This window comes from Homalodisca vitripennis, chromosome 5 (assembly GCF_021130785.1).
Source record: "Homalodisca vitripennis isolate AUS2020 chromosome 5, UT_GWSS_2.1, whole genome shotgun sequence".
In the NCBI taxonomy this organism is placed as follows: Eukaryota; Metazoa; Arthropoda; class Insecta; order Hemiptera; family Cicadellidae; genus Homalodisca; species Homalodisca vitripennis.
In genome coordinates this window covers 144,727,970-144,868,394 of record NC_060211.1, presented here as the reverse complement: position 1 = coordinate 144,868,394, position 140,425 = coordinate 144,727,970, and the positions used below count along the sequence as shown (strand labels likewise).

The following is a 140,425-nucleotide window of genomic DNA, read 5'->3' as shown; positions in this document are numbered from 1 at the left end:
AGAAAATTTGTGGTTACTAGAGTTGCTGTGAGAGTTTAATTTGCCTATTACATCTTTCCACTTTCTATAAGGTGGGGGGGGGGGGGGGTGGGGGGGGGGGGGGGTGGGGGGGGGGGGGGGTGGGGGGGGGGGGGGGTGGGGGGGGGGGGGGGTGGGGGGGGGGGGGGGTGGGAACCTTTTAACCAATTTGCCACTTTAGGGCTATAATAACAGCAAATCTCAGACGTCTCAAACATCATGAGGTGGAAAAACCTACTGGTGGAGGAAACCGCACAAAGTTTTTTCCATGAATAGGATTCATCATTGATCTGCTTGCAGAAACAAGTCTGGAAGACCCCTCTATTTCTAGGAGATATTTCACATCCTCCAACCCCGAAGGATTGATTTGGACCAAGAGATATCTACCTGGAAACTATATTGTTAAAGGTTATCACAATGAACATTGTAAGCAAGAATCTTTGTTGAGACTGGTTAGTTTGTTAAGGTGGATCTAAAACATCAGCATTCATATATATTTAAAATAATATATACTTTTCTTTAAATACCTCATTTTTAGCTCATTAAACACTTGTTCTGGTTTTAGAAAGCTGTTTGTCTATACATAAAGAATTCATTTTCTACATAAATAGCTGGGGATTGATGGAATAACTATCTCTAACTATCTTTACAAATTTTAAGAATAAATGGTTATAGTTATGGAGTATTATTTCGTGTACTCATATTTTACAAAAAACAGGGGGGACTTATAATTTAATGGAAGTTGTCACAAACTTCTTTAAAATAATATTACCTTAACCAATACCAATTTATTTTTATTAAATAATTTTCCTAATAAATGAATTAAGTATGTTTGTTGCCTTTTAACAACTTAAAACACTTTTCAAGAATTGGAAACTTTAGATGAATAAATGAATAATAAATATCTGATACAAGTAAAGAAATTATTGGTAGCAAATCTCAGACGTCTCACACATCATAAGGTAAATCCTTCTGGTGGAAACCGCAACCAAAAGTTTTTATAGAATAATGTTCATCATGGATTTGCTCGTCAAACAAAGAAGCTGATACTAGTATAAACTTTCTTATCTTTCTTTATCAAAAAATAGTTGCTTCTGTTGAAGAAAACCTGCATTTGATATTTAAAACCATAGCACAAAATGCTGTAATTGTGAGAGAATTTAAAGCGGAGTCAACATTAATTTTACCTTCCATTTTATTTTGGATCTGTCCATTTTAAAATTTCAATCGAAAATATTATTGGTCATTAGATACCAAGATGTTCACTGATATTATAAACTTTAAACCTTACAATTCTGTGGTACTGAAGGGTGTTGTAATGTTGATGAAAATGCAAAAGGACGGATGAGTTTAAGAATTTGTTTAAATTCTCAAAATATTTGGTAAAGAAAAATTGTCATCATATATTTATTATAGACTGATATTGATGTGGGAGTACAATAACAGTTATTATAAAATTTATTGATGAATATGATAAATCGTTATTAATTCTACGATTTTTAATTGATCAAAAGTCAGTTATTCATAGTACATTTTAATCATATACAGTTTAATTTTATGGAAAGACTGTTAACCCTTTGGTCAGTTACGGACAATCAACCAGAATTTCTGGATTTTTAAATACTTCTTGTACACATATAAACAAGATAGTTTTGTTATATTCTTTAAAAGAAATGTTGGCAACAAATCTCAGGACGGTCTCACACATTCATAGGGTGAACCTTCTGGTGGAAAAAACCGCAAAAGTTTTATAAGAATAGGGGGGGAAAAATTCTTCATTGATCTGATTGCCCAACTTCAAGATTACATTTTTATTACAAACCCTTAATTGTGATTGATTCACAAAAATTAAGCTAAGGTAAAAACAATAAACTTGATTGACCTTTATCTAACTATGAAGAACAGTTTTACTAAACTGATCAGCTAATTTATGAGATACAATACTCATAAACTTAAAGAAATCTATTCCCAACTATATGGATTATGTAGTTTCAATACCGCAAGTGTTCAATTTAAAGTAAAAGAAATTTTTTAAAAAAATGCTACTATATTGGATTATAAAACCAATCCGTTATACGACAACTTGAGTAACATTTTTGTTTTTGTTTGACACAAATGAATACAAAAGACACAGGTAGTTGGCCAATATACAGTTGTATCTTCTTCCTGTTACTATTGTATTGTACCGGCGTACACAGTGCATTGTTTTTAGCTGCACAAGATTCACTTCACTTCAAGCTTCCATCCATAAATTAAACCAGTTACCATTTAAAAAATTATAATTCAACTTTTAGAGAAAAATGTTGGTAGCAAATCTCAGACATCTCACACATCATAAGATAAATCTTCTGGTGGAAACCGCAAAAGTTTTATAAGAATAAAATTCATCATTGATCTGCTTGCCCAACTTCAGGATTACGTTTGTGTTACAGTTTGAAGAGGCATGAATTCTCACATACTTTGCAGTTTAGAGACAAATAAACAAATCTATGAACCCTTAGTAGCCTGTAATTGTAGATAATAAATTATTTGTGGTTATTATTTGTATATTTCTAAAATTAAAGTTACTGAAGGCTTGAAACCCCCCAGGTTCTAAAATAAAAACACACTAAAAAAATTGGTGTACAGAGACTAAATACACAATTCAATTTATATGGAGTATACTGACATAACTTTGAATACATACTAAGAAAAATACAGTTGACTGCCTAAAGACTAAATGCTCTCTATATTTCCTTATGAGTACAGTACAACCTTGTTTATCTGGACCGATTTTACAGTCCCTTTGGAGAGGATCTGAGTGGGAGTCTCTTTTTAAAAATAAACCATTAAAAAAAAATTCAATATGGTTTATTTGTCAACATATGTTTGGTGTTCAGGACCTTTCGTCATCAATGGAAATCATTTGAAATGCCTGCATGAATGCACTTTCTAAAGACAGTGTACCAAAAATAAATAAATACGCTATTGACAGAATTTCTGACCAAATAATTTTTTTTTTTATTTATTTGTTATTTAACCCTGGAAATGGCCATCATATTTTCCCAAAATGGCAGGCACTTTTTTGGTGATTTTGTAAGGGTTTTTTGTATTTTAATCACTGCTCATCACTTTTTTAAGATAAAAAAAATTTAAAAACATCAATGTCTAGCAATAAATGCAGTTTCCCGAAAAAATATTAAAGGTTGAATCATTAATGTATTTTTATTTTTTTACAGATTAACGTAAAAATATTAGTAAAGAATAAATTTTTCTCAAAGTGTATAGCACCCTCTCAGGAATATGAAAGTTTTTAGAATAATTCTAAAATATACAAAAGTTTGCTTATATACCTTAATTACAAATTACAAAAAAATATTTAGGTAAAAGAAGTTTATTGGTTCTTTTGAACAATATATCTATAAAAACTACAAAATCTGAAAAAAGTTTGTATAGCACTATTATGTATACCATTTTGACATTTTGGAATCTTATGGGAGAGAACAAATATTTTTTTCTACGAGATAATTATATTTAGAAATGAAAAATATGACCTTAAGACTAGTTTACAATTGTATAAGATATTTTTAACTATGGCAACACAACTTTTTTTTAAATTTTTACAAAAAGAAAAATTGTGGAATAAATGCTTGACTTTGTTCGCTCACAATTTTCTTTTCATCCAAATATTATTAATAAAGATAGTTACGTTTATGCAAGATTACAAAAAATGTATAACAAATCGTATTTTTATAACATATAATCTTTAATTTTGTCCAAAAAAATAACACGCTAATACCTTCAGAAAAAGTAAAAAAAAACTTTTTACTTTTATAATAAATACCTTTGTAACAAAAAAAAAAAATTTAAATCAAAATTTAATTTTAAAACCCTTTGCACGCCAAGTAATAACGTATATCTTTAAAGCCCATAGCCACCACAATTAAGGAATATTTAATTTTTTGAAAACTACTACATCAGCCTCTCTATCTATTATAAAAGTAATTTGAATTAATGATATATTAAATCCATTTAAATGTTTTATGGGCAATTTTTAAAAGCTAAATCTCTATATTTTTCTATTTTAATGATAGTAGGTATGAAATGAACAAAACAAGTTATTAGATTAAACTGTGATATGTGTTTAATAAAAGTATACGGTTACATGAAGTAGATCGATGTGGAGGGGGATTGTTTTAATTAAGTAAAAAAATAAACCTCTCTCCGGCATAAACTGTTTTCTGTAAAATAAAATCGAATAAATCTTCCAAAGTATCAAACCCCAAGAACGAAATCGTCAAAGTTCGTATCGTCAGCTTTATCCATAATTATTTCAACTCACACTTTACGCCAAAATAATAAATAATAGTTGTTACTATAGAAATATTTTTAAAAGTTCACTCACATAAACGTAATATACACAAAAAAATCAGTAAAAACATAAACTGTCAGTGAGCATTAAAACTACACCGAACGATCCACGAAATGGCGTCGAGTATAGATTGGGCGGGGGGTTTTTTTTTTTTTTCTTTGAGAAGTACACCCCCAGACATAAAAACAAAGGGAAGTAAACGATAGAAGTAAGAGAAGCAAACAGATGAAGAGAGAGACAAAAGCTGAAAAAACCGAATCGATAATCCTCAAACGTTCACGTGGGCCATGTTGACTAATGCACTAGGCAGCAAAAGTGAGTTTCTCTGCCATATTTTTTTTCCCCCCACACACCACATTGGGTGTGGGTTTTTTTTTATTCTTATATTTTGTTGAGGCAAATTAGACAACTATTAAACTATACTAATGATGTAAAATGTTGAATGAGATATAAGATGAATATAAACTCGCTATAGGCGCTGGTACGGACTTTTATGCCCCCATGCGAACACACATCACGACCCCCCCCCCCCCCAATGGCGTGCGAAGGGTAACTTAAAATTAAATTGTCTACAAAAATTATAAAACACTGAACCAATGCTGAACACACGCTCGCGGCAAGAGATCTTTCAGTTTCACAACAATCCAAAAACACTCCCCCACCTCTTCTCTAAAACTTAACCAAACCTATACATATTTCACTTCACTAATACAAAAAAACAACACCACAAATCAAATCAAAACTTTGTATACACACTAAATAAATAGAGAAAAGGAATAAGGTCTATTTTCCTAATTAATAGCATATGAATTCAATAATAAAGGGCAAGGGCCGAATAACAACAAAGAAAATCAAAACATGGAAACAATGTGATGCGTGGTTCTTCTATAATGGCATGAGTCAGCGCGCCGCTCCTTGCGATACAGAACAAAAATAAAATACTAGTTCATAGTATGCGTTGTCTATGCGCACACGGTTGTCCGGGGGATTTGAGAAATTCTTCCTTTATGGGTTTTTGATATGATTTTAAATATATATAAAGAAAACGGATAAAGTAACAAAAAATAACAAAAATTAATGAAGCTATGTTTTTAGACGCATTAGACAAATTGGAGCTCGCGCGCTCACAAAACACGAGCTTTTCAAACGGATTTTAAATAAAAATTAATTTTCCTACTGGCTATTGAAAAGAATGTTTATGAAACGCCAAGAATACACTTGCGTATCAATGCCTAACCTCTTTCGATCGTGGAGATAGATAAACATCTAGCGCTCGCGGAATTTTTACAATTAACATAGTTAATTGATAATTTTAGCGTGTTTTTTTTTTTTTTTATTTGTGATTTTGGAAATTACGCCAGCACCAAAAAAAAAAAAAAACAAAAAAAAACAAAAAAATGGCAATCGGAAATGTGAACATCCAAGTTGTTAGAATTTTATAAAGAAAGATTTCACTAAACTATAAAGCGTTTTATGGTATAATATGAACAAGCACCTTGAATCTTTATCTTTTGATTTACGTATGTTTTACTTCAAAAATAGCGCAAGTAAAATTAGACTTGATTTGAGTGGTGAAGATCATATTACGACATAGTTAATGCGTTGGAAATGAAGCTTAGTGACATTTTGAAAACTGTACGTTTTAACGCACCAGTCGATAATCGCCTTATAGCCAGTTGCAGGGGTTAAACGGTCATTTCAAACGCACACAACATGGAGTAAAATAATGAAATGGAAGCCCAATAATTGATTACAAAAACAAAAAATTGACACTTACTTTGGTTAACTATGAAAATATTTAAAAGGTAAAATAGCCAAAAAAAGAAATATAGTCTCAGCTCTACGTAAGAAGATTCAAATACCTTTCCATCATTTTATTAAGAATCAAGTATTACATACAGGGCCATTTATACTGACTACTCAAATCCAAGCATAGGCTAAATCCCTGATATGAGTAGTCACTCTGTCAATATGTTCCTATCCCTAATCTCAAATGTGAGGTGCAATATCTTTTTACCTTGTCAAGGGGACAAATAGACATACTAAAAAAAAAAAAACAACGCCTGAGGGATTGAAGATTCTCTGTTTGCCCATGTAGCTCGCTCGATTGTACATGGCACCAACGACAGGATTGGCTAAGATGATGGTTCCCCGAAAAAAATAGCTGTGGACACTTCGTTGGAGCATTTCACTCCCAGGCCGATGTGCTACTTTTGAGTCTCCAATAGCATCAATAGTAGGAAGGCCCCTTATTGAATTTGTACCATACATTTTCACTCTTTCTCCTAGCCTTTTCTACATTCTCCATCTCCCTCAGCAAAGATTAAGCCATTTAACCAACCTTTTTAAGGTCCTTTGTTATCTTTCACATCATGGGTAGATAGATCCTATAGAAGTTGAGCAAACTGCAAAAATATGCAAAGGAATATTTTTCAAAGGACCAGCAGTCAGATCGTGGAATAACCCAGATATTGGCTAGCCTATTTTTTGCCTACTTTTTAAAAAGAGTCTATGGAAATTTGTAAGATGTGCTATACAAAATAGCATTTCACTCCCAGGCCGATGTGGCCATTTGAGTCTCCAATAGCTGCAATAGACGGAAGATATTGAATGTACCATACATTTACTCTTTCTCCTAGCCTTTTCTACTCCCATCTGGGGGGGGGTGGGGGGGGGGGGGGGTGGGGGGGGGGGGGGGTGGGGGGGGGGGGGGGTGGGGGGGGGGGGGGGTGGGGGGGGGGGGGGGTGGGGGGGGGGAAGAATGGTTGAATACAATGGTTTTATAATTCAATTTGGGTGCCCGCGATAAATTTATGGATTTTTAAATTAATTTGCATGACTGTGCTTGTACGTCCTGGCTGCCCACAGATTGTGTAGCTATAATGTTTTTATTCCTTTATATTGAATTCAAAACCCTAACTTTAGTAATAAATAGCTTTATTAAATAAACCGTAAATGAGCTTAGATTGTTAATTGAGCATTTTTTCATATTTCATATTCATATTATTCTTGAACGAGATACTTAATAAATACAGGTTATTTTGCAGAACAACTTAGTAAGCAGCACTATTTTGTGGCCAGGGCTTCCTACTGTTATCTTGGCCAGAATTTAAGTGTCAACACAAAATATCAAACCTTAGAATTCATCTGCAACAAATTTTAGAAATGTGGGATTGTGTATCAGTCACAAAATTGAACAACTTGACGTTGGCCTGACGTCCTGGTTTCCACACAACGGTAACTAAAAAAAAAAATTATTACAGAAAAAAAAAAACAAATACATCACAGTAGTCTCCTTTATAGCCGAGAACAACCATAATGGTTTGTAAGGAGTATCGCCTAAATTATACCACTATTTTAAATAGTAATCTAAAAAATAAGACAAATACACAATTTTTGAACAAATTAAAATATTAAATACGACAGCATGTACCTAATAAGAAAATTACAAACTGTATGTCATTTAAATTTATAACCATATGTTTAAAAGGGTCCCACATGTGTTAGTGGGAGACCGGGGCAGAAGTTAGACGACCGGGGCAAAGAACGACAGAATGGTTAACGAGTTTCGTCGGAAATTTAGTTGCATAGGTAGTGAGCACCCACGCACTGGTCGGAATGTCAGTAGCGCTTTTCCACAAGCGGATGTGGCCTCTTGAAAATAACTGGCAGTGAAGGACAAGTTCGCCAAATTTTTGATTTTTATTTTGTGTGTGTTGGTTTACAGTCGGTTCTTGCTTGTTGTTTTTGGAGTGGCGTTTTTGTAAACTTTTTCGGCCCTTGCATTCCGTAAGGTTTATATATGAATACGCATGGTAAGATATGTTTAATTTTCCAATATTACCGTATATTTACCTTATGTAATTGAGGCATATACTCATAAATTACCATGTTTGTGTTATATATTATTCTTTAAACTTAAAATGCCAGATAAAAATTACCTACTTCTTGATTACGGCCGCTACGGGGGCAAAGGATGACTGTGGGGCAAGAAAAATGGCGTGAGTTATCGTCAGTCTTTGCCCCGGTTAAGGATTTTACTGTGGTGGGGTCAGAAGCTGAAACTTCATTAAGAAAGTATGGTTTATGTGCATGAACAGATTTTCGAATTTAAGTAAAACTAAATAAACTTGACGACACTGTGGTAGACTTAACCCACTTATTTATTAAAAAAAATTTAATCTACACTTTTTTGTTATAACAATGTTTTTAACTTTAGAATTGAATTTTTATCATAATTTAATATGCGGGGGTAACAGATTTTTAGTTTTAACTTTGGTTAGCCAAGAGATGGTGTAGAAAACTACAAAAAGGACTTTCCTTCTAGAGGAGAGTGGAGAAAAAAACCAACATGGATACTGTCTTTCATCACAGAGGTTCAAGGAGGGAAGAATGACTTGCTATGGGGAGCGAGCGGAGAACTTACAATGTGTTGCCAGAGGACAACACATCGACGCCGGACCTGGTAAAAAAGAACGTTTCGGTAACTATTATTTCTCACTACACCTTGCACCACTGTTTATATTTACAACTTGTTTTAAGTTAAATTTATTTACCCCAAACCTTGTTTTTTGATTAGTTTAAAACAAAAATTTGACTTTAGGTAGATAAGGACAACTATCCTCTGACTGATTACAAAGACAAGGGACTAGTAATCCGTACCCCAGCTTTTTTACAACGGTCAAATACAGCATAACCATTTTCATTTTACTATCATCACAAACATTTCTAAGCAACCTTACAACTGATTATTATTTACATTTTTCCAAACCGTTAAAAAGTAGCCAAACTTTAGCAGGGAAATAATGAGTAGGAGGGATAGAATTAAAATAAATATAAATTTTTTACGCTTTCCTGCCTCCCCTTAAACACAGATTTTTTTTTTAGGATATGCCTGTTCCGATGAGGAAGATTATAGAGAAGTATTCAATGAAGAGCAGCTCCAAGGAATTTATCGACAACTATGTTGACGGTTAATGGAACCAAATGTTTTTTGGGAGATGAACCAAGTTTGTCGAGTGCAGAAAAACATCGTTTTTGGAATACGCAGAAACACTTTAGGGATTTTCTCATTCCGTTTTAATAAAGAAAAACTAAAATGGCTGGTGAGGATTTGGCTGGCTACCTTTTATGAAAAAAAAACACAACTTAAGTATGCGTTAAGCCAGAAGCAACATCTGTTTGTCAAGAGCAATGGGTTTCAACAAAACCTAGTGTTGATAAATTTTTCTCCATTTTGAAGGAAGTGCGAGAAAAACACAATTTTCCCGCTGCTAATATCTACAATGCAGATGAATCAGGACTATCTACTGTGCCCAATAAATTACCTAAGGTAATTTCACCAAAAGGAAGTAGAAGAGTTTCTAAAGTTGTGTCTGGGGAGAGAGGCAGGAACGTCACTATTATTTGTTGCATCAATGCTACGGGAACTTACCTACCCCTTTTTTGGTATTTAGCCAGAAAGCGAATGCGACCTGAACTCATGGAAAGAGCTCCACCAGGTAGTGTGGGCCACTGCAGCGATAATGGCTGGAGCAACGGAGAGTTGTTCGTAAAGTTTTTGAACCACTTTATCCTCAATGCAAAACCCACAGTTGATTCTCCTATCCTGCTACTTGTCGATAATCACAGAACCCACATAACCCTAGAGGCAATCAACTTATGCAGAGATAACCATATTGTTATGGTTGGATTTCCTCCTCATACAACACACCGTCTTCAGCCCTTGGACGTTTCATTCTTTGGTTCGCTGAAAACCTTTTACAGTCAAGCTTGTGACAACTTCATGGTCAATAATCCAGGACAGACCATCAGTGACTTTAAAATTGGTGAGCTTTTGACCATTGCTTATTTCAAGGCTGCAACTGTTGGCAATGCCGTTAGTGGGTTCAGGTCCACAGGAATAGAACCTTATAATCCACTTGTATTCGACGAACATGACTTTGCTGCATCACAAACAACTGATCAGAACCTGGATGTAGGCCTAGACCCTAGCTATAATGAAGATGAAAATCCTACTATCCAATCAACAACATCAAATACAACAGAAACTCCAGGTGAACCTGAAGAAGAAACCATTGAGCTGAGTGAACGCCAAGAAACAGTAGGCCTAGTAGACTGTGCCCCAATCCCGGTAAAAGAAGAATACAAGTGTCTTCGACTTTAAGCCTTTACCTAAAGGTAAACCAAAGGATAAGAAAAGAAAATGTTCAGAAGTTAAGTTCTAGTATTATAACAAGCACGCCAGTAAAAATGTGTTTGGAAGTAAAGCAAGAAATGAAGGATGAAAAAGAGCGCTTAAAAAAGAAAAGAGAAGAGCTTCGAGCTTCAAAGGTTTCAAAGAAACTCAAGTTTGGACCCTACAAAAAACGTCCTAGGTGTATGAACACAGCTTCTACTTCAAAAAGGCAGTGAAGTTAGATGTCCTGGGTGTGAAGAAAAATACTCCGATCCTCCAGTTGAAGAGTGGATCCAGTGTTCCAAGTGCCAGTGAATGGTGGCACGAGAATTGTACAAGCTAACGAAGGTGGGGAATTTGTTTGTGACTACTGCTAGTTTGTCAGTTTTTGTACATAAATAAAAATGACTAGCAGCCTTTTCTTTTACAAAGTAGCGTGTTTATTTAAAACCTCCATAACATTACGTCCATCTTGCCCCTATGCAAAAGTCATCTTGCCCCGGGGGTGGGGCAAGATGACATTTTTGCATTGTTTCATAAGAACTAAAATTTACAAACAAAAAATTGATATTATGAATAATTAAAAAAAAATTAAATGTAGGTAAAGACTTATACTTAACTCTTATGTATCGTAAGACTTTTATTTTTATCACAAATATTTTATTAAAAATATTTATTCCTTAACGTCGTCAACTTGCCCCGGTCTCCCCTATATCTAATTTGTTTATTATTTTATTTATTTAAAGGTTAATGTACACTGATGGATGATTAAAAACCGAAACACATGTAATATGTCAATAAAAAGATTTTTAAAAAGGTTTTAGTTACTTTCATTACATTAATATATATTAGATAACCCTATAAGTGGAGTTTAATAAACATTATATATATATATATATAATATAAACCTTTTAAAAAGGTTTTAGTTACTTTCATTACATTAATATATATATATAAGATAACCCTATAAGTGGAGTTAATAACATTATATATATATATTATATATATATATATATATATATATATTTAAGAAAGATCATATATTACATTAAGTAGAAATAGAATTACATAATACAATATAATAAATTATTTGAACAATGCTACGCACTGCTCAAATAAAATATTACGTGGAATTTTAAATTTTATTGACTTATAAAAGCAAACAAATTGTCAATTTTCATAATATAGATAAATATTTATAATATTAGTTGACTTTTTATAAGAACAAAGAATTAAACAAAACGATTCAATAACAATAATTATATGCTTGTGGGGGGATTAGTAAATGGTTAAAAAAAACATTATTTTGAACAGTGGTTTAAACAAAATACATACTCTCTGGTTCCTTATAGACAACTGATTTATTGCAAATTTTTAATGTTACACTGAAACATTTTATTCTATTTTTTTTCATTTTTCACAAATCTTTGTAATTCTTTTACAAATTAAAATTTTAGATTATTGTTAGTTTCTGTTATATTTACTAAGCTTGGCCGTGCACAATTTTTACAGCTAAAGTTTGTATGTACAATAGGAGATACGGTAAGTCGGGCTCCCAAGAATGATGGCCGAAATGCAAATAAATTAAATAGGTAAGTAATAGCATGCTAACTCAAACAAAGCTACAAATATCCTTGTCATATACCCACGCATAGGATAAGCTCTACAGCCATTCTAAAATTATGGTTCAGAAGCATTTATACCAAAATAATTTTTAAATTTATAAAAGTAATGTATTTAGTACATCCATAGACAAGCTACCATTACGGTTTGAAAGTAGGTTGATGTATTAAAATGCATAGTGTAATTAACGATGGTGAAATATTTCAAGATAAACATTTGGAACAGTGCTGTACTTATGTTAGCTGAGAAAGCCAGATTAGAGGTTTGCAATGAAGCTGCACTAAATTATACCTTCACTAAACAAAATTTAACATCTTCAATATTAATTGCTTACAGTATTACACTAGTTCTAGTATATGTGAATCCGAAATGTTCTTACAAAATTCACTGTATTATTCCTTATATAAAAAAAAAACAAAACCAATACAGGCGTGATCTATTTCATTGCATTATTTGTCTGGCTGTATATATATATATCTTATTTTTACTTAAAAACTCAGCTCATAAACTTTGTCATTGAAATTTCGTATGATTATTTTGAAGAATATCAAACAGTACGCCACCAGGAAAACCTAATCACTTTTAACACTGTCTGGGATTTGTTGGGTAAGCTTGATTAAAAATTAAAATGACTGTTATTAGATAATTGATAACTATTAATTGTTTACCTTAATGTATACTATGGAAACCACATTACAAAAAAAATTTTATTGTAATAAAATATTGAATAATAATACATTTAAATTGTGAAAATAATTTGTTCTTATTATGTTTTCTTGGTTAAATGTATTTTTATGGCCAAACAAAGAACAGGCACCAAGCATTTTACAGAAATAACATGTGCTATTAAATTCCATAACTGGTTTACAACAAAAGCTCAATTAAGGATTCTAAATGTATGACTGTTTCATAACCTAAGTTCCACGATGGCAATCTGTTGTCACTACATACGAGGGTCGTCCACAAAGTAACCTCCGTTTTGAAATAAAAAAATAAACCAGTTGAGATACAAAAAGTTTATTATATAAATGTTAAAACTACAGCTTTTCTCTCTCTACTTTTCTACATATTTAACCATACAAATTCAAGCACTTATCATATCTTTTAACAGTGTTTGAAATGCTTTGTCTTTAAAAAAAATCTGCCGCCTGAGAACGTAGCCAACCTGTCACAGCGTTTTAAAGCTTTTTCATCACTCGCAAACCCCTCTGAGATGCAAGCCACTCGCTTCATGTTAACGGGAAAAGATAGAAATACTGGGAGCCAGGTCCGGGCTGTAGGGGGGGTGGGTCAAAAACTTCCCATTTGAACTTTTCCAAAAGTTCTGTTGTTCTTTGAGCTGTATGAAGGCGGGCATTGTCATGGACAAACACAACACCAGATGTCAGAAGACCATGACGCTTGTTTTTAATCGCTCGTCGTAGCCATTTTAAGGTTTCACAGTAAAAGGTTTCAGGAAAATGATCCGAAAGTTCCGAGATTGTGAAGCGACGGTTTCTTGCGAATTTTATCATCCACTTTGTTTCACCAAGTCATTCACTGACGAGAGATGGCCTACCACTCCGGTCTTCATCGTGGAACGTTCGTTCTTCTATGCGGTTACTTCGACCCTCGTATTTCCAGGGCTATAAACGATCAGGTACTATTCCTTTTCTATGTTTTATGCTGTCAACTGTTTGTTCAACATTGTCTGATATTAATTTGATATTCTATAACTGTTGGAATCACCTTCAGTTGTGAAAATAAACACTAATTAGTTTTGGCTTCATAGTCTTCTTTATATTACGCAGTGCTGGTGGAAACTTTTCCATGTCAAGTGTATTTACTTTTTAGGTAGATTTTGTATAAAATATCAGCCTATTCCAATTGTCCTCATGCAAAGCACTTACCAAAAATGTCTACATAACTTTCACTAAACATAACTCCCGGAGCCCAAAAACGAGTCCTGTTCAACATTTTGTATATACCAGTGTTCAGAAAAGAATGTCAAAAAACTTCTGTTGCTGATAGTACTTATGATTCAAAAACAAAAAAGGTAATACAAACATTGGTTGAGAAATGTGTTGTTTAACCGCTAGTTGTGACTTCCCTGATATTTGAAGTGAAAAGAATTTTTGTGACACAAAATATTTTTTCATGGCATTGAAAAGGAAACGTAGAATAAATGGTCTCTTCAAATAGATGTGTGGCAGGGTCCAGCCCAGACCCCAATAAAATTGCCTCAAAAAACCAGTCTGAGTACAGGCTTGCTAATAGTTATGACAATGAAATTATTCAGTGCACTCAGTGTGTCAGATTCTAGAATCTAGACCACCTGAGTTGTGCAGAAGTCGGGCTTTGTTGATTGAGGACAGGTGTATTAACTCCAAGCAAAGGGTATATCTATTGTCTCAATTCCTAAATATTAAGCCGTCGTTATTTCCATTAACATGCCTAATTAAATTATTTAGAAACTCATTCAAGTTTTTAAGTAAAAAAAGTAAACTTGAAACAAAAGCTGGGGAATGAAACAACCAGGTAAAATTATTCAACAGGGTGAAGAACTTTAGTATCATGTTTAGTACAAGAGGGGTGAAGGAGCAAACGTTTTTAAATGATTACGTGAATGAAGAAACTTCAATATTTACAAGAACAGTCATTACCAAGGAAGAAGACAAGCTATCTTAGAACATGTTGCAAACAAAAAATATGGTAACTCAGGAACAAAAAGATCTACCTACTTTTTGGGAGTCGCAATACTACTCAGTCCGACAGTTGTGAGTCCGACATTGGACCGGAACAGCCAAGTTAGCGATGTCAGACTGAGTTCGCCTATGGATCCCAAAGGTCAACAATAGTCAATTAGACTGAGCAATAGGCTCAGTGTTTTAATTGTGAAACTACAAGAATCAAAGTTCACTTAACTCCTACTATCAATTACATATAGAGTTAAAATTAAATAAATACCTACCTATAACACTAAAAGTATTTTTTAAATTTAAATCACCAGTTAATAAATTAAAGATTAGTTTACCTAACTTGTTACTTCCAAGTTTGACAATGATACAGATAAATAATGGTTTGTACAAAAATGATCATCATGATTTAATAACCGCCAGCAAAATGTACCCATCAAACCCCAAGCATGTTACAGAACTATCCCAGCAAGATGCAAATGATTTGTAACAACAATTATTTCCCCACAAACAAAATCACTACTGCCATGTCACCAACAGGACTCAACACCTCCTCCATTTAAATTGGCTCAAGTACGTTAATACGAATCTGACGAAAAACTCCAGCAGCAAACTGAAGTAAAGTTTGTTGGTTTACTGCATTGTTAGTACTATACATTTACACACCCTAGATGTATATGTAATAAAATACTCAGAGCAAGAATATTTCAATTTTACTTTGAACTATCTTTTTGTATTTTGCTTCTTGTGGTCGTTTGTGTTTGTTTAACCCTCTAACTGGCCATGCAGTAGCTTCTATTACTGGCAAGTCCATTTTGGCCAAATTTGCAAGGGTTTTAATAAACTGTTATAAAATGTACAAAACTTTATGCAAAGGTCCACTTATTATATATGTATGTAAAATTGTTTACCACAGGATAAAAAATATTAGTATTTAAATATTAAGTTCCCTGGCCTTGTACAAAAAATCACAGAATTTACCATCCAATAACGAAATATGAAATTTGTACATATAGTACCAACATATATAGAAAGGTAGCAAATTGACCAAAAATATAATGGATTTTTTATAAATAGAACTGTATAAAATATTACAGTACTTTACAAACAAACATAACAAATTCTATATCATATTAATTCAAAATTTATGTTACAGTAGGTAATTAAAAATTATTTTTAAATCATAGCAAAAAATTTTGATTTTGAAAAAAGTTGGTATTGTTTTTTTAAAATTAATTTTTGCAAATTCTATAATTTTTTCAAACAGTGTAGAATATAAGCATTTTTAGATATATATAATACAAAATGGAACATTTCCTTCGGTATGATACGTGGAAATATAGGTAATATGGGTACCCTTCTCATAACTTTGCGTCTATCACTACCTATACTTTGAACGCTGCTAAAATCAAGTGATGTTTATCGGATATTTCAATACCTATTTGGGATAGTTTAGTTCACTGGGATAAAGCAGAGATCATATTTATTGGGGTTAAAGTGTCGTTTGATGACACAACAGCCCAAAAATGAGTTGCTGGCCATTACAGAGTGAACCTAAAAAACATCAAAACGAGTTGCTTGCCAGTAGGAGGGTTAATTGTTGTACTTGTGTTTTATTTTAACTTTTTCTAGAACAGACCCACTACAAAAACATAAATTGAAGATCAATATTTAAATCATTAAAGAAATCAAAAGCATCCAATTTATGCCAAAATTAATAAGTTAATAGTCTCCCAAGAACAAAGGTTGTCTGCGGTGTGAGTGTGAGCGAAGTAAGCTACAGACAAGCGAGCTGAGCCCGAGACAGCAGGAGAGGACTTACCACTGAGACTCACATGAGCAAGTCGTGAGAGCGAGCTGTCAGCAGTCTGGGCAGCCCGGCTCTGTCCATCTTCCCATTTAACCTTCATAACAGTAACAACTAAGCGACAGCACAAGCAATGAGTGCCGACTCATCAAGGTAAGATAATGTCATTTGTTGCCAACTTTTCACAGCTGTTTTTAATGACAAACATTTTACGTTTGTATGACAAGCCAATCGTTAATAAGTTGCATGTTAGCTTTTGTCCTTATCTGTAGGACATGCATATTGTAATAGACCCTTGTATTAGTCAATCAAGTGAGGGAGTTTTTTTATTGAAATGTTCTCTGCCTAAATCAACTGACAAAAATCCCTGTTCAATCATTTATTTTTATATTCACAGCAGATGAATGTTGAATATAAATACTCTAAAACAATCTATTTTTAAACTTGGGGGGGGGGTGGGGGGGGGGGGGGGTGGGGGGGGGGGGGGGTGGGGGGGGGGGGGGGTGGGGGGGGGGGGGGGTGGGGGGGGGGGGGGGTGGGGGGGGGTTAAAAAAAGACATCCGAGAAGTATTATTTCAGATAAAATTAATGTTTTTTACTTATTCACAAACATTAATTTCATGGACCATCAGCTGTTGATCTATTAAATTTATATATAATGTTTGTTTTTTCTTGTTTGAATCCTCACTTTCTTTTTCTTTCATATTTTTTGTAAATATTTATACAGTTTATATTTATCTGAAGAAGTGTACAAGATACACGAAAGTTTATAAATGTTTTAAACCATTATACAATGGCTTTCTTACTGATTTCTTGAAGGGAATAAGCTGTGAATGTATTTATATTTTTATATTTGACCATCATTTATAATAATCATTTTGACCTTTTAGTCAATTCTATCACAAAAAACATTTTTTATTAACTTCAGTTCATTGTTTATTAGTGAAAGAGTCTAACCCACCTCATTAATGATGGGTAAGATAAAAGAATGATTGCTCAGAATGATGGCTGCGGGAAATGTTCAAAGTTTACAGATAAAACGATTTCCGCAAGGTTGTTTGTAACGTGATGCCGTGCGAATAACGGTAGCGCCGGTAACCGACACAGTGGCAAGCACTGAATCAATATCCAGTGCCAGGCTTCCCTTGAGCCCTACACCCTATCTGGACTATAAACTTCTGTAACTTTAATGATGGTCATTTTAAGTTTCAGACATGAAAAACACAGCATTCAATTTAACTAAACATGCATTGATTAAAGATTTTTTTACTTTACAGAAATGTGATATAATTTTTTTTTTTTTTTTTTACAGTTAACTATTCTTAAGCCTTGATTCAAGAGTTATAAAGAAGTGAAAATCATGTTTTAACCCTTCATTCTATATGAACAGTGAGTACTGTGTATAATTATAATTCAATAACTACCCAAAAACTGATATATGGAATTAATTTTTATGTAAATACTGAATTAATATTAATTTGTAATTCTATAATGTTCTCATTATGTATATATTTCATATCTATAACCAGTAACAAATATCATAACAAATATTTAATAAAATTAAATTAGTTAACATTAATCTACTATTTTATACGTTATACGAGAAAAAAAAGTCCCGGAACGGTTTAATATATTTTTTACCAATATAGATAAAGTAATGAGACTTGGTATATCAATAATAGCCATAAATGTCTAGTTTTTTTAAGGTATTAAAACTTTTTTATCCCTTATGGGGGACGGCCCACGAGGAGTCAGACAAAATTCTTAAATAGCAGCATAGGTCGAGTTTTATATCAAATTAAAGGTCTTAGTTAGTAGAACACATTGCCGCAAACCGGACCTCAAAAGGTTCACTCTAACTGAAATGGCGGCGTTTTAAAGTTATTCGTCATTTATCCAAATAAGTCATTCTCTTACATTAAGATAACATTAATTTAATAATTAGAATTGAAAATTTAGTACTTACAGTTATAGAAAGTGTTCAAAATGTTGTCCAAGTTTCTCTTGGCAATAGCCCAATCTGTGGTAGAAGCCTTCAATAACTTTTTGAATCATCTCAGGAGGTATTTGATGAGTTTCCTCTGTTATGCGGTGAATTAGTTCTTCTGTGTTGACAGGCTTAGTTAAAAAAAACCCTTTGTTTTAAATAACCCCATAAAAAGAAATCAAGAGGATTTAGATCAGGTGATCTAGGTGGCCACTGTATTGCTCCCCTACGTCCTATCCAACGATTGCGAAAACTCTCTGTCAAGCAGCACTCGTACTTGTAAAGCATAATGAGGTGGTGAACCATCCTGTTGAAACCATACTGTGTTATAACTTCGACCCAACACAGCACGTAAAGCCGGTATAATGGTTTCTCTCAACATCAATTCATATGTCACCCCATTCAAATTTCCATTGATTACGAAAGGTCCAACAATATGATTGCCAACAATCCCAGCCCACACGTTAACTTTTTCAGGTTTCTGGGTATGGCTTTCCCTCATCCAGTGAGGATTGTCGTCGCTCCAATAACGACAGTTATGCCTACTTACATCGCCATGAAGTGTAAAGGTAGCTTCGTCTGAAAATACAACTTTTGCTAAGAAATTTCGATCTTGTACATATCTATTCATCATTGTCTCACAAAATTCCACTCTTCTGTCAAAATCGTCTTCCGTAAGCTCCTGGACCAATCTGACCTTATACGGATAATAGAGGTTTTTGTTTTTAAAACGTTTAACACTGAAACATGGCTTATTCCGTGATTAGTTGCTGCAGTTCTTGTTGATGTGTGTGGCTCTTCGATGAAACTTTGTAATACTTCTATGGATGTATTTTCGTCAGTAGCAGATAAAGGTCTACCACTTCTTGGACGGTCTTTAACATTGCCGGTATCTAGAAATCGTTGGACTGTTCTACAGACGGTAGACTTTGATATTGGTGGCCGGTCCGGAAATGTGTCATTAAATAAATGCACAACTTCGTCATATGATCGTACACGGTCACCATACCCCCCTCATCATAAGCAGGTTTATTCTCTCAGTCTCAGTCAGAGACATCCCTATCACAAGATTCACAACTAGTCACTGTTAACAATTAAATTAAACCCAATATACACTTTACAAATCTTAACTTAAGATCGACTTTGTAACAGCTCATGAGGAAAATTAAGTTTCCTGTCTAAACGCATTCTACCCTCAGAATGATAAGATACACAGTTAATGACCCTGCAGTTGGACTTTCAACAGGAATGTCAAAAACAACTTTCACTGAATAGAAAGGATGTAAACACTAATGAGTTTTCAAGACCAATACACTATCCCGGAAATCCCATTGTTGCAATGAATGTTGCCAACACAGAAGAACTAATTCATCGCATCACAGATATATGACGAATAGCTTTAAAACGCCGCCATTTCAGTTAGAGTGAACCTTTTGAGGTCCGGTTTGCGGCAATGTGTTCTACTAACTAAGACCTTTAATTTGATATAAAACTCGACCTATGCTGCTATTTAAGAATTTTGTCTCTGACTCTCCTCGTGGGCCGTCCCCCATAAGGGATAAAAAAGTTTTAATACCTTAAAAACTAGACATTTATGGCTATTATTGATATACCAAGTCTCATTACTTTATCTATATTGGTAAAAAATATATTAAACCAGGACTTTTTTACCATACTGTATAATCAATAGCTTGAAGATATTTTGAGTGAATAATTTTATATTTCAGCATGAATGCAGAATCAAATATAAGCTACAAACATACTAATTTACTTAGTTTTTCTAATTTTAAGCCGAAATGCAGCACAACACAATCAAAATTTACTGCTCCTGTAATTTATGGGATGAACTTTGAAATGTGCATTGTATGGTTGGACATACAGGAAATGGAACAGGACAGACTTGTCAGTCTATTACACCAACAAGTTAAGCAACAGATTAAGCATAAAACTAACTAGAGTGGAATATATGTGTTCATAAAGGGTGCACATGAATTAAGATTTGAATTTATAAAAAACAAAACTCAGCATTAAAAATAAAAAATGTAAACAAGTTTTCAAGCATCAATAAGAACTAAGAGTAACCACCAACCATGTTATAAAAATAGTAAACAATTAATTATATTAAGTCAAATTCCAGTTAATTCCGATCTAGATTTGAACAGTTCACAATTTATATAAAGCCTAATACTGAAAGGACACCTATTTGCTTGTGCATTGTCACATAGCATTCCGTCTGCTTTAATTTGTGCTTAGTTCTAAGTGATAATACTTATAAAAAGGTTATGGCAGAGTTCAGTTTATACAGTTTATTTATAAATATTGGGTTTTTTAATAGTACAACGTTATACATAAATAAGGTTAAAATTTAAAAACAATTTGAGAATTTTCTTTAGAATGTATATTTTTCTTCAGGAGTTTCACAAGACAATAGAAAATACAATAATTCTGAACCCATACTAACAGATAAAATAATAAAGATTATATGTAGTTTACTGTGACCAAATTTATAAATATGAATTAAAAACTGCAAAATTATCACAATAAACTATCTTAAAATATTTTAGTACTTTGACAAATAAATTGCAAGCAAAACTTGCAAAGTTTTAAAAATCATATATTAATTTAAAACCTTAATTTTTTTTAAGATAACATTTTATAAAAATGAGCAAACATATTTTTAAAAGAAACTTTTCCAACAACATGCTTTTAACTAGTCGTATTGTCTGCAAAGTAATTTGACAGAAGGATCATGGAGTTTATCAATGAAAGGAGGTAAACCCAAATTATCATTATGTTTAGAAACCAATATTTCATAAAATTAAATTTTTTATAATAAATAGCTGTTATTATATATTATATAATTAATAGCTTGCAGATATTTTGAATAAATAATTTGAAAATTAAATTAATTGTTTTAATAAAACACAATGGAACCAAAAACTAGTCTGTTTATACCAATACTTTACTAAAATTCAAATTTAAAAGAAAACAAAATGACAGTATTTGAAGAATACAAAGAAAAATTCTATATTTTTGCTGTTTATGTTCAATGTGAACATTAGATTAACATGTTAGCTAAAGCTGAAGCATAATAACAAGTTGTACCTTATGGTGGAGGTCGGCAATATCAGAGAACGAGGTTATGTAGGCGTGGGCGTGTGTGCCCTTCACAGGGATGTTGTACATCTTGCCAGCCAGCACGTTGCTGGTGCCATCAAAACCTCCTGTTAAAACACATCACCATCAACATTAGAAATGTAGCCCCAAAAAGTGTTTGATATAAGTAAACAATAGTAAACCTTTCAACACTTTTATAGATTTTATTAGTACAATGTACATTTTGGATTCGAAGAATCCGACAAGAAGATCTTATCACCATCAACATCAGTCAAAGGTTTTAATATATGTAGTGCAACTGTTTTTATTAAATGAGTGGGAATTCCATCCCAACCAGCTGAGTGGGCATTTTTCAATTTATGTAGGATACTATGGATTTTAGTAATTTGTTCATTTTTTAATTAATTTCTCTAAATTAACATCCTTATTTTTTTGTCATACCAAAATAAAAATTATTAAACTTCGATGTCATAGGAATTAATTACAATTAACTACAGTTCACAAAATATTTTTGAGACCAGGGGTTTACACCCCTGTATTAGGCTGGGCAATGTTAATATATCCCTCCCCCCACCTAAAAAAACTCTAAAAATACTTACATTATAAATGTTTTTATTTATGTATTTTTATTTAACAATTATAGTTTTATATTACAACTTTTTTCATGGGTTAATTTACTTCTAAAAAAGTTATGGTAAAAAAAGTTTAGTGCACTGAAATATTGAGAGATAATAATGAAAAAATAACCAAACAACTTGGATCAAAGATTGTCTTTTAAAGGTCAGTGATAAGGAACTATTTTAATTAAGCATTTCAACTGATACTGTAAATTGGGTCATTTTGGATTGATACATTTTATAATGAGTCAGTTTTTGTTTTTGACTATATTTAAACAAATTATCTGATTAAATCTAAATAAACAAGTATAACAATAAATTTTGCTTTGTAAATTAAAATTCAATTAAAAACTATTGTGACAAAACAGTTCAGCTAAATGTTTAATGCTACAGAATAGCCCTGGAAATATTAAATGTAGCAATACATTAGCAATAAGAAATGTAGCCCTATACATGTTTAGAGAATACCTGTTGATAAACACAAGGACACACACACACACACACACACACACACACACACACACATATATATATATTTTGTTTTGTTTAAAAAGTAAACCTAAATTTATATAAACCTAATAAATGAAAAATTAATTCTTAGTTATTGTTAACAATTTCAACCTAAACAAGCTTAAGCCTAATACTTAAAAATGCATCATAAATGTTATGAAAAAAAACAACAGATCATTGCAATATTCCTTTATTCGTTTAGTACACAATGTATACATAAATATTAGGTAATTGTCATAATATTAGCCTAAATTAAAATATTAAATAAATCTAATATGTAATTAAAATATAAAACTGACTATTGCATTCAATAACACATTAACCATATAAAAAAAATAAAGTTGATAGTAATAAAAACTATCAAAATCCAAATTTCCTAAATGTTAAACACAAAATTCATGAACACACCACTCGTAATCGAAAAAATGCTGAAATTGGACTCTTTTGTTTAAGCAAACCCCTAACAAGTCATATTGTAGTGTTGTTTTTTTTAAATAAAAAACGATTTACCTTTAATATTAAAAAATGTTCTATTCCTGATTATTAGAGACTTCATTTTACAATTTTAATGAATTCTTTAACTCCAAAAATATGGATTTTTAATCATTAACGATTTGTTGATGAGATTAACTTTTGTATCTACTTTCATTTTTGTACTTTTTTTGTACTTAATGACTTGGCTGTATCAATAAGCTGTATACCATGACTTTCAATAATGTCATACGTTTTTATGGCAAGTAACGAATATTATTATATTATAAGTAATGAATAGAAATAAGAAATCATAATACAACATTACTTGTAGAACAAAAATTTCATACTTCAAGTTAGTAGAAATGATGTTTCTAAAATCATGTTTACCTCCTATTCTAAAAGTATGAGCTCTGAAAAAAATCTGACATGATAGAATCTTAGAATCTATCATGATAGAACTACATTAGAAATCTGATTTCTAATGTAGTTTCTGTCAATATAAATCTCTAAAATTTAAAAATGCTATACAGTTTTTGTCATACGTCTGAGGTAAATGGTACCCTAGAAAGCCATCTGGAATTTTTATGTACTAAATAAAATTCATGTCACAAGTTTCATTATTTTTATTTTACATATTTTATAAAATTTTCCACTGGTTCAAATATTACTGAATCTTAGATTTACAGCAAAGAATATATATATTTTTTAAGGATGGATCGAAGACAAACACAATTTGTAATAAAATAATAATTTCATATTAGTTAGGTAATATTACAAGAATATTAATCTGAAAAGAGTTCATGAGATTTGTCAATAAAGAAAATGTGACATGGACTCATAGTAGAGTGTCACAGCAACAGTTGGGTTTCATTTAATCACAAGAAGCAGTTAACAATACAAAACGGACAGAAACGGTAAGTTTCTGGAGACAGTTCACTCTGGACACCTGGAGTGTCGGTACCAGACACCAATGAGATTGGATAACAGTCGAGCCGCCTCGAGCATTAAGTCATGCGATGTCGATAGTCTGACAAATGCTTCTAGGTTGTCAATATCAGGTGCTTGAGAACCTTCACTAGATCCCCATTATCTGAGGCTCAACCTTGTCTGGCCTATTATCTTTCCATATTGTTAACATCTCTGTTTTTAAACAAACATTTCATTACTAGCAATGTACTAGACTGTCACCAATTAGTTGTTTTCGCCTCTTCAAGATAATAACAGTTGAACTATTTTTAACTGCAACCCACATGTAACTGCTTACAATAAGCAGATTGGTGTGTGTGTGTGTGTGTACCATTTACTATTTAATAATATTATTATTAAAGTTTATTTATAGGCAATTAACATTTAGCATTTCATCAAATATCGGTTTTTTTTATTCAAAGTGTTTATATAAATTAAAACTAGTATTTATTAACTAACTCCTATGTATAACTTATTTATTGGCTATTAACACTGATCATGTCATACAGTACTAAAGTTTTAGTTTGTTCCAAGTTTTATAGAAATTAAATTGTAGATTAAATACTATTACAATTTATGTAATGTAGATGAACACTTAGCATGTCATCTAATGCTAGCTTTTTTTAGTTTGTTCCAAGTTTTATAGAAATTAAATTGTAGATTAAATACTATTACAATTTATGTAATGTAGATGAACACTTAGCATGTCATCTAATGCTAGCTTTTTTTAGTTTGTTCCAAATGTTTATAAACTCTAATGAGTAGTTTAAATAAATATTATTATTTAATTATTGGTAACTAACATTTAGCATTTCATATAATTATGAGTTTTTAGTTTCGTCCAAGAATTTATATAAATTAACTCTAGTAGTTACATAAAGACTATATCTCAAATCTCAATCAATGTGCAATAGATCTTGTTGAGTTAAGCTCCAGTTCACAACTTAGTGCAGCGTCTGAAATCTGACATGTCACAGATTAAACTCCTAGATTCGTCAGCAACAAAGAAGCTCAAAACGAACTCTTTCCTTTATTTTGACATCAGAGACACCTATACTACAAAATATAGTGTAATCTAGGTGAAGAGGTATTCTCATTCTCATCAGGTGCACAATTGAGTACATTACAATGTTTTAGACACAATCCCAAAGCACGGTGGAGCAACCGAGTTTTCTACACGTAACGTAGATATTGTGGGAATTGTTGATTTTAGTTCCAGTTCACCTTCCTCTTAGATCTTATTGGTATTTAAATTCTATATAAGCTATGCCATATTAATATAATCAACAAATACAAAATAAAATCCATAAAATGTAACAATATGGAAAGAGCATTGTGAATACAAGAGATCTGTTGCTAATATAAATAATAACATATACAAGTTACTACAAGAAAATAAAATCACAACAGCCAGTCTAGTGAGTAAAAAACAAACTACTTGTGTGATGAAATTTTCAGAAACAGCCACAGACAAAAGGATACCAAAGTGTTTGGTTAAAAACTAATATTCTGCAAGAAAACAAAACCTCCAATTATATAAAAAATATTATTTACTACTCATAACATGTATTAAGAATTATTTCAATGTTGACCCAAGAGTATTCACCTCTGTCTAGTTTGCAGTTGTACACTGGGTAGAGTGAAAACCTATGTGACACTTGGTGGCATCTTGGCTAACACATGGATGTTGTGTAGTACACATCACTACTGCATATTTCAAGATATTGGGGTAAAAGGATTGATGTATAGGTCTAGTTTACTGTGGAGGATGATATACTGTTGGAGTGGATAGAGGGAGCTCTCTTAGTGTTATAACATGTTTGATTAAACTAAAGAGGGGGGTATAAAAGGCTTTTATTTCCATACATGTCAATCTAAGCTTATAGTGCAGCCCAAGTTCTGCTAGTAGGGCCTGCCTACCCCTATACCTTCAACAAGATCCAAGAGCTTCTACCCATTGGTGATGTTGAATTCATCATCTGGTTGTGAGATTCCAAATAGGGTTCTTCTCCTAACCTGAAGCCTCTCACAATCCAAAAGAATGTGTTTAGCAGTTTCCTCCGGCTCATTACCTAGGGAACCAATGCTACTATATGCCAGACAGGGTGCGTCACTGCCTACCCCAACCCATTGTTCCTTCGTTATAGGCTGTTGTTTTAAACATTAGGGAGTGCTATCTTCTGCTTGCTTTGAATGGAGAGGCTGGACAGAGCTAACCTTTCCTTCTTCCATGGTGATATGACTGACATAAAGCCCACTATCCCTCCTCGTAGTGATTTCCATGTAACATGGGATCTCGACATGTGGCGTCACCTATCCCCAAACTTACTGATCCTGTCAGTCCCGAAGCAAGGCAAAGAGTCTTTTGTCTGTATTAAATGAGAGCTTTCATAAGCTTTTTGCCCTAACTGAACAACAAGAAAAATAATACACAAGTACAATTTTGAAATTGAAGGAATGAAATGAAAAATGCCTTTATTTATAGAGGCGAAGTTAGGACTAAAAAGTCTTCTCTTCCACTTAACCTCTAAACACAAATAAAGAAAATAAAATAAAAACATTCCTATTACAATATCGTAACTGGAATGTAAAACTAAAGTATGTTTAATAGTTAGTTAAGACACAACATAAAATTTTACATTAAAAAATTAAAACTTGAGTATATTGATTGAACTATAATAAAAATATCTTTAATACAATAATCAACTAAAAGAATTATGACATCCTTATCAGCTTTCATCATCCATTCACTCAGCTTACACGCAGTTACCCCAAGTGCAACCACAGAACCACCAACCGTCACTCCCGCCGAATCCGTAGTAGAAAGGCCCTAACCTCAGCCCTAAAGCGATGGCACTTGTCAATAATTCCAATAATATCTGGAAGAGTGTTCCGCAATCAACATGTGGAAATAGTGAAAGATTTATTTTGCTTACATAATAAATAAAAAAATCCTTACACATAATTATATCCTGTGAAATGTCTTCAAGGAATATTCCAGGTAATTTGAAATAATTTTAAGAATACTTGGTCAACAGATAATATACTGCAATCTTTGATAACAAGACAATTATTATTATTATTATATTTTAATACTAAAGTTAAGTACTGATAATGATTATTTCTATTCATGAATTGCTAATTCTAAATATTTATAATTTTATAATGTGAAATTGTCATGTTCTTGGTTTAAATTAGTTTTATATATTCCATGTTTTGGTTTATACAATAGCATTTTCAAGTTTATGTAGAGCGAAGTAGTTGCAAGTGGCAGGAGCCATGTGTTCCAGTGTGACGAGAAGGTGGTGAGGGGGTGAGGGTCGGCAGAGTCCATCAATGTAGGCAGTAACTCTACAACTGTCAATATCAGGAGAACTGACTCTGTGAACGCAAGCCAACATTTCATCGACGCTGACTCACGGCCCCAATCTTATTAAAGTTGTTTCTGACACTGATGGGAACTCGAGGTGGAATCCCTGAGTAAGATTAATTATATTGGGGTAGCATGGCTGGGGTGGCAGTACCAGCCACCTGGCAATCAATAGATGCATTAGTCTGCACCAAACGTGGTACCAGTCACATCGTTAACTTGCTCCCCTCCGTGCCACCACTGCCGACACGGACAATAAAAATATCCCTTGACCTCAGCATGAAACCTGATTCATGGTGGAGCCATCTCTCTTCGTGCGAGAACTGCAGTTTGTGAGTCTTCACCGACTTGCATAAACTTTGTACGATAACAATGTAAAGGCAAAATTTCTCACTCTAAACACAAATCATACATACTTTTAAAACTATTTAAAGTTTCATTTGCTACAGTTTTAATTATATAAAGTAAAATAATTAATATGGTAGAAAAGCATATTCTGTTTAACTGTTACTATACAAAATTGTTATAACTTGAAAAAAACTCAAAATGATTGTCACCATTAAAATTGCAACAAAATAATACTTGACAAAACAAACAGTTCAAATACTAAAAGTAAAAAACAGAGTAAAATGATCTAGCTACAAGAAAAAATATAAACTGAAAGAGTATGAAGAGAAATGCTCAGTCTGAGCATTGAATAAAAAATGGTACAAAACTTTGGGGCAAACTTTTCCTCTATGTACTAAACAGAATATTTCACCACTTTCACACCACCAAAGATGGATTGGGAAATCGCTTGGGTCCCCATCGTTTCAATTCCAATATAATACAAAATCAAAATCAAATTATTCTTAAAAATAACTTTCGAGTATATGTGATGGGTTATGCTATATTTAACCATTTGATTGCCTATAACAGACGAAAATTGAATGAAACTTTCTACATTATAAAAAAAACTGTTGTTAATAAAAAAATAAAATACACTATTTAATTATAGTATTATTATTTATTATTTTTCCTATAAGAACAGTGCTTAACCTCTCATGCTCTTTCACAAGCTTATTTTTTATTGAGTGTTATGGAAGATATATAATTTTAAAGTTATAATTAATACACATATAAACACTATTTAGTTTTTTTATAAACCATATACTTTTTTAATGTTTAAACAATGAAATACAAAAAGTTTGGCGTCTTTTCTAAATAACCTTTAAAAATAATTTTTATTTATTTATTATATTATTAAGATTTTTATTAATTATATCTTCAACATGAGACATTTTCCATAATTCTATTACTAAAAATAAGGTCGTAAAAAAGCATAAGGTTTAATATTGTTCTATTGGTGCCACTAGTACAGCTGGCAAAGCGTTAAAGGCTAAATTTTCTAAGAAATTACGAACTTCATAAGGAATCTATCATGGTTTTAATCACATTGGCCAAAATTTAACTCAAATGTTTTATAACATTTAGTTAACAGTTTTAACAGACATATGTCTTCTACCATTTTGTTCAAGATCTAATAGATTATTTTACATTGTGTAACTATTAAAATCACTTACATAAATTGTGTTTTTTAATTAAAAACTTTAATTTTTAGAAATTCTTTAAAATTTAACCAACAAATGTAAATATTTATTCTAAAATTCCTTAACAATCTACACGACAGATGAGGTATTTATCTATTTAGTCATGGCTTATGCCTACATACACAACAAAACTAGGGCAGACACTTTTAGAATTTTTTTTAAGGTGATACCAAATAGATATTTTATTATTCGAATTAAATTTTTTTGATTCCCACATGTTTCTTTTGGACTACATACCAAAAGGGAGAAAATATAAAAAGAGTACTACCAAGAGAATGGAAAAATGCCCATATTATGGAGGTGAAGATAGGACTTACAGTGCTCTCTGCCACTTAACCTTTAAAAATAAAGCTAAGCTCTTAAGCACACTTCACCTGTAATAGTAAAGGAAACAACAGTAAGTTTTATGCAAATACGGACAAAATAGAAAGATCATAAGAAAATAAAAAAAGAATTGGGTAAAATATAAATGAACCAAACCGTATAAAATAACCAATGTCTGGTAATGATGATGAACTTAATTTGCCATAACTAATCAATTTTTCACACTTTATGGCTCTACTGTTCTTGATGAACATTTAAATTAATGTTGGTTATTGTCTTAATGTCATTCCATCGATGAAATAACAGGCCATTCTAAAAACCATTCAATTAATTCCACTCTTATAATGACTGTAATATCTATCAACAAACACATTTGTTAAATTTGCATTATCGAGAAGTCTTTGGTCATTAAGATGGACATACCACTTCAACTTCTATTGCTTTTAGCTACTGAATCAGACTTATAATTTTTTCTTTCAATTAAAACCATTACATAAACTTTATTCAGATCCTTGAACACTAACAGTTGTAGTTTTCAACTCCTTTTGACACTTTATTCAACTCTTTCATGGTAAAAATTCAACAACTACTCACAGTTTTGGTTGTTAGATCTGTTTCCAGAATATAGATACAGTTGCTTCATTGCAACAAGAAACAACTAAAGAATTACAAACAAACAACAGATATAAAACCCTAAGAACTACCAGTAATTCAAACATACAACTTATAATCCAGATGTTTTAAATCTTTCTTCAGTCATACCAAAACAAGTCAAAAAGAAAGTCTATAGTATAATTCTTATTATTTTTTTGAGGTTATCAGTAAGAAGTTTTGGAACCCTGTGAGCATACAAAACTTATGGTAACCTAGTTTTTCTGTCACTGTCTCTTGTGTAAAAGACAGAAATTTCAGGAAAATGACCAGGAAGTTCCAAAATTGTGAACAGTACCTCTCATTATATGGAATATATTTTAAAACAAGTAGTAAACACTTTTGAATATCCTAAGGCAAAGGTAGGAGAACACAATGGCATACTAAATTTTGGACATGAACATGAAAGATGTAAATGAATTACTGGAACAACAACTACAACATTCTGACCTCCTTATTAAATCTCTACACGAAGACCTCATTAAAGCCCAAGAATAAATACAGAAATACAAAGATGAAAAAGTTCAGTTGGAACATCTCTTGTTGCTGAAAGTAGAGGAAATAGTTAAACTTGAAAATAAAATTGTGGAATTTGAGAAAAAAATCTGAGGAAACATATGCTACAGTTGTAAAAAAGAAACTTTCGTCAAATAGACTTAGCCTTCCATCAAACCACATTCTTTCTGCCAGACTAAGTAATTCCCATGAGAAAACTTCAACTAAGACCCTGAGTGAACAGGCATTTTCTAAATGTGTAAGAAAACAAACCCCCAGAAAAATATAAGAAAAAAACAAAGGTCGAAATTACAGAAAAAAATATTTTCTCAAATAATATTTATGATGTTTTACGTCAAGACAATGATGATAATGATGAAGTGGGCTATGTAGAAGACCTAGAACCAAAAGGGAAAATATTAATTTGTTCTGATAGCCATGGTAAGGATCTTGCATGGCACTTAAATAACAAACACTCTCTAAATTCTGTTGGCTTTGTAAGACCAGGTGGCCGAGCTGAACAAATTTTAAACATGGACAATATCAATGGTGTGAAGTGGTTTCCAAAGAAGATTTTCTAGTTATTATGTGTGGAACAAATTGATGTGGCACGGAACGAAGCGGAGGTTTTAATTAACAACATAACAAATACATTAGAAAGTGTGAAAGAAAAAAAGGTAATTCTCGTTGATCTACCAAATAGGTACGATCTCGCTGAGTGGTCTTGTGGAATAAGGAAACAAGAAAAACCAATTTAGTGCTAAAAGAACTGAGCAATGGTTTTGGCAATGTGTCTTTGGTGGAAGCAAGTGTTGCTACAAAGGACATGCACACGAAGCACGGTATGCATTTCAATGCCAAAGGTAAGGACTGGCTGGCTGGTAAAAATTGATGAGGCCGTGAAAAGTTACAGCACTCGACCTCCTTCGGCCCATGGACCCGAGCAGCGCAGGAGAACCCAGTACGGAAGACATGTTACAACCTACTGTCGAAACCTTGACGGGAAATGTGCAGCCTCCTCTTCACGGTCATCGAATAGAAGAACAAACAGACAGCACTCATCCAAACCCCTAACTCTTTTTCATCTTAACATTCAATCTATAAAAAATAAGGTAGATGTTTTAGACTTATTTTTAGATAGCTTTGACTGTGATATCTTAACTCTTAATGAACACTGGTTATTTTATGAAGAATCTGATTTGTATATACCAAATGGTTATCAATTAGCAAGTATTTTACTGTAGAGAGAGAAACCACTCTGTAGGGGTGGCAGCTCAATCTTTGTAAAGTCCAAAATCCAATATAAAACTGTAGATATTAGTAATTTTTGTGTTGTCTTTGTTTTGGAAGCAACAGCTATATATTTAAAGGAGATTGATGTTGTTATAGTTACCATCTACCGTACTCCAAAGAGTAATATTTTTTAGTTTCTTCGGACTATTTGGAGTCTTTAATGATATTTTTAAATGAAAAATTTTTGCAACTGTGATACTAAACAGGTGATTTTTAATGTAGATGTAAGAAAAGATTCTTCTGAAAAATTTACTTTTTTGAATTTATTAAGATCATTTAATATGTATTGTACATAATTTTTATACAACTAGAGAAGATGCTTGTCTTGACAATGTTGTTAGTTAATTTAAGCAAAAACAAAGTAAAATGTCAAGTTATCGAACCAAATGTATCTGATCATGCTGGTATATACACAGAGTTTTATGAGTTGCATTTTTCAAATACAGTACCAGACAAAAAATATTCTTAAAAAGAAAAGTGAGAGATCTGTCTTTTGGGTGCCATTGAAGGTTTGAAACATAGACTGAATCAGACTGACTGGTGGCAGCTTACTTTTTTTTCAAACTGTTGACGATGCTTTTGATTTTTTTATACAAATATTAACAAGTTCACTTAAAGAATGCTGTCCTGTTAAAGATGTCAAAATCAAAAGTAGAAATAGACCAAAGGTTGACTGGTTTACACCTGAACTATATAAACTTAGAAATATAGTAAACAGTGTTTTATGATAGATTCAAGATAAGTAAGGGCACAGAAAATGAAGCTGAACACAAAAAAAGGTATATAGAAATAAAAAAGATGTATAAAAATAGAATTAAGGAAGAAAAACGATTAGCCACTGACAGATATATTATGAGAGCTCCAAATAAATGTAAAGCTGCTTGGAGTATAATAAAAAAGGAAATTCATTGTAAGAAAGAAAGCGTTGAAGAATTAATAAAGCCTGATGACTTTAATGATTATTTTTATAAAATATATGTTAGTACTACACATTTGAAGCAAAATAATTTTGACACTGCTATTGAGCTTTTGAGTAATTATTTATCTAGATTTAATAATGCTAGTAAAACATTCCAATTAAATGTAAATAACTGAATTTGAAATTATAAAATATGTATCTAAGTTGAGTGGATCAAAAAGCGAAGATTATTTTGGGTTTTCTAATAAAATCATCAAGGATATTATACCCTACATAGTAAAACCATTGACATTTCTATTCAACTGGATGTTATCTGAGGGGATTTTTCCTAAAGCAACTGAAATGTTCCAAAGTAGTACCAGTATATAAGAAGGGCAGCAAGGCAGATTCTGCTAGTTACCGTCCCATTTCTTTGGTTCCCATACTGAGTAAGATTTTTGAGTGTTGTTTAAAAGACCAATTGTATGATTTCTTTTCTCAAAACAATTTTGCTCTGTAAAGAACAATATGGATTTATAAAAAAATCAAAAACTGTGAAAGCAATAGGAAAAAATTGTGGAAAACATTTTAAATAATTTTGAGAAAAAAGATTATATCATCTGCAACATTGATAGATTTAAGTAAAGCGTTTGACTGTATTAATCATGAGTTGTTGTTAAAAAAGTTGTTTAGTTATGGCATAAAACATAAAGCATTACAATAATTATTGTCATCTTATTTATCTGACAGGAAACAGATGGTTGTCCAAGGGGAGAACAAGTCCAATTTCAGAACAGTGAAATTGGGAGTTCCGCAAGGCTCTGTTTTGGGGACCTTTTTCTGTTTATTGTTGCAATCAATGATTTTTCATCTAGCCTACCTTGTAATTCTGTTTTGTACGCGGATAATACTACTCTTTTAAACTGTAATAAAGACTCACAAACCTTAAAATCTGATCAAGAACGTTCATTTAAATTAGCTCTAGAATGGTTTAAAGCAAATGGGTTTGGCAGTGAATCATAATAAAACTGAATATTTAACATTATACTCTACACAATAATACTAAATACAGTTAATGATTCTGTTAAGTTATTGGGTGTTATCCTAGATAGTAAATTAAGCTGGCAACATCATGTTAATTATTTATGTACTAAACCTATCTAGAGTTATATATACCTATTATGTAAACTAAGGAATATGTTACTCAGGAGATGTTGATAACTGCTTATTATGCATTTTTTCCACTCACACTTGAGGTATGGTGGTGACTCTTTGGGGAAACAGTTCCAGTGCCAAAAAAAATATTTTTATGGCAAAAAAAAGCTATTAGGATTTTAAAAAATGTTTTCTAAACAAGAATCTTGTTCACCTTTTTTCAAAGAACTTCAAATTATGACCTTGCCAAGTTTATACATCTACTGCTCATTACTTGATGTAAAAGAAAATTTGAATAGTTTCAATAAATAGACAAGATGTTCATACACACTGCACAAGAAAAAAAGTATTTACTCGATCTACCCCCAGTCAGACTCGAAAAAGACCCAAAAACAGCCAGATATTTTTCAGTATAAAATTATTTAATAAATTACCAGAGAAAGCATGGAATATTACACGTAATAATTTTAAAGTTACCATTGCAAAGTGGCTGAAAAATAAAGCTTTTTACACTGTTGAAGATTACCTAGCCTGTGATATTAGCTCATTAAGTTTTTAATCCATTGTTAATTTAAGATTAGGATTGTTAGCACATGTTGTATATAGATTTTTAAATTATTTAATTGTAATTTTATTGTTTTTATTCACATTTATATTATTGTTATTTAGTTCTAGCTGGCAATACTGTATTTTGTCCTATAACTGTGCCTAGATTAAAGATTTAGATTAAAGTAGGCTATATAATATGTTGACTTTGTCTATTGCATAATATGTATTGTGCTTAATGACAATAAAATATCTTGAATCTTGAATCTTGAATCTTAAATGCAACAAAACACCATAAAAATTATTATTTTTGTCACCACTTCAACCATCTAAGATAAAGCCAAACTTTAAAATACCAAAAATATTAGTTTTTAATAGAGTTATAGGTATGTGTAATGAAAGTCATGCTATTTGGATTTTTCAGGTTTTACAAGTTTCAAATATCCTAAATTTTAACTATTTGAAAAGATTGGAAATGTGCTGAAAAGTGACAACTTTAACATATTTTTAGAAAGAGTAATTCTTTGGTAACCTTGGATAAAAATTTGGATTTACTAAAGTTTTTAACGAGGTACAGTAAAAAAAAAAAAAAACTGCAACAATTCGACAATATGGACCACCCTGTACACAAGAAGTGAAATAAATTAAAACTTATTTTTAAAATGATGAGTGAATAGACCTCCTTTAACCCTAGAACTGGCGGTGTCAGCTCCTGTACTGACACGCTGTTTTCAGCTGTTTGTAAGCTTTTCATCAAACTGTTATATACCTCTAAAGATTCAACAAATATACATTTTATAATATATAATTGTTTTCTGAATACTTAACCCTATAAGTGGCGGTCATTTGTGGTCTCAGTGGCTGGCCGTTTTTGGGCAAATTGCCGTGATCGTTAAACTTATTTTTAGAAAATATTATCTAAGTGATAACCTAGCAACATTATATATTTTTGTTTTCCTTATGAACTATAGAATAAGAATAAATATAATATTTGGTGTCTTACCATTATTTTCAGATTAATATCATTGTAGATGTGTAAAAAAATTTTTTAGAAAAAATAATTTTTAAGTTCTACTGTCCGTCACTTTGAAACTACTGGAGCTACAAAATAATGTCAAATTAACAGAATATACACAATTTTATTCTAAACAAATTACTTCTTATACATTTTTTTCTATTTACAAGAACAAAAAAGTTAGATCTAAATCTATGAATAAACTGTTTTTTTTACTCCCGAATCACTAGAAGGGGCTTGTCTTTTCCTCCCAGTAGTGTAGGGCCTATTATAATAGTATAATAGTGACTTAGTTTGTCATAGCACAGTATATTTCGTAAATATAAAACAGGAATTGTCTTATCGCAAACCCCTCCCCATCCTCAGACAGAGGTCAAAGTCGAGCGATCTAGTAGATAACATGACTACAGATTCTCGCCGCCCGTTCAGCTGGTGCGCCGCATTCTTGTACTTTTCGTGCCCAAGTGTCTGTCGAGTGCGTCGCTTTGTTGTACTTCCGTGTTTTACTGTGTGTGTAATAGATTAGTGATGGGTGACACAATGAGAATTTGGGATTTACCCAGGAGCGAAGAGGGGGCCATTCATTTTTTACAAGATCATGACTAGTTGCCTACATCTAAAATATGCGTTGCAGTCGGCAGTTGCTGCTGAAGGCGGAAATCCACTACTCATTCATCCTTGATATTGCTGCTTTCTGGGAGTCACAGGAAACCCATTAACAATTAATAATCATTGTAAGTTTGTAATTAAAGAGTTGCTTTTTTGTTCTATAATGTTTTTTTTTCTATAAATTTATTTGTTTGTGTTCCTCATACTGGTGTAGTCGGTATAATCCCAAACTACCCCAACATTTTCCATGACAAAGGAATAACCTAAACATTTACCAGTAATACAAATGCGATAAACAATAATATACTGAGAATAACAGTACGCAAAGTCGCCAAACAAAACAGTGACGAGACGAGTAGACAGCTCTGTTCTCTCGTCTGCCGCCAGGTCAAACGAAAACCGTCGGAATCATTTAAGCCAGCAAACATTAGTAACATGAATACACACTATACTATATGATATGTATAGGAAATTTCATGGAGAATACGATAGTTCAAACTAGGCCTAAAAAGAATGGACGGTTGCGGAGCAACGGCCTTAAATGTAAAGCGATGGCTGTGATGGCGCTTGCCACTTCGCGGCGGCGTGAATCATACGTCTCAGACGGCACTTGCCACTTAGAGGGTTTAAGGAATGACAATAAATTATTTCTATTGTTTTATTATTATTTTCAAAGGTAATTAATTTCTTTGTTTGAAAGTGCTTGATCAAAACTTTTTTGAAATTTGTATAATTTTGCAGTACCTTATAATATATATTTGAATGCTTTATATGAATTCCAGAATACAAAAAGAAGCACAATTTTATACATACCAAAAATATATATAGCTCTAGTGCTTTTATTTAAATGTCTAAATTTTTCATCAATTTTTTAATTTTTGTGCATAATCCACTAACATTGTATTTTTAGCCTTTTTGTATATGACTTATACAGGGTGTAAAAAAAAGGTTGGGGTTGCTATATACACAACATAAACAAAATGTTGTCTGATGAAAATTTTTAAAGTCAAATAAAAAACCAACATAGTTCTAAAGAATTTACTAGACACCAACTATTAGGTGAATTTTATTGCAATTCTAACGGTACTAGTTTTAACGAAATCCCTCAAGGTATAAGCGAGCACAGCCACTTTAAAGATACGCTTGCACAAGCTGTGATCAGCAAACATTTTGTCTTTTGATAGGTACCAGCCATATTACTAATAAATAATACAAAACATGGGCTAAAAGTAAATCAACTATGCAAACATCAAAACATGACAGCAGACTTAACTAATAAACGTAAGCTGGTCACAGTTGCAACAGTTGTTCGCCCAAGATGTTCTTTGTAACTATACAAAGAGGAATAAAGTTTGATTTATTGAGTAATAATATACTTCAACCAGTAGTTTGATTGTTCTACTATCTATTGATACTTGGTTTTGGACCAAAAAATAGAAAATACACAAAAAATAATCGATTTCCGAATCTTCAGCTTACTGCAGTCGGCAGTGCCGGTACGGGCACGGCCAAACTACAGCAGTTGCCAGTTATGTGGTTAAAATGAAGTAAGGTTCAGCCTACCTCTACATTTCAAAATCTTTCAAAAATTACTTTACCCCAACCCCCAACAAAGTGCCATTTTAGGGCATTTTTGTAAAAATGATTTTCCTGATTTCTTTGGGGTCGAAATATTGGGATTTTTGTTAAAACAAAGAAAGTAGGTTTCTTTATCCAGCCACTACACATTGCTGATGGGTGGTATTTCTCAATCTATATTTTAAATGTTTTTTTCTTTCATTTTAAGCATGTTACAAGTTACAAATTATACTTTATATAATTTTTTTCCAAAAACTGCAACAATATTTCTAGATAAAGTCAAGAATGAAGCCCAATCATTTCAAACTTCAATGACCCATTTTCAATTCGAAGAAAATTGGAAGTATCATTTGGTAGATGGAAGGAGAGTTTCCACATAGAAGAGTTCCGATTATATCTGGGTCCTTAATTTTGTTGCCAGACTCTTACAACATAATTGTTGCAAATATATTTTTATTATATTTAAGTATGTAACTTACCAACATAAGAGTACTTAGAGGCTGAGAGGCCACCGTCTGGTCCCTGGGCTCTCCTCAGTCCAAACTCCAGGAGAGAGACATTCTTGCCAGCCACCATCCGGTAACGGGCAGCATTCGTGGCCATCAAGCTGCAACACGTCACACATCTCTATAAATAAATCTTTCACCTATATTGAGGTATGTTTCCTGCAATCCCAAACACATGACAACTGCCATGAATTTATGGAAACAAAAATAATTCTATCAATTATTTATGACAGTATGGACAAAAAAATATGTAACATTCCCTTTCATTATATTTTTTATTAAACATGTCTGAACCCAGTTTGTACTAAACTTATCTTACAGAAATAAGGAACTGTACTGTATTTACAGTATTACAGTCAGTATAGGTGATTTATGAAATTTTGGATTGTGTGAAAAAGGGAGGGAACTGCGTAACTAAACATTTTCAAACGTAACACATAGTTATTGGGTATTTAATTTTTTAAATGTTGATAGAGCATGAAAATTATTCAAAAAGTTGTTTGATGACACAGAAAAAGCAATTTAATTTCTTTAACGTCAATTGTGAAATGAGTTATAGTGTTCTGAACAAAGTGAATGTAAGAGTAGATACCTTCAACTGAATTGAGAGTGTAAGAGTTACAGTAAAACATAACATATCATAAGCAGACTATCCTCAAATAAAAATGCTAATACACCTATTTAAGTCTTATTATCTCAATTACATTTTTTTGAGTCTACTCTTTGACACACTCTTTTAGAAATTGGTATAACCATTCTATCTCCAATGCTGCCATTCTGTTACAAGGTTGTTTAAAATTCACCTTTCTTATTATACTGTTAGTCTCATTTCGTCATGAGCTTTAAAATTAGATACCATTGGAGAAATTTTGAAATATTTCTCTTCTCTCTCATTTACTTGTAAGGTTACAATTACACATACAGCTACATGACACGATGCTATGCAATGCGAACCGACACAAAACTATCAAATAGATGTTAACATAAATGGAATAAAGTACACAGAGTTTGATACGATTTGTGTTTTTTATTACATATGAGCTGTATTTGATAGTATCACATCACATCGTGTCATGTTGCTGTCTGTGTATTCGCACCCTAGTCAAAAAATGTTTAAAGTAATGTTAATCTCAGTATTTATCCATTACAAATCTTTCATAAACAACTCATTTCTTCTTTTTTTTTATTTTATACATTATAGTGTTTATATCCATTTCATCTCTTGCTAAATATTGAAACAAGAGATGTAGACGATCATATACTATAATTTTAAATAATTTCATACATCATTTTAGAGTTTTAAAGTTAAAAAGAAACTACAATACTTCTCTGCCCAAAAAAGGGTGAACATTTTGAGAGAACATTAGGGGAAAAAGTAATAAGTAACTCTAATACAGCTGGTTGCAATTACTACTACAGAAAATATAACGGAGGTACCTGGCGTAGTTAACCAGCGTGAGCAGCGTAGTTTCCAGCAGCTGTACGATGATCAGAGGGCCTTCTACCCTCATCAGAGGCACTCTGTAACCAAACCAGACCAGTCATGAACTAGAACACATAAACTAAAATCAAGTTCTTGGTTGATCATGCTGGTATAGTCTTTGGAGGAACCAAAGATTAAAAATTATGGTATACAAATCATTTAAAATTCAGTTCCCAAAGGGAATAATATGAGGTTATAAATAATTTAGTGTCACAAACACAATCTCAAGGTATTGAGGAATAATGTTGCTTGTAGTTTAGATGAATAACTTATGTATGTTCTAGAATCAATTATAATATTTTCTTGAATTTAATAATTTATAAAGAATTGATATCATATCTAAATAACATTTGACATTTCAAATCATAAAGTCCAAATTAAGGTCTCTGAGATTCCAATACTTTAAATAGAAATAAATTTTATTTGTATTCTTAATAGGATTATGTGTGGATCTCACTAAATTATAAATTTCTTAGTGGTTTCTATTATACTCAGTTAAAAAGGGGACAATAGCTGTATTTAATGGCAATTGAAGAAGATGAACCTTTCGCAAATCAACTCCAAGCAGTTCTGGAAACTTCCAGATCATCCTGAATAGGTTTCCTCTACAGGAATAATATACACAATCAGAAACAACTATATAAATAATTCCTAAACACATTGGAAACATAATATTATTGTTAAATCAATTGAAAATACATTTATTTCCGCAAACTGATAAGGTACAATCTTATACCTTGTGTATAACATTCATTATATCTATTATGATAAATAAACCCAGCCCCTTCGTAATATATCAACCAAATTAATAATATCTAAGGGTTATTTAAAAAAGAAATTAGCTCTGACCTCATGAATTTTCTGTCCTTATTTTACAAATTACGTTCTCAAAGCTATTATCACAATGCTCATATCCACAATAGATTAAATTATATTGGTAGACATTTTTTCATCTTTTTATCTGGTTTATTATTCAGTGATATCATATCACGAATATTTGTCTTAACTTTAAATAACACAATAAGAAATTACTTGTTTCAAGAAAATAAAGTAATTTAAGGTTTTGTATGGATTTAAAGAAAATATCACTGAACTGACAGACAATGTCATAATATAAACTACAACAATAATTTTTTTTATTTAAATATTTAGGGGTCCCAAAAAAGATTACCTACAACCAAGATTATAAATATTTCTACTTAAAAATTAAATTATATGTAAAATGTATATTTTCTTTGTATGGAATATGATTTGTGTATTTAAAACAATTAAAATTATCAGTACAACTACCATGAAGTTTAAAATGTATCATAACAACATTTAAAGATTGAAAAAAGTTTATATTCTAAATATTTTATATTAATTTAGTACCATTTTTATATTTTCTGCTTTAATTTTAAAATGTTATTGACAAAAGTATTGTTTTTTATTTCTATAAGTAGTAAACTTAAAAAATGAAAAATTTAAATAAAATTTAATGAAGCACTTTTATCTAAGTCTAGATAACATGAATAGTACAATTGGTGATTAAGATAAAAAACACATGACGGCTACAGATTTACTTAACTTTTACAGAAACATGAAACTCTATTATTTTACATACTAATTTTCAATAGCTTTAATGATGAAGCTGTTCGAACAATGTTAATGTCTATGGCAATTAATTAATGAAGTCAGATTTGTGTTTTTTTCTTAATTTTATAATTTACAATTTCATAAAATACAGCTAAAAAAAAGCAGTCAGTGTAAATTATTATGACAATTAAATAAGTAGTAAAACTAAAAAAAAAATGCTGAAAATTTAGTTATTCACCAAAGGTAAATTTAGGCTGTCATTATATAGTACACATAAGAGTTTGCTAAGAAAAGTAAATAATTGAACGCACACCTAGAATGGAATCTCTTACGTCTTTTAACGGTGTTTAGAAGAAAATCGACATCTTACAAATTACATTCTTTCTTATTGGAAATTATATATATTAATTTAAAACAAACTCTCCAATAATATAAGTTTTTTTATTTTTGTGAGACCTTTCGTACTCAATGAGAACATCTTCGGACATATAAGATACTGTGTTGTCATAGAATATTATCTCTTTGTATTTTTAATGAAATATGTTTTTATTTAGTACAAAACTTGTTTATGTTATTATTGTTATTATTACTTTTATCCAGTTATGTGGGTAAATTATTGGAGAGTTTGTTTTAAATTAATAAATTATAGATTGTGTATCCAATCTTCCTTACAGTTTACATATCCAATCTACACTATAAGTATTATTGCAGCAAAATACATCAATTCTTTACTTCCTCCCTCTTCCATAGACACAATAAAGTATAGTTACGGTAAAAAAAGCAAATTTGGGCTTTAATTGTAATACATGTCTCAAAATCAAAATTGTGGTTGCTTGAATTCAATAATAAGGTCTATAGTGTAAACAGCTCTAAACTAAATTTATTAAATTTAACAGCTATATTTTTAAATTTTGTAATATTTTTTTTATTTTAAGATTTTTAAACCCAAATTAACTTTTTCTAACAATTGTGTTTGTGATTCAAATATGGATTTTAATTAAAGGCCTTAACAATTTTGATTAAATCTTCATAATTTATAATGTTATCATATTATTCAAAATGGCATGCAATATGTCTGTAAAGCAATGTACCTGCGGAAAAGTTATTGTTTTTAGGTAAACTGAGAACACATAACTCTGTAGCACAGTTAACAACAGTGTTGAAAAAGCAATATAAATATGCAATTAATGAAGCCAAGCTTAAGTACAATGCAAATACAATTGAAAAAAGTAATAATAAATGCAAGGCCACATGGAAAATAATAAATAATAATAGTAATAGCCCCAGACATCACAAGTTTAAATAACCACCAGATACTTTTAATGATTATTTTATCAATTGTGTTAAGGAAGTTAAACAAAGCATAAGTAAACCAAGTATAAGTGTTAATGAATTAGTAAATAAGGTTAATATTGATCGTAGACATTTTGAATGGAAATTAATTTCAGCGGATGATGTTATACATGCAACAAAAAGGCTTAACAATACAGATAGTAAAGATATATACAGATATATACAACATCTCTAATAATTTATTTAAAAAATATAATACACACTATTGCTGAACCTCTGTCGTTTAGTTTCAACTAGTGTTTAATGGAAGGTGTCTTTCCAAACAAATTTTAAAAAATCAAAAATATGTCCGATTTTTAAGAAAGGGGAGCGGGATGAACCCGAGAGTTATCGTCCAGTATCATTAATCTTTATATTAGCCAAGCTGTTTGAACTGATAGTATATGATCAGGTTAGCTTCTTCTTTGAAAATAATAACTACCTACAATTTTCTCAGTTTGGATTTAGAAAGGGAAGATCGACAATTGATGCTGTGGACAGGCTGGTAAGAGAAATTCTTTTGACATTTGAAAATAAAGCCTTTGCTCAGGTTACTTTTTGTGACTTGAGTAAGGCTTTTGATTGTGTAAATCATGGTGACCTTTTATTGAAGTTGAAATATTATGGTATTTCTGGTACACCTCTAAAATTTTTTGAATCTTATCTTAAGAACCGTTTACAGTCAGTTTCAGTTAATGGTGAAACATCCAAGGATGTTTTTGTTGAATGGGGAGTACCTCAAGGATCTGTGTTGGGACCACTCTTATTTTTAATTAGCATTAATGATTTGCCAAACTCATTAAACACAAAATCATTTTTATATGCTGATGATACTACATTCCTAAATACTGCCAATAATGTGAATGAACTTAATTTACTATCTCAAGCCACTATAAGAGATGCTGCTTCTTGGTTCAGAACAAATGGATTTTTGCTCAATGAAAATAAAACTCAAAAGATGTTATTTACGTTAAGAACTATGGACAACAATAATATTGACAAGGATAGGGTTTCCAGGACTAAATTTTTAGGAATCTACATTGATAATAAGTTAAGTTGGCAGGCTCATATAGATTATATATCCTCAAAATTATCAAGAGTCATATATCTTTTAAAACAATTAACAAGTTGTGTACCAAGTCACTATCTGAAAACAGTGTATTATGCTTATTTTCAATCAGTTTTTTTATATGGTTTAATTTTATTTGGCAACTGTTCTAGGATCGATGAAATTTTAATTCTTAAAAAAAATCATTAGAGTAATAACAAAATCAGAAACAAAAGCTCACTGTAGACCTTTGTTCACTCAATTAGAAGTGCAAACAATCATAAATTTATATATATTTGATTTGATTACTTTCATTTTGAAGAATCATGACTTGTTAAAATTTACAAATTAAATTCATGACCACAATACTCGTAACAAGAATAAGGCAGTAATTGAGTATCACAGACTAAGCAAATCTTTATCTAGTCACATTGTATTGTCTGTTAAAGTGTACAATAAGGTTATTCACCTTATAAATGAAAATTCAGTGAAGATATTTAAACACAAATTTTATAAGTGGTTACTTAACAATCCCTTTTATTCCTTAAATGAATTTTTTTTTATGTCTGTGATCAATTTTTAAACTAAGAATTTATTTTTATACTGTGCAACTGTACTTAATTATTTATTAACGTTTTATAATAAGTGTTTGTCTAATTTTATTAATGAATAAATTTATGATTTGTTTATGTATGTATAACTTATATTGTTTTTATTGTTATTTTGATCTCTAGTTTTCATAGAGATTAAGTTTGTTAAGATTTTATTAAGTAATACATTTTTAACTGTTTTTTTATTTATTGACTTATTTGTTGTAACTTTAACTATCCTTATATTATTTATTTAACCCTTTGGATGCCAAGCAAATTTCCAGATTCGTTTTGAGTAATGCCATGCATGTGAGCTGTGGGTGTTTCCTGAGTGCCAGTGGTAAATGGCCTATAACAGCCAAGTGTGCCAAGCACAAAACAGCTATTTTGTTATGTTAGACTAAAAATTGTATAACTCCAATCCTAATACTGATAAATGGACAATTCTTTTTTGTTTTGTAGTTTATGAAATATACTGTTATGTTATAACAAAGTTTTATGATAATATCCAAAAATATAAATAAGTAAACTAAAAAAAAAAAATAAATAAAAAAAATTTTATTTTATTTTATTTTTTTTTTATTAGAAAACTTATATTATTTTACTATTTATGTAAACATATGTTACATTTTACATTAGTATGTATAATTATGAACCAATATAGAAAATTTCAGAAAGAAATATTGAGAAATAAAAGTTTTATAAGATTTTTAATAAAACTTTACATTTGGACTAAAATGCTAAAATATTGACAGTGTAATGTAAGGGAATGTTATTGTAAGGGCTTTTCTAAACAAAACTATATTTATTAAACTAGCATTGAGATGGTTGAAAAACATTGGTTAGGACCCTAATGCATGTTCACAAAAAAATAAAATCATGACAAATAGCCTATTTTTTTATATTATTTGCTTTTACTCACCCTCAGTTATTGAAAGGCAGAAAAAGTCCAATCTTCAATCACTCACTATTTTTTAGTGCCTATAGTCTATAGCATAGGCCTATTGAAAAATGTTACTGTCTATAGAAAACTATGCAAATAAATGTCTCTATATACAATATATACATTGTTACATAAACGTTCAGTCTATTTACACTTGTGGCGGGGGAGACAGTCAAGGTGGCAACCCCGGGTGCACTTGACACATACTGTCCTGGACCGTTATATATATATATATATCCTGTCCGACAAATTATATATTAATTTGTTAAGTAACTCTTTCCCCTTTCATTTGATGTATCTGTTATGAAGATTCGCTTACTATATGATTTAAAAAAATAAAATAATCGCAAAGCCGAAAATATCGGCCCGCGGCACACTTCGGTTTAAACGTAATGGGCCGAAAACATCGGCTCTCGGCACACATCGGTTAAACGTAACGGGCCGAAAATATCGGCTCTCGGCACCCAAAGGGTTAAGTAGGTTAGTGACGTGGCAATACTGCTCAATATAAATAACTTTGTCAATGCTTTTAAGCCTGAACGACAATAAAATATATTCTTACTCTTATTCTTATTCCTGATAGCAAAGATTATATAATGCAGGTAAAATGAAAAACAATACAAAAAAATGTGACAACCTAGGTACACCTAGGTGGCAATGAATATCTAAACATTGCAGAATACCATGTTAGTGTGAATACTGAAACATATCTAGTATACAAGAGGAGTGAAACATTTCATTATTTGACATTATTTTCAATTGGCAGTGTACAATTTCAAACACAACGCTACAGCCTGTTACCGTACATGAGTAGTGTGCACAGGACAGGCTAAATATAAAAAAAACTACAACAACTTTATTTGTTACAACTGAGTAAGAGGAAATTTTTACTTAATACAAGAAACTGAGCAAACGCCCAGTTGCATTTAGTCCTAAAAGGAATTTTCACTTGCTTCTGGAGTGATAGAATTTTCAGGATGGATACGGTATTTAGGGATGAGTAGAGATTACCTCCTGTCAAGATCCTATGGGAAGAATAGTGGGGCTGGATATTTCAGTCATATAACCTTGGAAGATGGGTAGGCTAGCTCTGTTTCAACCTATTTCAGTCAAAGCAGGTAGTGGAAGGTACACCCTAATGTTTAGACTAGCAACAGACTAACAGTAAGGGAGATCCACTCTCCACTCCCACAATCTGTCATAGTAGACTAGACTTATAAATCCCCCAATATCTTGATAACCTTGGTTAATGATGTACTGCTCCTATCCATGGAATTGCTGAAAGTAACAAGATGAAGTAACAAATCGTTTTTTGCTGTTCACCCATTGTAGGTTCAACTGGAAGGTATAAGCCCGTCAGAAGTGAAACTTCCTGAGGCTTTATTTATTAAGATGTAAAAATATTAGTAAAGTAAACTACAGTAAAGCTATAATTTGTTGTAATGAAGACTGACTTTGGAAATGCAACGGATCCTTCTTCGATTGCGTACACTATAACATCTTTTACATTGAGATGCCTCAGGAATACAAAGAATTCCTCCTCCGTAGAAGGTGGGAGTGTGGCCTTCAGGTAGGCAATATCTGCAACATACACAAAATCTTTCTAAATTGCTTTATAACACACAAATTCTTATAACGGTGAATTGTGTAAATGATTCTACTTAATTTTTTACAAATGTTATAACTATTTAACATTGATTAAGCAAATTATTTAATAAATCATAATTATTGTTTTTAAATTACAGAGTATTTAATAATGAACAACATTATGTTATAAAACTTCGTTCAGGGCAAGGGTATAAAAAAGAAAATAACACATTTGAATATACTGTATGAAATAGTATTATCTTGTTATCTAGTAGTATCTTCGTTATTTTCTGTTTGTCTGTAACTGATTTTCAGGAAAATATTATAATCCATCAACCGTTTAAGATAAAAAATCAAAATGTGACATATGTCATAAGGTGGCTAGTTCAAGGTTATTATGAAATAATAATATAAATTTCCGCTAACATTTTACTGGTTCTAATTTTCATTACAAAATAAATGGCATCAAGCATATGAAAATCATAAATATGCAACTGAAATGTCAAGAATTTTTAATTACCTCAGTACTGCATCAACACTAATATGTATTAATGTTAATGTGTTTTTAATGTAAGTGAATTAAGGTTATACAGGGCAAACATTCATATATATTCATATACACCTGCCATCATCACATGTTTTCAACAACAATGCGTACACTACATTGCGTTTATTACCAAGCGCAAGTTGTGAATTGATATATCTGCCAAATAAGAGTAGTTTACACGACAAGGATCTTCAAATATAAGTTTTTGTTTATGGATTGTACAACATTTCAGCAGATAGTACAGAATATAGAGTAAAATACTTCAATCATCATCAATCACCACTTCAGTTTTAAGTTGATCGTTACAAAGGTTGAATGAAATTGGAACAGCTGTAGTAAACAACAGTGGTCATCCTACTGAGCACTGATTGGAGATAGAGAAAGTGTTATTGTTGTTGAAGGAAATCTAAACCATCAATACCTTTGTATTATAATTTTAATATTAAAATTACTCTTAATGCACCGTTTACTTAATTAACATTACACCTAAATTCTATGTAATATTACTACAGGTACTACTTAAACTACAAGATAAATTTGGATTAATCATTACATTATTGTCAAAATCCCTATAGATTCCAAATCACATATAAGGTGTCAATGTATTACTATAGTGTTTCTGTTTCTGTTTCTGTTTCTGTTTCTGTTTCTGTTTCTGTTACCTTGTACGTTTTTATAAATTACCAAATCACATCCCATAATTGTAAAATAAAAAGATTGTTACCATTCAAATTTTCAACTGCCATCTTCAATTCACCATTTTTGAGCTAAACTATTTCTTAAAATAAAATATGATAATATAAATACATATTAATAAAATATGTACATGTTTTGTGACACAATACGTGTCATTAAATGTTGTGTTGTCTTGAGTTCAGCTACTTTCCTATACTAATTATTACAATGACACAAATCATAATTTTAGTTCTAATCGTTCTCAAGAGTACAATTATTTTTTATAAAATCAAGCAAACCTTGACATATATTATTATCAATAAAAACATTATTAGCAATAGAATAACATTCCATGTTTATGTATATGCCCAAGATTAGAGTGTTAAAACTTTATCAATTGATACAATAAATAATGGTTGACTATAATAAACAATGATAATTTCCAGTTATCGTAACTGCACTTCGTGTTGCCTTTTTATAACTGTTAACCTAATGGACCCCATATCATATACGTCAAATGAACTTCTGTCAAAGTCAAGATATAACAATGGTCTGATAAAGAAGATTACAAAATATAAGCATTAAAATGTTCTCAATGTATTTCTGAAAATACATCCAAATTATCAAATTACCTCAAACATAATTAATACAGGGCAAATTTGGCATTTATAAATATGTTAATAATTATTGTGAAAATTATAAAATGTGATATTGATTTGCAGTTTGGAATAAAAAGTAGTCTGAAGTCAAGGTAACAACGATCCACCAGTTGTGTTGACATAACAATTTTTTATCACGCCAGGGACATTTATATAATCTCTTTTCTGTTTAAATAAATGGAGCGCCAGTTAAGAAATGCATTTCTAAAAGTTTACATTTTACAAACAATTACATGGAATTAAAAGAAATGTACATGACAAATAAATTTAAATCTAGAGAATTAAATTGTCTGCCAATACAAAATGGAAATACAGGTAAATTATTTTTAAATGACCAAAATATCTCCTTGTAGTTTTGTTGTTTACATAAAACTAATTTCTCCAATAATTCAGACTGTGATGAACAGACCAGCACAATAGCTGAAGAAGCGATTGACTGATGAAGAGACACTACCACTCAGTGGATGAATTTGTGAAAGAAGTTAGACTGAAAGAAGACCATTTTTTAATACTGACTACTAATGTAATAACATGACGATTTTTAATCTCAAAGATTATGTAAATAAAGAAACTGTCTATTGTCTATTGTTAAATATATGAGTTTCTTTTGACTTCATTAACATTATAACTTCATACAATGAAATCACAAATGCATTATTAATAAATTATATACCAAATCCTTACATTTTTAATTGAATTTTTCTGTGAAAGTTTGTTGCAACAGTATTGAAGGGCCTATGGGTAAACAATGCAGTATTATGACACTAATGTGTAAACTACTTTGCTACAACATTAAATAAAAATAATTAATCTTATCAAGTAATATAACAAGCAGCAATAATAAACCACAATTGTAGTAAAAGAGATGTCAGAAGTGAGTAATTCTATTGTATCACTATTGATTCACACTGTTATTTAAATTTACCATATCCCGATTAAATAAGTTCAATGTTATTTCAAAGTATGCAATCAGTTTTAGTTTCAGAATGATCAGTAAAACTGTTTAGGGGGAGAGGGGGCTGAATCACATAGTAATACAATTGAGCAAATAATAACAAATGATTCATTTTTACGTAGGTTGTAAACTTATTTATTTCTTTCTTATTATAACTGTTCTATGGATGAATCAATCGATAAAAAATCCATCGTAGCTATCCAATGGATAAATGAATATTTCATCGGTGTGATGGGTGAATAATTCATCAATATCCATGAATTATTGTTTCATTCCTGATAAACACACTAAAAATGTTTCAAAAAATGTAAATATTTTGATATAAAATGTTAAATGTTGTATTATAGTTGATTGATTTTCATTTCTCTGCACGTTATTGACAACATACTATGAAATATATCTATTTTTAAAATTTTACATTAATTTTAATAACAAACAAATTTAGTTTGAATAACGGTAATTTTAGAAATGTAGCCTCGACAAGTGTTTGATATAAGTAAACAAGAATAAACCTTTAAACACGTTTGTAGTTTTCATTTGTACATTATACATTTTCATCTTCAGGTACTTGTAGTTTAAGGTAAATAATTGAAGTCTACCTTATTTCATTTATTTACCTTAACATACAAGTATATGAAGATATATTCTTCAAATCCAAAATGTATATTGTACAAATCAAAACTAAAAAGTGTTCAAGATTTATTATTGTTTACTGGTAATACATTATTTTATCACTTAGCCAGCCTGTGTCTATAATACAACATATTATTTATCAAATAAAATGTATATTGTACAAATCAAAACTAAAAAAGTGTTCAGATTTATTATTGTTTACTGGTAATACATTATTTTATCACTTAGCCAGCCTGTGTCTATAATACAACATATTATTTATCAAACAAAATGTATATTGTACAAATCAAAACTAAAAAAGTGTTCAAGATTTATTATTGTTTACTGGTAATACATTATTTTATCACTTAGCCAGCCTGTGTCTATAATACAACATATTATTTATCAAACAAAATGTATATTGTACAAATCAAAACTAAAAAAGTGTTCAAGATTTATTATTGTTTACTGGTAATACATTATTTTATCACTTAGCCAGCCTGTGTCTATAATACAAAATATTATTTATCAAACAAAATGTATATTGTACAAATCAAAACTAAAAAAGTGTTCAAGATTTATTATTGTTTACTGGTAATACATTATTTTATCACTTAGCCAGCCTGTGTCTATAATACAACATATTATTTATGAAACAAAATTTTTTGTTTCATATTAAATGACTTGTTACATTACAATATAACAAAAGTCAAGGTTTTTATTATTGTCTATTATAGTGACTATAATTAAAATATTTTACGTAATGTTCATTACAAAACATTTTTGTCTCTATAAACAAAAAAATTATTGTAAAAACAATTAAAATGAATATTATATTTGTAAATTTATTTATTCTGTACATTATTTTTTACAAATACTTCCAACTAGTCATTTTGGAATATAAAAAATTTCCTGTTTAACAGAGAAAAATTATATATGAACTCATAAATAATTATTAATACAAAAGAGCTGAAACTAAAAGGTGGGCCAAAATTAATTTCAAAATCTAATAAAAAGAAACAAACTGAGTGAGGGAAGCAGATTAAGGGTACAGGCCAGTGCCATCTACTGTCTAAACTTGACTGACTGCCTGCATACTGTAAGTGCCATAATCTGAGGAAATGCATCTGTTAATGAATCATCCACATGACAACAAATGATTCATCAGCTGGTATACACATTCATTTATATTATCTTACTATTATGACTTGTAACAGAAAACATTTTAGAAGCAATAAAGGATTATAAAAGAGATCTAAGGACTTTATTTCAAACTATAATATTTAGAATAAATCTAAAATTTTAACTCCCTATCATACAAGGATACTTTGGTTTTTAACTTTTTAATCTTATTACTACAGGCTTTATAATGAACAGAATATTACAAACCAAGTGTCAAAACTATACATTTTATAAAACAGTCAATGTGTTTAACATCACTGCACAGATACAACAAAATCTTATTTTCAGTATACACACATCTGCATATACCTACTTTATATATTCAAAACACAAAAATAGTTATGACAGATAAGATTTATTAATTTTAACATAAAAATAAATGTTTAAAGGTGTGTTAACACAGCTTAAATAATCGGTTTTAATCACGATAAATATTAATAACATAACAACTGAATAACTTAAGAGATAAATGTTACAGTTTGACTGATTAATTGAGATTAGGTTTAGTGGAGCAAGGATATTTAAAATGAGAGTGACTGGATAATTGAGCTATTACCAACGAAGCCAGCTGGGTCTCTGTGAGCCTCTCAGATTCAATTAGTAAGAGGGTGTGGTCAATGCTAGTTATTCTAGAATGACCAATGATCATTATAAAGGATGTTAATACTATTTTGATATATTTTACGATTTAATTATAGACATCAAAATTTATACACCAGTACAGCCTATTTTTATGTTGGAAAAGGTCTGTATTTGCCTTTTACACTAAGTAACTCATACACTAGTTAAATTCCACCATTTACATTTTTTAATATTATTCCTTATATCAAGAAATCTTCTTGAAAAATATAAATATAATATATGTGTATGTGTGTGTGTGTATACATATATATATTTATATGTGTGTGTGTGTGTTATATACAGGGTGTATATTATGTCTGGAAACACCCAAAATATATCCTTTAATAATTTAAATATAAATTTGAAACCTCTTACAATCGTGATAGAGATTGGGCATCTACTTTTTGGAACAATGTTTTGTTATGTCACACCAACGGGGGACGTCCTGCCGAGGGTATCGTGAATATTCTTTAATTGGAAGCCTATACCTTGTGATACATAATTTTTAAAGGTAATAGCTTACTGAATTGAATGCCACAAACCGCATCTCAAAGGAATTATTCTATCAGAAAATAGAGCATTTTTAGTATTGAAAATTTACTGATGTTCAACAATGTAATTTTAACATGGTTTCTTGCCACAAAATGTGTTACACTAATTTTTTAGCATTTTTTAAATGTTCAATTAAATAAAATAAACAATTTATTTTTAAGCTGGTTTCATTAGTACAAATTTACCAGTTTTATTTACAATGAATAAAACTTATGAGTCACTTTCTCTGATTACTTATGAATCTGTACTTGGTGTTTTCCAGTCAGCAGGAAGGTTTAAAGAGACAAAGGTCACTAGCCTATGAGAAACATTATTGTGTTATTAATCATCTGGTCTACAGGTTTCAGTTTGTTGAGCATGGAGCTTTCACTAGACAGGTCTAAGCTTGGGAATTACAAATGGACAAAGGTCATATCATTCCTGTCGAGTTAATCAGTGTCTCTGAAGCATTGCTGTCAACAAGTTATCTAATTACAGTAGTTCAGTTTTTATTTGGCATTTTAATGGAATTGTCTGAAAGAGAACGAATTACTCTGTTGATGATGCGAGGAATATGCGCGATCGTCAAAGATCTTATCGGGAAGTTTGTAATTTGTTTAATGACACTTTCCCAGAAAGGAATCCCATAAGTGTTTCAACAATATCAAAAACTATTGAGCGTTTTGAAATGACAGGGAGTGTACGTAATCGGCCAAAGTCGGGTAGGATACAATCTGCAACAGATGAAGAACATGCACTAGATGTTTTGCAAACATTTATTGAAGACCCACATACATCGCTCAGAAAAGCTGCACAGCAACATGATATGCACCCTATGTCTGTGAGTAAGATTTTGAAAATTAATAAATACAAACCATTTAAAGTTCATTTAGTCCAACGGTTAAGTGAGGATGATTACGACAGAAGAGTTGAGTTTTGTGAACTTGTGATGCGCAAATGTGATGACAATAGAGATTTTCTGACCAACATACTATTTTCTGATGAGGCAACTTTTTTTCCTAAATGGCAATGTTAACAGGCACAATTGCCGTTACTGGGCTAGTGAAAACCCACATTGGATTACTGAGTCCCATTCACAGCAACCACAAAAACTGAACGTATGGTGTGGAATTTTAGGTAACAAAATTGTTGGACCCTTTTTCATCAATGGAAATTTAAATGCCGAACTTTACTACAATATGCTCCAAAATGAAATAATCCCAGCTATTCAAATTGCATCAGGAGAATTACTTTGATAATGTATGGTTTTCAGCAGGATGGGTGCTCCACCCCATTATGGGAGACAGGTAAGAGAGTATTTGGATTTAAGGTTCCTCATAAATGGATTGGCCGAAGAGGAGAAATCGAATGGCCTCCAAGATCTCCGGATTTGTCCACCAATCGATTATTTTCCTATGGGGTCATTTAAAATCCAATGTTTATAGAAGAAAGCCTCATAATTTGGAAGACCTAAGAAACAGGATTATAGAGGAGATTGCTTTGATAACTGAAGAAATGTTAGGCAACTCTGTCGAATCATTTTACACAAGATTGGCTCATTGTCAAACCGTAGAAGGAACACAGTTTCGAACAATTGCTTTGACACCAAATGCAGGTTAAAACGTTTGTTGTAAGACTTTTCTAACAGCATACATTATTTTTTATTTGTAATAAGAAATTAATAACATAAGTATTTCCATAATTGTTACTGTAATAAAAAACTGGCAAATTTGTGCTAATAGAACCAGCTTAAAATGAAATTTTTGTTTTATTTAATTGAACATTTAAAAAATTGCTAAAAAATTAGTGTAACACATTTTGTGGCAAGAACCATGTTAAAATTACATTGTTGAACATCAGTAAATTTTCAATACTAAAAATGCTCTATTTTCTGATAGAATAATTCCCTTGAGATGGCGGTTTGTGGCATTCAATTCAGTAAGCTATTACCTTTAAAAATTATGTATCACAAGGTATAGGCTTCCATTAAGAATATTTCACGATACCCTCGGCAGGACGTCCCCCATTGGTGTGACATAACAAAACATTGTTCCAAAAAGTAGATGCCCAATCTCTATCACGATTGTAAGAGGTTTCAAATTTATATTTAAATTTATTAAAGGATATATTTGGGTGTTTCCAGACATAATATACACCCTGTATATATATATATATAAAACGTATACATATATATATGTATACGTTATACGTGTATATATATACATATATGTATAAAACGGGGTGATTCAAAAAGAGTGCCGGTTTTGAAAAGACCGGTAAATTTTATTTTATTTATTTTATCCGTTGGCAAACAATGTTTGACCTTGATTCTATTTCTGACTACATTCCCGATTGTTGACGCAGCTGATATTTCTCTCATTAGTGGATTCTGTGTCTAACCATGGAGAAGTTGACTTATGTGCAACGAGTGTTAATAGTGAAAACGTTTTTATCAGAGTGGAGAGAGTTATGCGGCTACTGTTAGGAGACTTCGTGGTACTCTAGGACATAATGAAGCACCGAATGTATCAACAATTCGCAGGACTCATGAAAAAGTTTCAAGAAACGGGTTCAACAGTAGACCTCAAAAGTTCTGGACATCGTCGTCGTTGTGCCCGAACTGAACAGAACATTGAGGTGGTTTGTGACAGTGTGGCTGTTAGCCCAGCGAAATCAATTACGTCGCCGTTCTCAACAATTGGGTTTAAGATGTTTCTTCTGTACGGAGAATTCTTCGGTACGATCTCAAATATCACCCCTATAAAATTCAGCTGACGCAACAATTGAAAGTTGCAGATCACCAGAAGAGACGACAGTTTGATGATTGGGTATTGAGAAATTCGCAGGAGGAAGAAAACTTAGCAATGAATATCATCTTCAGTGATGAAGCGTACTTCCAATTGAATGGATTTGTTAATAAATAGAACTGCCGTATCTGGGGTTCAGGAAACCCTCACATGATTAACGAAAGGGAAATTTATCCACAACGAGTGACAGTTTGGTGCGGCTTTTGGTCGGGTGGCGTCATCGGCCCTTATTTTTTTTGAAGATCAGGAAGGGCAAACTGTGAGAGTGAATGGAGAACGATACCATACGATGATTAGGGAGTTTTTTGTGACCTCATTTGGATAACATAGACATCGACCAGTTGTGGTTATCAGCAGGATGGTGCTACCTGCCACGTTGCCTGTGAGACAATTGTGTTGCTCCGTGACCGCTTTCATTTCTCGCGTCTTTTCTCGTAATTCCGACCATCAATGGCCACCAAGGTCATGTGACTTAACACCTTGTAACTTTCATCTTTGGGGTTACCTAGTCATTAGTTTATGCCAATAAACCCAGAACCATCAATGACTTTGAAGGAGGAAATTCAACGGGTTGTCGGCCAAATTGAAGTGGAAACTTGTTGTGCAGTCATGGCTAATTTCAGGGACAGAATTGTTATGTGCCAGCGTAGCAGAGGAGGACAAATGCATGACATTATTTTTCATACATGAAATCGGAAGGTTAGATTTTATATTTTACATTAGATTTTACATAACATATTTATGTATTTGATTTCAGATTTTCATTAAAAATAAATCTCTTAATTTGATATATCAAAACCGGCGCTCTTTTTGAATCACCCGTTTAATATATATATGTATATATATGTAAAGTATATATACATATATACAAATATATATATATATATATATATATATATTATATATGTATATATTATATGTAAGTATATATATACTTTTTTAATAAAAAGGAACTTAAAATTCACAAATTTGTAAGTTCTAAGTTACCTAGTCTTTTCAAGAGAAGAAGTAGATTTTGTGAGAGATGAAATATTAATATAGTTTATTTTAGAACTATAGGATTCCAGCTACATTTGTAAAAAGAAAGCATTTTCTCTATCCCCATAAATAACGGAGCTGTTAATTTTTTTAATCTTTGAATTCTGCCAATGAAAACAGCCTTGGTGTACCTAGCTGATCAATGAACATAGAAGATGAAATTATGTACCAAGTTTTAACTTGCTTCAGCATTTCTGCTTTTGCCAGTTCTTCTTAGTGATCGAAACAGTTTTACTGGATTTTTATGTATAGTCATATTGACTATCATTTAAAATACAACAAAATGTTTTATAAGAAAAAGATTTAGGAAATGTTATATGCATTCCAAAATATTTTTTTTAACCTTTTCTCTAGGTCCATAAATAACAGAGTTCTTTTTTAATTTTAATGGCTGCCATATTAGATGAAATGACTACTAAACTGACTAACGAACTTAGCCGAGTTATTTATATGGTCAATTATTGTGCCAATTTTTAATTTGTTCGGGTATTTTGTTAGACAGTTATCATTTCCACAAACCATGTTATGTAGCATAAATATATGTGCATGCCAACTTTGAAGTAAAGGATAGTTTTATGTTCTTGGGAGTTTTTTCAAAAATTTCCAGTAAGTTCTACCATGCAAAAGACCGATTAGTATGCAAGTTTCTTTTCACCTGATTCTAGTAATATGTAATAATTTGTAGGTAATAATCAAGTTTTTTTAACCATCTGTTGTTATGTGCGTTTTGTAAACTTTACATATGAGTTCTAAAATAACCTACTAAAAGTATTTTCTACTGATTAGCCAACAGAGCAAAAACAACCAGCCAATCTAAGACACATTTTAATTTCTTTTGAATTTTTTCAGGATGTTGTTTTGATTTGTATAACAAAATAATTTAAAACCGGATACCAAACTGCAATAATGTCACTATCCATGGTGTAACTAGAATAATTAACTACCATGTGCTTGTTATAAAGTTTGTAATAAAAAACAGACAGATAAACTCTTAGAAAGTGAGACAAATCACATATTGTTACTAATTTGTTTCCTTCAGATATTTATTTTAACATCCAAAATTGTATCCATAATAATCCTTTGGAAGGAGCTGATATCGGTTGTTAAATTTCTAAATGTCAATAAATTTGCATAATTTTGTAAGGCCTTTCGACAGCAAGGTTGTCTTCATTAAACACTTCACAAAAGTAAAACATATCCTTAAACACTTCTAGTCTTTTTCATTAGCCTGTATAATAATTTGGTGCTATAAAACAATAATTTTAAGGTTAGTAATAATAATAATTATTATTATTATTATGGCAGTCTTGTGGAAAAATATTTTACACTGATTAGAATCATATAGAGACCTTTAATACACATAGAGGTTTCATACTAAGTATTTTTATACATACATTTTTTTTTTTATTGCAGCAAAGAAAGCTTGGGTGTTCTTCTGTGATTTGTGATTGTTGTATCCCCCCACACTGCCAGGTCATATCTTAGATGCGTTTAAAAAAGCGCAAAGTAGGTAGCCTGTCTCTGTACCACTTAAATGTCTGAATCCTATATTTTGATTGTTTTCCTAATTCTATGAAAATATACACTTATGTATTGATTTATATCCTTGTTTTCTTTTATGTTATAAAAAGGAGAGACCCATCTCTTATTATTATTATTAATAAAATATTATTGTACTTTCCAAAGATAATACCGACCAAATTTTTTTGGTAATTAAAGTGGTCTATTATGTAATTTCGTATATCTTAGCCTTCCATGAACCACGTCATTACTATATTCACATAAAACATAAGATTTGTATTAAGCCTAGACCAGTCACTGTTACAAAACCCATTTTAGTTGTTTTGCAAACATGATTGTTTTTATTAATTTAATATATCTTTACTGTCTCAATCTATTGTGTTGCATATCATTTTATTCAGCATGTAATTTAAATTGTTAAGTATTAAAAATATATTAAATAATATGACTATATAAAAACATAATGAGTATACTCCAAAATATACACGCCAATTTGCATTGTATATAAGCATATAACCCAGAAATCAATATAAAAATGTCACTAAAAAAAAGAAATTAATTGTCAGCCATACTAGTGTTGGTGGGGGTTGAAATTAGAGGATATCAAAAGGGTGAAGAATATCAAATAATAACTTGGTTCAGATTACACCTTTTTTGTTTGACACACTCAGAAAAATTGGAAAAGTAAATTAAAATTAAATTTGGTCTCAGCTAAACAAACGATAACCATTATCTAACTGACAATGGTGACTTCCCATCTCTTTATTACGAGGGCCAAGTCAAACTGTTTAAATTTGCAGTTGCACAGAATATAAAGAACGACAGACTTCATTCAGTTGTGTTTGGATGAGACAGATGGAGTTCTCTGAATCAGTCATCATGTCTGGGAGCCTTAATCACATGTGTTATGATCATAACAAAACTGATAAGCTATCAGCATGACGCAACTGGATTGTGAGATGCATTGTTTGCATCATGAATTAGAATGGCTTGATGCTTGCTCTGCTGATAGTACCAATGAGTGTTTATCTCCGAGACCGCTCACTATAGTCTTTATAGACTGATAGGCACTAGTCTTTATAGACTGATAGGCACGTGGGTTATAGCAACCATAGATTAGATTAGAACAGCTGTAGAGACTGATGTACACTTTAAGTCACAGTAAACAGAAATGTGAAACAGAGACCGCAGGAAAACTGGACTAACTTAGTTGTAGTTCCTACAGATTGATAATAAGCCACAGCTTCTTGTGCATAGTGGCTTCTAACATTTAACATTTGTTGTAAATTTGTATCACGTTTTAGCTTGTCTAAATCCATATAGAACTCGTAATTTACTTTCAAGAACAATTTTTATTTTATTACGTTAAAAATTTATAAAGTAAAATAAAGTACTAAATGTAATAAATATTGTATTTACAGCACATTATTCGTTTTATATTAGAGCATATTAAATTTCCCTGTTTGGTGTTTAAAATAAAAAATAAATAATCTTAAAATTTATCGATTACACAAACACCCAGTAATACAATTTAATTAGTTCAGAATATACTAAATATAACTTTAAAATATAAAATAATTTCAAAAGGCTGAGTGGTAGTTACAGATCAGTTTTGTATAACAGTGATGTTATATTTTCAAGCATGGATCGACTCCATTTGTAAGATAGAAATATGTTATTTTTAAAGGGAACTCTGACTTTTCACCCTTAACCCTAGAGTGAAAATAGATTGTTAGAAATTTCACTTACTTTTACGAAGATTTTTCTAAAGAATCTTCAGATTTAATCCGTAAGGGAATTTTGTTTCTGTAACAATTTGAAATGCTTGTGTTCAAGGTTTCTTAATGATATATCTGAATTACTACAAATGTTAAGTATTGGTTACAATTTATATAAATTTTCCAAATTTTCATTATATGTTTTTGCATGAGTGACTAACGGTTTTATTTCATCACTATGCTTAAAGTCATAACGGTGACCTGTCAAACAAGTTAAGTGGATTCATCTTCTATTTTATATGAATTTTTGGACAAAATAGCTTACAAAGTCTCAAAAATCAGTGTGCCACAGTGGAAGTTTAGCATTTTCATTTCAATTCCTTTGAGCGCCAAGCACTCTCTTGGTATTTGGTTAGTGACAATACACAAAACTCTTTATTGATATACATATTCATGAAGAACAGTAATGATGTCATAAAGTAATTTTTTTATATAGGGGTTGTTTTAACAGAGTTTAGGGTCAAAGAGTTAAAAATTCTTTTTCTCTCCAGAAAGCCAATCCATCAGGGCTTTCTTGAAGTTTTTTGGTTGTCAATACTTCAAGGTTTCTGTACAGAGCTCCTTTGTAGGTGGGTTTTCTTCAATATAGGCTTAGATGGTGCATCATTAAGGTGAAATATGAGGCATTTCTTGTGTTGTAGCGGTATATGTTGTGTCTGCTCTGTTCCGGAGGTGATCACCTGATGAATCACAACTTGAATATAAAGAGATCAACTGTCAAAATTTTAAATTGTTTGAAAGTTTCTCTGCAGCATCGTTGAGGTTGTTCCGTGGTGTGCCGCAGCATAGCCACGGGGTATGTCGCAGTAGCGTCAGGGCAATTTTACGAATTATGACACACATAGATATATGGTCCTCATTTCGCTAAATTTTATGATAAAGTAATGATTTTGAACTCATTCTTTTCATTATTAATAGGAGAACAATGACATGTAATGGAAATTATGAAATGCTGATCTGTTAAAATCGTATACCTTTAAAAGTTACATACTTTTTCTGTTTTTTTGTGTGTAAATTCAGAGCTCAATAAATGCCTGAAAAAATATTTACTCAACAAACCTCTGTATTATAGTGTAATATATTTAATTGAGAAAGACCTGTGAAAATATGGTAAAATAATACCAACAATTTATATATATTATTAGTAAACAAAGTACAAAACTGACTTTTACCATAGAAACGCATGTGTCGTTAGATAAAACATTTTAGTGTGTATTGTAATTTTGTTTGAATATTACATGAATGTCTATGCAGTGCTACTTGCTTTAGTACATTTTACATAAAATGTATAAATCAGTACTAATTTTATTGATATTAGTCAATAAATGGTTATGTACTGCATGAAAATGTTGAGAGCCTAAATAAAGGCTCTTGGCGCTTGACGTCCGAACTTGTCCAAGCCTATATATAGGCTCTTGGCGTTTCACCACCAACCAAGCTAGAGCCTAAATAAAGGCTCTTGGCGTTTTATGACTTAACAGGTTGAGTCTATATATAGGCTCTTGGCGCTAAAAGGGTTAACACATTGACTGTGGTAAAATATTTGACCAAATATGAGAATGGCTGAACTACACTGAACCCTTAAACAAACAATGGCAAGTGCAGTCACCAGTGACCACCACGCTCCTCAGTGGTGGTCTGTGGCGGTCACTGGTGACCATTTAAGTTTGTCTGCTTTTTCCAGGTAAGATTTTGTTCAGCTAAATAATTCTGTTCTTCTTTCTTAGCGTATTCCTGCTTTGCCTCCATGCTTGTTAGTATTGACTCGAGCATTTTATTTTGTTGGGACAGAAGATGATTTTTTTTCCAGAAGTATTCTGTCAATTTTTGCAGACATTTTTAGTTTATCTCCATTTGATGTGCCATTCAGAAGATTATTTTCCATCAAGGTGTTTTCCAGCTCCATAATAGAATTTTCTAGAATTTCATCATTTTGTGGAAGCCAGGGTTGTGTTTCAGAAGAGTTTTTGGGTAAAGCTTGGTTGCAGACTCTGGCTGCATCATAGTTGTATTTTCTTCGGCATTGTTGTTTAATTTGCATGGAGAAAGAGGTAGTTTGTCTAGTTCTGCTTCAATTAGAGCTTTATTAAATTTATTGTTTCTAAAATTTTTAGTTTTTGCCTGCCATACCGATGTTTATTTTCTGAGTATGAGCAAATGTCATTCTTTGTGATTCTTTTAAAATAGCTAGCTCAACAGTTTAAGAAAGTATAAAAGATAAGATCATTTTATTTCTTTTCCAGTACTTGCAAATTTTATTTCTTTAATTTATCCTTTAACTTAAGCAAATATTTTTCCCTTAAGACAAATTTAGCACTGTTATTTGCTGCCATTCCTGGAGATCAACACTGCAATGGTGTGGCGAGGTCACTGGACAGAGAAGCAGCATCAGCATATGTCAGCCTACACTTCCATCTGTGGCTTGCAGTCTGCCAGGTGTATAATCTGGGTCAACAGATGTATAGCAGGTGTCGTGTTGGAGGTGGTTGCTAAGTCATAAGTAATACTGGTGATTTCCAGTTGTGTTTAAGATAGTTCATCTTTCAGCATTCACTGGCTATTAAATTGAGTGAGTGGACATAAAAAATAACAAAATGCAAAATTACTGTATTTTTTATACTGGATTAATAATGTTAAATTATTTTCAATGTCTTCTGTAGGAGCCAGTGTGGCAGTCTTAGTTCAGTATAAGTTTTCTTTCATGTTGTGTTTCTTTGTGAGAGTTGTTAAGCTTATGGACTTATGTGTATCCCAGGGTAAGTTTTATGCACTACCAATAGTAACATCACCATCTATAACACACTTTTCTTGGGGCTTCCCTTCACTGTTGCAATGGTAAGTCGGCCATCTTAATCTGTGTATTTACCTTATACAGTATATTTACTTTCTGATGGAAACAATTTAATTTTGTAATCAAACACACCAACATTCTATGGGTGGTTAAAACAGTTCCATGTTTGCCAAATCCAATTTTATTTCAAGTAAATATTTTAATAGGAGACTAGCAATCCCGATCATATATCACTTATATGAATTAGTTTTTGGAAAGAAGGTGTATATTCCACCAAAGAACTTATAACTTTAAAAAAATACACATAATGAGATGATTTGTATTTTATTATGCAGGGAAAAACATAGTATATAACTTATAGTATTTATTTGAATGATAAAACCTGTTAATTTTGAAATACAAAAATATAAACTTTTTTATTTTAAAATTCAAAAATTGTAATTTTATGATCTTAATTTATTTGTATGCATCTTTTTCTATTGTTCCTTCTGTAAATAGGAACAAACATACCAATTTTCAAAAAGTAAGTATCTGTATAATTGAACTTTTATTTTTTTTATTTTATATTTGTGTAGTGTTCTACAAAATGATTAATAACTACTTCAAAACTAACAATGAGGTGATTTTTTTATTATTATGTGGGGGAGAATAGGCTATAACTTATAATTATATTTATAACTTATATTTAATTGAATAATTAAATCTTATGAAATTTGTAAATGAAAAATATACAATTCACAAAGTTTATTTTTTTTTAGATTTTGATATATAAAAATTGTAATTTATGTCTTAATACATTTTAATGCGCCTTTTTATTGTTCCCTGTGTAAATAGGAACAGGTATGACTTACCAAGATTCAAAAAAGTAAGTATCTGTAACACAGAGTTTTTATTTTATTTATATATTAGTGAAAATGGTGAAATTCTGCACTCACATATTCGGAAAATAGCTTTTACCAGCTGTAACAAATCAAATTGAGATGGATAATCTATTTTATTTGATTTATTATTAATTATTATAGGCTAGGATTGATACTTAAAGAAATAAATTTTGCTTGCATTTTAAGACCTATACTACGGATCTATACTGAGTGATCCTGATTAGTGTAATGAGACTATAGCGCACTACAGCCTGTGCTGCAGTCATTGTGTTAATAAGGTACATTTTATGCTTAATTAATTCATATAGAGAAATGCATGTAACTAATATTCTGCTTTATGATATTCAGAATAAATAAAAAATAAATGAACTCTTTTAGTGCCAGACCAACAAATCAATAGTCCCAATACAGAATGATAGCGTACTTATCAGCACTGGTACTACTAAAGGATGCCAGGCCTATTCAGAGTGTTCTTTAGAATAATTGGTCTATGGAACAATGGAAAGCTCTGTGGAGCGGATATCAGTTTGTACACAGAACCATCACGTAAACAAGTCTGCAACATGTCTGAGCTGATACATTAGCTTTCTACGAAATGTCACAGCAATGTCAAGATCAGCAACACTCAGCACAACTCCAGACACCCAACTTCTTAGAACTTGATATCACTGTGGTGATTCCTCTAACTCACATTTCAAAACACCACAGCCTTCACTACAAGACCACAAAAATAAAAGACCACACCTTACCATCTTTCAAGTCAATATTTTGATGGGTTTAGTGGATACTTGTAGATTATTTAAAAGTAATATTATAATATTTTAACATACAACTTGTTAAAAATGAGAAGATTTATATTATTTAAAAAGATATTCTTTGCATTTAACTTTTTGCTGGCCTCCAGTTAAAAGGTTTTACACCAGAGATGTGTCTTTAAAACTGCCAACCCTGATTATACATTTTGCATGTAGTTTTATATAAAAATTCATACCATAAATAATATTTATCATTATAGACGTTGTTTGTTTTTCTAGTAATTTAGTAGTGAAAACAATATATTCAAATATTCTACATTATAAATAAAAAAAAACAGTATTTCACATTGTTGTTTGTAGTTTATTTTTTAGTTTCATCCAATAAACAATATTAAGTGCAAGATTCGATATTTTTCCCAAATTCATTATAAGACATACAATAAATTTCTCAATCAATAAAAAAGAACATGGTATACATTTATAAATAACATTTTTGTGGGCATTTTTATATGACAGTTCAAATGTTTTGTTTTATTGATACGCTAATAAGGAAATAAACTCTTGACTTTATGCATATTTTAAGTATAAGGTATTTGCTGTTATTCTAGATACACAATTTTGAAATATTCAAATTGTTTCAATACAAAACACAACAAAAGTTTCAATAATCTAAAAACAGAAAAATCTTATTTTTTTGTACATATGATACAAACAATTTTTAGTAATGTTATTTATAATAAAAATAGCTTGTGATTTCTTATGATTAAATTTCTAATCAATTTAGATCAGCTATCATCGTAACACAGCTGTTTAAAAAACAACCATTTTGTAGATTATTGCATCACCCGATGCAAACATGCAAATACTCCAAGTCAGTTTAGGTTGTGTATTTGGTGTGCATGTTGACCTTGTAATAAGAAAGTAATATATCACTTTCTTTTATTATGACATGTAATGTGAAGTGTAATATGATATTATTCAATATATATTTACATTTTTATTTCATTTGATTTAAACTATAGTTTGTTTTTCTGACATATACACATACGACATATACAAACATTTGTACACAAAAATGTTTTTTTTACAATTCATTCATTTTTACAAGTCCTCTAAATACAAATAAGTTACTTAAAAGAAATAAACATGATTTAAGACTGTATACATATGTCTTAAATAAGTTACATTTTTTGTAATAAGGTTTTCAATTACAATCAACAAGGTAAAAAAAACTATTATGTGCATTAAAAACAGCTTTCATATAGAAACAAATAAACTTAAAAACTTTTGTATATTTTGAAATTGATTAGAAAAATGTTTTACTACTTTTTTATAATCATCTGTCAGCGACTATTACATGTTTATAAATAAAAACATTTTTCTCCATTCTCATAATTAGTGGAACATACCGATTGCATGTAACATTCTAGGGTTTCAGCATGTTATTTGCAATTTACAAACAAGTCGGCCTATTCGGAGAAATTCTGACTGCCACTTCTAGGGTTAAATAACATTACAGGTCTTAGGTTTATTGTCATATTTTATACAGGGTAAACCTCTACAAGGACCAAAATCAGCCTACAACTAGGATGCATAATTACCACCGCTTCTTCTAGAGTTCAAAGTTTATTGTACTCAGATAATGCCTCTTTGCATTCCGGCATTACTGATAATTTTGCCTTTTGTGATATTTTCCACAACTTTAGTCCTTTGACATTAATCTACGGGGCAATAGGTTCAATGTCAGCATTTATATTTAGTCAAACACATTTTCATAACAACTGTATTGTGTCCAAAATGGACACAATAAGAGCCCTATTGAACAGGTTTTGACAAGTTCAGTGTCAAGTTGAGTCTCACTACTATCTGATCCCACCCACTGACAAGCTTCAACCTAGATAACACACCAATTGAATTTTTAATTTATTCAACAAAAGTAGAGTATGGTAAACACAACCAAAGACTTTCCAAATTTCAAATAGTATCAATATTGTTTTTTTTGTCTGCTGCTAAACAAATACTATCTGTGGGTTTTCTACAAACTTACTTAATTTATTATGCGATATGTGAAAATATACAAGATCCTCTTTTGATTTCAAACTATCTCACAATTTATGAAATGATCCACATGGTTCCCCAAGGAAGAACCTTATTGGTTTTAAGGTTTAAGGGAAGTCTGTCTGTATGTCTGTTGGTCTGACTTGCTCATCTGTACAATAAATCTTGACAGAAAGTCCTAGAAAATCCTGTTATTTACGACATAGATTCCTCATAGTCAAAGGAAAATCTTTATTTTAGGATCAACAATTAAAGGACATTTTATCCCTGATCCGCTCGTGCGCAATTTGTTTTGTTACGTTCTGTCAGATCCTTCAAGACTCTGTTATACTGGTTTATTACAATTAGAAGAAACAACCTAATCATACTGAAAGCAAAGTTATTTACATTGTGCAATATTGGGGTTTTAGCTCCCTTTTCAGCTTATTAATTTTAAAGCTCTTATCTTGCTAAATTCCACAAGAAGGGAACTTATTACATTATCCCTTACATTAATTTCCAGTTTCTTTATTCAACCAACTTGAGAGCAGCTGGGACAGTAAACGACTTACAGAAAATGTTGGAAGTTCTCATGCTTATCTCCCTAAAATTGAGAGCAGATTACTTTGTTTGAAAGCTTCATGTTTAATGTCAGAGTAAACTAAGAGAAGGATTAAAGTAATCATGGTTATCACAAAGCTTTACAACAAATTATGTTGATTATCATTTTAAAACCTTGAATATTTAAGTAGATTGTTGCACTTGCATAACTATTTTGTTAATTTATATCAAATTAAGAGCAAGCGAAAGCAAACCTTTACACTTACAAACAGCTAAAATATAGGAGGATATAATATCATTCAACCGGGTTTTTTTTTTCTTTTTCTTCACCAATTTGTCTGAAACTGCTAATCTTACTTTGATGAATCGTTTTTTAATAAAAGAGGCCTACATCCCAGTGGTCCAGGATTCATCTGTAAATCTCTTACAAACAAAGAATTTGTTCGGTTTAGTAGAAAAGTCAGCAGTTTTCCTGGGTGTATCTTATACGCAGAATAAGAATGGCAGTCTTGGAAAAAGAAAAAAAATACCTTCTGCTTGTCACAAACTATAAAAATGGTTTTTAAATGTGCGATAAAATGGTGGATAAAACTCAAAGTTGTTTTAGATGCCGAAGGTTTATTTAAAGTGTAGAAGATCAAATACAGCAAGAGATTGTCATAACTGTTTTTAAAGAGATATTTGTTGAAAGTTGACTACAAATCGAAATTTACAGCACAGATTTTATAAAAAACTGAAACTACCTTATTACCATATTATTGCAGTATTTTTTAAGTATAATTATTCAAATAATTATACTTAACAAAAATAGACCGAATAATTATTAATTATTATTAATTATTTATTATTTATTAATTATTAATAATTACTTGCTTTATAATTATTCAAATAATTATAAAGCAACTGAAATAATTTTTTTACACAATAATTAAATTTTTTGCAGTTTAAAACTTTAACCCTACATAAAATTTACCTTCCTAAATAATATATTAAAAACAAATACAGTTTGCATAAATGAAAACTAATAAAAATAGAAAACAAACTTTTAACTCCAGGAATTGTACGAAAACATCTATTTTTGTTAAGTGATTTTGTAATGTTATTTACACACACCCTATATCACAAATTAGTTTCAGTTATATCTAATTGTACAACAATATTGATGAACACTCACCACTATTGGAGTAGTGAAAGTTCTGGAGGAACTTGAGACACTCGTCAAGGCCTGCAAATATTGTGAACTCCCCTTGGAAAGGGTTTTGACGGAAGAACAAGTCAAACACAGCTGTGTCTTCGGTCTTTCCAGATTTCCAATAGGCGTAGGCCATCGTAATCTGGTACAGATCTGTAAGAGAAATTAACAAAATTATGTATATAGCCTAGTCTTTTTCCAAGTAGTTTACTTTTTGAGAACAAGACTGACAGACAGGCTTGGACTATTACGATCTAAATTGCCATTAAAATGTACCAATGCTTTTATTCTTAATTCTAACAAATAATGTGTTTTAGCACATTTTGTCAGTTTTTTTATGTTGTATGATTGATGGATGTGGTAAGTTTTAGTATTAATATATAAGTATAATAATATTATTTCATTTAATTTTAAGAAGTAATAAAAATGTCTTTCATACCAAAAACAGTTTAGAAAGTTAGCAATATCAAAAATTATAATACCTAAGCTTTTTTTCAAAAACTATGCCAAAAAACAAGAGTGAAAAGGCTCAGACCTAATTCAGCCAAATACTTACAAACGCAATAATTCAGTTTTCCATTATTATGTTTATTAAGCGTTATTATAATATTGGTTACATATCAATTTTTGGTATGAATGCAGTGTATACTATATTATAAATGAATTATATGGCAATAAGTTATAAAGGAAACTGAAGTAGGAGCAATATTGGTTCAAGTAATGGTAGAGCAGATAATAGATGAAAAATTCCAGAGGGACTGATCATGACAGCTTGTATTCCTATTTTATTATTGGGCACCGATAAAACTTATTACAAAAGAAATGAAACTTCAAGTAATTGTAGGACTGCCATAAGGGGCACTTGTGATATAGAGAACAGGTGACATTAATGGGTCCATTTCGTGTTTTAGCAGCAAATAGCGGTTTGACAGCAATCCAGTAGACAATGTTATTTGGGGATGGAGTTTAGTTTGTTATTTTTTCTAAGTTGTGTGAAAGACGTGAAGAAAATTATTTACACTCCACGCATTTAATACACTAGTGTAGGCACTTGGACTATGATATCAGCCTTTCTCAATTACCACAGAATGATGATCAAATCTTTTTAACGAATTTCTTGTCTGTGTTTCAAGACACCTTGCAGAAGAGGGCAACGAACTTGAGATGTTTAAATCTAGCTAAAATGTTGTTCATAGCACATTAATTTTTTTTTAATTTATCAGCTTAATATTTAAACTGGTTTCAATTTACAAGAAAACAATTCATTAGAAAAGTTAATTGCAGTTTTAATAAATTTTCTTTACTTGATTACTTCTATTAAAAATATTCCAGCGCTTTTCTGTTTTGTATCTATAAATAAGTTACAATTTTAAATTTGTGCTGTGTGTAGGACTCACTTTATTCCATTCAAAAGAGAATGATGTCTTAATAACAGAAAAAGATAAATTTTCACCACCACAACATAATCAGATTGTGATTAAATAGGCTTGGACCCTTAAGCGAACGTTTACATGACAAGCCCAATATGAAACAATATTTGACAGCAGCCAGTGCAAAGACACAGGCACGGACCTGTTGATTGGTAGCAAACCCACGGGGAGGGTCCATGCCGCTTCCATGCAGTGATCGACTGATATATCTGCATGTACTTCTAGAAAAGTAGACCTGGCCTCGCCAATTATGTTCTGCTGCTATATAAGTGCCAGGAGAGAAGATGAGTGCCAACAGGCATAGCAGAAAACAAGTAGGCCTAGAGATTAACAATAAGGATTGTGATAACAGATAAAACTCTGAGTTGTGCTCTGCCTGCTACAATATAATGTAGCTCCAGTCCACACGAGCGAGCATGCAGACTTCGGATAGAGTACAATGAGCGGACCAAGTTTTTTTTTATATTGATTAATATTATCATCGATACATAGTATTCTTATATTGAATACAAGACTACCAATCAATGTTAATGTATGTATTGTTATAATAAAAATCATGTTTAAAATTTAAATAATTAATTTATTATATATGGTGACAATTTCAAAAATAATAGAGGAACCATAACAATCAAACAATTAGAACAGGAAATAGGAAACAGTTCATAAATAGTAACAAAATAATAATACCATAACAAATATTTACAACAGAAAATAGAAAATTTGCTGAACTATTTATGTTTTCTCCTGAGTAGCAATGAATAATCGCTTTCAAGAAATGGTTGAAAAACATCATGTCCAAAAAAACCGTACCCTCTTCTGTAAAAATACTCATAGAAATGATCTCCAAGCAGATCAGCTAGTATGCCACTTTTTAACCTTGTTTCACGGCCCTCCACAAACTTTCAGATTTTTTTAGTACTAAGCACCAGTTACCGGGTCTAAAACGTTTTCACTATGGTTAAAGGTAAAATGCGAAAAAATCACATTGACTGAATCCAAAAACATATCTTCTATATTTTTTTCTGATTATTATAGTTCCACACTTTTACACGTTTTAATACAAGAGGAATGAGAGTTAATTTTGACTACAATTATGTCTACGATTCCCCTTCTTTTATGCATCTGAACATGACCATATTTGCTCTCTCCCACAATTGACTTTAGATGTAGTTCGTGGTACCATACTTATTCTTATTGCATATTAAATGGAAATAGTACTTAACTAGCTATTATTTTAAGATTTTAAAGTACTTGATAATTATGAAGATGCTTGTTTTTTACTGGGGGAAACGACAATATACTATAAGGTTAGATTATTTTTGAGTGTCCACATTGTTGTACAGTCAAAGTAGCACTAGTCAAGATGTAAGACAATAGTAGTTTAGATGAGATAATGGTGATAACTGTCATAGCTCCCAGTAGTACCCTGATTACGATATGCTTCTGCTTCAGTCGTGTCGCTTGCTGCAATTTATTTATGTGATCCCAATTTCATTGGTTCCAGTTACCTAATTTAATTTTTAATATTTTAACATTAATGAGCGCTAATGTGATTTGAGTTTTGAATAGAGGTACTATATCGAAGGACGTTTTTACAGAAATGTAGGGTGGACATTGAAGCCTGCACTATTGGCCAGGGATATTTATGATCAGTATTTTCCGTGACAAATCATTTAACATGAAACGCACTACTTAGAAATGTCTCTGGCCAGAAATGCTAGATAGCGCCAAAAGTATTTTTGACGAATAAAAGAAAGCATCTCTTGAGATAGTGACCTACATTCAAACTCAGATCATGTAAGCGTTTCCATAAAACAATACCATTTTTATTTGTAATACACAGATATATGAGCATTTTTATCTATTGCAGTGTTTTATTTCGATATGTTTCAATTTGACTATATAATTGTCCTCTATCAGGATTAACACAATTAAAAAATTAAATCAAATAAAAAAAACATAGCACAAAAGGCATTTTTGTTTTACTTTGTAACAAACAGTAACGTAATGAAAATTTCAATATCAACCGAAATTATCCTTATATTTGGATTAATAATTCTTTGTTACACATAATTTAATGAAGGATAAAAAAAATTAATAAGATTTGTTATATGTTAAAATAACGAACTTCTAACAATGTTTTGACCGGTGATGCTTGATAGCCTAAAATATTAAACTCTTGGTGTAAGTAACAAATTTGACGAACGAGGTGCAGTAAAGGTCTAGGTTGAAATTGGAGGTAGGGGCTCGATAACATGGTGTAGGCGATCGGTTAGGGGTCCACAACTGATGTGCAGTCCTGGACCCAATCACAAGATACAGCAGCACTGAATAATTTTCATTGATTTTAAAAACAGATGACATTTTTTACTTTCAAATTTGAAGGTGACTTTTAAGGCAAAATATTCAACAACTACGTTCTTTATGGCAGTTAAATATACAGGACACCTTCAGTGCTTGGGCATTCCATGTCAAATCAAGCAATGGATTGCACCTTGACCTCTCGGATTTTAATAATTTTTGTATAGAAATTGTACCTACCCAGACTAGTTAAAATGCAAAATTTTACATTGTTTTGCCTTTAGGTTTTCAAGTGATAATCTTTTAAAAATCCACAAAAAGGCAGTTTTTGGTCATGTCTTAATATTTTCTAAGTGATATAGCTTAAAGACTATTAAAGTTAAAATGCTCAAATTTTTGCATTCTTTTCTATTTGAAATGGTCTTTAATTTGATATATCACATGACTATGTTTCATACATTTTGAAATATTTTTTTTGTTTCCCTAAAAAATAGGTTTTTGAGAAACCCAAAAAAGTTCCCTTCGATTCTTTTGAAAAAAAAAATTATTTCAGAACGGGACGTAAATGTGTTCTTATTTAAAACAAAACAATATTTTGTAACCAGAGTATGCAGTGGTTTGGTGTGAGCTGCCATTGCTATGTTCATTAGTTAATATACTGTGTTCCATAATCAGTTAGGTATGAAATACAGTAATTATCTCCCCTAACCAGGTAATGTGTTTTATATAATTTGGTTGATACCTTTAAATTTACATATTTAGTTACATTCTTAACAACTTTTAGATATAACTTTTAAGGAAATGTATTAGTCAATATTCTTTTAACAATGTAGCTAGTTTATCTATAAGTTTAGCATTGTTTGGCTATATCGGTCCAGTGTTACCTTTTGTAACTCTTGGACAAAGTGTACAGACAGGCTGGGTCCTGAAAAGTTACAAGTCTGTCCTGGTTCATGTAGGAACTTGCACCAACCAAACTAAGCCAGCCATCCAATCTCAATGCATTCATTTAACAATGTTATTGTTAAATTTATGTTATTAAAAATTGTAATGTATTATTCTAGTTGTTAATGTATTATAATTCTTGTTTCGTACGATTAACATATTTTGAATTTGAATCAAATAGTTTGGTAATAACAATCGAATGGGTGTAGGCCGCTTATTAAAATCTCTCAGATTGTGATGGTGGCTGCTTATTATATTGCAACCTGTATTTCAAATGTGTTTTTATTGAAGCAAGACCTGAAACCAAGACCATTGAAGAGTAAATATACAACATGTGGTGTTGTCATACTGTTATAAAGATTGGACAATGTATTTCATGGCCACCTCATTCATGGCTCATCTTCGTGGACTGCTCAACTGGATTATGGCAGCAGTAAAGTAATTGACCAACACCACAATCGAATCAGGATACCAAATTATCGATTACAAATACCTAAATTATCAAACACAAAAACATTCTTATTATAGTTATTTACAATTTATTTGCCAGCTCTTTTAATCAATAACAATATTGTTCCAAATTAATTCAAACATTTAAGTAAATAAAATTATTTCTTACAGTATTTAAGTAGGCCTAATGAACGCAAGTTGTACCAATGGCAACCTACATGTGTTACTTTCTTACAAGCTGTCAGAAACGTTTATCATTCAAAATAGTGATAAGTAGCTAAATGTTACACTGCATTGCTTGTTACACTTTATAAACATAGGCTAGCCTAGATAGTTTTTTTATTCATCCATTAAACTATTACTTTTTAAAATATAAAAACATCTGAACTATACTGTAATTTGAAATAGCTAAAACGTAATCGTTCAACATTTAGGTTTCAGTAGTTTAATTCGATTGTGATGGTGATCATTTACTATACTGTAGCCTGTAGTATTTTCAAGACAAACTTTTTTTCAAATGAACATAGACCTGCATTAAGTTAGAAAGTTTACCATTTTACATACCAGCTTTATTGTGATACTCTTTAATTTACAAATGGGTAAATTTAACACTGGTAACGTTTTAAAACTAATAAATTACAGCTAAAAATTACCTGTTAAAAGAGGTTGTACTATTCCATTTTGAGTTACACTTTGATGTTCCCAGTTGTCATTGTTGTTTGTATATACAGAGGATCTCTCCATTGTTTTAGATAAAAGGTTTTCAATTGTACTGGAATTTAAAGATGCAATAGGCTTATTTCCTATGTTGTCAGCAAAATGTCTTAGGTCAATGTTAATTATTGTTAATCTTAGCTTTAAAATTGTGTGGAATCATTTTTACATTTAAGTTACTGTATTTAAATAGCCTATTCTTTTATGTAAAATTATTGCCTTAAATGGTCACGGTTATCGCCTAACCTTTTCTGTCACTGAATAATAACAACAAACCTGACAACTGATAGTAAATCAAAAACCTTAGTTTAAGTTAATTTTTTAAAATTAAAACATCTGTGGAGCGAACAATATGAAGTGACTCATACAAAAGTAGGACAACTTAAAATTTCGTAATCAGTTCAAACGTGATGGTGCACAAGTCTCACTCCGACCGCCTACTACGACGTAAATGATAACGAATTCGGCGAGTCAAAACTCGAGCAAGAGGATGCAAGCGGAGAGGGAGAACAGATGAACGTCCCCTCAAAGTCATGTAAGTCCCCACCCCGCGACTGAAGCAGAAAACACCACCTCAACAACCAACCAATTGTGTCAGATTTTTCCCCTCTAAAACATTCTTATAACTGTCAAAGTCAGCTGTCCTATTTTTTTTGCTGGTGTAATATAGTATTAAAGAAATAACAGTGTCTTGCTTTAGACGTGTGATTCAGCTAAGGTTATATAAAAAATACATCTTTAAATTCTCAACTCGAACAGTGATGTGATTAGCAGAAAATTGTCCCATTATAACTATTTTTATTTCAAATTTTGTCAACAATTAGTGATTTTATGGAGCCAGCTGTCTCACAATAGACAATTAAATGAGATTATTATATAAGCTGGAGATTCAAGGACGGGGTTTTTCAAAGGAGCTTGAACGATTCAACTATAGCCACCTAGTTGCAAGGCTTGGGGCTCATCAAGGAAATCATTTTTCTTTCTTAGCTTTCTATATAAGAGACAGAATACTAGTTATTAAATTTAACATATATCTCTCATTCATTCATGCTACATCAGGAGTTTCCCATGGGTCCATTTGGGGACCTGTCATGTTTAATATTTCATAAATGATGTTAACAGTCTCCTGTGATAAAGAGTTAAATTCTTACTCTCCGCCGACGATCTTAAGATATTTCTTTGTGTGCCCCACCTCAAATCATGTAAGACTATAAACCTCCCTCGACGAAATCATGCTTATTTGGTGTTCAAACAACGATATGACGCTATGTAGCAGAAGGATTCAAAGTGTAACGTGATTAATTTCTCTAAATCAAATATAAGTAATTTTCATTGTAGACTTAGAGGGAAAATGCTGTACAGAACGTATTTGATCAGAGGTCTTATCGTCATGACAACCTCTGCATTTTATTTTGGTGCTCACGTTGCTAATATTTGTGCCTCATTCACGAGCCTCGTGTGATGCGGATTTGGATACAGATATCTTGCTATTCTTCTTTACGAAATTTTCTGTTGGCATGGCCTCTCGATCCTTCAGGATAAGCGAGATTTGCTTGACATGATGACACTCCATAAAATTATTACAGATGGGTTTGTCAAGTGATTTGGACTTCACAAACTATAATTTCACATTCCGTTTGTATCTTAGATACAAGAACTTTTCTAGACGACACTATAGCACCCATTACCTAGGTAATATTTTAATCTTTAGTCCAGAATCCTGTTATTAAACCTCCTATATTCTGTTATTATTTATCTAAATCTATTCTTGTTATTGTTTGTTTTTAATACCTGTTGCTAAATTTGTTAATTATTTTGTTATTTATTAGCTTATTGTTTTATCTAACTTATTCTTTTGTGAATTTTAAAATTATATGATCTCACTCAATTTTTAATATTTAAATGTAAATTTTATGTTGTGTCGTAAATAATTATTAAACATAATTTAGTTTTACGTGCAAGTTACGATATTATGATAGGAATGATTTTATTTTCCTTATTTGTGTTTAAAGGTTAAATGGAAGAGGACTCTTTAGTCCTAACTTCGCCTCTACAAATAAAGGAATTTTTCATTTCATTTCATTTTATTTTCAATTGAATTTTAAATTGTAATTTAAATATAATTTACCTCGCTTTGGATACCGTACTGCTTAGGGAAATATGTTATCTATCACTTGTATTGTACTCGTACATGTATTTCTGACGATGTCAATTAGGCCAACTGGCCTAAAGACAAATAAAGTACTGATTTTGTTACTGATTACTGGTCCCAAGTCTGATGAGATTTGAGAATTCTAACTGTTAAAATCTAAACTTTATTGTAGTGAGCACGGGATCTTTTCAGTAAGACCTGACTGTGTTGCTGTTCAACTAGTTTTCCACTTCATGGAACCAATATTGTACTGTGATGTTTGCTGGTAATTCCTTTAAAGGGCCACATCATATTATCTGTTACTATGCCATTAATTTTTATTGTTATTTCTGTTATGGGTTGCTACAGTTTACCTTTAAAGGGCCTCTCCAAAAAGGTGCTGTGCTGTGTATATGGTGACATCATCCATGTTACATCGTCCATTATTTTTGGATGTTAGGCCTGGCCCTATCTTGTAGAAACACGACTCGCGTAACTTCGTAGTGTAATCAAATTTTATTTGGTTTTAAAACACTAAGGACATTATTGACTCCAGGAATAGCTTTTATAAATACGAAGATTAAATGAATCGACTAATATTCAACTTAATAGTAAGTAATTCGTGAATGCTGTAAAGGTAACCACACTAACAAGGTTATACTTGCATACTACAGCATCACTCTTTTTGACGGAGCACGCGACTTATCGATCAGTTATGGGCTTTATCTAAATCGTCGTATGTAGCAGAAGCGGTAGCGTGGCACACCCGCGGTCATCTCATCACACTCTCCGTTGTTGGCTCTTCCGTGCAGTACAATCTGCCGAGACAGCTAACTGCAAATGATCCGAGTGCCAGTAAAAATGGACTTAAATAACCTAACAAACAATAGAAGTATTGGAGGTCAGAAATCTTCATCTAAAACTTAAACTACAAAGTTGTAAGTGCGCGTAAGTGAATAGATTTCAACCATTAATTTAGCTAACCTAAAAATTTTACTGTCGGTATTTTCAAAGAACAAGTTTCAGGTACTATCAAATCAAAATAAATTACTAACTTCTCTCACACCGACTTTAATAAACAATAAAAATGTAATGCTAATAGAAAAAACAAAAACTGCAGGAAACCACAAACATTCCAAGTTTATTACCCCCCCCCCCCCCACTTTAATTATATCAGAGTCAGAGGTGACAGCCATACACTTCACATAGCTGGGCACCTACAGAAATTAACCAGCTCCACGACCTCGGTTAGGCCTAATCACGTGTGCATGCCCGGCGCACGGCTCTTGATTTGAGCCTAGCCAAACGTCGCCGGAGCCTGTTGCAAGGTGCTGAACGCCGACCATCTACAGGGATACACCCCTACATTTCAGGCCAGATCGCAGAACACTGAGTTTGTCATCGCCACAACCTGGACAACGACAACCCCATTCATGGTCATAACGTGCTCGTGAATGCCTTTATTGAAGAACTGCCTGCCTTATACAACGTTCGTGTGCCGAACTTGTATGGAATCGGCTGGAAGTTTTGTACGAGACACATTCAAATCTTTCTTCGGGGAGCAAGGTGGTGATCTACTGGTGGGGATTAAGGAAACTCTTGAAGTCCCTCCCCTCCTGTGACAGCCACTACACTTCCTGGCATACCTGCTGCTGTTCTCAGAGAGTTGGTAATCACCTCTAGACAGTCTATGCAAAAAGTAATTTTTTTTCAATCAGCACTGAATAAATAATAGAATAGAATAAAAACTCACTCAGCCATTAACATACCCATAACTCTTTTATTCTTTAAATAAAAATTGTACCATTGAATTTCTCATTAAATTTACAACAAACATTCTTGCAAAATTGTTGTAAATAACGGTTATTGAGTACAAAGTTTTAAGTCATTCAAGATAAATGAAAGCACAGATATTTTGGTTCATCGTCAACCATGACGTCACTGAGTGAAATGATATGAATTTTTCCACAAAAGAATAATATTACACATCATGCAATTTTATTCCCGTATTTTTATCACACCATTATGAGAGGTGTCTCATTTTAATAAAAAAAATTATATCACCCAAAAACATTTTAGTTTCTTTTCTTTTTTTTTGTAAAGTGTGTATTTTTTAATACTGAAACAGTTAAATACAGGAGTTTGAGATTTGTTTTCTGAATAATGTTTGAAAATATTGAAAAAACTTATAAGCCTTTGGATTCATATTAATTGTTGACTTAAAATGAGACATCTCCAATAATTCTATGACTAAAATTAAGACTATAAAAGTACATGAGGCTTAAAATTTATGTTAGGGGAATACAATAATTATGCCCAACAGTAAAGCTCTTAAGCATCATGTGTAATTTCCAGGTATGTAGCCTCTAAATCTGTTTCAAATTGTATGCACACTGATCACACATGTGCACATAATACCTTTTCAAATAATTTTAAAATAGAAATTTATATAAAATTAGGGCTCAGAACCCTTTGCAATTTTGTAAATAGTTTTTGATAAATCAATAAACTATGGTAAAAATGGGACAAGAACAAAGCAACAATATTATATATAAATTTCATAATAAATACTAAAATGCCATAAATCCTACAACCTGAGAGAATATTTAAGTTCTTGATATAGAGAACTAAACAAAATAAATGGATCCTGGAGGAATGTCGTCATTTGATTCAGATATATTCACAATCTCTATAGAGCTGGATTTCACCAAGGCGTTTGATCGAGTGTCCCACACAATTCTGATAGAGAAGCTGGAAGCATAAGGGTTCAAAGGAACCTTTCTCCGTTGGCTTGAGAGTTACCTTCAACACAGAATCCTTCAAGTGCGATACAGATCACACATCTCAAAAGAATTTGTTGCTACGTCTGGTGTATCTCAGGGGTCTCACCTAGGCCCTTCATTATTTAACCTATACATAAATGATGTCACATCTCGTCTTTGCTGCAAACATCTTCTCTTTGCAGACGATTTGAAGCTTTACATGAAGATTTGCACCGCCGAAGATGCTGTACTCCTTCAGAACGATCTCACACAAGTAGATGTATGGTCTCAAGCTAACTCAATGACTCTCAACCTTGACAAGTGCAGCTGCATCACTTTCAACCGCAATAAGTCTCCAGTCTTACACACTTACTCAATCAGAGGTCATGCACTTCATAGAAGCTTATCTGTCAAGGATCTTGGTGTGACTTTATCATCTAATCTATCTTGGGAACTTCACATCAGGAATATATGCAATAAGGCTGCTCACAACTTGGGCTTGATACTGAGACTCACCAAGCCCTTTAACAACATTAACTCATTGAAGATTTTGTACTATGCACATGTCAGACCCCATCTCGAGTACTGCAGCGTCGTTTGGTCACCGCACCAGCATTACATTGTGGATGATATTGAGAAGATACAGAGACGTTTCTTGCGACTTGTTGGGGTTCGTCTTGGTTATAGATACACAGAGGTCCCCATACAAGATATTGCTACTTTCCTGAACATACCATCACTCAGTTCTAGACGCTGTATTCAGGATGTGATGTTTCTCTACCGTTTGATCAACGCTGAGTTGGACTGCCCTGACCTTCTAGAAAAAATCAACTTCAAGGCATCGTTTGGAACCAGAGCCATGAATTCTTTCACCAAGGTCGCAGCTTCCTCCTCTTATGCAGCAAATGGCCCAATGCTGAGGATTCAGCGGCTAGGGAACAACATTCCATCCACCCTCGACATCTTTAACGCATCAAAATCTGCAATAAAAAGCCGGCTTGCATCACTGTAGCTGTTATTATTATTGGCTCGTCTCTACACCTACCCTGCCTGTGTTGTGTCTCAGTCTTTTATTTTATTATTGTCTTTCAAAACTGTTACCTACGTAATAGTTCATTTCTTGTTTTGCATCGTTCTTGTTAAGCATCTTTCTTTGTTATTGTTATAATATTTATCTATTTATTGTTACACATTACTTGTTATCTATTTATACTTTCTTGTTATGCATCTTACAATTCATATCTATTTGTTTCATTATGTATCTATTGTTTTGTTTACTGGTTGCATATTCTATTGTTTTTGTCTACTAATTAGTTTCTTTGGTCAATTATTATGCATCTAGATAAAATTGAAACTTACTTTTTAAAATGGTTATGCCGTTTTAATAATAAAAAAAAATTATGGTTGCCTGTAAAGTCGGTTTTATGGGCGAAGATTTTACGTGACAACGTCTTTTTCTCGGTAGAATATTTATTGATATGAATATTATTAAATTGCACAATAGGAACAAGGAATTGAATGAAAATAAGAATTGCACAAATTTTAACCATAGAAATATATTTTGTTTACTAAAACATTGTACATAATTTGAAATTAATTAAAATTTGTTATTGTAAATGGTAAAGTTAAATAAAACATTTACTAAAATTGGAATTTGAAATTCTTGCTAAACACAGTTAAATTCTAACTCCGCGCGTGGTGATTGGTCGGTTTAGTTCGTTTGTTTGGTCGCACTGTTATGACAGGTTAGAGGTTATAATTTGTTATTTTAAATGTTTGACTAGCAATACGCGCTGTTTCTTCTCAATCGACTGAATTACGATTGATTGCAGAGTGATTTAAACTAATAATTTACTTAACACTTATCAACATTTGTCAATAGTATGACATAACCTATAATCTCAGTTTCTCAACTTTTGTGTCAATCTAACAATTAATCAATCAATCATAGTTTACGATAATGAAATATCAGTGTACAATTATTTACCTTTATTGTTGTAGTTGTTGTAAATGACGAATCTAAGCACTCCACATTTTCACGAATAAACATAGTTATCTGCTTTATCCCGTGCGGCGGACCCATAGTTATCTGCTTTATCCCGTGCGGCGGACCCACTGGACGGGCATCGTAACGTTACCGGGCGTTACACTTTTTCATGAGTGACTCCGAGCCGCAACCTAATTTAAGACGTTGTCACGTCAATAAAATAAAATAAAAATAATCTCAGTTTTCTCTCACACTTATGCCACTACACTCAATATTTATGTCCTGAATCTTAAGTATCTGAGGTAGGAAATGAAAGTAACAAAGATGTGTAAAACATATCTTTATTAAATATGTATACCACTGACTGGTGGACAGCACACACACACTACTGTATGTTATTACAGTACACAGAACGCACAGACCCATTCTTGATTGGCACTAGTTAGCTTTTCCTTCAAAACACTACCTAATACAAATGAAGTTTTAAAACTTAAATGAAAATACTCCGTACACCGTAAAGTAAATTCTTTTAGACTCAGTCTGAACAAGTGATCTTATAAATAACTAATTTAATTATAAACTATTGGTGAAGTTATCTGGCAAGCAAAAATTTTATTGTTTTCAATGTGTAAAAATAGTCTATAAAACACCTTTGATTAAGAAAGCTGGTGGAAAATTCATAGTACAAAAATTTACTGTTAAAATAATATTAAAATGACAAGATCACTCACTACTAACTCATACAAACTGACCCTACCCACAGACTGGATGAAATTCGCACATGTGCACTAAGGTTCAAGGCCAGCTCACGCATACACCCACTTGATTCATATCCATCACGGTTTTTGCAAAAACAGGTCAGGTACTTTTTCTAACAGACCTCATAAATATCATCTTTGCCTATAAAATTGGAGTATAACGTTCACTACTATTCTTTTTGTTAGATTTCCCCCAAAAAGGAATTTTTGAAGACATTTTGGACAAAGGACATCATTTAATATAATGGTTTTAAATAAGGAATTGAATATTGTATAATCTTTTAAAGGGAAAAAGATAACACCATTCATTCTCTAATTTGATATTAGGACTTAAGAAATTTTTTAAAGATTGGTTTTGGATTTTTTTATTTTTAGCAGTTGAGGTTAAATCTTGATATAATAAAAATTAACGATTTATTGGAATTCAACCCATAATTTATTTGATTTTATCGCTTTCTTGGATCTGTTTAGCTGGTTTTAAATTTTCACTCCCAGAATGTTCTGTTTTCACAGTTATCTTTTTCGATAAATCCAGAGTTCAATTATGTGTGTTGTTAAAATTTTCATAGATGACAAGTTTTCATTTAATAAATATTTTGGGAACAGTTTTAGATTCATGTTCATTATCCAAACAAAAGAATAATTTTTGATTTGATTTAGAAATTCACCCTGGTGTTAGATATTCACTTACACTATCACACGCATGTTCTACTGGCACATTTAACATTTTGTTACAGTTTATATTGCGTAAATTAACTTAACAACTCTCTAATAAAAATGGTTGGCGTTTGTGTTTAGGTAAATGTAAGATCATTATTTGTTTTAATGAAGAAAAAAAAATGCAAAGACAGATAGTTTTTTAATCTGTTGTTTAATTGTTTTGAGGTTTATGAAATTTCATGAGTGTTTAGAAACAATTTTGACTTAGTAGCGAAGACATATTTGTATTTACAAAGAGAACTGCCTTCACGTGTACATAGTATGAAAATTAGTACTAAATAGCACATGAAAACTTCTCAAATAATAAATGCACAAAAATGTGTCTGCACATTCTGACTTCTACTAACGGATGGCACTTGAACTGATACTGTCTAAAAATACACACAAATACTCGCTATAAAAGTGCTGTTGCTATAATAAATATATCTTCACACTGGAGCTCAGTGTGGCAGTACAATACAATACAATATATGTACAATGGTATATCTGTAACAAAACTGTAAGGCGACTGTGAAATGAAACCCAGTTTCTCGGCTACTATTACACAACTGTATGTGATTGGCTCGTGCAGGCACGTCTTGAAGGCCTTAAATATAACACATGTGATGTAAAATAAACAACATTGTAAAAAGCTGTTACCTTCTGAACACTGTTCCTCAAGCAAAGATAAATTCTAAGGCACCGATTATAAATACAAAAATTAATCTCTCCCTGGTTTGTATTACAAATCAGTGCACATCGACATGTTCTTATCGTGTCAAATCTTGAGCCTTCTATAAAGAAATGCAATACTTATTTAATTACAAAATAATATATTTGAATACAATTTTTCTTCATATGGCTGTCTAAGCAAAACTAATTTTTAATAAAACTTGCTCAGATCAAAATAATTTCAGACTAACCGTAATAATTATGCTGGTTTTTGAGAAAACAATAAATCAATAGCCAAGAAAAGATCTAATGTCAGTTTGCTGAAATGTACATTTTTCCTTTTACGAGGTCGGTTCAACGTGTATGGTGTTACTTGTATCTGTGTTTAATAATTGGAGAGAAGAAAAGCAAAAGCAAAGTTTGTTGTGACACCTGTCTAAAGTAGCTTTAAAATACTACTTTAATGTAATTACATCTTAATATATTCACCAGGATGGATGTTATTAAAAACTCTAAAAATTTATATCCTCATCAAATTTTTACCTGCAAGTCAGAAAAAGATTTAACTTTTTGTTATTTGTTCTTTTTCTTATTATGTTAGATTTCGTAGAAGTTCATAATAAATATTTTTTTTAATAAATAGAATACGTAACTGTTATTTCATTTGTAACACAGACATTTAAATTGAACAAATCTTGGAATCATTACATTTATTAGTTATAGTTAGTTTTATTTATATTTTGATTTTAATTAGTTTTCCTGAATAGAAAATAATATAATAATAACTTAAAAATGTTTACAATATTGTAGTATTGAACAATATAGGTAAACAAACAATAAGCTTTTGAATTACTGCAATTTTTACCTTGAAATGTAACTTTACAAGTTATTGTTGTTAAAATTGTAAATTAAATGTACTAAAAAAATTAATAATTAAATTAAAAATTAATTATTTTAAACAAATTGCTCTTAGTTTATTGCTAATTAAATACTGAAAATATTATGTTCTTTTCATAACAATTTGATATACTATAAATAGTACACAAAGTAAATAAAAATAATAATTTTTCTTGCTGACAACTCTATGAGACTCCTTGTTGTACAAATCTAATGGAAAAATCATGTCAGTATTCTATGAGACTTTTTGAAAATGGTAGTAAAATAATGATGAATTAACAGTGGCTAAAACCATCATAGAAAGATTCAGTCATAGCTCTAACATCAGCTTCCACTGACACCAACCCTTTCTGGCTATTTCTTGCTTTGGCATAAAGCAAACAAAACAGGTGAACATAAAATATGATTGGTAAAGATAATTCCTTAATTAAAAGCCCTTTCCAAATTTATTTTTCTGAGAATTCTAATTGCTACCATATTACAATACTCCACTCTTATTTTCCAAATAAATCGGAAAGGTAAAGTAGTTTGTCAACCCACAAAATGCACATCTGTTTACTAATGCAACTAACACTATAATTTGTTACAATGCATTTCGTGGAATAACAAATTTGGCGATGTTGTCTGGGAAAACAGTGCTCAGAAGATTACTTCCGATATAACAGTTATAAATAATTCCAGTTACTACAAACAACAAAAGATCTTGAAAGACTAGAACGGTGACTGACTAGAAAATTAAGCCGATTTAACCATTTTACGTATTTCCCATAAAAATACTCAAGATCAATCCTATCGGTAATAATGCTTTGTTATGCTAGTGTACACTACAGCTACAGGGAGTTACCACACGCTCTACGACTAGGTACAGACTAAACGTTCAGACTTATGTATCCCTGTGGATCTGTGACTCACTGTCACGCCATGATTGTAAAAGTTTCTGCCATCATAAATATAGTGAATCAACCATTAAATACCCTACCTCTTAAAAACGTATACATACAAATAATCATACAAAATTGCTTTCAAAATATTTCCAATATAATTATTCAAGAATTAATTAAAGGATTTTTATAAATAAATTTATCTCACTAAGACTTTGACATTGTTGCACTTGGCCATGAATATTTTCAACATGTTTTCACATTACTAAATAACAATAACTTTAAACTAAAATAGAACTATTTTAATTAATAATAATAGGTATGAGTCATTACAAATTTCTGTTCCGGTTCCATATCTTTATACTAGATTCTCGATTCTAATTCTTTTCAATTGTTCAAAATTTTTTGTTTAATAAACGTTTTTAATTTGAATTTTAAATGGATTTTCAAATTTATGATTTGTTTTACATTATTTGCTATTTATTATGTAGCCACATCACAAAATTAGAGATTTATTAATTTTTTTCAAATTGATTTATTACACATTGACTGCAGCACAGACAGAAGATAGAGAGTAGTCGACATCATTCAGTACAGTCACAGTGAAGGTACTAATTTTATCAATTCTAGAGAAATAATCTGCAGCCAACACAGGTTATTAGTTGGTTCTTTGATCCCGGCTGATAATTATTCGTGTTTTGTTGGAGTTTTGCTTGTGTCAAATACCTAACGCTATTTAAAAACTAATACAAAAAAGGCAAAATTTTTAAAAATTACACAAATTACGCATTTATTGTCTTTTTTTAACGTGACTGTAACAAATCAATTTCCTTGTTTATTCATAGAGTGGTTGGTTGTACCAAGTTGAATTACACATTTTACAGAACAGTTCGTAACATCTTTGTTGACACCTTAGACACCTTAAGCTGTGCTGGTTTGCATTTTCCGTTGTAATTTAGTTCTTTCCATGTTACACTGCGGTATATGGGTTTTACATAACATTTTCATGTTAGTTGAACATCTATCATAGCGCCTTATCTTTCACAAAATTCTATTTAAATAATCATAAAGATCCTGATCAAACTTAGTTCAATTATTGGGAAATTACTGTGTTAATCAATATTACCAAATCTTACAAAAAATGTATCACAGTAATTCTTTTCTCTTCAAAATGGCCATATTAATAGGACAGGTTAATTCATTGATACCATATAGTCACATATTTATTAAAGTACCGATCCTAAAAATTGATAAATGTTTGAAAAATGTCTTTTCCGTTAAAACCTACTCACTTCCATCAAGAATACAAAGCAGAAAATTGATAAGCAGGTCTGATTGTTACCATTTTTCAGATTAAAAAATTTCCAGTCATCAACATATAAGACAGAGAATGAAAATAACAACCAATGGTTATCAATATATTTGAACAGAAGCATAAGTACCAGAATCGGAATCTAGTAAAAAGAACAATGAAATCGAGAATCAGGACAGTGTATCTCAACTTAACACACACTTGAGTAAATTATAATAAATAATAACAATAACAAAACATATTGATGTTACAGACATTACTTTGAGTTTACAACAAATATAACAAAGTCCAAAGTAAATGTGGCAAAGTAAGGTTTTACAAAACTCTTACATTTTAAAAATTATTTATAATACAATTCTAACAAGACTTACGACTGGCCTACATATAAAATGTAATAATGTACTGTATTAGATAACTGGTAATGATATTAACAATCTTAAATTATATGCCGTAATAATATGTTCAATGCGGACATCAATGCTATGGTGACTAACACCACTTCATAGTTACTTCAAATGCCATGACTTCATAGCGATCTAAACTACAATTTTAAAATAAAAATCAGAATTCCAGCCTCTAGTTATTTATATTCATACAATTTTATTTTATAGAAAGATCAAAGATTTTATGTAACGAAATGTAATAGTAATCTCCAATTTAGTTGGTATGTACCAATTTAAATCTCCAATTTGTTAAACTATCACAAACAAATACATTAAGGAGCTGATTTTTTTCTTTTACAAAGGAGCTGCACTTTAAGTACAAAAAGATTGATACTATATGTTCAATAAAACATTAATTACATACCACATTTCTCATTTATTATATAACTAAAACTAGATGATTTGATTTTTCAGGTATTAAATTACAATTAGAAATTAATAGACAAGTCTTGTTACAATTGATTATGATGTTTAAAAAAAAGATTAGAAGAAAAACTATTAACAATAAATGTAATAATTATAACGCAATAACATAGTTAAACTCAAATTAAGTACGGTGAGTGTCTCGTTCTTACTGTCCCCTTCAGGACAGTAGGCCTGACTTGTAATATTTAAATAATCAACAAAATATAAATAATATTGCTTTAAAAGGAAATAACTGTAATTATTATAAATTCATGAGATTTCAATATTGGCACATGAAATTCAAACATCCCACATGGGGCATTCCAAATACTATACATTGCTTTCAAGGCTGTCATAAATAGAAATATAAACTAAAATATAAAAATAAACTAAAAACACTTATGATGGCACAGGGAATCACTGTTTTTTACAACTTAAACACCAATTATATATAATATAAAAATAACCAAATCATAATCGTATAAATAAATGGCAGACTAGAAAAGTTACAGATAAATAGATGTCTAAATAAACTACACAAGCGCTCTGATACGCTATCCATAGTACAAAAACACAAATAAAATATATACCTGAGTTACCAACAAAACAGTGTAAAATACACAAAAACAAACCTACACTAGTTAAAATACGTTAATTAATATCAACTAAATTTACAACTACAAGGTTAAGAAACTGTTCCATATTTTGTTGTCTTCAAATATTTTACATTTAAAATTGTTATAAGTCTTATAGAAACACTTGACTATCATCACAATAATACTGTTTTGTTGTCGCTAGCTGATTACGGGTATAACAAAGGCTAAGTGTCATGGTTATCTGTTGTGAGTGAGCAAATATATATGAGGATTTGTCAACTAAAACATTCAACAATCTATTTCATAACAACGGTTGTAACGATTACTAAATCTTTATCACATTATTGTAAAAAATGCCCTCGCGTGTAATACTTGCAATATTTTTATTGCAACAATAGAATTGTAAAAAATGTAAATATGGACTGTAACGGAAATAAGCATGTAAAGAGTTTGTTAATATCTCATTATTAGACTGTGTCAAAACCACAAGTGTTCTGCTCCTACATAGTTTAATATAAAGTGTGATAATGACAGGTTCCATCGCCACTATACACATCTCTGTCTCTAGGACCTCATTTCAAACATCACTGATGTACTAGTGAACATCACCGATGTACTAGTAATACTGTATCAGCTACTGTGAATCTTGAACAATGCAGAGACTTGGTTACTAAATTCAAGGGCTGTAAATGTTTACAGGTTAGGTTCTGGAATACCTTTTACGACAAAAAGGAATATCGGTTTCATTAAAACTCTGTGTATTACTTAAGGTTGAAACTGTCAACCCACATAGTGTAGTGTTTAACAAAATGTTTCCATTATTTGAACATTCAGTAACATGTGAATAGTTAATTATTCAAGAAACAAGACGAACACTAGGGGAGTAAAAAAATGTGATGGGAGTATAGTGGTATCACAGTTACTGGACATAACCATTGGTCATCTCTTTGTACTTCTCCAGCTCGCTAGGATGCATTCGCTTGCGGTGGGAGAAGCAGTTCCCCGAGCTAGCGAACGCCTTGGGACAGAAGGGACACTTGTACGGCCGGGCACCTGTGTGCTGATTGATGTGGAACTGCGTTAGAACACAAGAAACAAATTATGTTACATTTCAACACTTACCATCATATAATTTTAAACACTAATAAATAATAATGCAAACTAGTAATAAAAATTATTTTTATTGATCTGTGTTCTTAATAACTTATATAACAAATAAGTGTTTTATAGCCTATGCTGTTATATCTACACTTGTAAAACCAGTTATAGGAGCAAAAATACCACTGTTAAAAATGTATGAACTTAAAATGAAAAAAAATATTTAAAATCACCTATTTGATTTACTAATCTTACAAATAACGGCTGTTTGTATATCATGATATATGAGAGAGTACTCAAAATGTCCTGGAATAGCACTGTACTGGTCTCTTATTTAAATACATGCATTCCTCCCCCTTGACAGGTTGTCTGGCCACAGTATTTTCCAGTGAAAACAATTTTATATGCTGCGTATTTTATTTGTTATGGAGGATTTCCTTTTCTTTCTGGTTGAAAAAAACTGCTGAAAATGTAGACAACAACATAAAAAATATTGATTTAAGATAAATTCAAATTTTTAACGGTTTTTGTTTTTAAACAAAGTCTCAGTTTGTCCATCTTTTGGCACTAGTGGAAAATGTTTGACAGTTTGTGCAATATTGTTGTTTGATGGTAGATAATTTAAAAATATATAAATTATTAAGCTCTTAGGCTCCATGAAACGCTAAGATTCAAAACCAAGCCAAAGAAGATTGTAGCCTAATTACGAGTATTACTACATGCTATTCTATGATTTTTACTACTTAGCTAGTTCATAAAATGTTTAGAAACGAAAACATCACAAAATTGTTAAATTTTAGAGATTGTTCTATGATATTTGTATGTATGAATGTGCAGATGTTGGGAAAATCGCTCAAATTAATCAAGCCTAAGATATTGTAAAAAGTGGTATTATGACTGCAATACAATCTATATAAATAAGAATGAAGTGTATCTTGTTTGTAGACACTAATTGAGAATGGCTTGACAGAAATCTTTAAAATATTTGTAATTATAAAAAATAGGTTTTAACCGAAAGCAAAACTGAAAAATTTAGAAATATATATATATATATACATACACGAGGCATGTTTTTAAAGTAAGTACCATTTTTAAATTACACCGCCGCAGCGCTGCAGTTGCCGTTTAGCGCATGCGCGTAGTGTAGCTACATCAGTTGGGAAGCCACAGATGCCATTACGACGCCATTTGATCAAGTCTTTGTTTTGTTTACGTGATTTTAAAATGCCACCGACTATCGAGAATCCCGCTGACTGTGAAGTGTGTGCTGTGATTTGTTTTCTCTGTGCTAAAGGCTTAAAAACAATTGACATTCATCGTCAAATCAGTGAAGTTTATGGTGAAAACATTATGAGTGAAGGAATGGTGTGGAAATGGGTTAGGGCCTTCAAAGATGGCCGCACAAATGATGAGGAACGAAGTGGGCGACCTTCAGTCATTACCGATGAACTCATTCAAAAAGTGGACTGTAAAGTGAAAGAGAACAGATGGTTCACTATTTCATCCTTAGCTGAAAAATTTCCTGCTGTATCAAGAAGTGTTCTCTACGAAATTGTGTCCGAACGTTTAGATTATCGGAAACTGTGTTCACGGTGGGTACCGAAAATGTTGAATGATGAGCACAAAACCAAACGATTGGGCAGTGCATTGAGCTTTCTCAAGTGTTACAGTAACAAGGGCGATGATTTTTTAAGCCATGTCGTTACAGGCGATGAAACGTGGGTAGTCTACGTTACACCAGAATCAAAACAACAGTTAATGGAATGGAGGCATTCAACATCCCCTAGGAAAGTCATGTGCACTGTTTTTTGGGACAGACAGGGTGTGTTGTTGGTCAATTTTCTGCCTTGCAGTGAAACGATTAATGCAGCCACGTACTGTGAAACTTTAAAAAAACTGTACCGCACAATTCAAAGCAAGAGGCATGGCATGCTGAGTGCAGGCTATAAAATCATTTTATTTCTTTAAGACACTGCGATTAAATTTATTTAAATTGAATTGGTTTTGAATATTAAAACTATACATTTTTTTAAATAGTTGCTTTTACTTTTTTAAACTAAACTTGTTACTGAGATGTTTTTAACATTATCATTGAACCTTTATTATCAGCTACTAACAATATCGTATATTTGTTAAGCTTCGTAGAAAAGCTGACCTTGAGATCCTGGTTGCGCTTGAAGGTCTTGTCGCACAAAGGACACTGGTGGGGCCGCAGGTCACTGTGTGTGATGCTGTGAGCACGCAGTGTACTCTTGGTGGGGTATACACGAGCACACACCTCACACGTGAACTGCACGCCACCGTGGTACTCCTTGTGGCGATACAGATTCGACTGAGTTTTAAATCTGTTAACAGAATACCACTCAGATTTAATTTTTTAAGTTTGAAATACTCAAAAAATTTCTTATTTAAACCAATACTGCTTTGGGAATTTTTCCGATATTATGTATACATTTACTGAACATTTATGGATTCACAAGTGAACAAGAAACTTCAGATCTCGAATTTTGCTGTGACCTGAATCTGTAGCAGATATTTAATCTGTTCTAGATACCCAAGAAACTTCATATAAGCCAACCAGTAAACTTTGTGCATCTAACATTTTATTTATTAAATTATAAGTTACATGTCATCAGCATATAGGTCGGTTACCAATGTGTACTGAAAGAGGAATTCCTTTTAATAGATGTATTATTAATATTATGTAACAAAGTTGGCAATAAGATTTAGGTTTACTGTAGTCTTTATTAAGTTACTAATATGAATAATATATCTATTCCAATATATACAACCTTACACAGATGGCTAAAAAAATGAAATCCATAAATAAATCTATAAACAATTGACTATTGTATTTTTTCTGATTTGTCTGATTATTGTTTTATATTAGTCAAAGATAATCAATACCATAGACCTATCACTGTGTATTGTTAATTACAATAGTTATATTAGTTTATACGATAAATTGATTTCTAATATACATAATGTTACTGCTATATTTTTAATTTCCAAACCTTATTGTTTTTCTTTATAGAGTACATTTATACGACATCCTTTACGGGATTTAAATAATAATTAATAAATCCTTTTCTCTGAAAAAATTGTGAAACCACTTTTCCAGATCACTAATTAAGCTGCAGGAGTGTAATAATATTCTTTACTGTAGAGACACATAACCTTATGTGTGGTGTATTAGTGATTCAGAAGGAGTTATTTATTATTGTACAAACAGTACTTACATTCTACCACAGATGTCGCAGTCGTACTTCCCTTTGGGTCGATGAGTTTCCAGATGCACCTTGAGATTGCCCTTGGTGGAGATCTGGCGGCCACAGATGGGGCACAAGTAGGGGTGAGTCAGAGGCAGGTCCCGGATAGTGTGCAGCACACCATTTGACGAGAACACTGATCCCTTCTTGTGGCTCCTGGAACATTCATACCATTCTCATTGTTTTACAACCAAAATATGAGCTAGTCAAAGAGTTTCATTTAAATTTATAGCATTTCCATATTATATCTTACCTAATTTTTAAAAGTCTACCATCTGAAAGAAAGTGTACAATATATCTACTGTTATGAATAGCACTTAAGTGTTAACAGAACACTTAAGTATTTCTGTAGAATGTAACATTATCACAAGTGTACTTTAAAAATGATTTGTTTATTTTTGTTTCAAGTAAAATAAAATATAGGGGTCTAGGAGACGGGCTGACCTTAGTTCGGGTCAATCCCAAATGAACTGGGAAAGTACCTCTCCAGGGGCGGCACCGCAAGGTGTCGCTCAAGACCGAAGGGGGATCCGAATCCAACCATCTAACCAATGGTTGGGCTCGGATAAACGCTACTTAGCGTCCTGCTTGAGGTGGCCCTGCTGTCAACAAAACCCCAGGATCTAGGGTAGTGTCTCGAGTGTGCACTCTGCGCGGTGACGGCCCTCGGCGCCGCGCAGTAGTGGTGCCAGTCCGGGTCCGCCTGGAATCGCACCACACACAAAAACTTGTTTTTGACTGAGGGCACCCCAATCCCTCGGTGTGAAGCGACCCGTGCCTAAGGGATGCATGGCGCAGGGGTTGTGCGTCGTAAACGGAGCCCTTGGGGGTTGGGCGCCCCCCCAAGCGTAAATAGCCTTACCTGGTCATGCGGGGCTCTGGCTGGGTGGACCGTTATTTCCTCGGTACTCGTGGGACCTTTTATGGAGTCTTTTAACAAAACAACAAAAACACCAACAGATTTAGATCTGGAAGAACTGCAACGGGCAGTTGCATCCGGCACCCAGGCCTTGGATGTATCTGCCTGTTCTTCTAGCGCTACCACCATCGACGATGATGTAGTACTCGATGATGCTAGCGGAAGGGTTGAGTCCATGGACACAGACACTGGAGCATGTGTAATGGACTACAACCTTAAGCTCCCCTTTAAACTGCGCAAGCGTTGGGCGATGGAGCAGAAAAAGGCCGACGGCACCTGGCTTCCGGACAGTCAATGGAGGAGGCAAACGGGCAAGATGTCGGCCAATGAAAGGAAAAAGTTGAGGAAACAGAGGGAGGCAGCACCGGAGGCAACTGCAGGTGCGGTCTCTACTCCTATTGGGAAGAGAGGGCGCTCGGGCGGTTCTTCGGCGGAAAAACCCCTGCCGAAGAGGCGCCCCGGTCGCACCTCCTGGGCAAGCAGCGCAAGCGACGAGTACCAATCCCTCAACGGAGGAGGGGTTGGGAGAAACATTCAGGGAGGTTCTGACGGGACATAAGCTAGTCTTGGTCCCTGCGAATTTTCCTGAGAGGCGCCTCTCAGAGGAGGAGGTTATGGAACTTCGGAGGCGCATTCTCGACGAGGTACTCTCAGCAGAGGGTGTGTGTCTGCAGTTCAAAAAGTGTTTCCCGGAAAGGGGGGCTCTAGTCATGCTCTGTGGCAGTGACGAGACCAGGGACTGGCTGCGGGGTCTGGCTCCGGGGCTGGGGATCGGTGGCCCTGGGGGAATAGGGGTGATCTGTGGGGACTACAAAGACCTCATAAGATCTACCAAGGTCTTCCTAAGGGTTGATGGTCCCATGGCCGAGAAGGACTCTGCGACCATTCTCAAAGCCATTGACAAACAGAATGCTGGGATCTCTGTGTCGGACTGGAGGGTTGTTGGAGATGTCCACACGGGAGATTCCAGAACTCTCGTAATTTTAATGGATGAGCAGTCTTCAACCACTCTTAAGGGGAGGGGCTGGAGGGTGTTCATTGGTGTGGAGCAGGTCCAGCTGAGGGCGCGGGGTGGGGCGGTTGATCATGGGGATCAAGGTTCTTCAGATCAACCTGCAGCACAATAAGGCTGCCTCGGCTGTATTCTGCAGACGCTTCCTGTCGGAAGATTTCCACGTGGCTCTGATACAGGAACCTTGGATCAGCAAGGGAAAAATATCAGGGCTTTCAATGACAGGGGTGAAAATAGTTAGTGCCCAAGTTGAAAATGCCAGGACATGTATTGTTGTAAGCAACAAGGTGGACAGCATTCCTGTTCTGGAATTTTGTTGCAGGGATCTCGCCACAGTCAGGCTGATGGTGGCTGGCACTGGACGAGCCCTGCTAGTTGCATCATCATATCTACCGTATGATGATGCGGAGTCCACGCCCTCCAGGGAACTGGCTGCCTTGGTGGACCATGTTGGGAGGAGTGGAGCGGAACTGGTGGTGGGATGCGACGCCAACTCGCACAACGAGGCGTGGGGCAGCACCAACACCAATAACAGAGGTAAGTTACTTCTAGAATACATAATGTCCCGTAGTCTAATGATTGCAAATGTTGGAAATGTGCCCACGTTTCGCACGAGGACAAGAAGGGAGGTGCTAGATGTGACCATGATGTCGGAGGGTATGGCTGGTCGGATGCATGGCTGGCATGTGTCTGACGAGCCTTCCCTCTCTGATCATGCTCACATCTGTTTCAAGATCGGTGAACAGATGCTGGAAAAAGTTCAGTATAGGAATCCGAGGAACACAAACTGGGTATCATACAAGGAAAACCTCAGGGCACGGCTGGATTCTGATTCCACTAATGGGAAACGGATTCACAGCGCGGCGCAGCTTGACGAATCTGCTGACGGTCTAACTTCTGCGATTGTCGGCTCCTTCGATCTCAGCTGCCCGATTATTAATAAAAACAGATCAAAGGTAGCCTGGTGGAGCTCTGAACTGGCCTCTTTGAGGAAGAGGGTCAGGGCTCTATTCAGGAGAGCCAAAACTTGGGGCACTTGGGACACCTACCATGAGGCTCTTGCACTGTACAACCGCAAGGTTCGTACGGCTAAGAGGTTAGCCTGGAAGAAGCTCTGCACCGATATTGACAGTGTGCAGGGCAGTGCAAGGCTGCAAAAGCTGTTGGCAAAGAATCCCATCTCGCCGCTTGGTAGTCTCAAGGACGATCAAGGTGTTTACATTACTGAGCCGGAAGGAGTTCTGAAAGTTATGATGGGAACACACTTCCCGGACTGTATTGTTCATGAGGGTGAACAACCACCCGAAAGTGAGGGGAGACATGCGGGTCGCGCCACCCATTCGCAGTGGAGTCTGGCGCACCGTATTGTTACCTTCAGTAGGATTGAGTGGGCTATTAACTCATTCAGTCCTTATAAGGCTCCTGGGGGCGACGGGGTGAGACCGGTTTGCTTGCAGCGGGGACTGGACATTCTCCTTCCACAGCTGTGCAGACTGTTCAGAGCCTCCGTGGCTCTCAGGTACATCCCACTACCCTGGAGAGTGTCCAGAGTGGTGTTTATACCGAAGCAGGGGAGGGCGGGCATGGATCGGCCGAAGTCTTTCAGGCCGATATGCCTGTCCTCCTTCCTTCTCAAAACCATGGAGAAGATGGTTGCCAGGTTTGTATGGGAGGGAGCTCTTCTGGAGCGACCTTTGCATCCTAACCAGCATGCCTACACTCCAGGAAAATCTTGCGACTCGGCCCTGCATCAATTGGTATGCAGGATTGAGAAGACGCTAGCGGAAAAAGAGGTAGCTATAGGAGTCTTTTTAGACATTGAAGGTGCCTTTGATAATACAGCCACTCAGGCGATTATCAATGCGGTCTCGGGACGTGGCGTTGATGGTCAGGTGTGTGACTGGATAGGGGCCTTGCTCACGGACAGGGTTGTTGTTTCAACCCTCATGGGAGCAAGTGTTAGTGCGAAGGCTACGAGGGGCTGTCCGCAGGGCGGCGTCCTCTCTCCTCTTCTGTGGAACCTGGTTGTGGACGACCTGCTGAATTCTTTGAATAGCAGCGGTGTCTTTGCACAAGGGTACGCAGATGATATTGTGATTCTTGTGAGTGGCAAGTTCAACACAACAATCACGGAACTGACCAATGCTGCTCTGAACATGGTGGGAAACTGGTGTGATAAGGTTGGCCTCACCGTCAACCCCACCAAGGCTGCCGTGGTTGCCTTTACCAGGAGGCGACAGATGGAGGGCATTGGTCCCTTTCTATTTAAAGGCTCACCCGTTGAGCTGAAGCCTGAGGTCAAGTACCTGGGCGTGATCCTAGATAGGGTTCTAAACTGGGGACCTCATCTAGAAAGGGTCATTGCCAGGGGTAAGTGGTCTCTAATGCAATGCAGACGTGTGATAGGTGGGCCCTGGGGACTGAAGCCGAGGCTCTTGTACTGGCTTTATGTTTCCGTTGTCAGACCTGCACTAATGTACGGAGCTGTCGTATGGTGGCCAAAAAACGGAAACCAAGACTGTGGTAGCACGTCTGGCAGGTATCCAAAGGATGGCCAGCCTTGCTATCACGGGGGCCTTTCCTAGTGCGCCAGGCGCGGCTCTGGACTGTTGTCTTAATCTCGCCCCCCTGGACATTGTCATTCGAGCTATGGCCAGGAAGAGTGCCTACTGTCTTCAGCAGACGGGATTCTGGTCGGGCTGCAGAGGTGGGCACTGCAGAATTGGCACTCTGATACAGGAGGATGTTTTGCACATGATCTCTGATCAGATGCCACAAAAGTTTTCCTTTGACAAACCCTTTAGGATAATTTTGCCCTCAAGGGATGATTGGTCAGAGGGGAAGCAACCTCTTCCACCAGCGGAGCTCGAATGGTACACAGACGGCTCTAAAACAAAAAGCGGCACGGGCGCTGGAATTCTGGGAGTGAGACCATGTAGGGAGCTGGTGGTTCCTATGGGTCCGTATCCGACAGTCTTTCAAGCGGAGGTCGCAGCCATTATGGAATGTGCTCGTGAGAATCTTCGTCTGCGATATAGGGGCAAGACGATTAACATTTTCACAGACAGTCAGGCAGCACTGAAGGCGCTGGATTCCTGTGCAATCAAATCCAAACTGGTTTGGGATTGCTATCAGACCGTTTCCTCCCTTGCCAGAATCAACATTGTAACCGTCTGTTGGGTTCCTGGTCATGAGGGGATTCTTGGGAACGAAAGAGCTGATGCCCTGGCCAACCAGGGCTCAGCAACAATTATGACGGGCCCTCAACCATTCTGCGGTGTTCCAAGGTGTGAATCCTCTAGGGTTGTCTCGAAATGGATTCGCGCGGAGCATGGTAGAAGGTGGAGGTTGCATCCGGGTTTGAGAGTGAGTAGAATGGTATTACAGTCACCTTCCTCCAAGGTGGCCTCGGACCTTCTCTCATTAAACAGATCAATGTCTTCTAAGGTCATTGGTCTCATTACGGGGCATGGTCACCTGAAGAAGCATCTACACAGAGTTGGCATCCTTCAGGAGGATCCGCTCTGTGGAAGGTGTAATGAGCAGGAGGAGACTGCTGAGCACCTGCTCTTTGATTGCCCAGCAATAGCAAGAGAGCGGTATGCCATCTTTGGTAGCTTGAACAGGGGTGGCGAGTTTTCCCAGGAGGACTTGATAGGTTGTTTTCGGCGGTTTGTTGAACTGCTGAAGTTGTAGACTGGAAGTCCTCATGGTGTTTCCGGGGTGCGCAAAAGGCCCTTGAGGCTTAAGTGCATGGCAGTAGGCCGCCCCAGGGAAAAAAAAAAAAAAAAAAAAAAAAAAAAATATAAGGTTGCATGCATTAAATTCTACCTGTTATTATTATTCTTCAGCGTTTCAACACTTTTCAGTATTATTTAGTTCTTTCTTAAAAAGAGATATATGACATATATTTTAATAAATATTTATAATTTTACAAATTAAATAATCAAAATGCTTACTGGAAACATAGAAACAGCTTGGTATTTTAGGAAAAATAACCAGCATTTACAGGGTTAATTTACTTTGTGTTTAGTAAAAGGATATTGATTGATTCACTGAATCAAAACAGATATCACAAGACATTATATCTTAACTGGTATAAGTTGATCTCTGTCTGAAAATAAACAGCACAGCAGGTTTTGAAAGGATGCCTGTTGATTTTGTGGTGTATTACGTTTCCTTATCTTTATCTTAAGACAGGATGATTTTTTGTATGAGTAACATTTGCTGACAGACAGTACTGTACAATTTATTCCATTTACCCACATTAAAAGTCTCTTCAGTCAAAACTCTTTAGAAGGGACGGAATACACCCTATCTGGGGACAATAACCGTGAAAGAGATATGCTTGACGTTTTATTTCCTCTAAAACATACAATCCAACATCCATCTACATTCATGTCCTCTAATAACTACAATATAAAACAGAATTATACTACTTACATATAGCAATTCATTCATGTAGGACACGTATAAGAAAATTCAATGTCTGTATAAAACTCAGATGGTTCAAACCAATTAAAATGGACTGACCTCAGCCTGGAGTTAAGGTCTGTGTCTGACAAGACCTTGCGCGACAGATGGCTCCACAGGTGGTTCTGCAGACTAATCTCCGAGTTGAAGCCTCTAGGACAAACAGTGCACTGGTAGGGTTTGGCTTCCTTTGTATCTCCAGAACCATTCACCTGATCCCTGTGACAAAAACGCTGTTACTTCACTGCACAACTCTTAGGCAGTTTAATGAAGTTATAATGCTCGATAATGGCAAACATAAAAATTTAACTTTAGTTACATTGAAGTTCCTTTAGATGTCAGCCTAATGTTTAATATATCATTCAAAAGTCGGTCTAGGAGACAACCAATTGAATTGTTTCATAAGACAGTGAGTGCACTAGGACATCTGTCGTAGTTCACTGACAGTTCCAAGATGAAAAAATCTGAAAGATCCAGAAGAATTTGATTACATCTTCTATAAATCTACAAGGTGTATCAATGCTCAGAGGAATCACTTTCAAAGTCTATAAAAGATCTACGAAAAAGCAAAGTGAGACTCACTTGGAGGATTGTGGTGGTTCACTGTCGTCCATGTCTTCACTGTTGTCATCCTGGCCTGAGAGGAACAACATAGGGTCGATTCTGACTTCCACTTCTGTCACTTCTGCTCCTGAAGAACTGCCTTCACGGTTCATTTGCTGACGGCCCTAAATTTATATGAATTCAAATAATATTAAATTTTACATTATTTCTTTAATTAAAGCAACCAATAAAATAGACTACACATCTATCTGGAAATTCTGTACAGTGCAGGCTCACTAATGTAAATATACCAATCCAAATAACAATGTAGGTATACCACTTAATACTTTGTTTTAACAGAGCTGTATTAATGGTACAGTAGTGAGTGATAATATAAGCTAAAAAGATAAGTTTTGGATTTTTAAAAACTCAAAATAATACTTTGAATTTTCAAAGACGATATGTCAGAGTCCAAATATAAAGTAAGATGATATTGTGATTCATTTAAATACCAATCAATAAAATATGTGTTGTCATACATTCAAAAAAATAGCTTACTTAAAGAAACAGTTATAATAACCATGATTAGAGCAGTCAACTTTTAGAGACTAAAATATGTGGGACGATTTTACAGTGTAGACATAGACTAAAAAAAGGTTGGCTAAGATTCTCCTATCATTCAAAATTCCTTTAAACTAAAATGATTTTTTCCGAAAAAATCTATTCTTACATGAGTCTGTCTTAGTCAAAATGTTTGTATTTAATGCAGAATTATTAAATCAGGTACTTTGGGATTATACCGACCACACCAGTATGAAGAACACAAAAATAGAAATTTATAGAAACAAACATGATAGAACGAAAAAACAACTCTTCAATTACAAAATTACAAACTTACAAGCATTTCCAGGTATTGTGATCGGTATTGTTGTCGCTGTTATCTTATCTTTCTCGAGAATCCTGATTACGGCAGGCCGCGCGGCATCACGTGATTTGCACGGTACATCATTGCCTTTCCATTACAATTCAATTTATATTTCTGATTAGCCCCTCTAGAAATTTGATATTTTACTGATAGGTACTATCTCGAGGGATGTTTTTCTTTCGTCGACATCAGCGCGGGGCAGCACCGAAGGTGCTGTCGAAGCCCGCGCTGATGGCCGGAGGCACTCGCATTTTGGGTGGCGGAATGTGATCAAGAATAAAAACAAGTTTTGAGTGTTTTTTTAATAAAAAAGTTTAGTTTGGTAAATGTTTGTTTTTGTTGAATTTTTGTGTTTGGAGAAATGTAGAGGTAAAACACGGAAGTACAACAAAGCGATGCACCAGCTGAACGGGCGGCGAGACTCTGCAATCACGTTATCTACTAGACGCTCGACTTTGACCTCTGTCTGAGGATGGGGAGGTGTTTGCGATAAGACAATTCCTGTTTTATATTGACGAAATATTGTTCTACGCTAATCTAGTAATCAGTAGAAACGAAATGTGAAATAACGATTCATGTCTGGGTGTGGTCGGTATAATCCCAAAGTACCTTAAATCATTTCCTCTCCTTCCTTAGGAATCTCCTCAACAAGCTGGATGTCATGGTTAGAGTACTATTAAAATTATGTAGCATCTTGTGTTATAGATGTAATCAATTTTTTCACACTTAAGACTCTTGGAGCAATTGGAAATCATTAAAAACAAAAGTAATATTGAAAAAGAGCTATTACTGACTTCATAAGCAAACAATCCTGAAATTCAATGAAAACAATAACATGATCTTCAATATGTAAGGTGCACCTTTGAAATAAACACAATATTTAAAATAAACATGTTTGGTACAAACAAAATGTTCAAAACATATATTTTGAGAAAACAAAAAAATGTCTGTGACTTGAATATTGGTTTACACAACTTAAATGGTATAAATAAATCAATTAATCTTAAATAGTATAATTATGTTCAAATATCTATTACAACACCAACATTTTATCAGATTACTTACGTGAGTAAGAATTGAATGCAGTAAACTTCCTGAATAATCTGTTCCATCTTTTTCTTCTTCATCTTCCTCATTTCCTTCTTCATCCTCTTCTTCCTCATCTTCACCATCATCATCCTCTTCATCATAGTCACCTTCTTCATCTTCTATTTCATCATCATTTTCACCATTTATTTGTCCATTGCTTGAGGAAGCCTCATTATTCTGGTTTCCTACTAAACCGAGCAGTTTTTCTTGCATTTTCAAAGCCATCAATGCAAACTGGTGGTGTCCATCGAGTTTGACTGTACAGTTTGAACAAACTATTTTGGGTAGATGGTCTTCTTTTGAAACCTAGAAAGAAATCATTCACAGAAAATACAGAATCAGATTTTATTATTTTGGGATTAAACGGACACTAAGAATATGTGTATCAATTCCCAATTCCAATCTAAATTAAAATTAGTAGATCTATATTGTTCTACAAAAATGTATTCTTAGGGTCACAAAAATACAGACCTACTAATTATTGCAAAAAAATATTACAAAGAATTTATGGTTCAATCCAAGAGGAAGGAGAATGGAACAATAGAAAATTTAGGGAACAACAAGACTTGTAACAGGAATCAGATGTGGTTGGCCTTAGAAGAAGCAGAAGATTAAGCTGGCTGGCAGTTGTTAATAAAAGGGGGAAGGAACAAGTCATTCTAAGAGTGTGGGAGGGAAGACCAGAAGGAAGGATGAGTAGGGAGATCAGACAAGAGCAAAATCCTGAGGGAAATAGGGGGGAAATCTTGGAATATGCCAAGATAGAAGTGCAACTTGATATATTTTTTAACAAAAAAGTTATAAAGTAAAAAAATATTCATTAAAAATTAACTTAAATTTAAAAACATCCAAATATTTCTTTATTGCAATATATTTATTTTTATTAACACTAAATAAACCAATGGGTCAAACAAGAAATTATATAAATGTTGGTAAAAAATTAATCAACATTCAATGCAATACTGGAATCAAAACATTTCTTGTCCATAAAATAAATAAAAATTTTCAAAAATAACCTTGAACCCTATAAATAAGCTAAAACCACAGCAAACTTATCTCCAACATGTCTCTTGAAATCAAGGAATTTTAATACTTTCTTAAATCACTGGAAAACTTACATCACTAGAATCAACATCCTTAAAATGTAATAAAACAACCAAAATCTACTTTAAGAGTTCTTTACAACACAACAAATTTTACATCTGATTCAGTATAAAAGATTATATGAAGAAGGCATTCTTTTTGGTCCTGAGACTATTCAATTCCTTTGTAAAACCTAGACGATTCTCTGAAAGTATTTAGATTTTCCATCAAACGCCAACTCATAAATCAAGCATACTATTCAGCTAACTAATTCTTTAATAGATCACTGAACAAATATTTGGGTATATTTATTACAGTAGTTTTGTTTGCATTATAAAAAAATAAATAATGTCATTTCACCAAGCACAGTTAGGTTTCTGACACAAACCGCAGACCAACAGTTTAAGGGCGACTGCCAAACCAACACCAAAGGTCAGGCAAGCAGGCTGCTTCAAGGACAGGATCATTCAGCAGTCATACATTGAAGCAACACCATGCTCTACATTGTTTGAATTGGTATCTAGTAATAATTGTAGTACCTGCTACCCCTGTGCCATTGGCACAGTACTTGATCATTAACTTATTAAGTGGACTGTATTCTTTGCACTTCAAATTTATGTCAATATAAGGAATTAAATATAGTTAAAATAGAGCTCATTAGCGACTTGCAAAACTTACTTATTATTATCATGTTCCTTTATATATTTTTGGAACAGCATTCATTATCTCTTGTTTTTTAAAAAGGGAAATGTTTAGAAAGTGAATAAACTCTATTTACAGTTAGGTTTTATTGTGTTAAGTTTGTTTTATTGGCTTAAACTGCTTAATAAGCAAGATCATAAAATTGTTATTCAAAATATTCACTTAATATCATAAAAAGCTTTCTTATGAAATTTCTCTAAAAATTTTTCATATATTGTGTGCTTACGTATTTGGATGAGTCAGGTAGTCTGTTAAACATTCTTAAACTAATCTGCTTGATAATAGTTTTGTGTTCTTTTGTCTATCTGTCTATCTTGATACTATTGTATGTATTGTTATTATGGCAAGTGCTTCTAGTAAGATTTTCTTTTACCTAGTTAAGGCAATAAAAAATAGAAATGCTTGTTAAAATTAAAATCTTGTATTTTATGCATATTATCCTGAATTATTCATTGTCACATACACCATTTATGCATCTCGCTTATATTTTTTTTCCAAAATAATTCCTTAGAATATTCTCCAAAGCAAAATTAGTTAGCCTGCAGCAAATAGTATTATACGCATTCATCAATAAAAGTATGATTGGTAAGAATTTCAGTATTTTGAGCAAAAAGGTAACCCTATCTAAATATGTGCATAGATCACTTTGGAATTTCCAATTGAGCTTAGTATTCATTTAGAACTGAAGCATTTTTACTTAAAGTAGAGTTATATTGGTATTTTGTGATTTAGAACTATGTTGGTTTGATAAAAACCTCTGATCTCTCTAGGTAGATGAGGTGATTTTAACTAAATGTAGAATAGGTTACAAAAAAACTTTAATTTGGTTTATTTACAATAAAACGATTGATATCGTTAATCCCACAGCTTTTAGTGATAATAGTAATGTTATCAGGGTGAGGCCAGAGATCAGAGATCTAGCCTCTCACCTTAACCAATTGAGGAGAAAAGGTTAGTCTCTTCCATAAATGTTTCACGTTGGGTTTTCATTAGTACTTTTACTATCGTAGAGAGTACAGGTACAAGACAAATAGGCCTATAACTACTGGTGTTTTATACAACACTTTATATTTAGGTAAGTAAGTATCCCTCTGAATCATCCAGTTTACTAAATACATAATAGGTTTTCACAAAACTTGACAAAGCATTTTCAAAATAAGTTAGATGAACCATAAATATCTTCAAATTAGACAAACTCAAGCTATTAATAGCTTTGAAAACCTGTTCAAAATCAATTAAATTTATATAGGCCTAAGCTATGTACTTAAATTAAAGCAAGATCAGGTTTTTTTACAAATAGGCTGACTACGCTACTAATAAGTAAGGTAGTCAAAATACGTACAGGTGGATACTGCAATTGGAATGTGAGGTTTCAAAATTCTCTCAATGATCGCTTTCTTTTTTTAATGACTCCAAGATACTTTATATTTTTGTGTTTGAGCATGAAAGGGTAAGGTACGATAAGCGGACCCGGTGTTTTATATCGAAATTGGAAAACGATATTACTTAATCATAACCATCAATATAATCAATCGATACTGGTTAATTATTTTGAACTATTAACTTAAATAGTCTATATCAACAGCTGTAAACACTTTAAAATAATACACGTAGAGTAATATTTCAATTTTACATAAGTAATTTTGAATATTAAAAATGGCAGTCAATTTTAGAAAACTACACGACATTGCTTTGAAAGATGATAAGACATAAATAAAATATATTGTTTTTGTGGGTTCAACATGTTGGACTCGTACCGAAAATCCCATTATGTGAAATTTGTGGGAAAGAAACAACTGTAACTGTGAGAGGAGCAAATATGATCAGTTCAGTTTTCCTAATTTTTGTTATAATAATTTGTTTGATCACTGTAAATATTAAATTCATATTTTAATTTAAAACATATGATTGTTATTGAGGATTATAGATACTTTTATATCAATAGGATTTGAGATGCGAATATTAGGTATCGATGACTACATTCTTCTATATAAAAAACCGGGTCTGCTTATCGTACCCTACCCACATGAAATAAAGTAGATATTTTCTGTGCAATTACAGAAGAGCATATAATTTAAGTGCTACATAAACTTTATTTAAGACTCTTTCAACGTGATGATTATAGGCTATAAATATTTAAACTATGTCATATTGGTTACTGGTAGTGTAAAATACTTAGATTACAGTAGACTGAACAGTCTTATCAGAGTTGTGTTCATGGATTGAGCTAGGCCTATGCCAATTTCTGCTTGAAGTTGTGTAACATTTAAAATAATTAAATGTACTATTGAAATCAAAACAAATTGATAAATTCAAGTAACTTGTTAAATATTATTAAGAGCCAACATCAAAATCTTTGTAATTAAAGATTTGACAACTTAACATTTCTCCTTGACATATCAATAATAAAGATAAAGGTAAGAGTGCAAACCCTACCCTATTTCAAATGGACATATTTTCATCAATCTAAATTCTCTTAGACATTCATAAATTCTGTGAAACATATTACTTATTCACATTAGTTCAATCGTAAATGCATGACTGTATCTCAGATCCTTCGCAAGATCGGACAATATTGTGATCTAATGAATGAGACAGAATGCACTTTCACTGTCGGGTCCATGGCCTCCCAAGGCAAGAAGTGAAACCGTTTATCTCTGGCCGCCTAGTTCAAGGTTGACCTAACCTCTTCACCAAAACAATAACAAATCTTAGCAATGATTTTATTTAAGTAATACCCAATCATATATTTAGTAACTGAATAACAAATAAATTTTCCAATAAAATGCATCCAGCAGGTCACTCACCTCTATGTGCAAGTAGCTCTTAATCTTCGCTTCTAATTTATTACGTTTTCCTTCTTCACCGAATATACTGGTTCCTTCGCCCTCTTCTGTGCAAATCCGACACAATCGGTCGAGATTTTTAATTTCACACATTTTAGAAGCAACCCTTTGACCCTGAAAACACCGCTTTACATCCTGACCGCACTAGATGTTTATTTTGGATTGCGGTAAAACAAGTGGAGGCGGTGTTTTTAACGCCGGCCCCCCACATAGAGGGGTGGTAAAGAAAAACGACGTTGATTTCACAAGTGACTATTTGCGTCGCTCAATACTAGCCATGCCTGCGCTATTGCAATTTAACCCCAGTATGTCAGTTCATTGCCCCGTCCTCTGTCTCTCCACTCATTTCTATTCTGCACTAAATTTAGATAAAACTCGTAAACTATTATTAGCATTGTAAACATTTGTTTCAACTTTAGTAATATGCATAATTTTTAAACTTAAATAAGTTTTCAAAAGTTTTACAGTATTAGAAAGACTTACTACAAAAATTGAATCATTCAATACTAATGTTCTCTACTTTATGTTGTTTTTATAAACATAAATAAGTTATGCAGAGCTTTGTTTCCCCAGAGCAAGTTTAGTCAAAATTTAAGCTACAAGCTGAATCATACTTCCTGTATTTTAATATTTTAGCCGTATTATAGTTGATTATTTATATTTGGTTCTTTATTAGTCTTACTTACTTTAAAAAATTATACATTTTGAATCATGTATTTTTTTTGTACAAATTTTATGGTTGGCTAGGTGTGATAGGTAGTAATTGTAGAAGGATTGGGCTTGGCAAGACATGCTCTAGGGCCTGAATGATGAGACATAATTGAAAATATCTCATTTGCCTTCTAAATTCTTTGGAATCAATAAAAAAAAAACACCAGTGTAATTAGTTGTAACTATATATAGATAGTTTAAAATATTAAATTTCAAAAGTATTTGATACAATAGATGAATTTATGGAATACCAACAATAAACTAATTTGCTTTAATGAGGATAACAACTTATTAGGTTGATAAGTAATACTTGGTTTCTAGTTCTGATATTTTGGGTAGCATAAAATATATTAAAATAAATGCTTAAAATATGCTATCTTTTATTAAAGTTTATATTTCAATTATATATGGTTTAGTAAGTCAAATCATGTGACAAAACAAACCTTAACATTCTCAAATGTTAATACATCTAATGTAATTATAGTACCATATGGCAATAAAACATTTTCATTTTACATGCTAGACATTGTAGTTTATGTTTCCAAGCACTCACTCCCAATTCAGAATATGAGAGAGAGGCCCAACCTACACCGCCCTCCAGGCTCTCCCCTCAATAAACCATTAGAGTTCTGGAAAATCTTGGTTGAAATCTTACTTGGGCCACCCATGAATTTTGTATATAAAAACGTAATTCTTTTTATAAAGAGAACGTTTATGATACTTTCTCCTATACTATGCATGGAGTGGAAAGAATCAAGAATATTTTTATTGTCGTCCCACATTACAATGTATTGACAAAGTCGTTAGTGTCTAGTGCATCTTATGATGAAAAGTACATGTCATTCATCTAATATAAAATTGGAAGACAACATTTCTTCAAATGAATAAAATGCCTTTTCTTTTAGCCAATGTAACATAACATTTCTAAAGTTTTTCAGAGTAGTATTTCTAACACTTAAATGTAGCCTATTGAAAAGTTTTACACTAATATACAGGTACGTGTGCCGAGTTTTAGTTAGTCTAACATTTTTTAGATCGGTTTGGTTACAGTATCTAGTTCTGTGATCATGAGCAATGCATCTTACACTGAATGAATCTAGGTTTTCTATAATATAAAATAAGCATTGCAATATAAAATACAAGTAGAGTAATATACCGCATTCAACAAAAAACAGCACCTGACATTAATACTAACGATAGTGTGTATTTTTTTTACTTATGAAAACTTCTTTTGAATTATCATGATATTATAGATAATATTATCTATAATATCATAAAATATCACCACTAGAATTGCCCGATCAAAGAGTACCATGTAGTAGGTGCGAGTGAAAAAGAGCAAAATATACCCCTTCACAGCTAAACTAGTGCTAGTACAAGATTTAAGTTCGTTTAACAGAAACATAACACTATTTTATTTACAAAGATCATCAGTATGGCTTCACCAGGTGAGTTAGAGTCCAGATAGATTCCAAGCAACTTGACCGACTTGAGTACAGAGTTGGTATGTAGGCCAAAAACAATTAGTTCAGTTTTATCTTCATTAACAGGTAAGTGTTAGCAGAGAACCAGAGGTCAGATCTTTCCTTCATATAGCTTGTCATGACAGTATTAGTTTCAGGGGATCTACAAGAACACATTAATGTGTTGTCATCTGCATACAAAACACACTTGTTTGGCACAAAATTTGGAAGGTCATTGATAAAAACTGTGAACTAGGGGTTCAATTCTCAAGTGCCCAGGTCTCAAACTATAATTCATAATTTACAATGTGGGTACAGTTTACTTATTTCTATGTATTACGATATCTTGGTTAAATTTGTTTTTTATTAGAATTTGTGAAGAAGAAAGATCATCTTCCATATTGTGTGATGATTTTCAATCTGCTTGCAAAATCACACAATTGTTACCTGGTTTCAAAATTTTTACAGCCACCTAAATTCCTGTTATCCCATTTAAAAACATTTTAGGATTACATTCACTAATATGACTGTTGTTGATTGTTATGGTTTATTTGGAAGTCTAGGAATAAAATTATGAATTATAACCTAAATCTCTTTGTCTCGTAATTTTGGGACACTCCTAAACAAAAATGTTCACAAGTAGTAAATAAATTTGGAATGCCAAGGACGGGGAACATGTGAACACAGCGAATTGAGATTAACCTGCCAAGTGTGGTCTTCCCTTCTTCTTCTCTTCTAAGGGGCAGCCAAATGCCATGCACTGAAAACTCGAGGGCTTTTCATTTATCTCAGAAGTGTACTGTGAAGCCCACCAGTTTACATACAACTTATCAGGCCCTCCTTGGGAAATGTGTTTTCTCTAGTTTTGCTTAAATGAAAATTACTTATTTTAAACACTATTAATCTTTTAATTAACTATTATTGCAAAACTAGTACAATGCTATGGAGACTTTTAAAATTAAAAGAAGTGAATGTGAAAAAATAATCCATGTATGAAATTGAGGTTGTAATTTATATTTAATAAATAAATAATAATAAAGACAATTGAGTATGGATCCCTAAACTGAAATTCCAGACAGTAAACATAAATAATTATTTATTTCATTGATACTTGTATTATGAGCATTCACAAAATATAGTTTAAGGAAGCAAGTAAAAATGTTTTAAAGGTAGTTTTGAATGAATACTAACTCTAAATAAAAATATAGCTTTTGCTTAAAATTGCTAGTAAAGAAACAAACAGTTTGTAAACTCGTACAGAATATTTGGAGTATATATTGAAAATTTTAGAAATGAAAAAAAAATATATATATATATATATATATTAACAACTGAATCATATATATTTCAGCTCTTAAAACCAAAAAAGAACAAAAAAACACACACATATATCTTTTAACTGGATTAAAATATTTATTACATTTCCAAAAAGGAGCAGGAGAAAATTGTAATATAAAATAATAGAATACAAAGAGAAAAAGAATCTAGCTTTATTGAATATGGAAACAGTACAGAGTTTCTGTTGTTAGTATAAAGAGATGCGAGTTGGTAGCACAGGCTCCAAGTATAGAGGAAGAAGACTCCAAGTTGATGAGCTGTTGTTTGGCAACAGTGGGGATCTTAGTAGATGTCTTGCGGTTCCGCAGCTCTCCCTCTACAGTACTGGATTTTCTGTAGACAAACACGTGGCTGGTGGCCTCACAGATCACAGTGTAGGACAGGTCTGTCAACATAAAAGGGTCAAGTGTTAAATTAGGTTCATATGAAATATCCTTGCTCCATGGAGGAATGGTTGTACAGCGCTTAACGCTATCCCTCTTCATGGTGTCTTATAACATAAAATCTTGGTACGAAGCTTCCACAATCCTCAATACCTATTGATTTTAGAATATCCTGTTATTCAAGAAGCTGTGTATAAGACCTTAAAGAATTCTTTGTGGTGGAGATGTCCTCAGTTTCTTGTGCAAGTTGTTTCGATGCAGTACCAGCCTGGAGGTGCAGACCTGTACATGCTTACTGAGTGCCGGGAGGATCATAGCCTCCCAATATTTGGCAGAGAGAGGCTATGTCACAAATTTGCACCTGAAGAAATAAAACCTGACTGTAAGACAATCTTATAAATGTTTTTTCTTAGCAGACGTACTGGAAAGGACATTGATAAATATTTATTATTAAAGTTGTTCAAATACTATATGATGCATTTTTTTTTTTTGCTAAACTCAATCCATTACTTGGAGAGTTACTTCGAATCTACATGATGATGAATTAATATTTAACATGCTGAAGTTATTTGTATTGCACTAGATGTAAGTTTCTATGTACGAGGGGTATTAGAAAAATAAGGTTCCCATGATTTTTTAAAATAGACAGCTCTATATTTCTACTTAGTGTTATACATCAATTTAAAACTTAACAGTTAAGCTATTTTTTCAAATAATCACCGTTTCTGTCCAAACATTTTGTAGATGATGCGCCAACTTTTCTATCCCCATGTTGTAGAATTCTGCCGCCAATCTTTTGAGGAATCGAGTAACCTCTTCCTTGACTTCATCATTGGTACTGAAGCGTTGGCCACCCAAGTGTTCCTTTAATTTTGGGAATAAGTGATAATCACTTGGGGCTAGGTCTGGGCTGTAGGGGGGATGGGGCACAATAGTCCAGGAAAAATGTGTCAGCAGTTCTTGAGTTTGACGTGAGACATGAGGTCGAGCGTTTTCATGGAGAAGCCTCACACCACTGGACAATCATCCTCCCTGGCGGTTCTGGATCGCGCGTCTCAGTTTTCTTAATGTGTCGGAATATCTGTCAGAGTTTACTGTTGTTGTTCCATGAGGCAAAAATTCGATCAAAAGCATGCCCTTACTGTCCCAAAAGACGGTTGTCATGACAGGCCGTCCACTTCGGTTTTCATCATGAATTTCCATGCGGCCTTCACTAAATTCTCTACACCTTTTCCGAACGTGTTAAACAGATTATGAAGTTTTCCCCATAAACTTCGAATAACTGACGATGAATTTCAATAGGTGAAATCTGTTTTGCAATTAAAAAAACGTATCACAGCACGAATTTCGAATCTGGCGGTAACAACGATAGGGAGCTCCATCTTCGAATGTAACTAGGGCGGCACTGTTGGACATAGCGAGGCGTGAGTGGTATGGATAGAGAGAGGGACAGCTGATGGGTAAGACAGTGTTGCCTGATTTCTCCCAACATATCGCATTCTGTCTTGGCGGCATAGGGAACCTTATTTTTCTAATACCCCTCGTATAAAGAAAAAAAATTCACTTCTTATAAACAGTTTAATTTATGATTGTAGGCCCTTCGTGTTTCAAACCTATTTAAATTGAGTAATAAAAACATACAGTGTAGCTTGTAGAAAGGTTTTGCATTTATTATTACATCTAGAGTGTTTGCTAAGACAGACCTGGAGCAGCCAGCATGAATTTCTTCTGCTGTTTAGAGGCTGCAACATAGCCGAGAGCGTAGAATGTGCCGACATGATGACACGGCCAGTCTTCAGTGGTAGGTGGCTCTAAACGCCAAACACACCCATCCACGTCATGTCTCACGCACATGCTCGGGACCCTGTCAGGACCCTCACTCACTGCCATTAACCACTGGTGTCCAGCCAGAGATATCTGTAACCATATTATCACAATCATATTTAATTGTATTTCCAAGAAGTTGAGAGTTATGAAGACTACCAGTATCACCAAGATAAAAATATTTGTTTTTAATGCTCAATCTGAAATCACTGATTTATGAAATGATAACTTAAAATTTAAACGTTAGCAAAAACAGAAGAGATAATAAGGAGAAACATGGTGAGAAATGATAAAATAAGAGCTTATTTGAAAAATGAGCCACTAAAACACAAGGTAAAAAGGTATTGCAGGAAATGATTTGAACATATAAAAAGGATGGAGATTTTGATGCTGACAAGAATACTAACATTTCAAGGAGTGGAGAATTAGGGCAAAAGAACAAGGCATAGATGGGTGTAGAAATGCATTGTGTAGAGAGATACGAGTAAAGTGCTACATGGAAGAAGGGAAATGAATGATACTTGAGTATTGGGGAGTTGAGACAGGAATGTGATGGTTGGGAGGGGGAGGGTCCAGGACCAAAACATAAGGCCTTCCTATTCTCTTTGTTTAAGATGACGTGTTGTGATACCACAGGAAATGACTACATTGATTTTCATGTTTGTGTTCCACCTTCACTGGTATATGTGCATAGGCACGTGTACAGGACTTCAGTAGTGGTGGTGGAATTCAGATTAATTGAGTCTTTTATTAAGTGATACATTTAGTCTATGTTGTATACATTTACATTTTCTATGCTTTGATAAAGATTTACTCAAATTGTTCTTCACTATTTCTCACTTCTACTAAAGCAAGATCTAGGCTTTTAACATTTTAACATCATAAACTGCTTGGCTAAGGTCTATTTTATGGCTTTGCAGAGCTTTACTCACTTACAGAACAAGCTAAAGTACGGGATCATAATTTGCAAAGATTAAATTAAATTAAAAGACCTCTTCACTTGAAGCAAAATATATATACCGGTAGCCCTAGCCTATTTTGAACAGGTACTAGGATCCGTACGCTGTTCAATGGTTTTTACAGTTTCATAATAATTATTTAATTACGTTATGCTATTGTTATTTTCTGTCTGTAATGAATACTATTTATAATCCATAATCTTTACTAAAATGAGAATATTCGTTCTACAATCTTAAAGTTTCAACATTAGGTAAGAATGTTAACACAACATTTATTATTTTTCATAGTATTTTAAAACTGTTTTAAAAATATTTAGGAGTTTCCCTTCAAAGTTATTTTGTTGAAGGAGTGGACCCAGTAACAACCAATAACAAATGAGGTAAAGAGATTAATAATTAACATGAAACAGAATTGTGTTATATCCTAACTTACATGTTTCTAGCCTATTTAATGCAAGTAAATAAGTGAGAGTTCACAACTAAACACAAACTATTCACCTGGTGGGTTATGGAATGTGACTCAGCTTCCAGCCTGAGCAGACTCCAGCTGTCTTCTGGAGCCGTGTCACAATCCTCCAGCTGATCCAGATTAAAGGTTGGTGCAAAACCCTCTCCTGCCTCCTGTACCTAATACATAGTGACAATATAATATCTGTCAGATTACATGTTTGAATTGCCTATATCTATCAAAAGCATTTTGTGTGATAAAAGATTATCTCTCAAGAATAATTTCTGGCAAGACTTCACATTAACTCTTTGCTCGACATTCAATCATAGTGAAATTCGACGCAGGAACTTTTAATAAGTTACAAAACTGGATGCTGTGACTCACCGACTCACTCGCCGAAGCACAGTAAATCTCTGACAGCGGTCTCAGAAGGAAACCCCCTTAATTGATCTGAGATGGTCAGTTGTGTAAAAATTGGCCAGGAAAGGGAGATTGGATCTTTCCAAACAAACCTCTCATATGCTTGCCTATTTAATGCAGCTTAATATGGTAAGCTATATAATTATTTAAATTATCTTTACAATCAGAATTATCACAGGCACCTTGTATGACATATAGTGACAACTTTCATCAGTATTTTCACTCATTCATAACTTTGTATTGTTTTACTGTGCTGTTTGTTAAAACTATTTTGCTATCAAACACTACTTCATATGAAAATATCGATTTAAAGATGGTCATTACATGAAGATACTCATTGATTTTTAATTCAATTACATAAATCACTAGTGAAATGAAATTTATTGTTTATAGCTACGAAAATATCGACAAAATTAATTATGAAGAATATGTAGAGAATTTTTTCATGAATTGAATAGGGCATTTGACTGTGTGAGTAAATAAATTGATGGAAATGGTTCTCAAAACATTGCAAAAAGTCACATGTATTAATTAATCTAGTAATATTATAATAATATACTGAGTTGTCAATTACAAATTAAGTGCAGCAGAGACAGTTACAAATACAGCAATAATAATAGAAACATTAAAGCTAGTGCATAATTGAGGAATCTCTTGTTGAGTTCTGGGAATAAAACTTTACAATTTAATCCACTTATGAACAAGGGAGGAGTACGTGAGAACACAGGTAGTGTAACAGGATTTGCTAAGTTTGCATGTAAAATTTCAAGCTGAATCGAGATATTACATTGAATTAAAGGCTTTGCTAATACTCAGCCAGATCTCATGTAGGGACATGGGCCATAATCAAACTTTAGCTTATCTATATACAAATAGAAAAAAAAGAAATGAAATGAAAAATGCCTTTATTATACAGGCGGAGTTAGGGCTATCAAACCCGATCTACCACTCAACCTCATTGTAGTAAATTTACAATAGTTTGATACAATTGCAGTAAATTATTAACTTATGTTTTAAGTAGAAAAAAACAAAACTTCTTAACCTACCTATGAATTTTTAACCTGGAGAGAGTGACCATGGCAATTGGCAAGCAAATAGACTCTTTTCTATATATAATGTAGCCTACATGACGCCTGTTTCTATCTTGATGATAGCAAATAAAGATTTCTGTTTCTGTTTCTGTTTACACACAATTAAATGAACTAAACAAACTAATAAAATGGAGTATCAAAGGACCCAACAGAATGAAAGGAGTCTTATGAACTAATCCAACAAAATATCCTCATTACAGGTGTAACTATGTCACATGTTAAAAATTTCATATGTATTATTCAGTTTGATTACAAAACTGTTTAATTCAGCGATTTTCTTAATGCCATCATACAAGATCGTGGGTAATGTAAATATGTTCCTTAACATTGAGCCAAATGACCTCTGGTGTAACTGCTACTAGCTCAGGCCACATCATACCAGAGTCTTGCTTTGTTAGAGTCACCTCCAGTGTGTGAAGATAATGTAATATTTACCTCAGCAGCATCATACTAGAGTCTTAACTTTGTTTGAGTCTCCTCCAGTGTGTGAATGTAATGTTAGCATGCATGTTAGACGGAGGCATGTGAAAGGATACATAGAAAAAGCCCTAATAAATATATAAAGCCGCCTGGGATATATCATCAAGCAAGAAAGTAATTCCAGTACACAACACCACCACACAGACTACCAGTACACTTGAACCAAACAGAATTGAACAACTTTTTCCTAAAATCTGGTCTCTTGAAATTTCAAACAGCATCCCATCCACTAAGGTTTTATTCTCTGTCCTTCTAAGAATAATCCAGGTCCCTCCTAACACTTTTTATTGGCAAAAACCGTTACTGCGGTCCAGGGAGTAAATGTTGTATCAAAATTTCTACCAACTCCATAGAGTACGCGATTTATATTGGATTTAAACTTGTTTAAGTGAAAGGAAACTATTCCTATTTATTCAACGAACCATTAGCATTTATTCTTAGCAAATGTTTCGAGTTTGGTTACCTTTCCAACTGAGTTGACTTAAAACCCTCCAAAATTGTTCCAGTATATAAAGAAGGGCGATAGGCTATTGCCTCAAAAATTATCGACCCATTATCCATTGTTCCAATTATTTTCTAAAATATTAGAGTCACTAATGCAATAAACAGCTATCCCATTACTTTGGTAAACAATTCAAATCTTTTATCTGATTCCCAATTTTGGGTTTCCGGGGAAAGAAACGTCGCTTCAACTATAAAAGCGGTCATGGAAGTAGTAAATTACTTTACTTAATGCCTTTTGGAAAATAAAGAATCAGTAGCCCCTTCGATAATGGATTTAAGTTAAAGCATTTCCGATTTGTGTCCCCTTTTAATAATTATCATAGGAGAAATTGGAAATTTTATGGAGTCTCAGAAGAATTATACTAATCTAATTCGATCTTACTTAACTATAATAGGAAAGCAATATGTTTCAATTGGGGGTAATAATGCTTCTGTAAAATCAGTGGAAATGTTTGTCCCCCAAGGCTCAGTACTTGGGCTCCTTTTTCTTTTACTATTATAATAAATGATTTCTACCAAATTAATTTGAATTGTTAGTTCAGTTGTCTACACAGACGACACCCCTTTTTGCTTAATGAAACAATAAATTTATTCAAGTGGAAATTTGGATGATAAAGACCAGTTGTACTTTTAAAATCTGCTAGAGAACATCTGTGTGTAAATACTAGCACATTTTGGGTAAATTTCGTCATTTATATCTGAGCATCTTCCCTGATAAATTTAAAAATATGCGCACAAAATTTTTCCGATACATAAAAAAGGATGACAATAAATGAAATGTCAAGGATTACCGTCCAGTATCTCATAACTTCCCTCAACATCAAAAATTTATGTAAAGGAAATCGTTCCACTCTCAGCTAATGGCGTTTGTAGAGGACTATAATCGATTAGACGATAAAACTCCAGCATGGATTCCGTTTTACTGGTAGATCGACCAATAAGTGCTGCACAGTTATACAATATTTGAGTCAATTAATAGATTCGGTTGATAAAGGGGAACATGCACTAGGTATTTTTATGGAACCTTTCGAAGGCTTTCGATAGCGGTAGACCCACTCCAATTTTAATTTAAGAAATTTTAAATTGGTTTAGGAATAAATTTCAAACAAATTTAAAATTGGTTTCAATCTTACCTTAATAATAGATTTTCAATATGTAGGAAATTCTCTTCGATATCCTTACCACAATTTAAAATTTCGAGGAGTATCCTCCAAAACTTAAAAAAAAATAGTTTTTGGAGTTCCGCCAAGGTTCATTTTTAGGTCCATGGGGGTTTTTTTAAATTTTTTTCTTGTGTGTAATTGAGATAGATTATGCAACCTTAGGCTTAATAAAATACACCATTCCCCTAGAAAACCTGTAGTCTATATGCAGATTGATGGCAAACCTACAAATTTAGTCATCTAATTCAGTAGATGAGATAGAGAGGCTTTCCTATATTTGGAATTGTAATAACATTAATTCTCTTTTTAAATGAAAACAATTTTTAATATTAAAATATAAATAAATAACAAGATTATATATCTTTTAAATCCCAACAAAAAAAATGGAAATAATTGAGCCAATGATCAATAGTAAAATAACCAACTAGTAACAAAAAATCAAGAGTTACCAAAATTCTTAGGTCTGACTATTGATGAAAAATCTTAATTTGGGATCAACCACGTTACAAATTCGTTGATTACCAAAATTAAAACTCGGGGGAATTTAGCTTTGACGAAGATGTCTTTTATCTGTAGCACTGATACATTGAGGGACAATCTATTTCTCTTATATACACTCTTATTATTGCATTTATGGGCCTCTGTTTGAATGGTGCTACGGAAAAAAATCAAATCATTGATAAAAATTTCGCCGGATACAGAACAAATCTCTGAGAATTAATGTTAGGCGACTAAAGACTAAATGATTCTGTGAAAGAATATTTTTAAGGAATTCAAAATTTTAACTGTTCTACGGGTCAATTTATTAATGGACTACAATTATGTGCTCTAAAATTCTATAAAACTTAAATAATGGTATGACCCAACGTAATTCATTTGTACAATACACGTAATAAAAATGTTATTTTAGATACCTCACCATAGGCTAAATTATGTTACACAAAAAAAACCAAACATTACATTGGATCCAAATGTCTTAAATCCATTCCACTTGCTATCAAACAAGAAACAGAACATAATATATTTAAAAGAAAAGTAAGCTTAAGGTATACTTGATAGACCAAGGCTTTTATATTCATTAGATGAATATTTTGATTAGCAAATCAGGTAGGTTTTATTGTAGTTTTTATTATAGGTTTATTTTTTTATAATAGTTTTTAGGCTAGTTTAAACTGACACTATTCATAATGTTACATCATTGTAAACTAAAACGAATAAAGATTTCTTGACTTTGACTTGATCTTAATAAAAACCTCCCTTATTTACTCACTAAAATGAAACAAGCTGAAATGAAGCTTTTATTCTTAGCATAAATGTTTTCGCGTTTGGTTACTTTCCTGAGTTGCTTAAAATCCTCCAAAATTGTTCCAGTATATAAGAAAGGGCGGGATAGGCTATTGCCTCTAAATTACGACCCCAATATCCATTGTTCCAATATATTTCTAAAAATATTAGAGTCACTAATGACATTAAACAGCTATCCCAGGTACTTTGTACAATTCAATCTTTTATCTGATTCCCAATTTGGTTTCCGGGAAAGGTTCGCTCAACTATAAAAGCGGTCATGGAAGTAGTTAAATTACTTTCTGAAATGCCTTTGAAAATAAAGAATACAGTAGTGCCCACTTCGATATATGGATTTAAGTAACGCCTATTCGATTGTGTCCACCTATTAATATTATCCATAGAGGAAATTGAATATTTTATGGTGTCTCAAGGAAGAATTAGTCTTAATCTAATTCGATTTCTTACTTAACTAATAGAAAGCAATTTGTTTTCAATTGGGGGGTAATAATGCTTCTGTAAAATTCCAGTGGAAAATGTCGCTGGGTGGTGTCCACCAAGGCTCAGTACTTGGTCCTTTTTCTTTACTATTATAATAAATGAATCTACCAAATAATTTGAAATGTTAGTTTCAGTATGTTTCGTTCTACACAGACGACACCCCCTTTTTGCGTTAATGAAAAAAATTAATTATTCAAGGGGGGAATTGTTGAAATACCAGTTGTACTTTTAAAATCTGCTTGAGTGAACATCTGTGGTGAAATATAGCACATTTCGTTAAATTCGTCATTTATATCTGGCCTCTTTCCCTTGATTTAAATTAAAAATAGCCAAAATGTTTTCCGATACATAAAAAAGATGACAATAATAGAAATGGTCAAATTACCGTCCAGTATCTTCTACTTCCCTCAACAATCAAATAAAATTTTATGAAAGGAATCTGATCACTCTAAGCTAAATGGCGTTTTTAGAGGAACATAATCTATTTAGACGATAACCAGCATGGTATTCCGTACTGGTAGATCGACAATAAGTGCTGGCAGTATCAATTATTTAGAGTCAATAATAGATTCTGTTGATAAAGGGAACATTGCAAACTAGGGTAATTTTTATGGACCTTTCGAAGGCTTTCTGATAGCGTAGACCACTCAATTTTTTAATTAAGAAATTTAAATTGTTTAGGAATAAATTCAACAAATTTTAAAATGGTTTCAATTCTTACCTTAAATAATAGATGTCAATATGTTTAGAAATTCCTTCGTTTATCCTTACATAAATAAATCTCTGAGAGTATCCTCCAAACATTAAAAAAATAGTTTTTGGAGTTCCGCAAGGTTCAATTTTTAGGACCATTTAGTTATTTCTTGTGTTACTTGAAAGATATGCTACACTTAGCTTAAAACACATTCCCCAAGAAAACCTGTGGTCTATATGCATGATGATGCAAAACCTCAAATTTATCATCTAATTCAGTAGATGAGATAGAGAGGCTTTATATTTGGGATATTGAATAAACATTTAATTCTTTTTTAAATGAAAAACCAAATGTAAAAAATTAAATATAAATAAAACACAATTATATATTCTTTTAAAAACCCAACAAAAAAGGAAATAAATTGAGCCAAATGATCATAGTAAATAAACCAACCTAGTAACAAAAAAATCAGAGTACCAAATTCTTAGGTCTGACTATTGATGGAAAATCTTAATTGCGGATCAAAACACGTACAATTGTTGATTACAAAATATTAAAATCTCGGGAATTTATGACTTTGACGAAGATGTCTTTTATCTGTAGCACTGATACATTGAGGACAATTCTATTTCTCTTATATAACACTCTATTATAATTGCATATGGCCTCTAGTTTGCTATGGTTGCTACGAAAAAATACATAATCTGATAAAATTCTCCGGGGATACAGAAAAAAATCTCTGAGAATTATGTTAGGGACTCTAAAGATAAAATGATTCTGGTGAAAGAATTATTTTAGAGGAATTCAAAATTTTAACTGTCTACGGTTTCAATATTATTAGATGGATACAATTATGTGCTCTAAAATTAAAAACTTAAAATACTGGTATGACCAACGTTAAATTCATTGTACAATAACACGTAATAAAAATGTGATATTTTAATACCTCACCATAGGCTAAATTTTTACACATAAAAAACCAACATACATTGGATCCAAATCTTCTTAAATCCATTTCCCACATTGCTATCAAATCAAGTACAGAAACCATAAAACTATTTAAAAGAAAGACTTAAGGTAATACTTGATAGACAAGGCTTTATTTTTTAAAATTCATTAGATGAATAGTGTGATTAGCAAATCAGGTAGTTTTATTTTAGTTTTATTTATAGGTTTATTTTATATTAGTTTTTAGCTAGTTCTAACCTGAACCACTATTCTAAATGTTACTCATTGTAACTTAAAACGAATAAAGTATTTTTGACTTTTGACTTGACTTGAATAAAAAACCTCCCTTATTTACTCACTAAAATGAAACAAGCTGAAAATGAAGCTTTTTAAAATTGGTTTTTCCTCTAATCATAATTTGCTATGTAACCACCCCCCCAAGAAAAAAAACTCAAACATTATTCTTAGATTATCCAAATGTCCAAATCCGCAAAATTACTCGGTATTCACATTGATTTACACTAAAACTGGTCCCATCAAATTAATAAATTATGTAGTAGGCTCTTGCGAGTAAGTTAATCTTTTTTTGAAACTAAGGAGAATGTTGTTTCTATTGAATACTTGAGGGACAGCATACTCTTTTTGGTTTTTTATTTCCAATGTCTTATATTCTTATGAATTAAATACTTTGGGGTCATTCTTCTCACGTTAAAGATATTTTGATAATTACAAAGAGGGTTTTACGAACAATCTGTAGAGCTGAAATTCTTAGAACACTGATAAACCACTTTTTATTAGTTTAAAAATTCAGCACAATTATAAACCCTAAAATATCATCTTCCATCTATTTATTATATGTAAAAAAACGGATCTGCGGCTCATTCTCACTTAGACAAGATTTGCATTCGTATAATACTAGAAATACGTGATAAGGCTTGATCATACCCCAGAACATGCTGGCCAAAACACAGGTTCATCTCACATGGTGGAACAGCATTGTTTCTTTAATAAACTTGATTTTGTAAACAGCTTGGACTGCCTCAACTGGGGTTGTTTTAAGGAGTAAGGTATTGCACTTTGTTACAACAAAATCCCCCATTTTATAATCTAGAAGGATTTTTTCTAAAATCATAATGTGGAATGTAGAATTTTGATTCTGAAATACTAAATTAGTGCACAGAGTTAGTAATAAATACTCACACATTGTAAAAAACGCAATTGTATAATTGTACTGTATAAATTTTTACATGTCTAATTTTAAAAATATTTTATTCTATTTTCTCTATTATGTATATTATTATATTAATACAATGACTATGCACTATTTTTCATTATATGTTCAATGTATCATGTGATCAATGGCAATAAAAATTTATGATTATGATTATGGTTATATTACCTCAGTGTCACTGCAGAGGTGGCTGAGGCGGTTGTGCACATCCTCCACCACATCAGGATCCAGGATCTGCTGACCTCTGGTGTCTCCTTTTACTAGCTCAGGCCACATCATACCAGAGTCTTGCTTCACAAGAATCACTTCCAGCCTGCACATGTTACATTAATACTCCAGTTGTATGAATACAAACCTTGACTAAACTATTCATGCTTATTATGTGACATGTATACGTTTACCAATAACAATAATGATACTAAAATACATGTACACATTTTCAAAATATTAAAAAATAACATATAATTTAAACAACTGTATGGATATAAAACCTGGCTGTCATTGTACTATATTATTAAGTTACTATTAATGAGATTAACTTGTTTTAAAATAAAACTTTTGAACAAAAATTTGTTACCTAAAAACAGAGATGGGTTTATAATCAAGTAAATTAGTTTTATAACTATACCAGGAATTAATGGTATAATTACACCACACAAGAGTTTATATTGAAACATTGCTTATTTTGACTGACAAATTCCACTTCCCAGAAGTGTTAAAACTTCTTATAGGGATTCAATAACATTTTTATTTTATCACAGTGTGTTTCTCCTCAAACTATCTTTGTTTTTAATGAACAAAACATATTGGAAAAATATAATTTATTATAATTATAAAAAATAGAGGAAAATAGTAAAAAAATTAATTAAGCCAATTAATTATTTTAACTATCTATGGCAAACAGTATGATTTGGGAATTACATTTAATCCCTTACATAAATAAAATAATGAAACTAAATGAAAAATTAAATCAAAAATTATTTTCACTGAAGCTACTCTAAAAATTAAAGACTCCTAAATACTAATACGGTCTGCAGAATGTTTATGTGAAGAAAAAGTCCCTGGAATGTATTAGAATTTAGAAAAATAATAATAATATTTATGTTTCAGTATACAAATTTAACTGACACTAAACAGTTGTTGACACTTTCAAATAAAGTTCATCAGTAAGGTTGAAACATTTTTTTACATTTAAATTTGAGAAAAATTGAGTATACCATGCTTGATTATTAGTGTGTTACAGATAGAAAAATCAAAGTTACTATCTAGCTTTTACTCCAGATTTACCAGTGCCCAATTAAAAATATTTGATTCATTGGTATACTACTTAAACAACGTTATAAAACCCTTTGTAATGAACAAAGCTGTGAATTTTTCCACATAAGGTTCTCAAAAGTTTTTGACTTCCTTGACATTAGGATATGGCATTTTTCTACTGTGGTTTAAGGAAAATCAAAGGAATGAACACTAACATGCCTCAATGAGCCATTATTTCCCAGATGACAGTAATAAAAACAACTCGACTTCTAAAAATACAAAACCTATTATAAACAATTCATTTAGAAAATTTTGCATGAACTTTATAAGGATTTACCCATATGCCAAAAGAAGATGGGTTTTTACCATAGCAGGCTTATCAGCCATTTGAATCTAGTTTATTATTTTTATCAGCACAATGCAAACTCGACTATGGTGTTGAAAATATCATAGATCGAAAGTAGATGATCTTTGACCGAAGCCTGGTGTTTTAAGTTCGGCTGGTACAAACACCTGGCACTCAAAGGGTTTAAACAGAAGCAATCTTCTAATTTGTAATGTTGATGTCAACTGCCCCATTGTAAAAGGTCTATCTCTAGCTCATCTGTTGAGTTGTAGTGTCCAAGTAGTCAGGCTCTGGTCCACAAATCGGCTGAGAGTACCAGAGACTATTACTTACTGCCCACAACAGATAGTCAAAACTGCCCTATTTTCAAAGGTCTGCCTGTAGCTCACCTGTTTGGTTGTAGTGTCCAAGTGGTCAGGCTCTGGTCCACAAATCGGCTGAGAGTACCAGAGACTATTACTTACTGCCCACAACAGATAGTCAAAACTGCCCTATTTTCAAAGGTCTGCCTGTAACTCACCTGTTTGGTTGTAGTGTCCAAGTGGTCAGGCTCTGGTCCACTGATCGGCTGAGAGCACCAGAGACTATTACTTACTGCCCAAAACAGATAGTCAAAACTGCCCTATTTTCAAAGGTCTGCCTGTAACTCACCTGTTTGGTTGTAGTGTCCAAGTGGTCAGGCTCTGGTCCACAAATCGGCTGAGAGTACCAGAGACTATTACTTACTGCCCACAACAGATAGTCAAAACTGCCCTATTTTCAAAGGTCTGCCTGTAACTCACCTGTTTGGTTGTAGTGTCCAAGTGGTCAGGCTCTGGTCCACAAATCGGCTGAGAGTACCAGAGACTATTACTTACTGCCCACAACAGATAGTCAAAACTGCCCTATTTTCAAAGGTCTGCCTGTAACTCACCTGTTTGGTTGTAGTGTCCAAGTGGTCAGGCTCTGGTCCACAGATCGGCTGAGAGCACCAGAGACTATTACTTCTTGCTGTCTACATCAGATAATCAAAACTTCCCAATTTTCAAATGTCTGTCTGTAGCTCACCTGTTTGGTTGTAGTGTCCAAGTGGTCAGGCTCTGGTCCACAGCTCGGCTGAGAGCACCAGACACTATTAATTGCTGCCCACATCGTATAGTCAACTGCCCCTCAGTTACTGAGACTTCCACGTCATCTCTGGTCACTTTGGGCCCAACTTCCACAGTTACCTTCACGTCATCCTTGGTCTGCTCCCAAACATATAAATTCTGCTCCTCTATTTCCATTTTTTCTGCAGTAAAACAAAAACAAAGAGATTAATTAAATGAAACATGACTTTATTGGCTGGTGAAAAGTATCTGTAGATTTGCAAGGTATAATGATATAACTGAAGTTTAGAATGACAGATTACAGTTGTAACATTATCTATATACAATGAGAACAGTAATGAACCAAGGAGGGGGCCCTGTGGAACTCCTCTCAAGACAATTATTTATGATGAGTGCTATAACTTATTCTCTCACGCTGTGAATATTGAGTTAGGCCCAGCTCACCTTCCTCTCAGTGCAACGTCTGGAATCTGACTTTGTCACAGATTTGACACCTTGAATTTGGAGTTGTGTTCGTCGGAAGAGATAAAAAAATGGAGACAAAGAAGCTCAAAATGAACTCTTTACATTGTTTAAAAATGAACCTAGACTTTAAAAAAATGACACATGCAAAACTGAATGCACTATGATGTTTAAGGTGTGATCTTTAACCAAAGTGGTTCAGCCGAGATTTTTACACATAATGTAGCTTTGGTGGAAAGGGTGCACTCAATTGTGCACCTGATGAAACAATAAGAGTACCTCTTCACCTAGATTCTAAGGCTATATTTTGTAGTGTTTAAGTTTACATCCATATTGAGTAGGATTTAAGAGATTATTTGATTTAAAAAAAAACTGCTTATTTGTTCATATACTATTGATACTATTAGTTTGCCTAACACGGGAATTATTGAAATAGGTCGATAGCTCTGTGGTTAGTTTCTGGGGCCTTTTTTGTAGACTGGACACACCCGAGAAACCTTAAGAATGTCTGGAAAATTGCCTGTATTTAATAGACTATTGATAAATTTTGCAAGAGGATCAGCCAAACTTGGGGCTATGCTTTTCAATAGATTATTTGACATGTTATACACCTCAATACTTTCACATAGTACTACATGACAAAATCACACGTAAATAAATAAAAATACATATATGTACAGAACACAAACCACTATGACACAGTGGACACATGTTCATGCATGCTGGACGGACAGTTTGCAACTACTGGAGGAAGGAACTTGTCGAGATAGATTTTATTCACTGACTCATCATTTCAAGGTACAATGCCATGTCAAACAATGAATTGGCTTGAGTGTTTATGTTATCATTCAGTACGTTGTTGTGGTCACTGCATTGTATATTTCATAATTTTCAAGTGTGGACATCAAACTACTTTTCTTGCATTTGTGAATTACATGTAGGTTTTATTTATATTTCAGTCATTGTGCACACATTGAATGAAATTTGACTGCACACAGTGTAATTTGACTGTGAGTAGCAGTATTCTTTGGAAGGTGTTCCTTATAACGGGTTTTGAATTATCTACCTGTTTATCCACCTGATAGTACGTGGGAAAATCAATATACTATGTGTTTTTAATTTTAACCTACAACAAAACAGTAATATATTGTGGATACCTGAAGATGTCACAGTGTTGACCAAACACTTCCAAAGACGTAGCCAGCAAGGGGATCCAAGGGGTCCAAACACCCCCTCAAATTTTCAATTACTTTTTTAGTAAATGATTATTATTATTTAAATAATTCAGTATTACTGACGTGCTGAAAGATCGTTCTCAGCAAAGAAATGGGTCAAGAATTTTTTAAGGAACAAAATGGAGCCTTACTCTCTGTCCACTACGGAAAAATATTTGTTATCTGGACCTTCCTCCCAAAGTTTGTTCCCAGCTACGTTCTTAACACGTTGTAACATTGCAATATTACGGAACATCAGAAGGTAAATTTATAATTAATTAATTTACTCAATAACTCCAAGTGAAACACACACACAAAATATGGTTAGTTGATGTTGTACCTCCAGTTATTGATTTGTGGAGATTTAATCATCAGTACTTTAACCTATAGACGCTAACTGAAAATTACATACAATTACAAAATTTGATCTCATACAAATGAAGGATCTAAAACTTCAAATTTAATTCTTATTTTTTTAGCGAATCAGAGAGCTTTTATCAGGATGAATTTTTTGTGACCTATTTTACTTAACTAGCTCAAAAAGTTATTGTCTGATGGTGATACCTTCAGGTGGAGGTAGAGGATTAGCAGAATCTGAGGTGAACTTGAAGTTTGCATTGCTATCAATATACAGAGCGGATCCGGACACTTCCAGAGCAACGTAGTCGACAGAGCCAGCTCCCTCCAACTGTCGCTTGCAGGATTCTGACCACACCCCCTCGCTGTCTGTCATCACACAAACAAGTCAGGCCAAGTAAAGAATAGTTTGTGTTATACACTGTTACAGAGTCTTCACACTTTTAAACAATGTTTACTTTCCCTCTCAACCAAAGAGTCCAAGTAGGTTCTAGGAGGTTTGGTTTGTTTTACACACATTTAAAAAACTAAAATAACTATTAATCCCCGCCCAGTGTGACATTAGCAAGCCAATACCAGTGCATTAGTGTTCCATTAATAAGTCACTGAGACTGAATTCTGCTCACGTTACTAAATGTTTAGATTAACTGAAACAATCATAATTAGGCTGTAGAAAACAATCAATGAATATATTCAAGCATAATTGAAAGCCTGGTAAATGAGAAAACTTCAGTACTTCCAAAAAGAAAATTGGTTCAAAACATTACAAAATTTCATGTTTTTATAACTCCATATCAATTTTAAGAATAATCTTACACCAAATATTCTTGATTAGTGAATTAATCATCCTTACTACTCCATAAATGAGTATCTACAAGATAATATTGAAACCTTGTGTCATCACACCGGAAGAGGGCACTTTTTCAGAGGACTAATTATCTACCTAGATCTGCCACTAGATTTCCCTCTTTGATGACAATATTATAAACTAATAATATAGATATGATTCCGAACGTTCCCTAACTACAAAACTTGGGGCTAGATAATCTACATACACTATTACTTGACCTACTCTACATGATAGCTGCACAACGACCCTGACACAACATCCGCTCTCCACTTCCTATTGTTGGCAGGAATCTGCCTACCAGAATCTGTCCTAGAGTAGGAGGCTCCCATTGTTAAAACTACAACTAAGTGATCGGCTCTATCGTGTTCGCGTCTACTGATACCTTAAACGCTAATTCCAAACCTATTCTGGCACATGCCACAATATCAGTATTGTTTTTTAATTATATTACAATTATTTCAATTAAGTGTTGCATTCATTTAAACTATTTTATGTTTAGTTTAGTTAATGTTTTAAGTTATGTAATGTATAACTCTCAAATTACTTTAGTATGTTTATTGCTTTTAATTTATTGACAATCCCTATTTCTTGTAAAAAGATCAACAGTAATAATATTCTTGATTCTTAATTATAAAATTATCAGGAAGGGAAGAGGCTAAGTAGTATAAGGACCACAGGCAAATTATGTTGGATGAACTGTTTATGTACAGAGATAAATCTAAAGATCTACTCACAATCTTCCTACAGGCATATCATTCTACCAATCATAGAATTCCCTAACATATCTGTCTATTTTAATTTATTTTATACTTAAAAGCTGTGAATCTTATCTTGCAGAAGAAAACATTAAAAATAAAAATGCAGTAATTTTATCATTTATAATAGAAAATGGTGTCCCCACGGAAAGCTGTTTGGTTACAAAAATGCTCATTTTATAAACTGCGAACTGGATTATAACTTAATTAGTTTATCTTTTTTTATGTTTACTGCTCTTTAAATATTCATTGTATCTTTTGAATAAAGCAATTTCATCAATTATCTGGATGAATTGTATCATAAGTAAAAGAATTATTGTTTAACAATCAACATGGAAAATCCTTAGTATTTTAATTGGACCAGCTAACTTAACATTTGCAAAATAATTTATCAATTTGCATATGGCAGTAAGATTATAAATTGAAATTTTCGCTGTAAATCAGAATTTTAACATTTTGGTAATGCATCTTCATTAAGGGCAACAACTACACAATATTGTACCCACCTTTGGTAAACACAACCCAATGGAGAATAGTGTTGACTACAGCAGGTTTAGGCTTATCTGATCTCCGGGGGCCAGCACTTATCACTTCCTCAGCAGTTTGGGTCTCCAGTGTCATCAGCACACAGTGTAATGTGTCAGCAACTGTACGGGCTGACAGTAGGACACCGGCCACAACTTCACTGCTCAACTCTACCTGCACATTTCAGTGGTGAAGATAGTTTTCAGGTTAAAGATATAGAAGTAAAAAAACAACAATTAACCCTACATCGGGCGCTAAACGGAGTTTTCCTCCGTGTATTTTTTAATATTGAAAATATTAGTACTTTTCTGATGTTGGCAGTCGTTTCCCGCAGTGTACTTCACGAGCATCTTTCGAGGAAGCGAAACAATAGCCTCCCGCTTATCTTTGACAAAATCTGTCAGTATGAGGTCTACTTCCATGCGAGACTGGATGATTCCTCCGTGAGTGCCAGATGTTGTGTTTGTAGTGCTTGGACGAAATCTCCGTGAGTGCCTTATTGTGTTTAGTTTTTATGGAGTAATAATCCGTGTGCGCCTAAATGTGTGACCTGTGATGGTTTCTTTTTAAGTTTTAAAATATATTTTATTTGAATTTTGTGAAATGGAGAATGAAGACGAGAGACTTGTCAGTACAGTACCCGTGTGCTAGGGAACATTTCAGTACTGTTTATGGAGTGAACATTGTCGTTATAATAACCAGAAGGAAAATGTTTTGAAACTATGTGTAGTGTTTAAAAAAATGTTTAGTAAAGAATAAATTTTTATTTCAGAGTAATAATTGACATTACAATTATATAATATCTCAATTGAAGTAAGTTGTTTTTGTAAGAAGTTAAAAACTAAGTTAATTTCCATATATTATTACATTAGGTAAAACATTTTTACAATTAATTGCATTATTCCTTAAAATAAATCATGTTGTTATTATACAATAACATTTTTTAAGATTTTGAATTTCTTATTTGGAAAATTCATTACATAAGAGAGTAATTTTCATTTAATTTCTAAAAATGAATATATTACATTGTAATTAAATCAGTATGAATATCTAAACAAATAAAAACAGTTTAAACGACTATGATATCCATTATTCGTTAACCTGAAGGAAACCTCCGTGAGCGCCTGATGGTGTTTCTAATTTTAAGCGCCTGATGGAGGGTTAAGTTATATAGAAAACATGCCAAGAATAAAATCTTTAAACTAATCAATAGTTGCTACTTAGAGGCCAGGTGCTTGGAAGGTTTAACCCTTTCACTGCCAACAATATCATTTGATGTCATGCATGGAATTCTTTAGATTGCCGACAATGTCTTTGAGGCGGATGGAAGGAGAAATACTATTAATGTGATTCAAGAAGTCATTTAATTCAGTGTCTCCATGAGGAAAAATAACAAAGGTATCATCCACATACCTCCGCCAAATCTTCGGTTTGAACTGAGCTGAAGCCAAAGCTTTCTGCTCAAATTCCTCCATAAAGATATTGGTGAAAATACAGTGGAGAACCCATTGCCATCCCCTCATCTTGACGGTAAAATTTACCCTCTAACTCAAAATAATTGCATTGAATGCATAGTTCTAAGAGTTCCATAATTATTACTGGAATTTAACATTACAGGATAGTTTAGTTCTATCCTTTAATGTTTGGTCTTCTTTGAGACGTGATTCAATAATTCCAAGGGTTTCTGGAACTGGTGCATTTGTGAATAGACTTTCAACGTCAAATCTTACTAGTTTGTCAGTTTCAGTCAACTTCAGGGATTTTGACTTCTTTGCAAAATCCCTGGAATTTTTGATAAAAGAGTCAGTTTTTTCTACCAATGGCATTAGGATGTCCAAGAGGACTTTAGACAATTCCCTGCAAGGTGAATTATGAGAACTAATGATGGGCCTGAGAGGGATGGTAGGTTTGTGGATTTTTGAAGGCCATACATATGGGGTATTTTGGAATGGTGAGGAGTTAATTTAGATCTAAATTTATCTGAAAAATATGCTTTGTGTTTTTCTTAAGGTGTTTGCTACTTTGCGTTAAAATGAATTGGTCGGTTTTTTAATTTAAACTGTATATGTGCCAGTATTTAAAGTTTCCACTATCTTTTCTTTATATGCTACTGAGTCAAGTACAATAGCAGCATTGCCTTTATCGGCCGGTAGGATTTTAACCGTGTCGTCTTTCCCAAAGATCAACATGGCCTTTTTCTCCTCTATTGTCAAATTGGACTTTGTGGGAGGAATTTTCCTGAGCAAAAGACTGGCCTCACAACGAAACCGGTCACCCTGTTCCTCAGATAACTGTGAAACAGACGACTTGATTCCAGTTACGAAATCCAATGCCTTTACCGATTTTTGTGCCACAGAAAAAAGCGAAAAATGATTATACATAGAACAATCTATACAATTCCTCAAAAAATTTTGATTTGACAAAGTGTGTAACAGTACCAAATGTTTTTGTATAGAGGAAGGTTTTACAAATGATACCTTCCAAAATACACAGAAAATACACAATTTTTATGTCAGTATTCTAATGAAAAGGCCCATTAAGGTATTTGCCCAATCTTAGACTTGTAAAGCATGGCAAGCTACTACAAGTAAATTGGGGCAAATAGGTGTTTTCATTTAGGTCATGGACCACATTAAACCACATCTCTTCATATCCCTGTAAGAGGTATGATCTTATTTAATAGATTGCCATACGAAATAAAGTTAGCAAACAATATACATTTTTTCAGTTTTAAGCTAAAGACATTTTTACTATCTTTTGAAGAGTGTAATTGGTTTTATGATTAACTTCAAATTCAAAATTAGCACTAATTTACAGTAAATTGAATTTAAATAAAATAAGATGAGTAGGTTTATGTTCTTAATATAAACGATTTTCAATCAGTGTACTGTATATTTGCTGGGTATTTATTTTTATTTTTACTTGTTACTATAGAAGCATAATTTTTTTGTTATATATTGTAAGCCAGTTGTTATCTAGTGAGTAAGGTATAGAAGTGTATTGATAAGCCGAGTGCTAGTGATAAGACACAGATGCCACAGAGAGCGACTTTATAAGCAAATTTATTCATTTATACACATCATATCTTGGTATATTGGCGATAAACATTCCAATAACTACTAAAATAGATACATTAAAATTGTTTAGAGTTGTGAAATAACAAAGAAGCCATAGTGAGCATGGAGAATGAAGTAATTGAGGAATATTATGAGATGACTTGAATTATAATATTAAGAGAAATAAATGGAAGAAGTAGTATTACAATGAAACTGTAAAAATTGTTTACATGTCAAATGTTGGTACTGCAGTACTCATAATACTGTTAAAAATAAGCAAATTTGTTTATCAATATTTTGTTTTAACCAATAAGGAAAGAGGATTAGACCATCCCTAACAGGGTCATCTAACTTTCTACCTGTCCTCACCTGCTTGGGTAGAATGTAGATCCTTATCTACATTCTAATATAAAAATTCTACATCTACATTAACTATAAAAATATTTATTTTGATAATATTAGTCTCTTCCTAATACTGACTGATTCAAAGCCTTTGTTTTGTCCATCAACCGTGTTGATAAATTTTTCACCCCTACTTGATAGGCATTCATGGACATTCATTAGAATATGTCAGTATTCTAATGAAAAGGCCCATTAAGGTATTTGCCCAATCTTAGACTTGTAAAGCATGGCAAGCTACTACAAGTAAATTGGGGCAAATAGGTGTTTTCATTTAGGTCATGGACCACATTAAACCACTACATCTATTTATAAACCATTTATTCTTTTTGATGCAACAACACAATGTACAGTTTGAATAAATTAAATATATAAAATATTAACACTGCACAAAATAGGGCAATTATAAAACATTCAGGCATTTAAGTAAAATATACGAAGTCCCATTGAATAAAATATAAACATAGGTTTGGTTTAAAATTATCTATACAACTAATTTTAAATCTTCCATTACATATGTCTTCTTTGAATAAAGTATAAATGTAGATTTGTTTCTAAATTACCTACATCTAATCTGAATCTTCCACTTCAACTGACACCTTGCCATGTGTGATGATTTCCTGTATGGTGTGGTAGGCACTTTCATTGAAGGTTTATCATCATTATTGGCAATAAATGTAACCTTTCTTGCATCTACATAGTTGCCAATAGCTAATAACAATTGGTGAGTGACAATCGTACCCACTACTTTTGTCTTATTTTCTTTTATACAAATTTCTGCACAGTGTAAAATAGCATGTCCGTTACTGTGTTAGGAGCTTTCAGCTTGAGGATTTGTTTTTAACTGACAAAAAACTTGATACTTAGAAAAACTCATGTAATTAAGACAATGAATAAAAATTCAATTTGAGATCCATCAGTGACAGCAGACTTCTTACACTATATCTTTACGGTAGTCCTCTTAGAATCACAATTTAAAACACCAAGAAAGCTAGATAGCTTACCTGCCATTGGCTGTCATCTGCACGACTCAGAGTGTGTAACCAGCCACAGCCATCTGTCACTACCACAACCTGACTACTGGGCAGCAGGATACTGACATTGTAGTGGCCTGATTTTCTGTGTGTCTGACCTGGTATTTTCCACACAGTCTGTAGGGCCTCCAGCCGACCTGTCTGCACACAAGAAAAAAAACATCATTACTAAGTATATAGAGGAACATCACTTTGGTGGTCAAAACCTCCAATGACCACCAAAGTGATCCATGCTGGAGGATGGAGCATGATATTAGGCTCAGTCTATCTACCGTAAGATTCTAAGAATCTTCCTCAATCACAAGACTGGTGGAATGCTCTAAAGTTAACAATAAGCAACTCCTACTAGATTGTGATGCCAACTCACATAATCACAGTGGCTGAGATAGATTCCACTTAAATAAAACACTGAAGTGAAAAAATATTATTGTTTCAAGTAGAGATGTTAAAATAAAGGAAGCGAAGCAGTGCTTTGGTAAATAAAAAAGTGTTGTCACCTTCAAAATAGTCTCCACTAGATATTACGCACTTGTGGCAGCACTTCTTCCAATCCTCAAAACACTTCTCAAACTTAATCTTATGCACTTTTAATGTCACTTATGATTGTAAAACAATGGCTCTTTATTTATTTTTGGAAATAAATAAAGGTCACACTTTGAGCCATGAGAACATAGGCCTGGGCATCATTACAGTATCGTTTTTGGCCAAAATTTCATGAACAAGCAATGAAGTGTGCTATTCCTTAATCTCCAACTCCTTAGCATCTTACGCTCCCCCTCATTTTAATATTGAACAACCCATTTATGCATCAAGCAACGTTGTTGATTCACTTAATATTTACCAACATCCAATTGTTCTTTCTCTACCACATAACACACACTATCTTTACTTGCTAAACTGATTAAATCAAACATTCTAAAAATATACTAACCTCTGAATTAATAGTAGCTTTGAGAACATTCCAGCCCTTGTCGACTAAGAATACAGTATTGTTGTGCCAAGGGTCACAGAACAGGTGGTTGTGTAGGGAGAACACCTTCGTGTGTATGAAGGAGTACTGGTCTTCACTCTGACACACATGGTCTGCTCCTACATAGACAACACCATTATTCTTCACTATTAGCAGTCAATTTGTAATTTTGACCATATATGGAGATCAAAAAGTCATTGTTTTCAGCAGTCTGCAAGCCTTTTTTTTAATTTTGTAAAGTATAAGCCCTATTTAGATCATATATGTATACATACACACACTATTTTTTTGCAAGAAATATTAAATATAGGAACAATATCAAACGCACTTTGTGTTAAAAAAAATGTTTCTGTGAGAGAAATGAAAAAGTCTTTAATTGCAAATGAAGATTCCAACTTCAGTCCCCTGGATAGCACATTTTGTCAATAAACCTTAAAACTTACAAGATATTATAAAAAGGTACAAGATAGTTAATACATTTTTCCATAGTTTAAAAATAATTATTTTTAGGATTTTTTATAGATTCATATGAACAAAAACAATATTTTGTGTTTTTGTTCTTTTCTGTGTAAATGTGAAAGTGTGTACTCATAAAGATTATTTGATTTGATTGTTAAAAGAAATAAATTTTACAGCAAATAAAAATACAGTGGCATACATAGCCAAGACAGTTTGAAGGGTTTGGATTGATCCCTTTAAAAAGTATTAGATATATGTTACTAATTTCAAACCTTTTTGGTGTTGATCGGATAATTTGCAAAGTGTGATGGGCACTGAAAGTGTTGATTCGTATTTTACCGATAAAAGCATTATTAGCAGTCACGGACCTTTAAATTATACATGAATCAAAAGCCAATAAGTTGTTTTTAGTTTTTAGTGGTTTTTGGTTTTCTTAAATTCTGTTTCTAGTTGCCAATCTGTGCGGTTTTTCCAAATGTGATTTTGTTGTTAATTTCTGTCAAATAGAAATTGTTATTTGTAAAGAAATTATTTTGTTTTCTTTTTCAGAAGTCTTTTACATGAACTGTGCAAAGTGGTACCCTACACTGCTAATTATAATACCTCTGAATGGGTGATCCTCTTAGATCAAGTGATACTCGTAACATTCTAATGGTGTCTGATTTTGTTGAATATGAAGTAAAAGTTATATGCTTTTTTTGTTGTTGTTAATTTTGGAGTAAAAAATTACTTCTACACTGTTCTAGATCAGCTAACTTCAAAAAAATGTAAAAAAACACATTAATGCATTATGATTATTTATATTATGATTATTTCATTATTTTTCTTAGCAATGGCAATTAAATTGGCAATGGCAATTAGCAAATGGGTACACATTTGCTACTTTACACTTTTATCTGTAAACATAAAAATTTTTATCATTTTTTTTCTGAATGCCATAACTATATATTTTTGTGTTCACAACTAAATTTCATTCAATTTGGCCTTTTTACCATTTTTGAAACATCTTATACTGTATTTTAGTACTATACTAAAAACGGATATTTATATGTAATTTTGTGTGTGTCAAATAACATATACAATATATGCTACAAATAATATATTTTTTATTACTTTAAACTTATGTAGTAATATTTATTCTTTGATTCTTAGCAAGAAAACTTATGTGTAACACTTTATACACACACTATATATAAGATTGAAACTTGCAAAATGACCCTGTGTTACCTAAAATAATCAGTGCTTTTTAAAGAATTTCTGATAAGATGCTTCCAGGGTTAAAAATAACTGTTAATATGGAAAGAACTTTCTAATATAATTAGAGCTATCTTGTATTAATAACTTACCTTCATTGATACTCTGACGGTAGACTGGGATAGAGTCCAGAGACAACTTATACCCACCAAAGTTGGGGTCTAACAGTTCTTTCTTGGGTCTTAATTCAGTCAGCATGTCTGCACTCTATGGGGCAAACATATGGTAGTATTAAATTTTTAAATATATTAATAATAAATACCTAATAAGTTTTAAAAATAGATTATCCAATTGATTTTGATTTAATCCTAGAAGTATTGGACCAACCCACTTTAGTGGTAGAGTATTTTATATCAACTGTTCATTCATTTAACATTAATTTAAACCACTACAAAAGCTCTGTATGAAATAAGTTATATACATAATTTTACTCATAAAATACACAGAAAATTATTTCTTTTATAAAACAACACATTTTTAAAAACAATATTTTATTTTAAACTTTTGATTTATAGATAATTTGATCAAATTTTGTTTTTTTAAATTTCTACAATGCAGGTATAATGTTAAACTTTCCTACTCCAGCTTGAACTGTCTACGTTCAAATAAATGACCCATTTTCTTGGGGTATATGAATTTGATTATAGATATTGTATTATAATTATTATGAATAATCTTTCTTGCTTCTTACATTTATTTACTTTTAAAACAAAACTGTAATTGAGTATTTAAAATGAACATATTAGGGTAGAAGCAGTATCTGTAACTCCTTGAAAGTATATTAACAAGACTCTCTAATTCGTAATTACAATACTTCATTATTCTTTGGTAAAATAAATAGTTTCTGGAATTAATGATTAGTCCAGATTTTCTTATACAGTATTATTCTATAGGATAAGTGGGGGGCACATCAACCCATTATTAAGCTATTTTCAATACATTTATGTGGCAATAATTGCTTAGATTATCTTGGCCATATATACTTGAGGAAATTCTGTACAAAGGTAGATGACACGTTTCTTTCTTTAAATTTTAACATTTTCCATACCCATATGTATATCCTTTAAAATGCTATAGTTGTTACTCCTTCTAGCAAGATATTATCAACCGAAACATAGAAAGTTGATTAGAATATAAATGAAAGTCAAAGTACATCAAACTTAAAATTTTAAAGTATGTTTTCAACGTAACTAAAACAAATTGTGTATTTACATTTTTCTATGGGAAAATTCGTATAAATTACAATTTATAAACAAGTAACAGATAACTGTATATTAAATCATTCATTGGCATTAAGACACTAATATAAAAGTGCCTGAAGTAAAAATGTTTGGACTGAAGATTAATTCCCATTCATAACACAGTTTAAACTTTAGCTTCTCGTTATAAGCAGAGAGCCTCAGCTGTGCAAGCAGCTTACCTACATGTCTTATTTTAAAACAAAACTAGTTCCTTTAATTTAAATGGCTTATCAAACAGTTTGGAAATCCAGTCCAATCAATCGTCAGCACTTTTGAGCTATGAGACACATTACTTGATCAAATTATAAGTAATAACAATTTTGAAGTGACAAATTTTATTAATTTGTTGTAATGAAAAATGTGACATTAACTATCGGTATAGCAGTTAAAATGCTTAGAATTGATTTAAGATAAGGCTTTCTTTCCTAGAGGCTTATCAATGACTTCAACATCCGTTAACAAATCTGAACTACCTGTTACTGATGAAGGTGTTTATCGTAACTTTACTATTAGGCCGACAAAAGAGTTATCCTCCCTCTCTTAAGTTACTTTTTAACCAATTCACAGGATTGCTCATTACTACTGCCAAGGCTTTCCTTCATAGAGGGCTAACAATGACTTAAGCATCCTTTGACAGTCTGAACTGATCTGATATCTGTTCCTGATTGAGGTATTCAACCAACCTTTACTATTAGGCCAACATGAGAGTTATTCTCCCTCCTATAAGTTACTTTAACCAATTTACAGGATTGTTCATTACTACTGTCAAGGCTTTCCTTCATAGAGACTTAAGCATCCCCCGACAAATCTGTGCTATCTGTTCCTGATTAAGGGATGTCAATGCAATTTCATACGTTAATTATATCCAAACAAAAACACACGTTAAGTAGAAGTCCGATTATTTGAGTTAAGAATATCCAAGTCGGCAGGTTTACCAAGCATTTACAGAAAAATTAATAACATGATCTGATGTCTGGAAAGTTGTACGATCTGGGACGCGATCTGAGGTGGGTAAAATATCGATAAGAAATCCCCATGGCCATCGAAGCAACCTTACATGGGGGCACCCTGGCAAAAAAGAAATACATCTCTCAAGCTCATACCAGCGCTCTTTAACTTTAGTATTACTAGTAATATATTTATGATAGCCTAATCTAAACCTACTTATATAGCATAATAATGCATAATAGTTAGGAACTGAGGGGATTTTTCTCGCGAACATTGCTTCCTTTTGAGATGCAGAAAGCAAGAACAGATCGTCATAATGACATGTAATTTTTAGAGTATGTCAAACACAGTCTGTTTTTTCTCAAAATGTAGTTTTTAAGATTCAAAAAAAGAAAAGATCTTCCAAAAATAATTTCATTCGGATAATACCAAAGAACTCAATTTTTAATAATAATTATTGAGTTTTTCTGTAAATTTAAATATTTCATTGCAATGATTATTTGAGTTTTATCGTATCAAAGATAGTCTCAGTGCTGTTCAACTCAATTAATTGGACTTCTAGACTATTTAGTTACCTAAGAAGAAAAAGCGTAGTTTAGACTAAGAAAAATAATCTACCACCTTTACTTTGGCTCTATACTAAACAGTTATAATATTACTTAATGGTACACAAACTCGTCTGCAGCAGTAAATGTTTTAAACTACTGTACAATAACTGTCTAAAACTACATCACCTGTAGTTAACATCTTCACTAGGTTCGAATTTGACATATAAATACGTACTAGTTAGTGAGTCTGCTGCAGAAATGTGTTAAATGTTAAACAAACTTGTCATCCAAATATATACTATAATGAACAAACATGTAGCCAAACTACCAAATGATTAAGGTATTAAAAAATGTTTAAATAAATGTTCAAACAGTTATTCTTTTTATAGAGAAGCTGAGAAAACCTGGTGAGCAAAACTACGTGTATAATGCTCCATTACCAATATACCTAGCATATCTCTAATGAATCCACTGAAAATCTGGGAGTGTTATCTTAAGCTAGGCGATGGGTAGGGTCCAATAAGCGGACCCGGTTTTTTATATCGAAATTGGCAAACGATATTACTTAATCATAACCATCGATATAATCAACCGATACTGATGAATTATTTTTAACAACTTAAATAATCTATATGAACAGCTGTAAACACTTTCAAATAATACAATTAAGGTAATATTTTAAATTTCACATAAGTAACATTGTGTATTAAAATGGCTGTAAATCTTAGGAAGCTTCACGAAATTGCTTTAAAAGACGATAAAATATGTTTTTTATGGCTTCAGGATGTTGGGTTAGTACCTAAGAATCCATTATGTGATATTTGTGGAAAGATAACAAATGTAACTGTCAGAGGAGCTAACATGGTCGTCTTCAGATGCAAAAAAGAAGGTAGGCCTAATGGTGGACACAACTTTAGTAAAAACGTTTTCGTTCTGTTTCATTTAGTTAAAGTTATGAGTTTCCCTGATTTTGGTTATGTTCATTTATTATTTGTTATCATTAAATTCACATTTTAATTTAAACATATGATTGTTATTACTTTTATATCGATTGATAGTCTATGATTCGATATGCGAATATTAGGTATCGATGATTATATTCTTCGATATAAAAACCGGGTCCGCTTATTGGACCCTACCCTAGGCGATTTCTTTTTCAACCAGTTTGATTAGCCTTAGTGAATTTTACTAAAGTGAGCAATCACGTAAGTTATAAACTTGATTCCTATGAAAGGTACCAAAAATGGACTATTTAAGTTATGATTAATAACTAAAAATATATAGCCTATGCTTCCCCTACGTAGCTAGGAATAAAACCTTTAAAATATATATTCATTCCATTTCGTTCATATAGCCTACGTGTTGTTTCCAAAGCAAACATAACCTAATTACAGAGAGCATGATGAGACAATAACTTTACAAGAATAAGAATTAACATAAACTTAAGTTACTGAAAATAAAGTCACCTTATATAATGAGTTCAAGTCTATTTATAGCCGTAAGTATCACCAAAACATAGTATGAAATAATAACCTGGATACTTGAAACTGTTGTTGTCAAGTTAACTTCAGACTTTTTCGATATCTCTGACACTGACAGACTGACACTTTACCTTTGGGCTTGGTATTTGTACCATGAGTCCACACATATTTTCTGTTTTAGTTCATGGTGGCTTATCGAGATTACCATCGATTTGTAATTATGCGATATCGTTAACTAATATCGAATTAAACACCCTGGTCCACTTATCGTACTTTACCCGGAATTAGTCACATTACAAATACTTTCATCCCATAAATAATTAAAGAAGAAAATATTTTCAGGCCATTATGTACCTTATATAGTAATTTTAAATCCTTATTTTATCGTATCTTAGAAATTTTAAGATACGTTCCCAGAAGATATTATTTCACCAATATTTCAAATATTAATATGTTCTTTAACATACCCGATACACTGATTAAATACATGATCAATTGATTCCTCAGCACCACTCCTACATTTTCTTTACTGTCACCTGTCGAGACTATTTTAATTGCTTCATATGATGTAATCTTGGCGCGTTATAAAAGTGCAAAAATCTCAACGTGAACATAATATTGTAAAATGTCTGTTTAAATTGCTCCTTTTTACCCACAATATATTGGTTAAATTCGGCTGCACTTCTTTGTACCAATGGCCTTTATCAAAGTTTGAGAAATCTGTGTGTGTGTGAGCTCCAATAATGTCTTTGTTATTTCTAATATAAATTGTAATGATAAAGTACGTCTGAACGTTCTTATAATTACCAGTGTAATAAGCAATTTTTCCAGCAACTTCAATTTCCTGTGATACTTGTGCCGGGTCACTCACGTTCCACTATAAAGTTAAGGATTTTGTTTCTGGTAATTAATTGTATAAACTATAGAAACAAGAAGTGATTCTTTTGTTTTTCTTGCCAAATTGCATGTATTTTCTGCAGAGCTACTGCAGAATCAGAGGATATTGTTAGAGAAGTAGTTCTATCTTCGAACTGGCCACGCTTATTTTATACATTCATTTATTTCATATAATTTTGGAGTTTCGTATCATTGATGGTGATTGATATAATTTCATGAAAATTATGGTATTGTTCTTTTCATCAAATATACCTATCCCAACTCATGATTCAACCTTTGATCCATGGGCAATGTTTTTCATGTTCTTCATTTATTGTTTGGATTGATATTTATCTTAGAATACACCCATTAAAGTTCTTTTACCTATTTGAACGATTAAAAGTTGTAATTTCTCCCAAACTGTCAAGACAGGTACATGAAGCAATTTCTTATCCATTGGAATATTAT

General features: G+C 32.6%; 3 protein-coding genes across 4 annotated transcripts; all 3 read right to left on the bottom strand.

Annotated features, from left to right (window-relative positions):
• Positions 1-21,699: 21,699 nt before the first annotated feature.
• LOC124362979 (nicotinate phosphoribosyltransferase) lies at positions 21,700-74,441 on the bottom strand. Its single transcript, XM_046817904.1, has 6 exons — positions 73,833-74,441; positions 68,036-68,206; positions 46,778-46,904; positions 39,790-39,873; positions 38,326-38,453; positions 21,700-21,863 (listed from the first exon to the last, which is right to left on the bottom strand). Exons 1-6 carry the CDS (start codon positions 73,921-73,923, stop codon positions 21,715-21,717), a joined length of 750 nt encoding a protein of 249 aa, XP_046673860.1. The 5' UTR covers positions 73,924-74,441; the 3' UTR covers positions 21,700-21,714.
• Positions 74,442-81,098: 6,657 nt separating this feature from the next.
• On the bottom strand, positions 81,099-105,641 carry LOC124362978 (zinc finger protein 771-like). Its single transcript, XM_046817903.1, has 7 exons — positions 105,357-105,641; positions 100,741-101,070; positions 98,790-98,935; positions 98,268-98,426; positions 91,774-91,959; positions 90,690-90,879; positions 81,099-88,511 (listed from the first exon to the last, which is right to left on the bottom strand). The coding sequence occupies exons 1-7, from the start codon at positions 105,486-105,488 to the stop codon at positions 88,356-88,358; spliced, it is 1,299 nt and encodes a 432-aa protein (XP_046673859.1). The 5' UTR covers positions 105,489-105,641; the 3' UTR covers positions 81,099-88,355.
• A 3,394-nt stretch (positions 105,642-109,035) lies between these two features.
• On the bottom strand, positions 109,036-139,907 carry LOC124362977 (nudC domain-containing protein 1). 2 transcript variants are annotated; one of them, XM_046817902.1, is made up of 11 exons: positions 139,889-139,907; positions 134,956-135,070; positions 133,112-133,269; positions 132,151-132,321; positions 127,673-127,865; positions 125,769-125,930; positions 123,488-123,710; positions 121,006-121,150; positions 112,572-112,700; positions 110,994-111,207; positions 109,036-109,292 (listed from the first exon to the last, which is right to left on the bottom strand). In XM_046817902.1, the coding sequence occupies exons 2-11, from the start codon at positions 135,059-135,061 to the stop codon at positions 109,060-109,062; spliced, it is 1,734 nt and encodes a 577-aa protein (XP_046673858.1). In that variant the 5' UTR covers positions 135,062-135,070; positions 139,889-139,907; the 3' UTR covers positions 109,036-109,059. The 2 variants fall into 2 exon arrangements, with proteins under 2 accessions (XP_046673858.1, XP_046673857.1); XM_046817901.1 differs by lacking the exon at positions 139,889-139,907 and adding an exon at positions 139,067-139,225.
• Positions 139,908-140,425: the final 518 nt, after the last annotated feature.

What these genes read in the sequence shown, in the direction of transcription:
- LOC124362979 (XM_046817904.1), bottom strand. Translation starts at nt 73,923, where the DNA reads ATGGAGAGATCCTCTGTATATACAAACAACAATGACAACTGGGAACAT. An exon ending in GGATCCGTTGCATTTCCAAA is followed by an intron (nt 39,874 to 46,777) that starts GTCAGTCTTCAT and finishes GTTTGGTTACAG; the next exon opens with AGTGCCTCTGATGAGGGTAG. An exon ending in CTCTAAGTACTCTTATGTTG is followed by an intron (nt 21,864 to 38,325) that starts GTAAGTTACATA and finishes GTGTTTTAACAG; the next exon opens with GAGGTTTTGATGGCACCAGC.
- LOC124362978 (XM_046817903.1), bottom strand. Translation starts at nt 105,488, where the DNA reads ATGTGTGAAATTAAAAATCTCGACCGATTGTGTCGGATTTGCACAGAA. An exon ending in TGCATTCAATTCTTACTCAC is followed by an intron (nt 98,936 to 100,740) that starts GTAAGTAATCTG and finishes ATATAAATTTAG; the next exon opens with GGCCGTCAGCAAATGAACCG. An exon ending in AGCGCAACCAGGATCTCAAG is followed by an intron (nt 88,512 to 90,689) that starts GTCAGCTTTTCT and finishes GTTCTAACGCAG; the next exon opens with TTCCACATCAATCAGCACAC.
- LOC124362977 (XM_046817902.1), bottom strand. Translation starts at nt 135,061, where the DNA reads ATGCTGACTGAATTAAGACCCAAGAAAGAACTGTTAGACCCCAACTTT. An exon ending in TGGACACTACAACCAAACAG is followed by an intron (nt 121,151 to 123,487) that starts GTGAGCTACAGA and finishes TAACATGTGCAG; the next exon opens with GCTGGAAGTGATTCTTGTGA. An exon ending in ACCTCTGCAGTGACACTGAG is followed by an intron (nt 112,701 to 121,005) that starts GTAATATAACCA and finishes ACTATGTATTAG; the next exon opens with GTACAGGAGGCAGGAGAGGG.